We start from the raw sequence: 141,013 nt of genomic DNA on the forward strand, positions 1-141,013 counted from the left end.
TATTGCTATGTTTTTGTTTTTCATGGAAGGGGCTCAAATACTGTGGTGATTGGAGGCAGCGTAGAACCCTACAATAGATCTAAGCAAAGCTTTCCTGACATCAATGAATTACACAGCCCAGCAAATCTCCACAGCCTGTGTATATGTGAATGTACATATTTGGCATCCGCCTCTGTACGAGTTTCAGCATTGATCTGTACATCATGTGGCCACATTACAGATATGGAGGATAACTGTTTCCATATAGGGGGACATGTATTCATAGGCACGGGCCTGAGCTGATCGGAGAAATTCCAGTGCAATATGCAGTTCCATTCTGCTCTGTTTTGTGGGGTGAATGTATATTTATGACTTTGCAAGTTTTCCACCTAAGTGCAGATAGTGTGTGTATTGGGGTAGGGGTGGGGGAGATCATGGGCTGGTTGTTTTCTCCAAGTGTTATATGTGCAGGACAAAATCGTGCCGTATCATCAAAGGATGGAACGTAACTGGCCTTCACTGTGTGATGACAATGTAATGATCTGTTTGCTAGTCATTTCCTGGCCAGCTAGGGCCAAATTCAGCAGTGATGTAAATCCTCTTGTAAGTACCACGTTGGGGGTGAGTTGGTCAAAAAACAGGTATACGTGGGTATAAGTGGCCCAGCTGAGTAGGTTGTACCAGTTTAGACTATTGAAGGGAACAAATTCAGCCCCGTAAATGACTGCCTCCTCCATTGACATTCATTGTGTCCCGCAATTTAGATCCCAGTTTCCAGTAGACCCAGCAGTGATGTCCACCAAGCAGTTTTCCTTGTACAATCTCTCAGCTCTTAGTCACACATTTGCTGACACGGGTCTTCAGCACTTGGGAAGATAACTCCACAGATGATACATATGAGCAAGTGACCAGACTATGTAGGAGAAACCCCAGATAGTTGGGTATTTTTAAACACTTCCACCTCGTTTGCCTTCAAGTATATTCCATAAGATCACAGCAGTATCTATAATTACATAGTTTATTGTAGATTTTTTTCACACACCATTTGAATTTGCACCATATTGTCACTCTTAAGGAAATGCACGTACCTCGACACAGATAGTATTGTGATGCTGTGACAGTTTATCTGGGGGTTTGCTCCATAATTCCCAGGTCTGGTAGAATATACCTGACCCGATTTTGAGAAGTTTGTCCTGTGTCCCGACCAGAGTGCGGTCGGGATGCCATTTGTTCTGATATTTTGTTTCCTGGTCTTTGGCGGCAATTCAGCGGAGAGTCCTTCAGTCGCGGACGGTCTTTGGCAGTATTTTGGGGGCTGGTGCTTCTGGCTTTGGCGGCAAGGTTTATTACCCCCTGCCAAAATACCGCTGAAGGCCGTCCGCAACTGAAGGGTTCTCTGCTGAATTGCTGCCGAACTCCGGGACCGGTGAGTGTAAAAAAAACCAAAATGCGCCCCCGCGGGGTCCCGATATTTTCCCCTTAACATCTGGTCTTACTCTTGTCTGTTTGTGAGGTAACTTCTTTCCCAGTGTAAATGCAGTAGATGACTACTGTGTGTTTGATGCTTTTGAGCCACTTGCTGGGATCATAAATGGCTTGTGTCTTACCTGTCTGTCTGAGCCTTCAAGTTGTTTCTTGGCAAGATCCAAAGAAGGGGTTAGTGTCTATATCCCTGTGCACCTCGATCTCTCCTGTTATGTGCCTGTTACACACAACAATTTAGTTTTCTGAGAACTGAAATGCTTTAGTTCAGAGGTTCGCAAATAGGGGTCAGGCCCCCTGCGGGGGTGGAGGTGGTGTGTGAAATGTATTTGGGGGGAGGAGGTGGCAGGGCATGAGAAACTTTAAGAAAAAACAATGTACTGTGCACATTTTACACAGCAGTGTAAGAACTAGCCAAGCTGATTCCTCCAGACGTATGAGCCCCTCAGATGGCGCTGTGCATTTCACTCTACAAGGTGCTTCACATTTGATGGATTTTCTGGCATAGCATTATACAGAGCCGTTGCCCTCCGTACGTTAATCCATTTGCTATGCCGTGGTGTGCACATTTCATTGTAAGCATTGAACACAATCACGGTTTTCTGCTTTTCCTCTGATCACAAAGGTTCGTTGAATCGATGCCCTGCTGGTTTTAATATTTAGTGAGAGTTGCATGTTGGCTTTTTAAAAAATTGGTATATGCACTTGTGTGGCTGGGGGTGGATGGGACATGAACTACTGCCGATAATATAATGGGGGGGAATGCAATCAAATACCTTTGAAAACCACTGCTTTTGCCTAACCCAAGTTATTGGTTCAGTGTAGGAGTTACTGGGAAAATTTAATGGCTTGTGCTATACAGGAGGTCAGAATGGATGATCTAGTGGTTCCTTTTGGCCGTAAACTCTATGGAACATTGGCTAATGCACCCCATGGCATCTTGCTATGATTTTCCTATTCACTTGGACCCCTTAAAGGCATTTTAAGCACTGATGTAGGTGAATCAGGTCATTCCAATTGCATGGCATTATGGTCAGACAGTTTGGTCCTATTTCTGCTCTCTGTTTCACCTTTGCAGCTCAACACCATTGAAGTAAATTGCTGGGTCTGACTAAACCCAGAACAGAGCCCTTTACATTTTCTCAGACTTCCTAAGGCCTGTGGGTCTTATGTAGCCCCTTTCATTCTTCTCTTGCCAGCAGGTGCCTTTTTCTCAGGCTCACTCATTTTGGCCTACTGCCTGTGAGGCTCAAAGCACTGGTCGCGTTCATTGTCTATGAACTCCCGTAGATTGGAAGGAAGGGATGGTGGTATCAACCTTGGGCCAGTCTAGAAAGTGGGTTCTTGACCTGTGGTCCTGCCCACACTCCCTTTCTTTATGGCTAGATAGAAGAGGGGGGGGGGTTCCAGAAACACTGGTGTTGTTGTAAGATGAGGTCATGGTATGGAAAAGGCTGAGGGCCACAGGGCTTGACTATTGAAAGACAGAAAGGGAGACAGAACTGAGCCTCCGAGTTTGGATCTGATGATTTTGGTTCAAAGACATCTCGGTTCATAAGCCTGCAGTCGCGTTGTTTTCTTTGCAGATTAGGCACCATCAACTTGAAGATTGCCAGGGCCTGGGTAAATATACTCTGAAGTCATTAATTCCTCCCCCTGGGAGGAGAGGGAGGAAAGAGAGAGGCCTCCCTCCATCTCAAGTCAGACCCGTCTGGGCAGCACACTCCCAGCATAAGAAGCTGCTACATTTCTACGTCCGCCAGGAGTGGCTCCCCCCCGAACTATGCAAGCCCCAGTGTGCTGAAGAGACCCAGCCAATTAGAGCTGTGTAACATTCTTTACAATGCCAAAGGGATATTATATCAAGATTCTTTTTTTTCCCTGCAGACTGTTTTCTTTTCATGGAAACATCAAATGGTCTGGGAGATAAGGAGTAAATTTATACAAGTTCACACCGAAGCAGCCAAAACACTGGCAAGGAAAAATTCCTTCCCCTTTGCACCCGCTCCCTCATCAAACTTCCCCCCCACCCTACCTATTTCCTCTCATTCTCTCCAAATTCTCATGACTCCCACAACAAACTTGGCTGTCCAGACTCTTCCTGCCATGAATCAAGACTTCCAGTAAAGACGCCAATGGATCTGTGAGGTGTGGTGGAGGGAAGGTTAAGAAAGTTCACCAGCTAAGATACCCACCCAGATACACACCCTCCTTACAGCAACTGGGCCCTGGAGTTCTGTAGCCCTGAGAGTCAAAGTCCATGCATGGTGTTATTAAGATTCATAAATCTGTGTGCAACAGAGATTAAGGAAAGTGACAGCATCACACCATTACTTACTAGTGGGATGGATCTGTACAGTATATGCTAATGAAGTCCAGTGAACTGGACAATGTGACAATTCTGGATTGTAAGAGTATCCAGATCCTGGAGGTGAGATGGATTTAGACATTTTTGAGAAGGTCTTCCTCCCTCTTGGGCTTCAGAATTGATGTTATTAAAGAAGCTGTGAGTGATTAAAAATAACAGAGATGGTGGTAGTGGCGGCAGGGGGGAATTTCCATTTAAAATTTTCAATCTTTTGTTAAAAAAAAATCAAAGACTGATATTTGTACAGATATTCAAGGAAAACAGACATTTTCTGTACAAATTTCTACTTTGTCTAAAACCTGATTTGCCTCTGGGGAAAAAACCGGAATGGCCAATTTTTGACCAGCTTTAAAAATGAACCCTCTTTTTTCGTACATTGCAGCCTGCAATTCTTCGTATAATATTGCATAAATACCTTATGAGGAGGGAGACACACCCCTTTGAGAACCCAGAGAATTTCTGACATTCAGTTCCAGCTGTAGAAGGTTCTAACATGCTGGTGTACAGGAACTGGGATATAGCTCTTTAAATAGTTTGAGAACCCTGTTGTGGCACTCACCATCTTCTGTTTCAGAAGCCACCAGAACCCTGCCCGGGTGGCAGCTTATATATGTAGCTAAGCCTTGCATAGAGTTTGTAAACACAGTTATTTGGGCCCCATTGGGCCATGAGATTCTTCATATTACATTTGTTGTGTAACGAGCTAATGCCACACTATATGCGTACATGCATCTGACATGTAAACGGTGCGAAGCAGCCTCAGAGCTCTATCTGAGCCTTGGCATCCCTGCATGGTGCTCCTCATGACTTCATACAAAAATTTCATCCAACCGCTGTCTTCAGGGACACCCTCTCGAAACTCCCCACTGTCTTCTTACGAGGCTTGCTCCAAAAGGCATGCTTCCTGGGCTGCTGCTCTGATGAGCCATAAAGCCCTTCAAAGTCCACAGACTCCCAAAGCAGATGGTTGGACCCTGTTGACATGACAAGCTGTATCTATGGCAGCGGGAAGTGCTGTTACTCTCGACTGGATAAATACTATGTGATTAGAACATCTGTAAAATATATATTTACATAATCCATCCACAACAGCTCCCAGTGCGATAAACAAAGCTGCACATTTGATATAGCTGTCTACATACTCCCGGTTCTGCCTGGTACTCAGCAGCGAAGGTCTTCGCTCATGTTCCTGCTCAGGCCTGGCCGTGTTATTTTCCCTTTTCTGCCTTTCAAAAAGTATAGTGTAAGAGACAAAGGAAAGGAATTAAATCACTAGAAACTGAACAATGGTCAGGATTTAGGGACCAAGCCTGCACCCATTGAATAGTAATAAACCAACCATTTTCAACAAGAGCAGGATCAGGCACTTGAAGGGGAAGTCAGCTGTAAAGATGACATCTCAGTGCACCATGGTTATATAGTTGCTCTGATGCGCAATTCTGTCAGTGCTCCTCACTCCTAGCTTGCAGTATCCCCCTGCTGCTCCAGTCCTGGGACCCTACCATCCCGCTCTGCTCATGTACCTTAACCCTGACCTGCAGCAACCCATCCTGTTTAAATCCCGGACCTCTCCCTCTTAATCAGAAACTGCCAGTCAAACCCAATGATGGGGTAGTTCTGCAGTACACATGGATAGAGACCATCCAGCTCCTTTTCACTTGTGAGCCACCTTGAGTTTGAGCCCAGGTCTCTAAAGCAGCTCAGTGCCCTCGAACTCGAGCAATGTTTGTTTCTGACACACCTTCAGCTGGGAATAATTAAATGTCCTTTGTCCAGCAGCTAGAATGCCATTCCAGTGGGAAGAGGGGGAAAGAGCTTTGGCAGGGGTCTCAGAAGGAGGGGGTGAGGAAGAGGAACACAAGAGGAAGAGATCAAGTCTATAGCTTGTGATGCTCTCTTGCCATCAATAAATGCATCCAAAGAGCGACCCGGAACAGGCCAAACAAAGAGACTGAGATCTGTACATTCAGCAAAGAACAAGAGCAGCACATTAATGGTGCAATAGGTCACAACTGCCTACAAGGAGGTAAGATGGAGTCATAGTGCTCCAGCATGGTTAGGTTGTGGACTACTCAGTGAAGAGATACTCTTGTGGATACGTCTCCTCTGAACCCCACACCTTCCAGCGCTTAGACAGTGACACTAGGAAACTGGGGGGTGATTAATGCAACAGGTGTGGCTCCTGGAATCCATGCTGCTGATTTCCTCTCGTTAGGTGTAGGACATGACATTTACTTATACTGAGGATCTCTGTTCTGTTAAGACCTCACTGCTCTCATCTCTCCAGGTTGCTTTACAGTTTAGCTCTCTTCTCCTGGGTTTTGTTCCCCTCCACCTTTGTACTCTCAGCAAATCTGATCGCTAGTGAATAGAGTGGTTTGGAAAATTGTTTTTTTTTTTTCCCTTTGGAAAATTCTGCCTTTTCATCAAAAAACCAAGCACTCCAAACCCAAAAGTTTTTGCCTGAAAACTGCCGAAGCCTAGAAAATGTTCAGCTGAGAACTGCTGAAAAGCAAAAAAATATTTGCCTGAAAACAGGAAAACGTTGATCTGAATACAGCCCAAACCCCAAATGTTCGGTTTTGCGGTTTATGGTTTTCTGACGGAAAATCAAACATTTTCTAGGAAAGCAGATGCTTCCCATGGCAATATTTGTTTTGACAAAAACTCAACTTTCCATTTAAAAAAAAAAGTTTAGATGGAAAATTTGTGACCAGGCCTACTCATTGGTTAATTTCACACCAAAAAAACACTTGGCAAAGAAAGGCATGAAGTAGCCATGTAGGGTACAGGGAGGGGGCTGGGACATTAGTCCAGCTCCATTGTGGGCTAGGATACCAGTGGCAGGAAGCTGCTTGAAGACTGACAGATGTCTACCCATTGTGGCAGACACATGCAGCACCACCTGGAATTGCTCTATGGACCACTGTTTGAGAACCACTGGGATTGGGGGTTATAGGAGGAGATTGCAGAGGAAAGAGACCTGCTGGATGAGAATGAAGATCTGGGGAGCTCAGGTGACCCAAAACCCGAGCATTTTTGTGGCAATGTTTCTTAGGGTCACAGAATACCAGAATGCTCTGTAGTCTGGCTGCCCCACCTGGGTCAGGAAAGTGCCACTTGGAACAGCAAAGCGGTGCCTGAGCTCAGATTCTTCCCCCTGCACTCCGGTGTCCTCAATTCCCTCTTCTGTATGGCTCTGGTAGCAGCTAGGTGCCCGCCTCCTTTCAGCCCTGATTCTTGACCCCTGCAGGGGTTTTACACTGAGGAGGCTGGGCCATTGCCCCCTTGGGCTTGGATTGCAACGTTGTTGCCCGGCCAAACTTTAGCCTTGAACAATGGGTGTTGCGACACATGCTTCGGAAACGCTTTGTGCACTCATTGCACACCAGGGTGGCTGCATGGCTGGAACAAACATTCGGTAGCTATTCAAAAACAAACACCCAAGCGCTTTAACTGATGAAATGAAATGGTCCTTAGGCCACTAAGCTATCAGATGGAAGTACCAGGATGGTCCCAATTAAATCAGAGCATCTGGTCTCTTTAAGGGATACAACCCAATGAAAAAAGTTATAGGCTGCTGAGGAAATCACAGAAGACAAAGGCGACTCTGGCAGCTTCCAAAACCAAGATCTGTGCGTGTGATTTTGTGTATGTCCTGTTGTGTGGGGGAGTGTCCCTTCAGGGCACAACAGCTGAGGAGTTATAATAGGGTTAGATGGCAAACAGCGGGATTGTCCTCCTATAGGATCTGCTTTGCCAGAGATGTTCTGCACACTGCATATATTCTCTAAGCCCCCCTCCCAAGTCTGCTGTAGCTTAACCAAGGGAGCAAATGAGAATGGGGTGTGGGAGGAGGGAAAACAAGTGAGTCCCTTCCCCCCCATCCCCCGTACCCATAAAGCTTCCCTTGTTTAATTTCTGCCACTGGGGGTCTGCTCAGCAAACCAGGCCTTGGGGCTCGCAATGCTGTAATGTTTAACTTACCAAAATCTGCAATCAGTTTTCCTGGCTGCCCCCAATCAAGTGGCCCCTTGCTAGAGCCCTGCAGGTTTATGAGCTCTGAAGAGCTATAAAAGCTTTTTACTGGCTGCTTTTTTTTATTTCAAATTGGAGTGTGACAGGCTCACCGCTGGACAAAGTACCAATTAACCATGCAGCCTGCCCAGCACACGCGGCTTGTGGCCGTTGCTTGTCTGCTGTATTGGAGTTTGAAAGTTTGCTGCAGTCCTGGAGCAGGGAAGACCTGCTCTTTCACCTGAGTCGAGTCGCGGAGCTCACCTGGATGTTCTCATATCAACGCCTTTCCCCCGGCCCTGGCCACAGGTACGAATGCTGGGGGAGAGACGCTCTGTTTTGGACTCTGGTGCAGAGGGGAGCCCTGCTGCGCTGCCCGTGGAAACTGGATCGATTTCGTGCCCCTTTAGCTAGGTGTTGGTTTGGCAGCCAGGGGATTAGAGGTGGAAGCCTTGAGCTGATACTCGCATGCTCATATCCAGGTTTGGCTATCCAAGGGCCACGCTGGCATTTGCCAGAAGCCCCGGGGGTGCACCTCGTTTGTATGAACTGGGGCAAATTGCAGCCATCCGTGTTTTCTTGCCAGATCCCAGCATGCACTGGTTCATGGAGCATGGCATTCCGGCACCAGCAGTCTGCACTGCCTGCACCTGCTGCTTGAAGTGAGATGGGACGTTTCCTATTAGAACCTCTGGCCTCTGCCTTGGGCACACCTCTGGGCTGAAGGGGAAGGTTCCTGGGCGTTGCCTTGCATGATTCTATGGGTCACATTTGAACCCTAAGTTGCACATTAGCCCCCACTGTGTTAGCGCACCACACAGAGGTAAACAACCAAATCAGGCAATGTGTGTCCCCCATTGCCCTGGGCTGTGCTATCTCTCTGCTCCCTGCCTGCTGATTAGCAAGCTATTTGTGTGCAAACAGCCTATTCCTTCCAACTGCTCACTCTTCCCCTCCACTGACTGGGCCGGAATGATTCAGCACCAGAGAAGCGCTTTGACACGGGAACTCTTCGGAGGGCATGTCTACACTGCACGCTAAGCTCAAGTCTGGGGGACCTGAGCTTGTGTTTCCAAGCCCACGCTTGAGTGTCCACACTGCATTCTAAACCTGGGCTCTCAATGGCAGGACCTAGGTCTCTCATCCATGTTGCACTATCATAGAATCATAGACTTTAAGGTCAGAAGGGACCATTAGGATCATCTAGTTTGACCTCTTGCACAACGCAGGCTACAGAATCTCACCCACCCACTCCTGAATCAAACCTGTGTCTGAGCCATTGAAGTTCTCAAATCATGGTTTAAAGACTTCAAGGTGTGCAGACTTTCTGAGTCAGGTCTGCGGCTTGACCTGAAGTCACACTGCAAAATGCCAGGGCTTGGACCAAAGTCTCAGTGGGACTTGGGCTCTGATCTACCCTCTACCAGGGCCCTAAGTCCCATGTCCTGAGCGCTTGCTGACTTAAGTCAGCCTGATTTGTGTGTGGACAGAAGAGGGGTCAGGGCTCAAACCTGAGCCCGAGCCTGGGTTTCGGGTGTAGTGTAGACATACCCTGACACAGCAGAATGAATGAACTCCTCCCATCCCCCTTTGCCATCTCCAGGAGTTATTGTAGAAAGAGATTATTATTGTTATTTATTTTATTTATTATTGGTTGTATCATGGTAGCACACAGAGGCTCCAGATGAGGCCACTGAATGAATACATAGCAAGAAATGACCCCTGCCCCAAATAGCTCACAGCTGCAATTGATCACAGACATAGAGAGAGAGAAAGTATTATCCCATTGTACCAATGGGGATTGAGGTGCAAAGAGATGAAGTGACTTGCCCAAGGTCACACTTGAGCTCTGTGGCAGAGCAAGGACTTGAAGTTGGGTCTCCTGAATCCCAGCTGCCTGTCTCAGCCACAAAACCAGCCTTCTCTGTGCTGAGCTCATAAAGGCCAGCCCTAGTGAAGAAGAGGCAGGTGCAGACAAATCCCCCTACAGCCTGTTGAGCAAGAGAGGGTAGTTTGGAAGGTTTTGCCACCTGATCCATGACTCCAGACTGGTCAATATAGTGCTTTAGGCCAGCGGCGAATATGTCATCCACCCTTCTGCCTCCTCCCCTCCCTATTGGACCAGTTGAATGACTAGACCTGCTGAGAGCTGCCAGTCATTTGATACAGCCTCTGGAGAGCCCAACAGGGCTTTTGAGACACAATGGATGTAACAGGGACACTTCCTTTCCTTTGGCACCAACACTGCATAGTCCCCCTGGCCCCACCACAGCTCCACTACCACCACCTGTCATGCTTTGCCTGCAGTCTTTGGAGTTGGCTCACTCCACAAGTGCCACAATGGGACAACCAAATTCCGACCTTTCCCTGTAACTCAGCGGTCACTGTCTGTGACAGGGGCCCTTTGCTTTGGGATTCCCCAGATCTCTTACTCTTCAGGGGCAATGTCTCTGCTAAAAGTAATCAGTCATTTGGCTCAGCGGGGAACAGCCCTAGAGAGCTCGGAAGAACTGTGTGCAGCGCTGTCCAGGTGAAAGAGAAACCTTGAGGTCTTTGGAAGTTGCCCATTTTTCCTTTTCTGTTTAGATTTTGCCAGGCTCCAGATCCCTGATGGAATGCTTTCCCGGAGAGCTGGATACAGCTGCATTTATATTCCAGAGTAAGCACGTTCATATAGGTGGCTAATGCCTTCAGTATGTCCGAAATATACCACATGCTGGAAACAAAAGGGGCTCTGTGCTATTAAAGTTTCCTTTTCCCCCCTCCCTTCCTCCCTCCCCTCCTTCCCTCTCCCCCCTTTTCACCCTGCCCTCCTCCATTCCTGCTCAGGCTGCTGAGGGAGACAGAGGAGACCCAGTTGCTCTGTGAGATGCAGGCTGAAGTGACCAGGGAAAGAAGATTCTCAGCCTGGCAGTGCCCACCCTGCCTTGGGGCCCTCGCTCTCCAGAAGCAGGTAAGTGAGTAGGGTAGGGGCCGGGGAGATGGTGAATACATGAGGCAGGAGGTTGGGGCTTGGCTCTGGATGAGCAGACAGAGGATGAGGAAAGCACATGGTGATCAGATGTTTGGTGTTTTCCTGCTGAAGAAGGAAAGTAGGACAGGGAGAAAGAGTGGAAGAAAGAAGGGCAGTGGGAAAGGGAAAGAGAAAGCACAATGGATATCAGAGTAAAAATGATACTGCGGGATCTTCTTCTTCCATCTATAGAATAGCTCCCAGCTGCTGCTCCTCCATGGAGTTCAGGTTGCAGGCTGAGGCAGGGCATTCCCTCCTGCCTCTCAAAATGCAACTGCCCGTTGCTCCCTGGCACAGCAGCTGGCTGTGAGTTGTAAACGCTGTCCGTGGCGCAGGACTGTCTTAGCTGGGCTGAGGGATGCTGGCCAGGTCTAGCTTTTGGTATCCATTCATATGCTCAAGGGCTTAGCTCTAAGGGTGTGTAACTGAAATGAGTTTCTTCCTACCTATTGCAGGGAAGCATGTGTGAGCCCCCTCCTGCCCCAAACAATATCCCTTTCATTACCCAGGGGCTGGGCAATAAGGTAGAGCAACATCAGATGGTCCATTAGGAGCCAATCAATGTAGCCCTGAGCAGAAGGACTCTGGATTCCGCTGTCTGAGGCCACCAGAGAAATAAAACTGACTCTGTGCGCAGGTTGGAGAGGGTGAGCTGATCCCCTTCTCCCTACCAGCTCCCCTTTCTTTTTCCTATGGGGAACACGGCCAGTTCTGCCACTAGACAGAAGAGGAGCTGGTAGAGAGGCCAAGCTGTCCTGTTGGGCACACTTGTTTGTCTTTGTCACTGTAAAACAAGCTCCCAGCTGCCAGTCTCTCCAGATACGGACGCCCTCCAACCCAAGGAGGGAAGGGGTGAAGTAAATGCGGCCAGTGGATTATCTGTGGCTCCTCTCCCCCTCCGCCAGATCCTGGATGTGTGAAGGTGTCAGTATCTATCCCAACCACGAAAGGCCCTTGCTCCCACTTCAGAATCCAGTAGAATATGTGAGCTGTCCCTGTGTGCATTCAGGCTGCCAGGAGGCGTCATGTCTCTCTGGAGTGGTGTGGAGACAACGGCAGAAGGCGAGGGAAGGAGGAATAGGAATGAGATGAAACGAGAGGATGAGAAATATCATGTGGTAGAATTGCTACTGCAACACAATGGGAGAGTCTTGTGAGACTCCTGCCACATCACTGGCCCATCACAGGCTTCCTTCAAGGGGAGATGTCTCTGCTCCTTGCTGATGCCATAGGAGAGATAGGCAAAGACCACTGGGCTACCCAGTCCCCCCCGTTGCCAGTGCAGGGCTCTTCCCCGCACAATGTTCACCAGTGCTTGGTCCTGTCTCGGTTTAAACTGCTGAAGCCATGGGGCTCCCATCACTTCCCGGGGAGTAGAAATCCTGCTTTCTTCCTTCTCCAAATCCTGAGCTGCTTCCGCAGACACAGCACCCTTTGGCATCAGTGGGATTGGCAGGTGCTCAGCACACTTTCAGAGTCTGGTCCAATGGGAGATTTGCCTGAGTAAGAGCTTCAGGGCTTGGCCTTATAAAAATAACTAGCTGGTTCTGTATTGTAGGGATGGAGCATATGATACAGAGGCAGGGCTGCCCCCCTCCTCCTCCAAAAACACTTCCAAATGAAAGCGATGGAAGTGAACAGGTGAAGGATTGAATCTGCAGGTGTCACCCACATGCCCCCCACCCCTGGCATTCAGCTCAGGATACTGCTTCCTTGCCACTTCCATCCAGTGCACTTTCGGTGAGAAGCTGTGGAGTGGGAAATCTCAGATGGCCAGCAGAGGGCGCTGTATTGGGGTCCTACAGAGGAGCTGGTAGAGGTAGGGTGACCAAATGTCCCGATTTTATAGGGCCAGTCTCGATTTTTGGGTCTTTTTCTTATATATTTCCCCCCGCTGCCTGTCCCAATTTGTCACACTTGCCTAGAGAATGTCCTGCATGGAAAGGGTTAAAGAGAGCAGGAAAGGAGGATGATGAAGAAAACAGAAAATCCAGGAGTGAACCGACAGGCCAGGGGCTGTTTAGACTGGCTTGAATATGCCCTCAGTGTGTTTCTTTCTATTGCACAGGCATTTTGTGAGAACTGGATCCAGCCTGACACACACACACAAACATTCACACACCCCTTGCTACCAAGCTCTCAGATTCCAGACCCGACTGGACAGACAGTGAAGCTGCCTTCTGCAGAATTCTTCCCCTTTTACAAACATGTCCAGGCGTTTCTGAAACGTTCCTTTGAAGGTGAAAGTATTTCCTACCAGTCATTACCACCACAGCCCCCGTATCTGTCACCGAACACAGCGTATTTACTTGAAATCCCTCGCATTGGCTTTGAAATGCAACAGTATTAGACTAGATCTTGCTTTCAAAGCAGAATCTCTCTCACGGGAAGACTGTGCTCCCGTTAGCTGCATAGTCCTGCTACCACGATGGGCGCGCTCGGGTTATCATGCTACCATTCTGGCAGTGGAAATGTCTCACGGCCGCTCAGGATATGACTGTCCTGGGGAGAGCAGTGGAAAACCACCAGAGTCACTTATTACAATGATCAGGCCAGATCGCAGCATTGCGTCTGTGTTGCTCACAAAATGGGATGTGTTCAAACTAGCTTCCCCGTTTCAAGGCTAGCGGAATGAAGCTGCCCAGAACAGTTGGTGCCTGAGATGGAACTGGGATGAAATGAAGCTTGACTGATTTCCCATACTGGAAAAAATGTCATTTCAATTTCTTGAGATATGGTGGGACCATCCTGTAGCATCGTCAGAGGGTTCACAGAGCAACCTTGCTAGGGGTCAGATTTGGAGCTCAGGGATATGCTACAAATTCAGAGTGACTCCTGTCTTATCTCTGAGGAACCAAGCCTGTCTGTGCATCTATCTAATCTCACCTCTGTAGTATCCCTTAGGTCCCAGGGACGTCAATGGGCCAAATGCTGAGGTTTTTACTTACTCGTTGTTTCTCAGCCAAACTCCCAGCAATTTCAAGAGGGGCTGCCAGAGCTCTGCTCCTGCCCCTTTGGGTTTGGGTCATTGACTTCAAAGGAAGTTTGACTGAGTAAGGACTGAGTAAGTGACATCTATGAGAGACGAAGAGACTCAGCACCTCACCTGAGGTCTCAGAATCTTGCAGCAGGAGCAGGCCCTGGTTGATGGGTGACCTCTTGCTGGCCTCAAGGACCAAGATACCCATGAAGCATCTCTCAGTTGTCTTGCTAGAGCTTTACTGGGCCCCAATCTTGTCACAGGATAGAGGTCCAGGATAGGGAGAGGGCAAAGTGATGCCGCAGCGAGGCGGTAAGGAGCCAGTGTGATGCAGGCTGCTCTCTAAGGAGGCTCAGGGTAGGAAGGGAAGGGAAGGCCAGGAGGTCCCTAACAAAGACAGCAACCTGTACCAGCTTCCATTGGAAGGCCAGGTTCTAGTTACACATTTAAAGTGGGGCATAATGTTGTCCTCATGCAATTTTTTTCTTGGTAAGCTTCTAGGGCAATAGGCTAAACAGAGGCATTGGGCCTCTGAAGATCTAGATTCAACTCCTGTCTCTGCTGTTAAAGGATAGGAATCCTTTCTCCCTCCTTGTCTATTTAGAGTGTAAGTTTTTCCAGGAAGGGACTGTCCTTTACCATGTGTCTGTACCGTGCCTAGCACGATGGGGCTCTGATCTCAGTTGGGGTCACTCGGAGCTGCTATAGTACAAATAATACTGATAAAATAGAAAAAACTCCAGCTGTTTTTGAAGCTCATACCCTTTGATTCCAAGAGAGACAAGGTGGGGGAGGTAATATTGAGACAGTTTTCAACGGTGACTGGGTGGCGGGATTGTGACCTCACAAGGAACTGTCAATTACAGTGGGGTGAACAGTGGATTTTTCGGTTTGTTGGCCATTTCAAAAAGTTTTTTTGGGGGGGGAGAGCGGGGGGAGAACTATTTCAGGTTGGATCAGAAGTGACAATTTTGGACAAATTGAAAAGTCGGAAAAAAACTGTTTCTGGTCAAACAAAATGGTTTGTTGAACTCAAAATGCAATGTTTCATTTTGCAATTTTTAATGGTTTTGAATATTGAAATAAAATTAATGGAAATTTCAACATGAAAAGTTGTTTTGAACCAAAAAGAATCAAAATGTTTCATTTCCAAAATATCAGCAAAACATTTTGATTTTTTTCAGAAGTTTTTTCCCCCTAAAAATGAACAATTCGACAAAATCAACATGAATTCGTGTAACATTTCAGTGTCTGCATTTTGTGCCAAAAAATGTTTCAGGAGAAAAATTTTGCTCAGCTCTGTTGCCAATCATCACTTACTTACTTTGCATACTGCAGACTTGTGTAAGTCGGCTTTTCAAGTTATCTTGGTGTTTTGCATCGTTTACAGGTCATATTTCGTATCTACCATGTTGCAGCTGTGAAATAGAGCACAGTGGTTATAATATGGCCAAAAGAGGGACTGATTTCCAGCTGCAGTGAGGATTTTAACGACAGAGCAGAACCTTGCTAATTCGCACTGCTGATTGGGAAACCCGTTGCAAGTTGCTGAATAGTGCCAGTTTTATTGGGAACGTACGTTAAAAAACAAAATGGATACTGCCTCACAAAACGTACTTTGCTCCTTCATTTGACATGTGGTTTGGCTTTCATTATTTATGATTCTTCCTCAGATGCTAGCATACGTTCACCCGCATATTTTATAAATGTCCTGAAGTATTAATAATGTCAGACCTCTGTACAGCATCTGCTAAATCTTTGCCGAGAAGGTTGAGTGTGTGGGTGAGCAAAGGAAGGGAGGAGGATCGGCTGTATATGGCATTTGCAAATATCTGTACATACACAGCCTTGCAGAATCCTCCTCACTCAGGCTGAGTAATTTTTTTTGGACAGGTGAGTAAAATACGAGGTTTTCTGTCTCGTAAATCATCTGGCTAAGGGCAGGTGCCTGGGCTGATAAATTTTGCAAGGCTGCATGTTGCAAAACTCCCATTTCTCCCTCTGTATCCGATATATGTTGAGTCACAAAGTTCAGATCCTGAGCAAAGTCCAAACTTCCGCATATTTCACTGGTGCCCAGATCCAGCCTCCTGCTTTGGCTCAAAATAGAGTTTTGCTCCAGGCACAGGATTTGGCTCCAGAGCTGAACTTCCTCAGCGTTTGTGAGTGGGGAGCAAACCAGTCCCTTGATTTGCGCCCATCTCAGTCATAAACACACACAATGTACCTATCATTGTTTTTATAACAGTAGGACGTGAGTTCTAGTCCCAGCTCTGCCTCTGACCTGCTGCAGGACCCAGGGCAAGTCACTTAGTTTCTTCGTGCCTTTGTTTCCACTCTATCCCTTTGTCTGTCTTACTTCCTTAGACTGGGAGCTCTCCAGGGCAGGGACTCTCTCGCTATGTGTCTGTACAGCGCCTAGCACAATCTGGGTTGGGCTTTAGGAGTGAAATCTCCCCCTGGGCAGAAGACCAGCACAAGGGCGATGCATGATTTAAACTCCACTTTTGCTCTGAGAGGCTAAGCGAGGGCACTCAGGGTGCATCTCCACAAAAATAAAAGCCCCGTGGCTGGCCTGGGTCAGCTGACTGAGGCTCCGGGGCTGAAAAATCGTTGTGTAGATGTTCGGGCTTGGGCTGGAGCTGGGATCTGGGACCCTGCGAGGGTGGTGGGTTTGGGATGCTATTGTGAGGTCATTTAGTCAGAGTGGCCCATACACGTGAGGGCCCTCTGGGGCTCATGGGAGGAAGGATCCTTTTGTCACAAAATACAAACTAGCCGCCCTCTTCCTACTGCAGGGCAGAGCTGCACAAAGTGCCCTGGGAGAACACGAGGGGAGCTCTCGCACCAGGAGGGGAACCTGGGCATGGGGCATCCCCCACCCTCCCACTGTCACTCCTACCCTCCTGCCCCCATCAGCCTTTTCTTAATCACCTCTAGGCCAAGTGCTCGGTTCAGCAGAGGGAGTTAACAGGGGTCAGCCAGCGCCAGGAAGCCACTGGCTACGTGCCCCCAGCTGAGTGCTCAGGAGACCATGACCCCACAACCATCAGGGGCCAGCAGTGGGAATAGCCACTGGGCTACGGGGAGTCGCTGCAGTCAGGCTCCAAGAGGCCTTGGTGATTTATTGAGGACCCTCTTTCTCCTTTCACTCAACTAACTGCAACCCACAGAGTCCTGAGGTGGGGGAGGATCACGGCAAGGTGGGGCTGGGGTGGAGCCCACAGGCCTCGAAGCTCCTGCAGTGAAGCAGTGGGCAAAGGAGTTTAAATGAATAACCCTCTGCCCCAATTTTTGCAGCGTCTCCTCAGCTCCATTCCAGCGCAAAGATAATCCAAAAGAAGGCAGTGTGGTGCTAACGAGACACCTGCCAAACAGCCCCGCTCCAGCCAATTGCTGTTCTCCTGATCTCCACCCCCAGCCCCCATCCTACCACGTCTCTCAGCTGGTGCAAGGCAGGGATGGGAGATTTCCTAGGTGTTGGTGGTTTGCCCAGCGAACACCGGCACCCCCGCACCCTCAGGAAGGGGGAGGTCGCGGTGTCCCTGGCTGCAAGGAGCGCACTGAGGACAGGAGCTCTGCAATATTTTATTTTCCATCCTGGTTTCCTCCAACATAGTAAATCAGCCACAGGAGACTCTTGTTTTTCATATTGCATCAAACACTGCAGAGGGCAGAGCGCTGACATCAGGGTCTCGGGCAGGCTTCCGGGGCCAGCGTGGCCCTGCTCCTTCACTGGGGCTACAGCAAGCCAGGGAGAAAGAATAAAATCGCCACAGGCCAGGCAGGTCCCGCAGCCTCTGCCTGAGGGCAGGTAAGAATCCCTGTGTCCCACGCTGGAACGGGGTATCCTAGAGACACCCTTTCCCCATCCCACACTGCCAGGGACTTTCCTAGAGATGCCCCCGGGCCTGTCCCATGCTGGCATAGACTGTCCCAGACACCATCCCCTTGTCCCATGCCGGCAGGGACTTTCCTAGAGACACCCCCATCCCCTGCTGGGAGAGGGCTGTCCCAGAGATGATGTACTATAGGGAGGGAACTGGCCAGTCCCCCACTAGGGAGGGAGCTGTCTCAGTATTCCCTGCTGAGAAACTTGGGCTAGTCCCCTCTGCCCCACGCTCTCAGTGGAACACAGCCGGCCCATTCTCATTGTGGGCTAGGAGGCATTAGGGGGACAAGGAGAATACCAAGGAAAGGGAAGGTTTATCCCGAGGAGGAAAGTTTGGCCGGCTGTCCAGCACACTGTATTTGTAATGCCCCACCTCAGCAGGCAGCATGTCAACCCGTTTTGGCCAGGTCCCTGGGAACACAGGGGGAGGTGGGCATCTGATCTGAGGTCACAACAGATGGAGGGCGCCTGGGCACAGGGCTGCACTGTCAGCGCTGGCTCCACCCCAAGCTGCACTCAGTTACAGCTATACCTGGAATGGCATCTGGGGAGATCAGCTGGTCCCCTTAAAGGAACACTGTCCCCATTTCTGGGCCAGCATTGCCCCCTTCTAGCTCCTAGTGGGGTAACGCACTTTCCTTTTGCCTAGCCAGCTGTTCAGCTCCGGGGCTGCCTTTGCCTTCCCAGGAGGTTCTTGGTCATTTTCTAGCTGGCCTGTGAGGACTGTGGCCAGAGGAAATCAACGACTTGGCCAAAGGCACAGAATACACCAGGGACCCAGCTGGAATTAGAATCCAAGACCCTCTGGTTGCCAGGATCTTCTGCTTGAGCCATTGCCTCACCCATGCTTAGTTGGTGTGTCAGACCTGGACTTGCCCAGGGAGGTCGGGGGAGAAGAGAAAGCAACCTGGCCACTTTGCCCTTCCCTCGTTTTGCTGACAGCCCTTCGTGGAACCCAGTAACAAAGTCTCCTGTTTGCATCAAATAGGCCTGCAGCCCTTGCGCCTCGAGTCCTACGGAGATGCCTCCTCTCATTGATGGTTCCCCCTTGGCATGTCGGTTCCATTTTGGAGCGGTCGCTTTTCAGCCCAATGTAAGTGGGGTGTGGGAGGGAGCAATTCCCTCACCCTGAGCTCCAGCGTGGGCTGGCCTCCGAGATTGCCACAGTTTGGGATTTCTGAGAAAGAGAGGTGCTCCGACCGGACTATTCGAGTTCCACAGCACTGGGCGAGCTGCTGCTGGCGCAGACGGAAGGGTGAGGATTCCTGGGTTGATAGCTGCTGGGCTATTTTAGAAAGGGAGGGTCTGACCTTGTGATATGAGCTGGGGACTTGGAGCCTGGGCTCCTGGGTCCCTTCCACTGGCTTGCAGCATGACCTTGGGCGAGTAACTTAACACCGCTTTGTTCTTGTACAGCACCTTCCCTGTGAGAAGCTCAGCGTGGTATCCCGGCGGGCCTGACTCAGGTTGCACAAGGCCCTGCTGAGGATGACAGCACGATATCATTCTCCTTGTTTTACAGATGCAGAAAATGAGGCACGGAAGGATGACTTAACAGGAAGGCAGAGTGGGGCCTCAGATGCCAGTCTCCTGGCTCCAGTGTCTAGGCCTTACCCTTCTGTTCTCTCACTGCACTTCATCTGGCACATTTGCAATACAAAGGTCATTAGTCCCAACCTCCCTGCAACCTAGTAACGCTTGGCTTCTCATTTGTAAGGAGGTTGGAGAGCCTTGGATGAAAGGTGCTAAATCCAATAGGCTCCAGTAGATGGACAGTGCATCCCTGTAGCTGGTTTATGGGACCCAGCCTGTGGAGGGCCACAAGGGGGGAAGATGCGCCCCTAAGTAGCTGGACATAATGGCAGGCTCTTTTAGGAGCAATATAGGCACTGGACCTGGATAATCTCACCCCCAGTGTGAGAGCCAGGCCCCTCAAGGCCTTGTTCATCACCTGCCAACCATTCCAGTCTCCCCAAAATCAACCTTTCCTGGCCCCTGGCGCAGCTGCTGTTTGGAACTTGGGGATAATCTTCCTGAAGCCCTGCTGTCTGTGCTGGGCTACCTGGAGCTGAGTGGCAAAGGAAGTCAAGGCAGCATGGCTCCATCAGGCCTTTGCATCCAGGAGAGGGAGGAGGGACACAGGAGGTATTATGGAGGCACATAGTTAATGCAGAGGTGGGTGCCTTGAGATCTGAGGGCTCTTGGGGGATCTGCCAGCCCTACAAGCTGGCACCCAAACTCAGCTGCTCCTTAAGGAGCAAGGGGTAGGCAATTCTGGCAGTGCCAACATACACCCACCGATTCCTGTGCCCTCTGCTCTACTGGCCATCCCAGGGGTGTCAGAAGGGTGAGACTGATGACACTCGCCAAGCGCTTTGCAGATGTGCCCCTTAGCTCCTGGGCACATCATGGCCACCTTTAGGAGCAATATATGGACCCCTCGAAGCCTTTTCATCACCAGTCAACCACTCCAGCCTCCCCCAAAACATCCTGAGTCATGAACGCAGCCCACACCAGCCTCCCTTCTGGGAGGTTGGAGGGCCCTGTGAGGCTGGGGGTGGCTTGGGCACGTGAAGCGGTGCTGGCAACAGATGGGGCTGTCATACAGGAGGCTCTCGTCAGGTCCCTCATCAGGGATTGGCAGCACGAATGCCGCCAGCCCCTGCCAAAAATGTTTGTGTAGGAGGAGGAACGTTCGCTTGAGTTTTCCCTTTTGCAGGGGTGGCCAGAGAGGGGGTGGGTGGAGGGCGGAGTTTGCTTGGGGTCAGATGCAGCGGAGTTGGAAGAGAAATAGACCACGGAGAGGAAGATTGTTTCTCCATCAGTTTGTATCAGTAAATAGCTCCCTGCCTCCTTGCACACATTTAAAACTTGAACTTTTCTTACCGAAGTCAAAGCCTGTTCTCCTAGGGCCCCACTCCGGCCAAGTGCTGGCTAGATGTGGAGGGTGGTCAGTGCCTCTTCGTCCCAGCTCCAGAAGGGCGAGAACAGGAAGACAGAAGAAATGAACCCCAGAGAGGGAGCCTGTCCATGACCTTGGGAAGTCAGGCCATTTATTTAGCTGCCTAGAATAGTGTGAGGGGCCTAACTTTCACCCACCCTCCCTCCGCCTACCTGATTCCCAATCCAGCGCCTTCACAAAAAACCAGCCTTGTTCCTGGCCTGTTCCTGCAGGCAATGAGAGAGCTGTGGGACCACAATCCTATTCTGGCAGAAACAGTACTGTGGGAACAGATCATACCAGTACTTCATGCTTCTTTAACCCTTAGCTGCGATGGCTGCTGGCAGGGCAGCTGCAGTGTGGATTGCCAGGGCGTGGTGGGGCAATCAGTGTAATTCCCTGCTCGGGGAGATGTACACACACTAACCCTGCTTGAGCACGCCTGCTAAAAGTAACAATGGGGCCGGGGTGCAGCTCATACTAGCCTCTTGAGTGCCCCTCCATCCGCGACCCTCGGTCCGAGTACGGGCAGCAGCCATGGCAGCTCTGCTGCTTTAGTCACTAGCGCAGGCAGAGCTAGCCTGGTGGGCATGTCTGCCCAAGCTGGGAGTTACACCTGCCGTGTAGACCTACCCTCAGCCAGTAAATATCAGCCTCTGAAGTTGGCAAGTCACAAGGTCACCTGTTAATTACTCTGCCCGTGCAGGGAGTATTATTATTGTTGTTTATCTGATTGTTTCTGAGCGTGGGAGTGGAGATGTGGGCCTAGCCAGAAGCCCCTTAGTTGGCACAAGTCCTGCTCCTTGTGGGGCAAAGGGCCTGATCAGTGTTCCTAGGGACTGAACAGGGGGCCTGGCTTAGAAGCCCCTGTGGGTGGAGCCCCTGGGGTGCGGAGGATGGCTGGACCAGGAGTCCCTAAGGTGGCACTGAGAGCCCGGGGGTGAGTGTGGAGACCTGGCCAATTTGGAAAGAGAGGTCCCTGCCTTGATCTATTGGCCGAGTCCCGCTTGCCTTACTCACCCAAGCAGCCTGTACAAACCTGAACAGTCCATAAGGATTGTAGGATCAGGCACTCATTAGATGGAGGAGGACCAGCAAAAGGGGATTCTCAAGGGGTTAGTTCTCTCAAGACTGGGCAACAAAATGGCAGATGAAATTCAATGTTGATACATGCAAAGTAATGTACATTGGAAAACATAATCCCAACTATATATATAAAATGATGGGGTCTAAATTAGCTGTTACCACTCAAGAAAGATCTGAGAGTCATTATGGATAGTTCTCTGAAGACATCCACTCAATATGCAACGGCAGTGAAAAAAGCAAACAGAATGTTGGGAATCATTAGGAAAGGGATGGATAATAAGACAGAAAATATATTGCCTCTATATAAATCCATGGCATGCCCACACCTTGAATACTGCGTGCAGATGTGGTCACCCCATCTCAAAAGAGATATATTGGAATTGGAAAAGGTTCAGAGAAGGGCAACAAGAAGGATTAGGGGTATAGAACAACTGCCCTATGAGGAGAGATTAACGAAACTGGGACTTTTCAGCTTGGAAAAGTAACGACTAAGGGGGGATATGATAGAGGACTATACATTAGTGACTGGTGTGGAAAAAGTAAATAAGAAAGTGTAATATACTCCTCATAACACAAGAACTAGGGCTCACCAAATGAAATTAATAGGCGGCAGGTATAAAACAAATGAAAGGAAGTTCTTCTTCACACAGCGCACACTCAGCCTATGGAACTCCTTGCCAGAGGATGTTGTGAAGGCCAAGACTATAACAGGGTTCAAAAAAGAACTAAGTAAGTTCACGGAGGTTAAGTCCATCAATGTCCATTAACCAGGATGGACAGGGACGGTGCCCCTAGCCTCTGTTTGCCAGGAGCTGGGAATGGGCGACAAGGGATGGATCACTTGATGATTCCCTGTTCCGTTCATTCCCTCTGGGGTACCTGGCACTGGCCACTGTTGGTAGACTGGATACTGGGCTAGATGGACCTTTGGTCTGACCCAGTAGGGCCATTCTTATCTTATGATGTAGAAGGAATTCCCAGCCTGCGGTGAAGGGAACTTTGCTATGTAAACCTATAGTTACAATCCAGGTACAAAAACCCCTAATCTCTGGCAGCTCAGCCAAGCCTCAAATTGGATCTGGACCGTTAAAGTTTAATTAGTTGTGTTCCTTGAATAAGTCACTGACCCGCACTTAAATATCTGAGAGGGCCATTGACTGACACAGAAGCTGAAAATGAGCACTAGCCCCTTGTCTCAGGTAGGGTGACCAAATATCCCAATTTTATAGGGACAGTTCTGATATTTGGGGCTTTTTCTTATATAGGCTCCTATTAACCACCCCTCCCAGCTGTCCCGATTTTTCACACTTGCTATCTGGTCATCCCTAGTCTCATGTTCCTTGTAAATGCCCCTGAATGGCAAATGAAATGGAGGATTTGCCCTCCTGGCTCAATGCTTTGCTCAGTTCCTCCTCCTGCTCTGCCCAACAGGTTCTGCCCCATACTGGGCTTCGGGCAGCAAGGGCCCAGCTAACTCTATGTACACTCTCCCTGCTGTGCAGCATGGGCAGCAGCAGCCATTCTCAAGGGAGGTTGTGGCCCATTTGTATTCACATGCTCCACGCAGATGTGCCAGTCAGTCGATGCGGATCAGCACAGTCTGTTTCTAACGATCGATTAGATCGGAGCAGCGGCTCGTCCTTGAAGGAGTGAAATGATACTGGAGCCTCCCTTGGTTTTGAGCAGTGAGAGGAGTTTTTGGAGAGTAAGAGGAGCAGCAAGAGCCTCCTCTGCTCATGGACAAGTCAAGTTAAATATTCTTTTCCGATTCAGGTTTGCCCATTCAGGTTACCAATTCAGGCTAGATTCTGCTGGCATTGCCTCTCCAAATGGGTTGCTGCCTGCATGAGTAGCCCGGCTGAAATCAGCGGAGCAACTCGCTGTAAGATACTACTCATAATCAGTAATGACACCGCAACCTGCCCCTACATGAAGAGTATTTGCTGGGGAACATGCATAACTGGCACAATTTTGTTGTGAATGTTTGCATGTGAAAAATCATCACAATTTCACTTCAGGCCATTGTGCACCCACCAGAGTTTTTGTTCCTTATGAAACACCTCTGGTGAAACCAGAGGTTTTGTTTTGAAATGTCGCGGAAATTTACATTTCCGTGTGCAAATTGGGCTCAGCCCAAAGGGAAATTCAAAATCTGAAGGCATGAAGAATGCTGAAGTCTCTGCTCAGAAATGGGACGCACCTTTGAATGAAGGTGTTCAGACTGATATGGGTTCTCATGGAAGCTTGGGCGGGGGGTGGAGGGAAGGATTGAATGAGAGGGCATAGATTATTCATGTGTTGCATGCTGGCATGTTGCCATGATGACTAATCCATTAATGAAACCTTCTAGTGATGGGAGGGAAGGAGAGAGAGAGGAAAGAGATTCTGAAAGGGAACCCTCTGTGGATAGTTGTCATACAACCAACTGAGCAGTTGAGCCTAGGATGGTTTGGTTAGCTTAGGTAACCTTCTCTTTGCCCACATTTCAGATAAACCAGAGGCACAGAACCTTCTTCAGATGACAAGAGGCAGGTCCAGGTGGCTCAAGAGCCATCAGGTGGCTTGCAGCATGTCCCAGTTAGGGTATAAATGACCTCCAGCATATAATGGACATAGGGATAGATACTTAGATTGTAAGGTCTTTGGGGCAGGGGCCGTCTTTTGGTTCTGTGTGTGTACAGTACGGGTCTGAGGACCTACTATAATCACAATTAGGCAGAGGTCTCTGAATGGCAGTTCATTAGGAATGACACTTAAGTACCACGGGGCTGTGATATAAGCACGGGGCTTTCAGATTTTACATAATTAAATAGATTAAAAGGGATTCCCTTCAGGGGCATTTCCCGACTTGGACTCTGCTGTTGCGCACACGATAGCCCATACGCTGCTTGCCCCACACGTGCTGTTACCCTTCTCCTTTAACAGACACACTGTGCTATTGTGCACCCGTGTTCTCCACCCAAGCTAATTCTCAGTACAAGGAGAGGGAAGCAACTATGACCCTGTCCATGCTTGCCCTGAAACCATGTTAGTCAATCCATATTGCAACACAGCCTGGCTTGGCTGGGTGCTACCAAAGGAGTCAATGGGAGTTTTGTCATTAGCTAGTCGGAGTGGGCTTGAGTGCACTGTTGCTGGTCCTTGTCTGGCGTGATCAGACATCAGCCAAGTTAGACACTATTTCATCAAACCATGCAAACAGCCTGAAGGGCCTCTTCAAAGGAGCCTTCTCACCACAGCGAGACTGACCCTCACATCACGGCCACCCCCTTCCACACCACACACAGTTGGACCAAACTGTAACCCAGACAGACTGGAACCCTGAACAAGGAGCAATGCCACAGACTCTATGAAGCCCACCAAGGTCTTTGCCATTGCTATGGGCACCCAGACATGACACTGAGAGGTGGCAGGAAAAGCCCCTTAGACAGATAACATGGCTCATCTCTCTCTGCTCTAGCCAGGGATCCCGGGTTAACATGGGGTTAGAAAGAACTCCCCCAACTCTTGCTAGTATGAATTCAGTAACATGGCCAGAGAACCTAGACCAGTTTGAAATATTAACATGTCCTAGCTGGTGCCCTCACTGGATGGATTTTATATGGTACAGACAGAAATCTCCTCTCCCCTGTCCCATGCTGGGTGGCCCCCATATAGTATGGGCAGGAATAGAGGTTCTTCCCCTGGCTTCCAGCCAGGCCCAATGCAGAGCCCAGGTCAGTCTTCTCTCTTTGTCCAGTGAATTCCTTTCTGTCCTATTCTCAGCCTGGGGATGTAACTGGACAGGGAGTAGCAGTAATGCTGTCATCACGGAATGTGTGGAATTTATCACGGGTCTTGAGTCATCAACAGAACCCCATTCAGGGCTTTGTCATCTCATCCTCAAAAAACCCACAAGGGATGAATGTGATGAATAAGAGAACTAGTACAGGCCCTGGCAGGGGAGTGGAATTAACCCTTTCCTTGATTGGCAGTGGGGAATCCAGGCACCCAGCAGCCCTGCAGTTAAGTACCAATAAGTTAATCAGGTCTTTCTCTTCTCTTCTCTCCACTACAGAATGCAACTTTCTTGTCTCCTTGTTCCCACAGGGCACTTTGAGTTGCAGCACATCACCACAGCCCTTCTCCTTTTCTCACATTGCATGGCCCCGGTCACTCCTCAAAGATCTGATCATGGAGGTTTCCTGATGGGCCACGTGGCCTTTGCTGCCTGAGAGGTGGGAGGGTGATGTGGGGGAATTCCGGGAGGGGATCCTGGCAGAGACTGCCTCTCCCAGGCCCCCCTCTTATGTTATTTCAATAGAAGGGGATCATCTGGATCATTATTATTTTCTTTTCTACGCAATTCTCCCTAGATGAAGTGTGCAGTGTTAGGAGCACAGGAATCGCCGCACTGGTTCAGACCAGAGCAGGCCCGTATGTGCCAATATGCTCACATCTGTCATGCTTTCCATTTTGTTCACTCAGGTACCTGCTCTTTGAAGCTGCCTCATCTGCCTGATGCACCTTTGGAAAAGGAAAATCCCCAGAAAAGGCTCCTCCCTGATGTTTCCTCAGTCCAGTCTTCCACTCTTCCCCGCTAGGAGATCTGGGGACTACAGCGAAAAACAAAGAAGATTCAAATGGTCTTCAGGGACTCTGACTTCACAGCTAAAAACATGTGGTTCCTCTTTGAAAAGAGAAACCACACCTGCTCTCAGTAACACCCATATCCCAATGTATGGGAAAGCTCTCAGGTTAGGGTGAAGATCTGCTCCCACAAGTAACCCAGACATTCTCCCCTGCAGCAGTGGATTATTCTGTGGGATTATCCCATACAGGAGAGAGTCCCCAGAGTAAGAACAGTAGGCTGATCCTTAAGACTCTTGAAAGTCCATAAAGCATTGAACCCCGCCCAAAGAGACTGCAGAAAGCAAGTACAATGCTTAAGGCAACGTTACTGCAGCCTTGTCTCCAATCTCAGCCTCGCTGTGCTGGGCCCAGTGAAAGGACTCAGCATTCTTATGGCTTTGAGACTCTAAAGGTGGACCCGGCAGTGGGCTATGGCTGTTTGATTTTGCAGCAGGAGAAAGAGATGGAAGGCAGCCAGAGGTGCCAGCCAGCTGGAGCCATTTGCCCTTTTAACCCGAAGGAGCAGGAGGAAAAGAATGAATTGCCAGGAGGAAAATTGAGAGAGCATCTCCAGCGGGAGAGCAAGAATACCAATGGAGACATGCTGGGGCCCAAATTCCACAGCTCTGGCTTGTCATCCGCTGGTGGGTACCCAGCTACAAGAGACTCCCCACAGTCTGCACCAGCTAGCACAGGAGCTGACCCCAGCGAAGAATGGAAAGTGGTGAAGGTTAAACGAGTCCTCATTTACCCTGCTGGCCAGCCGCGGAAAGCAAGTAAGCAAAGCGCCTTCTTCCCCCTTTCTCACACGGCTTTATCATACTCTCTGCAAGACTGTGTCACTCAGGCTAAGCGTAATAATTGGGAGCCTAACATGTTATCCACCATAAGTACATAAGAACTGCCCTACTGGGTCAGACCAAAAGTCCATCTAGCCTGGTATCCTGTCTTCCGACAGTGGCCAGTGCCAGGTGCCCCAGAGGGAATAAACAGAACAGGTAATCACCAAGTGATCCATTCCTGTTGCTCATTCCCAGCTTCTGGCAAACAGAGACTAGGGACACCATCCTTGCCCATCCTGGCTAATATCCATTGATGGACCTATTCTCTATGAACTTATCTAGCTCTTTTTTAAACTCTGTTATGGTCTTGACCTTCACATTATCCTCTGGCAAGGAGTTCCACAGATTGACTGTGTGTTGTGTGAAGAAATACTTCCTTTTATTTGTTTTAAACCTGCTGCCTACTAATTTCATTTGGTGACCCCTAGTTCTTGTGTTATGAGAAGGAGTAAACAACACTTCCTTATCTACTTTCTCTACACCAGTCATGATTTTATAGACCTCAATCATATCTCCCCTTAGCCAAGTAGAGTGATTTCCACAGCTCCTCCTAGGACAATCCCCTAGCCGGACTGCCCAGTCAGACACAGGAAAATACCCAACTGCCCTAATTGTCTCCCCAGGGGAAAGCCCAGTGACATCCCAAGAGGCGTGGATGCCTGGAGCTTGGCCATTACCACACAGTTTCAACAGATGGAAATCTCGAATCTTTCCAAGTGTAGTAAGTGTGTGTGTTGTGGGGGAGAGATGTGATTTACAGGAAGCAGCCATCTCATGTTCCCTGATTAAAGGCCCAGTTGATTGATAGAGCTGCTGGAGCTTCTCGGTTCCTTTTCTGTCCAAGTGTGTGTGAATTCAGTGCCAGGTGCTGGGTTACCCTCACCGGACACTGCAACCCTCCCCTTAGCCACAGAACAGACATGCCCCCCCCAACCTCTCAGTCCTTTGTGGAAGGAAGGATGACTCATTCTCCAGGCCCTAGTGAGTCTGTGGGTCCTTCGCCAAGGCCGCCAGGAAAGATGCTGGCTCTGGCCTACTCCAGTGGCTTTTTCTGGGATGTAGACACCTGTCTGCTTGTAGCGGTATGTCCAGTTCATTTCATCCCAGCTCCTGATCAGCCATCAGAGGATAACTTGTGCTCACTACCCATCCTGGGCTCTGTTAGAACTGATGACCTACAAGCAAATGGCTTGGTCCCTCATTGCTTGCCCTTTGCCAGCCACTCCCGTATATTTCTAGCTTTCGTTTAAAAATTAGGTGCTTTATTTTAATCTCCTCAATTCCTTCCCTTCCATCTACACCAGTTCAATTAGGATCACCTTTGCGGGGCTGTAACTGTCTCACTTTTTGGCGCTAACCACCCTTTGAACCATCCTTTCAAAATGCAGCCGCTTGCAAAGCCACCCTCTGTCAGTAACACCCCGACCCTTGCATTCTAGCTGTAACCAGGGCTGGTGCTTCCATTAGGTGACCCTAGGTGCCAGGATTTGGGGGGCGGCATTTTGTGCGCTCCCCACGGGCCGGTTCTGCTCCCGTCGCGCCGCCAAAGAAGGACCTTCTGCTGACGTGCCGCAGAAAACACCAGCAGGCAATTGAGCAGCTCAATGACTGCCGTTGTCACCTGTGGCATTTCGATGGAGGGTCCTTCTTCGGCGGCGCGAACGGAGCGGAACCGGAAGCTCTCGTGCGCCCCGTGGGGAGCACACAAAATGCCACCACTCGGATTCTGCGTAGGGCACCAGAAACCATGGCCCCACTCCTGGCTGTAACCTCACTTAGAAGCCTATAGTAACCCCTTCTACAGTATTAGCACCAGCTTTCTGGGATTACAGACCCGGAAACCATTATTTTAACACATTTCCCATCATTCTTGATATTTTGTTCCTGATCGGTTATTATCTCATTGCAGAAGCAGATGTGTCAATTGCACCCTGATTTGCAAGTACCCCTCGCCCCCCGCTTATTTTATCTATCCATATAGGCTAGGATTTTCAAGGACTCATGATTAGGGGGAGCTCTGGGTTTGGGTGTCTGACTTAGGATGCCTGATCTTCAGAAAGTGCAGAGCACCTGCCTTCTTAAAATCAAGCCCCTTTGAGGGATCTCAAGATGAGCAGCCTCAAAAATTGAGGCATCTCAAATCACTAGCTGCTTCTGGAAACCTTGGCCATGCTATTTGTATGCACGCGCCATTAGCTAATCTTTTGGCAGCAGAGAGGGTAGCACAGGACAGATCCAAATCATCTCCCGGTCTGCGTTGTTCCCTATTCAGGACGGAAGCTCTGCTTTGAGAAAGGTCAGGGTTCGCTGTATCCAACCTCGGCACTTTCATAACTCACGCCACAATTTCAAAACCACAGCTGGAATTTTAAAGCAACTCAACAGGGTTTTTTTTTTGGAAACACTTTATCCATCCTGGCTCCTTCTCCTCCAAGTGAGACCATGGTAAGTCACTGCCTTTGAGCCATCAGAATTGCTACAGCAACTCATTGGGAGGTCAGGTCTCATATCCATGTCTGGATGCAGGATCAGGCCCTTTTGTTTCAGGTGGGGAATAAACACCTGGAGAAACTGAAGCCTTGTAAAGCAAAGGCCTGGTGTGAGCCAGGTGCCTCCAGCAATGGGAAAAAAAAAAAAAAAAAAGTAAAAAGAGAGAAAATATAGATGATGGCAGGACAGGCAACATGGTCTTGAGGGTAGGCAGTGTGGTCTAGTGGGCAGTATACTGGACTATGACTTAGCACACCTGGGTTCTGTTCCCTGCTCTGCTACTTACCAGCCATGTGACCTTGGGTATGTCACTTTCCTTGTTTTGGGGGAAGGGATAGCTCAGTGGTTTGAGCATTGGCCTGCTAAGCTCAGATTTGTAAATTCAATCCTGGAGGGGGCCATTTAGGGCTCTGGGGCAAAAATCTGTCTGGGGATTGGTCCTGCTTTGAGCAGGGGCTGGACTAGATGACCTCCTGAGGTCCCTGACAGTCTATAATTGTCTCGACATAAGGGCAGCTTTCAAGGTTTCCCAGTGGGCATTTTTCCTTTTCCTGTTCCTGGTCCATGTCACTGCTCCCAGTAATATCAGTGGAATGAAAACCCAACCACAGTGCTCAACAGACAGATGCACCAGAGATTGGAACAGCCCAGCTGCCACGTGTTGGCTCTTTGGAGGCCTGTGTGAGTGCCATCCCCTGCAGAGAGATGTTCATGACTGGTGCTGCCCTGTGGTGGCAGTGCTGGGACTGCTTGAGCATAGTCTGAGCCAGTGACGACGAACCTGCCCTTCCTATTGGATCTGGCTAGAAGCAGATTGGTGGAGCAGCGTGTGGGGAAAGGATTGTAGCTCTCCTGCCACATGCTGTGCCCATTGGGTGGGTTTCACTCGCCGGGACTGTGGCAGTGGCACTTTCCAGCCGCCCCAGCTTCCCTTTATTAAAAATGGAAATACACAAAACCAAACCCTTAGTTACCGAGAACAGAAAACTTCAAATGGAATAAAGCAGATAAGCCATCCCCTCCCATCCCCCAGCTCAGATGGACATAGGCAGGAATGCCGGCGTGGGGATTCTAGCCCTCAGCCTTGGATATATAGTGAAAGAATGCCTTTAAAAAACAGATGAAAGAGGCAAGATGCTATTTAGCCAGCAGGCTGACTTTCCTGCGACGAGTGCAGCAAGATACTACGCTGTGCCCTGCCATTCCACTGTGCTCAGTGTCGGTGGCAGGGGACCGGGTGGCTATACACCTGGTAGAAATGGCAGTAGAGGCACGGCCAGACTGGTTGATACAGTCTCCATACTGTAGTCCTTAACGGTACCTGTCTGGTCACAAGTGCGGGAACATCCTCTTTGCTATCTATTTTATGTAGCTGACCTTCCATCACCATCGGATTGGAGCCCCTCACAATTTGTAATCGATTTAGCCCCACTACATCCCTGGGATTATCCCCATTGTACAGTTGGGGAACTGAGGCACAGAGAGGCAAAGGCCCAGATCCCCAAAATAATTAAGTTTCCAACGCCCATTGACTTTAGGCATCTAAATCCTTATGAGGCTCTGGGCCTAAGTGACTGGCAGAGCAGTGAATCAAACCCAGATCTCCAGCTCCCTCACCAGTGGAGAGGAAGGATGCTCCAGTGGTTAGAGCCCTACTAGCCTAGGGCATGGGAGGCCTGGGTTCAAGTTCCTGCTCCTCCATGGGTGCCATTGGGTAAGTCACAGAGTCTCTGTGCCTGAGTTCCCCATCTGTGAAAGGAAGGTAACAGCCATGCTGCGAGGCAAAATCCCCTAAGGATTGTGGTACTTTGGTGACAGAGGCCTTATGCCTAACTGAACTCAATAGACCATCTGGCCTCCCTTAGGATGTACCAAGAATGGGAGCTCCTCGTGCCTTTTCTGACAGGACGGAGAATTTGTGGGATACTCCCCCCCTTGCTGCACTCTACTTTGGTAAACAAAAGTGTAGCTGATAGTATAAGGAAGGGCCCAGTGAGCCTCACGGATCATGGTGGAGAGGTGCAGTGCTGCACATTATGGTCCCCTGTGGTCAGTTCTGAGATATCATTTCCCACTCCCCACTCCTGGGTGAATTTCCAAGAGCGTCTCACTAGCCCCTGCGCTACATTCCCATTCTCAAGGCCCCAGTCCTGGCCCCAGCCCTCCTCGCTGAGGAGATGTGATGAGACTGAGGAGTAACTTCTTCTCCCTTCTCCTTAGTTAGGGCCTGTGCCTGAACCGTGGAACTCAGCGGCTGTTCTGGCACTGATGTCATTGGGAGCAGAATTGGACCCTTAAAGAGGGATTTTGCTGCTCTTTCCAATAGGTTCCCAAACTTTCCAGTGGGTCAGACTAGGGCTGGGCTTTTCCAAGGAGCCTAAAGGAAGTGGGTGTGCCAATCCTGGTGAAATGCAAAGTGCCTAACTCCCTTAGGGATCTGGGAAAATATGAAGACCTGTTTACTTGTATCTGTGTTTGAAGCCAGGGTCGCTTCTTCCCATCCCATCCAGTGGACATCATAATGCTAAATTTGTGACATCACTATCATTTCCATGGCAACCGCCTGCGATGTCATGGGGACAGGATTATGATGTCACAGAAGGATCTTGCTGAAGGCAAAGCTGGGCAGGGAGGGGAGGAACAGAGGCTGGTCTCCCCTCAGCCCAGCAAGCCTGGCCTTGCAGGGAGGATCCTTCCGGGGGGTTAGAGGGGCATGTAATTAGTCCCCAGCTTGGAGACATGGGGTGGGAGACCCACACAGCTTGGGGTGCAGACTGCTCCAGGCCAGGGATTACCAAGAGCAGCTGCACTGGGCTTCAGGCAAGTGGATCGCTATAGTCCTCCCCCCACATCTGCCCCAGCTCCCCCCCAGAGGGACAGCAGAGAGCAGCTGCAGAGTGCAGGAGTGGCAGCGTGGCCTGGTCACCCCACTCGCCCAGTGGAAGCTCCAGGGGGACGTCCGGAGACAGGATTCAGCCCCCTCTCTAGTGGGGGAGTTCCCCTTTCTGGAGCTTGCCAATAGTGCACTGCCAGCCGCAGGAGAGTGCCCAGCTAAAGCCCTGGAGGGTGACCAAACAGCAAGTGTGAAAGATCAGGCTGGGGGGGCTGCATGGGCTGGGCTCCATATAGGACAAAGCCCCGACTATCGGGACTGTCCCTATAAAATTAGGTCACCTGGTCACCCCATGTTGAGCCAGGGAGGACTTGGCTCTTGTGGCCTGAGCCAATGATGAGCCGCCGAGGCCAGGGAGAAAGTGAAAGACACCCGGCGCCTGGGCGGGCCGGGCAGCGCTAGGACCTGGCGGCTTCTGCCTGCACAACGTGCTTTGCTGGCTGAGCGGCTCCCAGCCCGGCAGAGCCAGGGGGAGCGGGTGTGAGCAGAGCCCCCGGCTCCTGCTCGCCGCGGGAGGGGGAAGCGGAGTCGAGCCGCTTTGACAGACGCGGCCAGTTGCTGACACCCGATCCGCCGGGCCAGGGAGCGCAGCCCAGCCCGGCTGCTTAAAGCGCAGCGGCTGCGGGAAGCGGCTCAGAGCAAGGCGCGCCCCGCGGGAGCCAGCCCAGACCCGAAGGTAACCGGGGAGGGGGCGAAGGTGTCCCGGGGCAGAGGCGGCTGGCGGGGGGGGGGAGTCCTGCTCAGGGGGCGGCCAGGGACCCCCGCAATCATACCGCACCCGCGGGAGCAGCCAGGCGCCTGGGGGGAGCCCGCGACTCAGCTTCTGCCTGGCTCCCCCTGCGCAAGAGCGCCCCAGTCTCCCCACGCTCGCCGGCCGGGTCTGCGCGGACACCCCGCTGCCCTCCGGGCGCGCTGGGCATCTCCGCGCTGATGTCGCGTCTCTGGCTGCGGAGCCCTTTTGGGTGGGCTGGGGGGTCCCAACTTGCAACGCAAAGGGCAGGTTTCTCGGCTGCCTGCTCCAGCGGGAACTTTCCGGGGGTTCCCCTCGCTGCTGGGGACCAGCTCGCTTCGCCTCTCGCTGAGACGTAAACAAGCCCCGGGGGTTGTTTTGTGTGTGTGTGTGTGTGTGTGTGTCTGAGAGAGAGAGATGATGTGTAGCCTGGATATTAATGGGTAACGCAAAACTGCTGCTTGTCCCACGAGCAGAGCTGGCAAGCCGGGTCCTGTAACCTCAGCTAGGCACAGAAGCACAGATTTGGGCCCCCTCTGTCTCCTGGCCCCCTCTGTCTCTCAGCTGCACAGCTTCGAGCTGCGAGAAGTGCAGAGAGGGTCAGTTCGGTTGCTTGCGGGACCCCTTGCCTGCTCCAGCCATCTGCTGCAAACGTGCTTGGGTTGCCTTTCTCAAAACCTGGACATTGATGTGTGTAGACTTGGTTATTGCAGAGCCTCCATGCTGGAGCTGCTAAGCGGTGCAATATGTAATTTGGAGGCATAGACCTTGTCCTGTGTTAAAGCCAAGTGGTAGGATGTGTGAATGGACCTGACTGATTTGATGGGGTTTTGCACCCTGCAGCTTCACAGGGCACCCTCCGTTACTGCCATCCCACCCCACTTCATCTGCCCTCCCTGTTCCTCTGGCTGCACCTGGGGGGATTCCAGCCGCAGCCACACCACCTTGCATTGGAGACAGTTTGCCTATTTGCACCCTGTCTGCAGCCAAGGAGATCGCTTATGTGTTGTCCGAAGGATGTTAAAAAATACCCACCTAAAGTCCCCTTGAGTGCCTGACCCCCGTCAGTCAGCAGGGACCAATCCAGCAGGTCCCTGGTTCCTGCAGCGGAAGGACTAGCCAGAATCCAGAGGTGGCTCCAATGGCTTTGTTGCCTAGAGCAGTGATAGTCAGACCTAGTGGTTCAGGAGCCAAATTTGAATCAACGTTCCCCAAAAGAGCCTTGGTCGTGTGTATATATTCTTGGTTATTCTGACCAAGTATTATTAATGTATCATAACACAGTAAAAGCATCCTGATTGGCTAATAACGGAGACTGGTTATTAATTAAATCACACAGTATTTTAATATCATGTGCTGCAAACTAGAGCTGCAGGAGACATTAAAGACCCACTTGCAGCTGTTGAGCCTAGATCCTGGCGATACCCAGACAACCCAGATTTTCCCTGGGATATGTGGCACCCCAGTGCAGGGGTGGAAGCACTGGCAGGCTGGATCGAGGGGAGAAGTTCTCCTTGAGACACCTGTTGGTCTTGCGGGATTCCAACTGTCCCCGTTGCTCATCATTTCGGATCATCCTCCAGGTCTGCCCGTCGTTCAGAGCTGCTCCATTGCCTGATGTGTTAAGCAGAAACCTGACTCCAGGCCCTTCTGATATTGAGGCAGGAGCGCCCAGGCTGCGGCATTGGAACAGTTTGTGTTGTGGGGGTGCTGAGAACCATTGAACCAAACTGTAAACCCTGCATCTGATGGAAACCACTTCAAGCCAGGGGCTGTGGCAGCAGCCCCGCATCCCTAGTTCCAGCCCCCGTACCCCTGGGTGGAGGTTGTTTATTCAAACTTCCTGTTGTTTGCTTTTCTAAGAGGTAGTTCTGGAAGTGAATGAGGTGCTGGATTGAGTAGCCCAGAGCCAGATGCCCTCTGTTCTGACGTGGAGTTGCAGCATAGGCAGGGGTGATGGGATTGCGCTGCAGTGTGCCTCACCCTCCCTTCAGGAGGCCTCCTCTAGGGAGGTGACAGCTTAGTCTCCCTGACTTGTTCAGCGTTGGCTTCTTTGCTGAATGGCAGTGGTGGTGGCTTTTGGATACAGACACTGCTGTGCCCTGGACTACAGACAATCAACTGTGACGCTGCAGGGATTTCCATCTGTTACTTTTTCCTCTCCCTCCACCTCTGCCACAGCTGCCTTTTTGCCCCTTTATCTTTGCGGAAGTTTAATTTTCCTTGTTTAAAGTACGGCATCTGACCTCAGCAGGTGAGAGCCAATCAGGCTACCCCTTCTTCCAGGGACTTTGGCTGGGACTCGCAGGGCTGCTCCCTGGCCGCACAGCCTCTTTGCGAGTGGTTGCCCGTTTACATATGTATACAGATGAGATCGCCTGCTCTCTGGCCACACTCAGGGCTGAGAAGGACGTGCTGGTGATCCGCACCTGGAGGCGCACGGCTGCCACCCATTGAAATACAGATGCTCTATCTGCTGCACTGACCAACCCACCAGAGCCTCAAAGTTTGCTGCTTCCAAAGCTGTTGTGTCCTGTGCGGCAGTTTCCTGCAGGTTTAGATGGAGTGTGTGCAGCCCATCTTGGCATTGGGAAGGCCTCCTGGAATGCTTGTGGGTCAGGACAGCGGCAATAGGCACTGAGTTGCAGGGAAGGCACTGTTGGCCAGTGGAGTTCAATGGAATTACTGTGGGGTATGTTGTGATAGCTGTCGATTTATTGGGTTAATCGGAAGTTTTAACTCACGTCTGCAGCAGGATGCAATCCCCAGCTTTCACCCACTTATTTGTTTTCCACCGACCCCTCCATATTTTGCAAAGGCAGCAACATTTTCCTCCTGCTTCCCATCTCCTGTTGCCCGCGTGCAAAAGGAAGCTAGACGCTCCCCCAAGTATTCCAGTTGAGTTTGCTGACAACCCCAGAGAGATGTTGCCAGACCACTATATTCCACTGCTTTTCCAAACAGAGCACCAGAGAGACCTGTGGCATGTCCCACCAGAAAGCTGGGAACCTACCCAAAGCAGGGAAGTGGGGGGGGTGAAGCTCCCCCAGACTAAGTTAGGGTTGGCATTTCCTTTGGGTCTGTAGTGCCCTAGGTCACATGGAGTTTTGACATCTGGAGGGGAGGAGGATTTGAGGCCAGAAAAGAGGCCGAAATTTCATACCGAAGCAGAACTGGAAAATACAGATATTGATTTGGTTTGTGGGCAGAAAGTTTCACATAGCTGTAGTTAAGGCAAAAGGTCAGTTGTTTCCTGCCAGAAAATCTCCTTTCATTTCCTCCTTGTCAAACACCCAAAACATTGGAGCGAAAGTTTCCACCCGTGGTTTTAGATGTGGCGTTGATTAACATGGTTTCTTTCCCTGAGTTTGGTGCCCAGGGGGAAGGTTTTCCACTCAGTTCTCTGATACTTGTGTCACCACTGAACTGCCCAGCCTGCTGGCTTGGGGGAAGCAAAGTGGTCCCACTTGCAAATCTGTTGGAGACCTGAGCCTATCCACCACCAGATCGTCTTCCCCGCCGCAGTGGGTTACAAGCTGTGTCATAAGATCACTCAGCCACATTAGGTAACATTCCTGGCATAATAAAGCCAGGCTGCACAAAGGGCAACTCACACCTGTACAGTCATGTTGTTTCCGGAATGGAATCCAGGTGCTCTGCTTGCTTGGCATTGTCTGGGAAGTACCTTTACCACAGAGTTGGTATAAGCGTTGTCAGAACCTCAGGCAAATAATCCAGCCAGTCTCTGCTCTTCCTCCACCTCTCAGCACCCAAGATAATCCGCTGGGAGGAAAACAAGAGCAACTCTTCTCTGAGAGTGTGAGCATCTGGGTACGTTTGGATGGGACTACATTTCCTTTCATGAGTCTGTCAGGAGGGTCTCTGGTCTCCTGCAGATGCTGGTCTCAGTAAGCAGCTTGCAGATGTAAAGCCAAGTTTCAGAAATAGCTTTTGGTGCCATTACCGAGAGACTGAATTTATCTCATTTCATTCTGGTGTCACGTGGAAGAACTCTGCCCTGATTTGTTGTGTTGGTCAGAGATGGAGCTTCCTACTTGTCTCCGTATTCCCCACGCTGCAGTGGCTGGTAGAGGCATCTCCATTTGTGCGTGGATTGCCTGTGACACTGTGCTGTGAGGTGATGGGGTTCTTGGGTGTGGAAAAAACCTTTTCATTGGCAAGGGCAGGCTGCTGCTACGTAGTAGTCTGTGTTTCCTTTACTGTCCCATATTAACAGTGCTGTATCTGGAGTTGGATTCATTCCCTCTCTCCTTGGTTGTTTGGAATCTGATAGTTTTGTCATTTCCTGAGCCCTCTTCCGTACCACAGGACCTTTAGATGTCTTGGAGCAGGAACTGTGGAGCTTTGGGACGTCAAAGGCACCCGATGGGGAGCAGGATATTGGTGGAAAACCGAAATCGAACCTTTTTGAAAATCATCTGCCAAATCTTGAGTCTGGGAGTTGATGTTTCCTCTTCCAGCCCATTAACACCATTAGCCTCATCTATTAAACTATTGGCATAGGTCGTCTCAGTGCAGGGGCTTTCCCTTGTGGAGGTAGAGTGCATCCAGCCAAGTTGCTTCCTCTCTTCCCCAAATGTGCTCCATGCTGTTCTGGCTTAGGGGCTCTCCCATGAGCACAGCTGAGCTCAGCATATGATACTTTGTGTCTGGGTTTGTTGTGGGACCTTAAAAAATGGGGTCTTGAGACTTTCCCTTGCAATTTCCAAGGTACCCTTTGGCATGGCAACCATAGCAGTGATAAGCAGCAAAGCAGCAGAAATGGCTTGGCGTTGAATCCTGGCCCACCCACATCAGTGACCCACGAAACTCCCACTGACGTGAGTGGGGCCGGGGTCTCCCCGTTGTTTGACACTGATATCTGCGTCACCGGGCAGTATGTCAGGGTTTGATGCAGGGGTGAGATCACAGTCTCAGGACCAGCTAGGTTCTTGTGTCGTCAGTCACCTGAGGGTTTGCAAGTTCCACTTCCCTGTGCAAAATAGCCCTTTGCAACCGGACCCAGCTACTGCTAGGTAAGCTGAGCAGGGAGGAATTCTGTTTTCTCTTTGGCTAGGAAGGGGAGGGTGACCAAAAAAGCCCTTCCTCAGCCTCGTAGGAACAGCCCATGTCCTTGCTGCAAAAAGGTCGACTCTGACGGGTCAGTAAAAAGCTGTTAAGCCCTGAGCTTTGGGGGCATTGCGGGAAGTCATGCCTGTGACATTTGGAAACCTAAGCAACTGGTTAAGTGACAAGTGCCTATATAACCCAGCAGCCCCCAGCAACTCTGCTGTATTTCACGATCTGTCAGCATTCCCATCACAAACTCCCCTTTCTTGTGATTTCCAGTCCAGCAGCCAGCTACAAAGCAACAGACAGACCCTCTGGTGCCAGGCGGGGATTGCTGCTCGCAGCTGTGAGGAGACGAGAAGTCCTAACCCATCCCCAGAAACCCTATTCCTGGGCCAGAAATGAATGTGGCCCTTTTGTCCCGCAGGTTAAATAACCACAGTCCACGGCTGGGTCGGAGCTATGGAGGGGGGAGGAGAGGCAGGTAAGCGGAAGGCCCCTGCTGGAGCTACACTGGTGATGCTGGCGAGTGCCAGAATGAACACATCCTGGAGTGCAGCCTTGGGCGTGGAGGGAAGGGTGTATGCCAAAGGGCTGAGTCCTGCAGTGCCACTTGCGATGCCAGGGGGGAGTGCGGCTGCAGCACGTGGGAGCTGGCGGTGGGGGTGTGGCTTTGCTTTTGCAGAGGAGTAATTGTGACAGTTAATAATAATTGTATTTGCTCTAATTCCCCTGTGTTGCCGGAGGGATCACAGTGCTGCTCAGCCCTGCAATAAAAGCCACACAACAGCAGTGATTATTAGTTTTAATAATTGAAGAAGAACATTTCAAATGAACTTTTGATGTAAAAGATCTAGAATAGCTGATAGAAAACCCAGCTGGCATCACTGGCAACGTGGAGTGATAAATATAAGGACCAGAATGGCCATTTAGGAAAATATGCCCAGTTGGAGGAAAAAAACGTAAAGTAGCTTTGAAAAGTTGGGAAAGGACAAAGTGAGACTGAGCTGGTTGTGGGGAGGGGAGTTCCACAGAGCAGGGTCACCTGCCAACTTCCCCTGTCCTGTGGCACCCTTCCTTAATGGAGGATGTGTGAGCACAGATGCTCACCAGTCCCGAGCTTCAGGAAAAGTGCTTGGATGCAGCCAGACGCAGTGCCGTCATTAGCAGTAATACGTAGGGCTTAAACAGGGCTTTTCTTCTTCAGATCACATGACATGCACCAACCTGTTTGTCCTCCTACACCTGGGAGGCAGGGAATTGCTGCTATTCTCCGTGTTTCACAGGGAGGGAAACTGAGATAGAGAAGATAGATCAACGTTCTCAAGTGTGGGTGTGGATTCTGGGCGTGCCCATTTGCAGATGCCTTGGGCCTGCCTTTCATAAGAGCTGAACCCTCCTATCTCCAGTGGGAGTCGATGGGAGATGCAGGTGCTCTGCACCTTTAAAAACCAGGCCCTTGGGGGTCTACAGTCGGATGCTCCAAACTCAAGCCACCCAGAATCAGTGGCCGGTTTTCAAAATTCCTCTGTAAGTGACTTGTTCAAGGCCTCAGCTCTGATGTAAATCAGTGTAGTTGGCTTTGAGGGTCAGAGTTAGACCTCAGGAATTCCTGGCTCCCAGGCCTGTGCTGAGGCCATTAGAAAACATCTGTCTCTGCGTGTATGTACACTTGTTGTGCCCACACATCTTGGTGATGCTGTGTGTCAGCATGTGAGTGAGACTGGCCTTTGCAGTGCAGCTGATCCGAGTGGGAACTCACTGGCCAAGAGCATATTCATCCTCAGAGCTAGAGAGCAAGCCCGAAAGGCCCCCCTGGTTGCTATTAAATGACAGTAGCAAGATCGAGAGACTCCGAAATGGCTCCGTTGAGAACTGTGCTTCTCAGGCAGCCTTGGACAGAAAAGAACTTGGACGGGTTTGGAGTGGTTCAGCATGAAATTCACAAACATCTGGAGCCTGTGGCTTCTTTCTCAGCAGCTCCAGCATTCCACAGCCATATTCCTCCTTTCTCCCTCAGAAATAAACACTGAGAGGGTGACCCTGCTGAAAATGGAGCCCTGGCCCCTCTCCAGCCAGTGTCAGCCTCGCTGGCTGGCTGAGGAAACGCTGCTTTCCTCCTCTGTGCTGTTGCCAAAGCCAAGCCAAGCCAAATGTTTGTTGCATTTTTTTTAAAAAAGAGAAGATTTTGACCTCCAATGTCCCTGCTTTAGACAGACTCATCACTTCCAGGAGAAGAGAACCATATGCTCTTTCTTTCTTTCTCCAGTCCCTCTCTCTGACATCCCACGAGAGCTTCTCTCCCTCTTCCTGAGCCCGCTGTACACAAGCACATTTAAGAAGCCAGCCCCAGGCAGGAGATACCATGGCTGAATCAATTCCACCTGACTTACACCCCACTGCAGCTTCCCCCTCCCCGCCAGCCCCGTAGGAACAAACAGGCCGATCCTAGTCTGGTGCTGTCCATTTGAGTCAGGGATGCGTCCCTGATCCCAGCGCTGATGGATAGGAGCGCCGTGTTGGGGCAGTGGAGCTACCAAAAAAAGAGCTGGCTAAATCCTTTGTGGGACTGGGGGAAGGAATTTGCATCCTATCAAACAGAAGTAGTTAAGCTGGAGAGATGGGTGGGGGGCAGTCGTGGCACAGCTGCAAAATGCATGATGGAGCTTGTCAGCATGGAAGTTTTGCTAAAGCCCCACAAAGCTCCCTACCTTTGGAGTTCACAGCTCCCCATAAATCTGCCTCCCGCTGTGAGAGGGAGAGAGAGAGGCCGTGCTTTCATGTGCTAAAATAACACGGCAAGGGCTTGTGTTCCTCCTCCTTTGTAGCTGCCAGAGAGGGGCCAAATGATTCAACCCTTCCCTTGGCAGGGAGAGCGTTTCCGAAGGAACAGAATCAGACGCATCCACTAATTAATAGCGGAAGGTGGGTGGTTGTGAGTTGTCTGGCAGCCAGCTTGCTTTGGGTTTTGCCCAGTGCAGATTCTGAAAAACCACAAAGGTTTAAAGAAAAATCCAGAATAAAGAGGATGTGAGGAAAGTTGCCTGGGTGCTTTAGGAGACAGGGACCCTGCTTAGGAGATGTACAATGCTTATATATGCAGTCCGCAGAGGGATGCCTTGCCAAAGGCCTGGAAAACCTTGGTTGTACTCTTTGTGGAGAAGAGTGTTGTAAAAAGTGGACATTCCCCCTGGATTTGTAGTGTAGGGAATCGGAGAGGTCTGATATGACAGGGAAAGCGGGAGTGCATTTCTCCCCCGTCCATATAGTAAGATGTGTACTGAAAAGGAGTGCTGCGTGGGGTGTGTGTGCGCGCTTTGGACACAGGTTTGTGTGGTGTGGGGTGGGAGTGCAGGAGGATGTGCATTGCGGGTGTTTGCAGGACGTGGGTATGTGTGGCGTGGGGAGGATGCACGTTGGAGAGGGGTGTCTGTAGGAGGTGTGAGTTTGTGTGCACGTGTTTATTCTGAGTTTCCATTAGCCACTGGAAGCAGATTGTCATCTCTGTATAATAGAGTCTAAAGCAGTGGTTCTCGAACTGTTGTACTGGCGACGCTTTTCACATAGCAAGTCTCTGAGTATGACCCCCCGCCACCTTATCAATTAAAAACACTTTTTTATATATTTAACACTATTATAAATGCTGGATCAAAGTGGGGTTTAGGGGGGAGGCTGACAGCTCACAACCCACCATGTAAAAACTTCACAACCCTCTGAGGGGTCTCGACCCTCAGTTTGAGAGCCCTTGGTCTAAAGGGAGGAGAGGCTGTGCGTCCTCGCTTGTATCGGACCTAGTTGGAAAATTTCAACTGAAGCAAAATTTTACCGTCAACCCCAATTTTCCAAAAATGTTCCTCAATTTCTTCCTGCTTTTCGGCTGGCTCTGGTGTGCACAGACAGGCGTGCCCTGAGCCTGGTTTTCAGCCAGGGACTTTATGCTGTAGCATCTGGATCCCTCACTCGGAGGCCGTACTTGCACAAAGGCAGACAAGTGTCATTCCAGGGGCCCAAGTGCTGATCTGAAGGTCCACGTGCAGGATGTGAACCTATGTCCTCCACTTAGAAAGCCGGCCTACGGGGCATCCACTGTACCGTATGTAGATGTGGATTGAGATTGGGTCTCCTTGCATGCTTTGTGAAGTGCTGAGCATGTTCACGGCCATGCTGAGGGTGGATGCTGTTCATCCCAGGTGTAACTCCACTGGAATCAGTGGAATTGCACCAGGGATGAAGTTAGTCCATTGTGGCCAGGCTAAGGAGAAGATGACCTCACCTCTGTGGAAGAAGTGAGAGGGTCATGGTAGCCCTCATGCAGGGGCAGCGTTAGCTAGCGGAGGTAATGAATTCTGGCTCATGTCTGCCAACATCAGGCCATATTCTGTTTACTCAGAGGCAAGGCCAGAGGAGAGCAGCCACTCAGCGATGAGTGTGGGATGGACAGAGGGAGATTTTGGATTTCTCTGACACTTCCCCTCTCTCTCCCATTGCTGAAGACTGAAAGGGTTTCTGCTGTGTGCGCTGGGCCCTGCATTGCCCTGGGCAGCCTATTCCTGCCTAGAGGGCAGACGCAGCTCCCTGAGTTTCCCCATCATTGTTCTGTTGAGAGAAAGAGAAGAGGCCAGGATTTCATCCCCCCATGCGTATAGATCTCAGGGCATCCACCAGAGCTGAGGCCACCCGCATGGAGAGAGCCTTGCTGGCCGCTTGTTGCTGGCTCTGTGCAGCTCCGTGACTGCATGGCTCTTGCAGTCAAAGAGCGTCGTGGTGGGGGAACCCTGCCCAACTCCCCGCAGACTCCATCCACAGCAACTGGCACCGCTTTGCAGGTGCGACCAGGGAGATTGGCTGGGGCCCCTCACCCTGAATTGCCTCCCATTTTGAGGCACAGGATCCCTTTGATAGCATACTGCAGGGAGGACATGTCCCATTCATCGCTGTCCCTGGCCCTGCGCAGCTTCCCCTGGCATGGGTTCCTGCTAGGAAGAATAATCGGGAAGGAATAGCAGAGGGACTGTGGCAGAGTTGGTGGGACAGGAGGGAGAGAGAGAGTGTGTGTGCGTGCGTGCGCTTGCGCGCAGTGGGTGCATCCCCAACAAATGTGCACTATATTCTAGAGCATTGGATCATTCAGATAGATGCTGTACACATAAAAGCCCATGTGTGCAGACACACACATGAGAGTGCACACACGTGTACCCCTGATTGCTTTTAGATGCCTGCTGTCTGTTGGCAGCTATAGAGAGTCCCCTATGTCTCAATGCCCATGCAGTGAATCTTCCCCTAGTGATTTCCTGTTTGCCATGACATGGCGAGGGCTCTGGGAACGATCCTCCTGCCAGAGCCAGACAGTTTTTGCTAAGGTGTGACTGACACCAGAGATGAACACGCAGAAGTGCAAACAGACACATACACACTCCAGCCTTGGGGGTGTCACCTCTTCCTTTGGTTTGGTTTGCGTTGCTATGGGGGCGGATGGGTGAGAGTCCACCCTTCCTCCTGCTGCATTATACTTCCCCATCTGTGGAGGACCCACATCACTGCTGGGCCAAAGTCACTGCTGGAGTAAACCTGAGGCACCCCTATGGTGGGTGCTGAATAAATACTCCCAGCAGCAATACTAAGGACTGGGTGGAGCCTGTCAACCTCGCAGGAGCTGAGCGGGTCTGGGTGGATGGGACTGCCCCAGCCCCAGTCTCTCTACAGTGCGAGCGTGCATTGCTGAGGCTGGGTCTCTGCGGCCGTAGGCATCTGCCAGCATAGCCCTCATGCTTGTCTGGCCTTCTCTGCTGGGTCCGGCCTTGGGTCGACTGCTCAGCTGCAGATTCAGGCGGTCCTGCTCCCTGCTGTCTGCATGCCAATGGCAGCAACATATGGTTTCATGCTGCCCGCCCACACGGGACATGAAGACTATTGTGTTGTGCCCCACACCATCTGCTCAGTCACCAATCAGGGGTCTTCTTCCCTTGGGCTCTGACTGATTCTCAGGTACCATGTGGTGCAGGGTCCCTGGGGCCATACTCCGGCTGCTCCCTGGATCTGTTCCCCTGCCCAGAGCTCTCAGCCCACTGTGTCCCTTCGGCTTCCCAGGCGACCTTGCTGCAGGATTCCCTTCCAGCTCTCTGCCCAGCTCCTGTTGCTCATCCTGCTCCTGTTCGAGGCTCTGGGGCAGGGCTGGCTTTCACAGCACTGCAGTTGGTTTGTGGAGTGGGAATTCACACGTCTCCCATGGGGCTTCACTCCTCCCTGGGTTTAATGCTTCCTCCTGGCCAGAGGCTGTGCGTGCTTGGGCATGGGAGACCCAGGCTTGGGCTCATGTCCAATGACCACCTTGGAGGGCCCCATGGTGTTTTGCAAAGAGAAGCACACTCGTCCCAGCAACGGACTGCCACCTCCGGCCCCACCCAGCTGACACACTGCGAGATGAGAACTGGGAGAATTCTACGCTCATGGAATCGCTGACCTCACAGGAACTGTCTACAATGGCTTTGGATAGCAGCCATGCAGGGAGTCAGACAGACATCCTGAGGCAGGGAGTTCCCCAGACAGCGCCCTGCCCTGTCCTGAATGTGGTGGTGGAGAACAAGGAGAAGTTGGCAGAACTAATTTGCCGTAATAGGATATAAGCCAAAGGTAGATGACTAAAGGCTTTATACTGTGTTTTGGTGATAAGGCCTAGAAGTGTGTTCTCCAGCAGGCTGGTAAGCAGTAACAGATCCTGGGATCAGGACCCCACAGCACCGGGTGCAGGACATGCAGAGAGGAGGCGTATCTGATTCCTTACTCATGGAATAGTACCTTATACCTCTTGGAGTCCCACTGATTTCAGTCTCCTGGGCTGCTCATGGAGCCCTGAATTAAGATAAGATGCAGCAGGGGTTATAACAGAAAATAGGATGGACCAAGGCAGGAGGGCTGAGCACTAGGAGTGTGTGTTAACCGAGGCAGAGCCCAGCGCAATGCCATCGTTTCGAGGCTTTGTTTATTTCAGAGAGTCGGTATATAAATAATACAGGAATAGCTCAATCTCTCTCGCGTGCCGCTCCCAGCGGGAGGTGTCAGCCATTCCCGTGCCCCTTGCTTGGCTTCGCTGTGCCGGGACTGCTGAGCTCAGCAGGGGGTTGAACAACTCCTGCTAGGAAACGAGCCCTCAGCCGGCCTGTCTGAGTCAGGGGAGTCTCCAGAAGCCAGTTCACGCTGCATCGAGGGGCAGGTTTGTGTAGGGTGAAAAGGAAATTCTCAGCTCAGAGCAGAATTCCCCGCTGGAGCTCTCTGGCTTCTTACCTTGAGCTCTCTGAAAGGGTTGGATTAGTAATGCAGCCCTTCCTTTGCTGGTAGGCTTACTGCTTAAAATAGCCTGGAAGGGTCCCAACCAGCACTGACAGCAAGAAAATGAAAAACACGTTAAACGACTGGGAGTTAACTTCAGACATGATCAGAGAAGCTGGACTCAGTGTCAGCAACAGCCCAGAGCATCCCTGCTGGCGCCATGCATGGAGTTCCCTTTTACACACACACACACACCCTCCCTCCCTTATACTTCTCCTGCATGCACACACATGCACACAGAACTCTCTCACGCTCCTACACACTCACACACATACAGGTATGGAACTCCTTTACACGCCTACACCTACACTTTCTCTGTCTTTCCCTTCCTTACACTCCTACGTGCACACACAGAACTCCCTTACACTCTTGCACACACACACATTCTCTATAGGTCAAAATCTGCTCATCTATGATAGTAAGTTGCTGCTGATTTGTGGCTAAATTGTCCCCAGGCCCGATCAAGGGTGCCGTGAATTAAAGGGGAGTGAGGGTTCCCCTTATTCCCTGCTGGCCCAAGGAACAGCTGCTTCCCCTGTAGCTCTGGCTGCAGAGAGGAGAGCAGGGCTGCTCACCTAACACTCTCCAATTTGGGCACATGGGCGGAGAGAGGGCAGGGGGTGGGAGGAGCCTTGACTCTCCCCCACCCGTCATTTGCTGGTCTCCATAGCTAGCTGGGTGCCCAGTGCAGGGGTAGGGTGTCGCTGAAAGGGGTGAAGTAACACAGGGGAGGGTTGTGTCTCTCCTGGGGTCCCTCCTGGGGGGCACAGCCACACACCACCCCTTCCTCAGGACTGAGCCAGAAGGGTCAGTCTAGCCCCTATGACACAGGCTCTCACTTATCCAGGGGGCACAGATTGGAAGGGGAGAGCCAATGGAAATCCCCTCATTTCCGCCCCCCCCCATGCAGAGCCCCCTGCATCACCAGCTTTTACACTCATTTTCAGACCCCTCCCTTTAGTTATAATGGGGCAACATGGCCACCTGCCTGGGGGCTATGGCGTGCTGGGAGCACGATTTAGGGCTGATAACCAAGCACGGGCACTAGGCTACCAAGCACATGCCTGGAGTAGCCCAGCTGAGTGGCTTAAGTAGCAGAGCACGGGCTTTGGCACTGACAGTTGCCCGTTATGTGCACCCCCTAAAGCATGGCCAGACACCTGTCCCTTGGGGCTGCTGGTCTCTTGCAAAGGATGAGAGAGGGGGAGATTTTTAGCCCTTTGCATGTGAGGTTTCTGAGCTGCCCCAAAGTACCAGCCCTGCTCTCTCTGAGCCTGAAGCACTCAAGTGTGCCCTGAGCTTTAAATATGTAGCATCGACTTAAGCACATGCACAAGTGCTTTCCTGAACTGGAGGTGCTGGGTTGGTAGCAGCATGCGATGCATGCGCCCACTCCCTCCTTTAGCCAGCACTGCTGGGCGGTTACCATGGATTCCTCAGAATAACCTCTGAGGAGAGATCAGAGCTCGTCCTGCGGCTTTTGGGAGTTGTGGAGCTTTGGTTCAAGGCTGCATTTGTCAACTTTCATCTGTCTCCAGATCAAACAGAGATGCCATGGGGCTCCTGGCAGGGACTGGCTTGTGGCTCTGTCCTGACATGCTTATGGGGAACCCCTCTGCTTCGTGTGACACACTGTGTCGCTCCTGAAATCACTCCAGTGTGATCGGAAACGCTCCTTTCCCTGCTGGAGGCAGACACTGAGGGCTGGGAATAAACCACCAGTGCATGGGCAGAGTGGTAGTTGGATGCCTCCCTAAACAGGGATCTTGCAACGCTGAGTGAGTGCTGGCTGCTCTTATAATATCTAGGAAGACGGGAGACTGGGGAGCCGGTGGGTGGGGATACACCTGCCTTTCACCTTTGGAGATCTCAGCTGCAATCCTGAGCTAGGCCACAAATCAGAATTGCCTAGTCCCTCATTCACGGCGCTCCAGGCACAGCATAGAATCCCAGTCCAGCCCTGCTGTTATTATTGTTGAACGTTTGTATTGCGGTAGCTTGAGACCCCACTGTGCCAGGTACTGTACAAACATATAGGAGAGAATGGCCCTAGCCCCGAAGAGCTTGCTGCCCATTCGGCATGGTGGCCCAGGACTGGAACTGCAGGTGCTGATGTACTGTTGGCAGAGCTTGGAGGCAGGGCAGGGCTAGCAGGAGAGGCAGGTGATCAGGACTGAGGTGCACTGGCAGAGGGACAGACCAAGGAGAGGTGAACAGGTGCAAACAGCACTGACAGAGCCAACAGCCATTGAACGTGCAATGTCACTCCAGCCCCTCTTGTCCTTTGTGCTGCCCCAGCTCTGCCATTTGCTCCCTGGGTGCATCCGGAAGATCCATGAGGTCAAGGGAGCTGCCAGGCTGCGAGGGGAGAGAGAGAGAGAGTCTCCTTGTGTTCTCAGTAGTGCTGCCCCATGCCAGGTCCCACAGCCTGTAGGGAATTCCCTTCCCATCCCCTCAGCTGGAGCTTGGTGGCCACCCGTGGTTGCAAGCGGGCTAATATAAGGGTGACACATTGGTGGGGACCCAGCCTCGGTCTGCAGGACTTACTTCCCTCTGGATGTTACAGCAATGATCGGTAATTTCCCGAGAATACAGGAATGGTCAGGCTGGGGCAGACCCATGGTACGATGCCCTGCAGCAGTGGGCAGTGATGGGAGGAAGGCAGTTGTTAGGGTTGGGAAGATTCCTGCACCCTGCAGGCGATCAGCTTCTTACCCATGGAAACAGGAGAGGTGCTTGCCCTGCTCAGCCTGGCGGGCAGTCTGATCGATTCTCCTCTGCTCCAGCCTGCCCCACCCAAATAGACCCATTCCTGCCACTCCTCCTTTAGCATCCCTCGCTGGGCGACGAGGGAGTGGTGTCTTTTCTGAGACCAGCACCCCTCTGCTGCTGAATTTCTCACATTGATGTGGGTAGGGAGGCAGGGTGGAACCTGTGACCGTTCCCTGTGCTGGAAGCCTCGGATACCAAGCAAAAAAAACCCCAGCTGTTGGGATGGCCCATCCCTTAGTCATCTGGATTGGACTTTGTGGTCGCTGGTGTCTCTCCAGCTGGCTACCCTGTCTAATGGGGAGAGGGAGCGGGAGCAGAACCAGCACAGGGGAGTGAAGCCCAGCTGTCAGCTGGCATTAGCACTGCCTCTCAGACACCCATAGACCCTGGTTTCCAGGCCGGGGGTGGTTACCAGGCAAGCTGATATCAGAGACAGGTTCTCAGCCCCTCCTGCTGCTGTCTGGGAGTTGCCTCCTGCAGGGAGATAGGAGGGTTCCAGGTTCACTGGGCCAGGCCCACATGGGTGCCATGCATGCCCTAGCAAGGCAGGAACTTGTGCCCACATGCATGTAAGCGCTGGTCACATTGGGGGCAGGCACTATTCCCTCACATGGCTGAGATGGGCCCAAAGCAGCTCCGAGATCAAACACCGTCAAGCTTCAGAGAAGGGCAGCTCCCGCTCTGAGCTTCATGGGCTGGGCCCGTCTGTCTTTTTCAACCCCCAGGGTGGTGGTAGGTGCCTTTGGAAGCAGCCACATCCCTTCCTGGCCCTCCTTCCCATTCCTCCTTCTACCCCCTTCCCTCCATTAGCCTCTTTTCCTCCCTCTGTTTCCATTCTGCTGTCTCTCCTGTTGCCATCCACCTGGCCCATTCTGGGATCTCTGCGCTAGACGCCCCTGAGACTGGTGCCCCATCCCCTCGGATTCCCCCCTGTAAGGAGGGAGGAGGCAGGAGCTCCACGCCTGCGATGAGAAGCCAGTGGCTACACAGAGGTTGACTCAGCTTCTTTTCTGAGCCTTTGAGCTCTGTGCTGGGATTGGAACAGTATGAGCTGCTGCCATGGTCATGTGATTGTGTACAGTTGCAGCAGTTCCTCGCATGGTTTCCCTGACAAGGATGGTAGTCGGTAGCATATTTTGGCTGAAGAAATTCCCTCTCCATGGGAACTGTGCTAGGATCTTGCTAGCAATAGCTGGGTATAGCCCTAATTGTGGCCAGCATGATTTTGATCCCAGTGTGGGATGGGACTCCGAGTTGGGAACAGTCTTTGGCCAGCCAGATGCTCTGTGGCGTCCAGCCCGCTATCCAGATTAGGAATGTCATCCATTCTGCTGTAAACTTTTTATGACTGGGCTTTGTATCTGATGTTTCCTCTAATCAGCCTGGTTAAATCGTGGGAGATTCAGAACACTCCTTCCTAGGAAATTTCTCACCCAGAGAAAATGCATTCCATGTCATTCCACATCCTTTTGGACTTCGCTAACTGCTTTTGTTCTGACCCATATCCAGCCTTTTGTCCAACATTTGAAGAGCCCAGAGGCCCATGAATGGATTTTCATTGGGTTAAGAGTCATGCAGTTGGCATGTCTTCAGCACTTTCATGGAATGCTAAGTGGGTGCTATTCTAGAAGCCGATGGGTTAATTAGATTGAACCACTGCTTGAGGCTGCATCTGACGGGCCAAAACATACACAGCTTTTCTGTCGGATGCTGCCATCTTGTGTTGCCTTGAAACCAAACCAAATGTTGCATTGACAGGGTTCGTCAGCGGCCCTAGGGGTTACCCGCAGGTGATGCTGTGACATTTCCAGCTAAAGTAGGTTTTCTTTTCCTGAGTTTATACCTGCTGCATGCATTGTGGTTAGCCGCTGCTTGGACAGTAAAAGAGCGAGGGTAGTCTGAGGAAGGTCAGAGCCAGCCAACTTCCTGCTCTGAGCATGTTTGTTCAGGGTGGTTGAAACCAAATGAACTGCAACCTGAAACCTTTTGAAGTCTTTCAATAAATTCCTTTCCAATACAGTCACTGCAACCATAAAGAAAAGCTCAACACACACACTAGAAGGAAGACTGGGACCCAACTGCCTGGTGGTTGTCTTTGTAGCTTTTCAAAATTGCTGTTCTGTTGCAAAGAGTGAAGGAATTGGGACTTTTCTGTTGTCTCAAAGGCAATGCATGGCCTTAGAAGGCAGCGAGGTGTGCGCAGGGCGCTGTCCTGAGCAGGTTCATGTGAACAAGAACTCGCTTCTTTCTACATACAGGCGTGGAAAGTCGTGGGAGCTGCCAGACTGCTGCAGTCAGGGGTAGACTTACCATGACACAATCAGATGGCTTCCGTTCTAATTCCTGTCTGCTTGTTTTGATTACATTAAACCCACCCACTGTGGACGTCTGGTGGCCAGCTCCACTGCAATGTATAACCAATGCAGTTACCCCCCTTCCCCCATCACTTGGATGCTAGCCCCGGCACAGGGTCGAGAGCAGGGATGGGTGAAAAGGTGCCTGGTGCCTGAACTGAAGTTTTCCAGGGTTGGCAAAACTTTGGAGAATCTTTTATAAACTGATTCCCCACCCAACTCAGGCGTTTCCTGCTTTTAGCTGGGGCCAGAAGTGGAATTGTGGTAACAGCACGAGAGCGGCTGTTCTTGCAGGATCCAGTGGAGCCAGGGAGTGCTGGAAAGCATCCAAGAAATCCAGCCGGGTTAAACTGCCAGTCTCATCTCTAAGCCAGTGGGGTGCTGAGAAGCATCCAGGCTTCTTGCGCTGTCCTGAACCAAACCTCTAGAGCTTCTCCTGCATGTTAATCTCTGGGGACGGAGGCTCGCGTTGATTTCTCATCTCTAGCGTCTGGGTAGCGCCTGTCACCCGGCACAGGCTGCCTCCTGTTGCAGTGTTGAGGCAAAGCCCTAGTTTAAGCGAGCGGAGGCTGTGATGCTGGGTAACAAGTTCACGCACAGCAAGAAATGACCCCAAGTTTGAAAGGGCTGCACAGCCATGGAGTCTGGCTGTTGCTGGGTGAACCTCTCAGGGCTGCAGACAGCAGGGTGCCATCTTGGGATCTCTCAGCTCAATGGGACTTGAGGGTATTCAGCACCTCCGGCTGTTGCCAGACAAGGCCCTTAGGGTGTGTCTATACTGCAATAGAACCCCCATGGCTGGCCTGTGCCAGCTGACTTGAGCTTGCAGGGCTCAGGCTAAGAGGCTGTTTAATTGTGGTGCAGAGGGTTCGTGGTTGGGCTGCGAGACTTCCCACCTCACAGGGTCCTCGAACCTGAACCCCAGGGAATGAGTCTGTCACTGAATTGGACTGGACTTGATGACCCAGGAGCTCCTTCCAGGCCTGTGCTCCTAAGACATTCCAGGGCCTGTTCCTCTCTGTGTGAAAGGAATGGCCCTACAGACCCTCCTGAAGCAGCCACCTGCCCCTTGGTTCAGTCCCAGAAGTTGGTGCGTAGTTCAGACCAGTGGTGAAGTACAGCCATATGGAAATCTCCTGTCCCCGCCACTTCCCATGCAGTGGAGAAGACAAGCCATACCAGCTCCGGCCCCATGCTCCATCTCCCAGCAGAGCCTGCTGCACTGGAGAGTTGAATCTCAGTATAATCTCTATCCCTGAACCTTACTGCAAATCAGAGTAATTTCACAGCACAACCTTTCCTTGCAAGGATGGCTCCAACCTGCATTCTGTACAAAATCCCGTTTCACATCATGTTCTGAAACCTTGTCTTTGAGGGGGTTGCAGGGCAGGGGATGGGAGGCATCACGCCAGTAGGTTCCATTATACTAGGTAGATCACAGGCTGGCAGGGGCTGGATGCACCTCACCCCATTGGGTGCACCCCCTGCTCTGCAGCTACCCTGCTTGCAAATGTAGGAGCGTCATGGACAGGATCTAGACAGATCTATCCCATGCTCCCCAGCTGGAAATACAGTCATCGCAGCATAGGGCTAGTAAGACAGGGATAGAAGGCGGATCTCTGATGCTCTGGAGTGGTCTCTCAATATCCCCCCACCCCAAGAGATACTTTTTGAGTTACAGTGCAAGGGATTTAACTTTCCGTGCTATAATGGAAAGTCTTGCAACACCCCCCTTTCAGTCCCCTATCCCACGGCTATCCAAGGATGCAGTCTGCAGCTGTCAGTCACCTGAGGGTCACCTAGATCTCCCTTTTTTGGAAGACTAATTCTCCACAATTCCACCATCTTCCAGCATCTGCACCACAAACCTTTGTTTATTGTCCCTGCAGCATCATCCCCGTTATACTCCACACGTACCTACAGAGGAGCATGTTTGGTCAACTTCCCCCTGCCACCCTCTTGTTCCTAAACTACAAGGCAGGGGGGATTTTTGTCACTGATTTGCTCAGAGTCTCTTGCTTTGATGTGTGTTGAGTTCTTGCTGGCTGCACTGCTGCTTTATTGTTTTGTTGGCATCTGCACTGGGCTTTAGCGCATTCATTTTTAGAGACTCATAGCAGTAGGGAAAGTGATTGGAATGCAGGATTCGTCCTGTCCATGAGCAGAGAGGAGGGGTGTGTGTGTGTGTGTGTGTGTGTGTGTGTGAAGTATAAGTAATAAGCAGAGATAAATGGAGTTTTGCATTCTTCAGGCTCCTTGGTCCCTCCTTGTTCTTACTCTCCTCTCTTTGTTTTCTCCTTCCAGATCTTTCCAGGAGTGCCAGTCTCTCCGAGAAGGAGCTGAAAGAGGCCAAAGCCAGGAGCCAGAAAATCGCAGCCCAGCTAACGAACCCGCCCAGCTCAAACTCCAAAGGTGTGCTGCTCTTCAACAGGCGCAAGCAGAGGGTGAATGAGTTCACTTTGGCAAGCACTAGAAAAAGTGGCGAGGAAGCAGCCACAAGAGGCAGCCCGAAAGCTCTTCAGCAGAGCTTCCCAGACCATGGGAAATTGCTGCATTTGAGACGGACTTTAGAAGGCAGCAAAGAACTGAAAGAATTACTCTGCGCAGAAGACCCTGGACTGCAGATCCTTAAAGGCAACATGGAAGAATATGAGGAAAACACCTGCCTAGAGAAAACACAGTCCCCACCAAAGAGTGAAGTCAAAAGTGAGGAGATCGTTCTCCAGACAATCCCAGTGCCATCCCTCAAGGAGTCTCCTAGCGGAAACATAGAGCAGGTCCCTCTAACTATCTACTTAAAGGAGAACATAAAGGTAGCATCAACCAATGGAGTGCACGAACCTAGCGTCAATGAGCATGAACATGCACCAGTGATTGACAGCGAGAACAACGCGCCAGCTCTCATCAAGGAGCAGACGGCCCCAGTTATCGACAAGGAGCAGAATGGAGAAGTTATCAACAAAGAGCAGAATGTGCACGTGACTGACAAAGAGGCGGCTGCTTCGGTTACCGACAAAGAGGCGGCTGCTCTGGTTACCAGCAAAGAGTGCAATGGCGGACCCAATACACAATATTACGAAGTTCACCTCACTTTGACTAAACCCATGCCGGTGAAGAACAGAACAGCAAGACCATTTGGGACTCAATCATCAGCTACAACAAGCCAACCAACAGAGAAAAGTCCAGGGGTAGAACTTCCTCCACCCCCTACCTATGCAGAGACCTTGTTCAGCCCCCCTCCAGTAACTAGGGTCAGGTCGCCTCCTGCATATTCAGCCTTGTATCCTAGTGCAGAACAGAAGCCTCTCATTCTGCAAGGGCCTCACCATGGAGAAAGCAGATCAACGCCCTTGCATAAAACAGGAATACTAGAGGAGTCCATGGCCCGGAGAACAACTAAAAAATCCATGTTCACCTTTGTTGAAAAGCCAAAGGTGGCTCCAAACCCAGATCTTTTGAACTTAGTGCAGAATGCAGATGTAAGGAAGAAGCAGAAGGAGCAAGGAGAACCAGTCCAAGAGGAAGAACCATTTGCCCTTGGGGCAGAAGCTTCCAACTTCCTGCATCAGAATGCACTGAAAGGTGGGCTTCACCTGGATTCTGCAGACAATGCCCCAGAATGGTCTTCATGCCTGAAGTCCCCAAGCATACAACCTAAGCCTCAAATGAAACCCAATCAAAACCTAATCGAAGCAAAAGGAAAAGGAGCTGAACTGTTTGCCAGAAGGCAGTCAAGGATGGAGAAGTATGTTACTGAGTCCCCAGCGCACCCTGGCTTGGCCAGGTCACCTTCTCCCACCATGTCTCTGCCTCCATCCTGGAAGTATGCTTCCAATATTCATGTAACACCCGTGGTCTTCAAACACCCCCCCAAGAGTCCAGCCAGGTCATCAAAAACTCCTCCAGCATCTTTGTACAACAGCAACATCACGGAGAGTGAGATTTCCCAACAGGAGCTGGAAATCTCAAAGCAGCAGCCGTACCAGCTCCAATCATCTTTGTTCATCCTGTCCCCAGCTAAAGAACCGGTGAGGTCTTTGCCAAGAGGGGCACCACCCCCACAACCTGCTTTTTCTGACTCTCATTCTTACACGAGACATACCTCGTGCCCAACGTCTCCCTTGACACCTTCCCCTGTTTTTCATTCTCCTGCTCTGTCAAGTTCAAGCAGGCCAACATATGTTCCTCTTTCTCCATCCTCTGGGACTATGCTTATTGCTCAAGACATCAGAACAAGTGCCCCACCAGAAGCTCCCTTTGCATCCCCTTCCAGAGTTTTGTCACCAAGAGCCAAAGGAGTCTTCCAAGCTCCGAGACCGTCTTATTCCACCAGGAATGCAGGGATTGAACCCCAGGTGTGGAAACCTTCTTTTTACTTCAAGTAATGGGATTAAAATGGGTGTTTTAGGGGTTCCTCAACTGGCCACAATCATATCTAACTGGTGATTGCTGTGCAAAAAGCCAAACAAATCCAAACTAACCAGCCAATAGCTTGGAGGTTTTGAATGCAAAGAACGTGCCCATCTGTAGCCAGCCCTCCTCTGCCAGCTGTTGGCTCATTATGGTCCGGAGGATGCTGAACTGAGCAAGAAGAGCAGAATCTGGGCTCTTTCTGATGCAGGGCCTGGCCAGGGGAGGAGGAGTGTGGTGTAGCCTAAAGCCTACAGAGAGAGCCAGCCAAGCTGAGTATGTGTAACAAGTGCTGGAGAGTTTTGCAGACTGGGTTCTGGAGGGAGAGAGAAGCAGCGAATGCATGTCGTGCAACCTCTGAGTTTAATAAGAGCCCAAGTGTGCAGACCTTAGAAGATCATTACTAGAACCTTCACTGAAACAGCAGGAACTCTGGTGCCTTTTCTTTTCCTTGTCTGGCAACACTATGGAGCATCAACCCTCCAGCTCAGCCTTCTTCTCACCTTCTGAATTTCCACCTCCGCTTTGCAAAGCCTTTTGTGTGTCCTCTCTGCAACTTCACAGGCCATTCAGCTGCAGCCTCTCCTCTCCACTGACTCTGTCATGCGCACCTTACCAAAGGGCTTCCCAGTGGGGGGCGGTGGCATTTCCATCCAGCATCCGTTTCTGTCTCTTTTCTTCTATTCCTTATGTTTCTCCTGTTTTCTTCTGTTCTTTGCCTTAGTTTAACAGCATCACTCGAGCCCCTCCTTCCCCTCCCCAGAGCATAGGGAGAGCTGCTGCAGCACTGGGATGACAGGAGAACCTTGCTAGTCTCTGCCTGGCCTTTAGTTCCCTTCCCAGCAAAGAAGTAGCATCAGATCTTTTGGGTGTACGAGAAAGGGGGCTTTACCCACTTCATACTCCCTTGGGACTGTGCAGGGTCAATGGTATTAGCCTCTGCAATAGGGGCAGAGGAGGGGGGGCATTGGTCCTGGAGGCCCTCTGCACTAGCCAGCTGGGGTGTGTAGGGGAGGGCGCAGTGCTTTCTTAATAAAGATGGCACAGCAGCTGTGAGGGCGTGCTGCAGGGATAGCTTAGTGCCACATAGCACATCACAGCTGATGCTGCAGGGTGGGTTTTTCCATGCTATTAAAGCTTTGGGCCAGATGGTCATCTCGGGTGTCAGGGGAAGGCAGCGGAGTTGGGAGCAGAACCTAACCCCTGCAGGACAGACACTTGTGCACTAGCAAGTATTATCACACTGACTCACACTCCTCAGATCAGCAAACCAAGTTCACTTTGGGCTGCATTATCCCTCTGTTCTGGAGTAGCCTGTGCGTTCACACACCGGGTCTCGTATTCATCCTCAGCGAGTCTCCCAGGCATCAGTGCAGCCTAACGAGACTCCAGGAACAGGGTTCAAATGGGTGTCACTGGCTTTCCTCAGCTGGCTAGGAGCATGGTTAACTAGGGATCGAAACCTGACATTGCAGTGTATTTGCTTAAGCCAAAATGTTCCAACCATAGTGGATTTAGGTGCTGACAGGTAGGCAACTAAATCCATATTGAGGCACCCAAATCGAGGTGGTCTGATTTGCAGAGGTGCTGAGCCCGCCCCATCCCCCCAGGTCCCAGTGCAGTAAATGGGAGATGGTGAGGCTGAGTAGAAGTGGTTAGAAAATGGAAGGGGGATTTGGGGAAATTTTCAGGGAAAGTTGAAAAAAACAGTTTTTCTCTGTTTTCTGCTGAAAGAAGACACTGATGGGGAAGAATTTCATTGACTCGAAACCCCAATTTTCCACTGAAAACCAGTTTGGCCAGCTAATTTCTGACCAGCCCGTTCTGAAAATGAGGTCTCTTTTATTCCTTAGATTCAGTTGCCTAAATATCAGGTTTAATGTAGGGATTCAGGTTTGCAAATGTCCAAAGCACTCTCCACTCACATTGGAATGTAACAGGGAATGAACATCAGGAGCAGACAGGGTATTGAAATGTTACCATACAGGGCAAAAAGGATGATGTGTTACTTACAGTCCCTGGGAATTGCCAGTATTGCTTACTGTGCCTTCTACCTGCCATTTCAATGGTGAGGGCCATGGCGAGGCAGAGCCAGAAGTGACAAGGAGAATGCTATACAATGGAAACAGATTTACATATAAGGCCAGTGCCCGTGGAGTAGCAGGGTGTTGGTAGGTCAGGTACTTATGGGATGGAACAATAGAATGGTTACCATATGGTAGCAAGGCATTTCCAGGGTGAATCTCGATCTGATAGCTGGTGGTGTGGAATAGCGGGACAATTACATGGTTAATTTCATGGGATAGCTGGGTGTTTACTGGCTGTCATGGAAGAGCTGGGCATTTCCAGGGGAAGAGGCTCATCCTGCAGTCTTTACTCAGGTCAGACCCCCATTGGCTGCACAGGGCATTTGAACCACGTAGAAATGGTCAAACGATAACTGGTCAAATAATTTATTCAATGAGTTTCATGAAATCTTTGACTGTGGGGTGGAGAATGTGATTCACTCTCCTCCCCGCTATAGGTCTGAGCAATGACTGCAGGGCCTGGCCCCTTGGCCCAGCCTTTGGGGAGGGGTTTACTGCTATGCAGTGACAGGATAGCTACAGTACAGTGCATGGCAACTCCCTGGCTAGATTGTGCCAGGGAGACACAAGCTGGGGGAGACACAGGGGGCCTATTCTGCCACGGGATGCGGGTAACCCTCACTGTCATCACTGGAGCTGCTCTGCGCCTGCAGGAGAGGTTGCTCCCAGGCTGGTTTCCAGGCTCACGAGCGAGAACAGTGACCCGAGAAAGCCCAGACACGCTTGCCAGCTAGACTAGGCTTTTAGCTGCTGCAGCACCTGGACAAACCTCATTTCCTAGTTAGATCATGGGTTTGGCAGTGTCAGGTTGGACAGGTTTGTGGGCTTTTCCTGGGGAAGGGATGGACCAGTGACTCACAGCACATCCTGGAACAAATGCAGCTGAAGGAGCATTCCAGAGCAAGGAACCGGGCAGAGAGGAAGCGCTCACCAGTTCGGTGCCTTCCCTGCACTTGGAAACGTAGCCTACGATCCCGGTTGCTGAATTAACCCAGGGCAGGAAGCTAGTAAAGGTTTTGTAGCTCACTTGGACTCTACACTTTTTCCATGTTAACAAGGTTACTTTCGACTGTGCTTTTAATTCCTCTGCGTCCGTTTCCTTTACTGGCTCTGAGTACGTGCACAGATCTCTAATCCGTTTTTGCTCTTTCCTCTTGGATCTCAACACAATTTCATAGCAAAACTAACAGGCCCGTCTTGTACCTTCAGGGTTATTATTTGTCATTTGTATGGTGGGAATGTCTAGAACCTCCAGCCCTGGGCCAGGATCCCATGGTGGTAGGTGCTGTAGAGATAATGAATCAAAAGATTGTCCCTGCCCCAAGGAGCTTCTCTGTTCCTACTCCCTCCTCCTCTTCCATCACCACCCTCCTGGCGGCAGCATGCGTGGTGGGGAGGGGCCTCTTGTGCTCCGCCATGCTTGGGTACTGGCTGTGCTGGTGCTCCATTAGGTCGTTTAAGGGAAAGTCATTTAGAGCGACACTGATGTCACAGGCCCAGAGAGATGTGACAGGTAATCAACCATCCTGTCGTGCATTTTGGGCAAAAGTGGGCCTGGTGAAGCCATTGCCTGGCTGCATTCGGCTTCCCCCCGTTGTTTCGCTCTACACATACAGCTGGTGTCAATCAGCAAAGCTCCCCTGAAGTCGACTGACTTGTGTCAAATTACTCCAGCTGCAGAGTTGTCCCGTTCGGTGTAAAACCCTGGGAGAGCCTTTGGAATCAGAGGTGCTATGTAAACCCAGGTTAGGATGTGAAGTCAGTGGGGTGCCAGGGAGCAGTGTCTCTGTCTCCGAAAAACCACCCCAGCACACCCATGCAATGCCCCACTCCAATGCTTGGTTGATTTGCTGTTGTGATGTTTCCTAGACTTACTTTGAAATTTGATCTTCCTGACCATTAAGTTCTCCTCAAGAGGAAAGCGAAGTGACAGAACGCTGACCCTAGCAATCGCTCTGAGGTGAATCTGTGCCACCCTGCTTCTGGCTGGAACGCTACGTAAAAGTCGCCAGTTCCTGCCATGATTCTGTAGGCATACATGAGTAGCTTAGAGGAAGCCAGCTTGTTCACAATAGCTGTGAAGCCACAGCAGCGTTGGCTAGCTGTCTGAGTGCCATCCTACCTGGGATCCTGAGTATGTACTTGGGTGGCCAGCCTGTGCTGCCGCCTATGCTGCTGCTGCAGGTTTTCCTGCTATTTTAGCAAGTGAGCTTGACGAAAGCTGGCTTGGCTCTGTCAACATTTGCTGAAATCTCAGCGCCTTATGCCCACACACAGACAGGCCCATGTGGGCACACACAGGGGCATGCACAGACGCACATACATGCACACAGCTATATCTACATTAATCACTGGTAGGGCTCCCCTAGAGTTGCCACTTGGAGTGGCCCAAGGACACTGCTCACCGTCAGCTGCAGGGGAGATTGCTCAGCACAATTCCATATCTTGACTGAACACGTCCACTGCAAATCCAGGTCTGAGTGCCCCTGCGGAGGCAGGGCATGCCCCAGCACGCTCCTCTGGAGTTCCCCTTGGCTGGCAAGGCCAGACTTGGGGGTGGGTGGAGGGGTGTTGGGTTTTGGAGGAGGGAGGATTTTTATTGTGTGTCTCAATGAAACTTTTCAGTCTGCCCTCCTCAGTCTCTTTCACACCGGCCCAGCGTGGCAGCCCGGGCTGCACCTGCAGGGGGCGTCCATGTGCCATGAGCAGCTTCTCCGTGCTAGATAGCTGGATAGTCTAGTCCAGGGGCGCGCAAACTTTTTGGCCTGAGGGCCACATTGGGTTTCGTAAATTATAGGGAGGGCCGGTTAGGGGAGGGGGTCGTGGCCCAGCCCCCACCTCCTATCCCACCCCCCTGGACTCCTGCCCTTTCCAACCCCCCATTCCCTGACAGCCCCTCTGGGATCACACACACCCGGACCCTGTCCCCTGACCGCCCCCAGAGCTCTGCCACCCCATCCAACCCCTCCTCTCATTCCTGGTGCCCCTCCTGGGACTTCTGCCCCATCCAACCCCTCATTCCCTGACAGCCCCTCTGGGATCCCTGCCCCATCCACACACACACAGACCCTGTCCCCTGACTGCCCCCGGAGCTCTGCCACCCCATCCAGCCCCTCCTCTCATTCCTGGGACTCCTGCCCCATCCAACCTCCCATTCCCGGACAGCACCTCCGGGATCTCTGCCCCATCCACACACACCTGGTCCCTGTCCCCTGACCGCCCCTGGAGCTCTGCCACCCCATCCAACCCCTCCTCTCATTCCTGGTGCCCCTCCTGGGACTCCAGCCCCATCCAACCCCTCATTCCCTGACAGCCCCTCTGGGATCCCTGCCCCATCCACACACACACGGACCCTGTCCCCTGACCGCCCCTGGAGCTCTGCCACCCCATCCAACCCCTCCTCTCATTCCTGGTGCCCCTCCTGGGACTCCAGCCCCATCCAACCCCTGTTCCCGGTGATAGCCTCTGGGATCTCTGCCCATCCACACACTGGTCCCTGTCCCCTGACCACCCTGACCACCCCAGGTCCCCCTGCCCCATCCAACCTCTCCTCTATTCCTGGTGCCCCTCCCGAGACCCTGCCCATCCAACCCACTTCTCCCTGTCCCTGACTGCCCCCTGCTGCCCCACCAACGCCCCCTTCTCCCTGTCCCCTGACTGCCTCCTGCTGCCCATCCACCCCCCCCTTCCTGACCGCCCCCTGGGATCCCTGCCCCATTCAACCCCCTGTTCCCCCCTGACCTCCCCGACTCCTATCCACGGCCCTGCCCCCTGATCACCACCCCAGACTCCCCTGCCTTCTATCCAACCCCTCCACTCCCTGCCCCCTTACTGTGCTGCCTGGAGCACCAGTGGCTGGCGGCGCTAGAGCTGCGCTGCCTGGCTGGAGCCTGGCCACGATGCCGACGACGCCACCGCGCAGCACAGAGACTGGGTCAGGCCGGGCGCTGCAGCTGCGCTGCCCCAGGAGCTCGCAGCCCTGCTGCCCTGAGCACTGCGCCGACGGTGGAGCGAGCTGAGGCTGTGGGGGAGGGGGGCAGTGGGGGAAGGGCCGGGGGGGCGAGTCTCTGCTGTGAGGATGCAGCATGCCTGCGGATGGTGTGCTGCTAGGGCGGGGGGTGCGGGACCTGCCGTGTGCAGCGCGCGGGCTAGGAACAGAATCGGGGCATGTCCCGTGCCAAGGGCACAAGGATTAGGAGGCATGAGCATGAGCTGGGCTGAGAGCAAGCCGAGCCAGCGCTGCAGAAAGACCGGGAAGTGAGGCTCAGAGGGGACCTAACCCAAGGACCATTGATGTCAATGGATGGACTCTCCTGGGCTTTGGATGAGGCCAAGGTCACCAGAGCTGAGTTCAGTCCTGGTGTCCAAGAGCTCACTGGGAGTAGGAGCAGGGTCAACCCATGGGAAAGCCTTTGCCTGCCTTCTTGTCTCCTCCTGCTTCACTGGACCAAGGCAGCGTTATCCCAGCCGCACCCTGTGCTCCAGGCCCCAGCCCTGCCTCACTGTCAGGGCCGGCTCCAGCTTTTCTGCCACCCCAAGCAGGGGGGGAAAAAAAGACAAAGAGGGGACACCTCGGCGGCAATTCGGCAGCGGGTCCTTCACTCCCTCTGTGGGTGAGGCTGGTATTTTAGGCACACCGCCTGCCTCGCTGGGAGGCGCTGATTGGCCAGGTTTGTGGCCTCACTCTGGGAAATCCCGCCTTCTGAAGGCGGGGCTTCCTGGCATGCCATTACATTTAGCAGCCTGCCCCTGCCATTGATTGAGAGGGATGGGAGTGGGGCAGGGTTAAGGGAGAGGGAGACAGAGGAAGGGTTTGCCCTTCCGTGCTATCTGAGGATCTCAAAGCCCTGGCCAGCTATTAAGCAGCTCGCTCCCAGAGCTGCCAGTGCGGTGGGTGTTATTATCCACTCTACCAGCAGCGAAGCAGAGGCCCCAGCGGGTCACAAGCCTTGGCTGCGGTCACGCAGCGAGTCAGTGGCAGCTCCAGGAGACCCGACTCCCAGTCCCATGCTCCAGTCTCCTGGTCCCTCACTGGCTCTTTGTCCTGGCCTCCCTTGTCAGCCTGACACTCAGCCATGCTCTGTGTTCCCCTTGCAGGAAAGAAGAGTGTCCCTGCCTGCCTCCGTGACCTGGACCCCACAACTAGTGCCCCACTCGAGCCCCTTCGAGGGATGGGCGAGGCCGATGCAGGAGCCTGAGGAAAGGCCTGTGGAGGCCCTGCGAGCAGCCAGTGTGAGGAGTCCCCCTCCTCCCATGTCGCCGTCGTGGAGCGAGAGGTCCCTCTCCCCACTGCGGCAGGAGGCAGAGCCCAAGGCGAGCCGGCAGATGCAAGCCCGGCTTGCCAGGAACATCATCAATGCTGCCAGGAGGAAGAGTTCCTCCCCCAAAGCTCTGGGGCCAGACAGCGTCAGGCCATTCACACCGCCCGCCGGGGCTGGTGCACCACCTGCCTACACATCCCCATGCAGCAGCCCGAGAGCCCTCGACAACCCCTCCCCAAGTCCACAGTCACCGAGAGCCACGAGGGTGGATGGGGGCAGACACACCAGCACCGGAACCCCACAGTTCAGCACCTCATCCTGCATCAGCCCAAGGACCCTGGGCAGCCACTCCCCAATCTACATTAGCCCACTGCAGTCGCCGCGAGCAGCCAGGATGGATGGGCACGGGTCCTTCACATTACCCACAAACACTGGGTCACCAGCGCTCAACGCAACAGCTGGCAGCAGTTCTGGCACCACAGCCAGCCACTCTCCAACCTACAGGAACCCAGTGCCATCTCCAAAAGCTACCTGGATGGATGGTCACAAGATTCTCATGCCACCCACCAGTGCTGGGGTGCTACCGGCCAACACATCTTCTTGTACCAGTCCCAGGAGCCTGGGTTCCTACTCGCCGACCTTCATTCGCCCAGTGCAGTCGCCCCATGCGGGAGCGAGGTCTCCTGTGAAGCATTACCCCTCCAGGTCTCCCACGGACTCAGATGTGTCCATCGACTCAGAAGACTCTGAAGTCAAGTCTCTTGGGATCCGCAGCTTTAACATCTGCCCCCGGGGCTGGAACGGGAGCGTGCGGCTGAAACAGGGTCGCCTGCCCTCGGAAGCGCCCTGCACCTCCTAGGCCAGGAAGAGACAAGTGAAGTGACCAAGGATGCGACTGGAGCCCTTTGAATTGATGCATAGACTCGCCAGCACCCAGTCCTGCTGACCAAGCCACGCGGCAGTGGGGGGAGGATGCTGGGGGCTGTAGGGACAGATGACAGAGATGATCTCTCTCCCCACCTCCGCAGCACCTCTCCCCAAACCTGCTGTGGGTTTAGACAGCAGGGACCTTGCAGATGCCAGTCTGGCCTGCCACAGCCAGCTGCAGAATGGTGCCTGATAACTTTGCCGAATCCAGACCCCCCCCTCCACCCCCAAGCCAATACGGCTGCTGAGCCCATCACTCCATCCCTGCATGTGTTCTGCTTCCCCAGACTTCGCTCTCCTGGCTGGACTGGAGCCAGCAATGACATCGCAGCCCAGTGGGACGAGGGAGCCGGGCGCTGCTTTTGTTCTGCCCGGGACGAGGGGGACACAGACGGCGGGCGGGCAGCCCCGAGACCGTCCTTCTGTCTGCGTAATCCCCAGCAGAGACAGCGAGTGGCCAGAGGGGGCTTGGGTGGCTGCCAGCCATGGGCTTTCCAGCTTGCTGCCTCTGAATCCCATTGTTTCCTTTGTGGGCTCTGCGGATGCCATGGGTCAGGCCTGCTTCCAGCTGCCTGAGGGCCTGGGGAAAGACAGAGGGAAGAGCCCGCGCAGCGGCTGCTCCTGCAAACCCTGCTGCAAGGCCTGGCCTGAGTCCCAGCAGCCTGAGGACCGGAGCTCTATGGAAGCTGGGGGCTTGTCCCACTCTCAGAGCACAGGGCAGGGCTGCCAGAGCTGAGGCAGCGAGGATGGGAGAGACTGGAGCTGCCTTGGAGGAGTGAATAGCAAAATCCTAGCTCCCACCCCAAGGCCAACGGGCCCCGGTGGCAGGGCAGCGTGGCGAGTCTAGGAGCTCATGGCCCAGAGGGGAGCAGAGTTGCCCCGGCAGGGGGGCAGATGGTGCCTTAGGCTAACCCACGGTGCGCGGCAGAGTGTGACTGAGTCAGTGTGCCTGTGACCAAAGCCTGCTCCCCACGTCAACGTCCCGCTATCGTGCGCCACGCGCCCCTGCCAAGCTGGCTGCAGCTAAAGCCTGTTTCTGGAGAATGGACGCCGAGGAGGCCTGTCCTAGGGGCCTGGGTGGAGCCACCAGTGATTTAGAGCCACGCCGCGTGTGCAGCCACCCTCTCCAACTCTTGTGGCCTTCTGGACCCTGCCTGGGGGCCTGAGCTAGGAATGACCCTGAGACCCAAGCAGCAGGGGTGGGGGTGAGGTTGGAGGTGGGCCCGAGAGACAAGCTCCCTCTTAGCAAGTGGCCTGCTGGATAAAATGGATGGAGCTGATGGGTCCCAGGCACTGCCCTGGAAGGACGTCCCCTGCCCTGCAGCGCTCCGGCTGGCTGCGACGAGGAGCTGAAAGGAGCCCACTGGAGCCATGCTGAAGGGACTCTGGGGAGGAAGCCCCTGGGACGGAACAAGGCCTTGTCCGGGCTGGCTCTAGGTGAATGCACAGACAGGCGTGCGTGCAGCCACGTCACTGGGCCAGGCCTGGCACTGCCACCCACCTGGCCATGAGGTTCTGGAGTCATCGGCAGCACTTCTGGCCTGGGGGCTGTTTGTGGGGAGTCACCGGGTGAATCATCAGCCTCGTTAGCCGATAGACACTCTCTGAGAGAGGCCACCTCAAACTAGAGGGGAGGTTGGGAGTATCTGAATGTGCCCACTGGCCTAGGCTATAGACTGCTCTGCAGACCCTGCTGTATTTCACTGCTGCAGGTTCCCAGAGCAGCCAGAGCTTCTCCACGAAGCCCCCGCTGTGGCCTGGGTCCCCGGCCATGCACAGTGTCTTAGGGGAAAGAAAACCAACCCCCTCACCCCTTTGCTTTTTCCTTGGCCAGCCCAGCCCCTCCCGCCCGCCCCGGGCTGGTCCCCTCACTGTTCCTCTCCTGGCAGCATGGCACGCAGCCATGGGCTGGCAGAGCGGTGTCCAGTGTTATCCCACCTGCCCCCGATAAGCTGGCCAGCCTCTGGTTTTACTGTCATGGCCTTTCAAGGCAGGAGTGTGCCCGGCTTTAATGCTGTGTGAGCCCAGGGAGGGCGGCCCATCCCCGCCTGCTCTCGGCACTCTCTCCCCATTCCCAGCCCCCTGCACTGTTCACAGGCCCTGCGGGGTGGGGTTGCAGGGAGCCGCCGGGGCAGCACAGTCGCCTGGCTCCTGCTCCCAGGGCCAACTCCAGGGCTGTTGGGGCACCCGCAGATCGGTGCAGTCAGGAGAGCACCAGCTCAGGCATGTCCCAGGTGGGTGGATTTGCCTCCTTTCACCCCTTCCCAGCCAGAACAAAAACTCACTCTGGGCGGGCGGGGAACTCTGTTCTGCAGGGAGCAAGCAGAGGAAAGGTTTGGCTCTGCGAACTCAAGCGTCTGAGCTGGGTCCAGCTCTGCCAGGGAGTTAACCATATCCGTGCACAGGCACATGAATGTCTAGATCTCTGCTTCCCCTCCCCCTGCAGCCCCCTGGCCTCCCAGAGCCCCCCGGGTGCATTTCTGCCGCTCTGGTTTCACTAAAGGGATGGCGTGGGCAGGGGGCGAAATCACATGCTAAGAGCCAGCTTCTGCTGTGAGCGTGGAAACAAATGAACCCAACGGCCAGCGACAGCCAGGGAGCACATGGCAACCACCCCCAGGGAACAGCCCCGGCCTCCGCACATGTTTTCCCAGGAGGCGACAGGCCACAAAGTGGAGCCCTCTAGGGGTTAGTTGGGGCAACTGCACAAGCCTTTGAACCAGTTGGAATTTTTCATGTGAAAGTTTGTTCAAGGAAAAATGTCTCCTCCTCCGGTCCCCAGGGCAATGGTTTGTTTCTTTGGAAAGGTCCCATTTCATCTTTCAGCAGACATCCTGAGAAAAAGGCTTTTTTTTTTTTACTTTTTCATCCCTAAACAAGCCAAAAAAACGTTTCATAAAAGTTTGTTTCATGGCAACTCCTTCCCATTTTGCCCTCAGTTCCCCTCCGCCCTCTAACGCTCCCACTGGTCTATAGAGATGTGGGCGCACACGTCACCAGGGCTGCTCGCAGGAAGCGGGACGAGGGGGCAGCCAGAGCTTTGCTCTAGTTCAGAAGCCCTGCTTCGAGGCGTGTGTTGCTGAGGGCGGCCAGTGGGCTGAGAGGGAGAGAGCACCGTCTCAGATGCATACAGCTTTGGTCATTAGCTAAAGTGCCCAGGACATTATCAGCCAGCTCATCGCTGTGAGGCTGGGTGTCTCCATGGGACTAACATGAAGAGCTCTTTGCTTCCAGGTATCTACTGTGAGGGGAGACCTAGGCCAGGAGAGACCAAAAGTCTTCCCCGCTGGAGTGAACTGTTTACTGGCTCATATAAAAAGAATTCTGGGTCCAAGTATGTTGTCTCATGGACAGCAGTTCCGCCCACAGGGTTGCTACTGATGCCATTTGGTGGCCTTCCCCTGAAGGTCCTGGGAACCATCTCATTCCTAGCGGTGGCCCCATGCAGGAGAGGTTAGAGACACAACGTGTGGATAGGGTGACCAGATGTCCTGATTTTATAGGGACAGTTCCGATTTTGGGGTCTTTTTCTTATATAGGCTTCTATTACACACCCCCCCCCCTCCGCCCCACTCCTGTCCTGATTTTTCACATTTGCTGTCTGGTCACCCTACTTGTGGAAGAAGCTCATGTTGCCGCTGACCCATGCTGAAACCTGGGGCTACAGAGAGCATTTCAGTCTGCAGAGCTGAGAGGCAAGAATCTGACCCTAGCAACAAAGCCAGGAGCACAAAAACAACCCCCCAACCTGGCTATAAATCATATGCACTATTACCAGGTTTGCTAGGCCTGGTTAGAAAGAGCCTCTGGGTGGGTCCTTGTGACATCTGCACACCCTGTGGCTGATGGATTCTTAGTGCCAATGAAGTGGACGGGCCTCACTCAATCACACAGAGACAATCACACGGCCAAGGCAAGCACAGCTCACCGCTGCTGGGGATGAGGGGGCCTGGGCCGGGTTGTTGTGGCAGGGAGGCTGTGTGTGGCAAGCAGGAGGACAGATAGGTGTTCAAAGAGGGTGTGAGCAAGTGCTGAGAAGGGGTGATGGGTGTGTAGGGCTGAGTGGCGCACTGGGGCATGGAGCAGTTCAGAAGCTGTTCAGCAAGAGCCCCAGGACAATGAGGAGAGGGCTAGTGAGAGACGTGGCACAGCAGAGGTTATTGAAAGTGAAGGGAGGTGTCAAATGGGGGATGGTTTAGCCGGTCTGCTAGGGGCAGCACAAGCCTGATGGGCCATGGGGTGTGTCATGGCAAGGGCTGGTTAAATGCTAGTTGCAGTAGGTCAGATAAATACTGATCACTGATGAGCGCTGGGCAGTGTGGACCGACATTGCTGGGCACCCCCCTAACTGACACGGCAGGCCCCCCAGTACACGTGCAGCCAGGCAGTCATGGAGGGACACAACTAGCTCACTAACCAGAGATGAAATGTCCTCTCAGGAGGCAGAGCACTGTAGGCTCTTTCATGCTCTCTGCTGGGGAGCAGCTCCCAGCCTGGCAGTTAAGGGCTTAGCCAAAGACATCCAGTGACTTCAATGGGCTTTAGCTTGGGCCCCCTAGTAATTAGCTTTTCCCATGTCTAACTGCCGTGCTGCTCCCTGGGATGCTCATCCAGACCCACTCCGCACGATGGGCTCCCCTTTCACACTCGCCAGCCCCAGTGCCCCGTTGGTGCAAGCCCTTTAAGCTGGGTTATTCAGAGGGGGCTGGGCAGGAAGCTGTCCCACCGGGGGTGGGGGTGGGGAGGGGGGGGCTGGAATGGCTCCATTCAGAGTGTGCCACTTCTCCAGCAGGGGAAGGGGCCCATGGATTGAGGATCCCTTGGGAGGAACCAGTGGACTATCCCAAACCCTCATCACTGCGCTGCTGTGTGACCCCACTGTGCAGGCATCCGAGTGCAGCTGAGGCTGGCCTGCCTGTGTCCATCACTCACCACTGAGCGAAGAGAACCTGCTCAAGCAGAGCACACCAGCGCTGGTGGCTCTGGCCTGCTGGGACGCCTTTGTTCCACACAGAGAACGTGTCAGGTGCTCCTGGCCATTGCTTCACCAGCTGCTCTTTGACACGCATTTTTCTGCATTACTGTATACCATGCTCAGAAATAAAACTGACATTATCCCACCCAGTCTGGCCTGCCTGTGTCCTTTCAAACCCAAGCCACCAAGCCAGGAGTGCCCTCCCTCAGTGCCCTAGACATGCTGGGCATCCTGGCCATTAGGTGGGCTCGCTACCTACTTGAGATAAAATTAAAGGACAGCTAAGAACTGCCTTGGATTTCATGCATTTTGCTGATGGCAGGGGCAGTTTGGGGATATTTAGTGCTCCCAAGGGGCTCAAACCGGGGTGGTGGTGGGGGGAAGGGTTTGTAGGATTCTGGATGGTCTGGGGTAGCAAAGACCGTGCTGCATGAAGAGGATGGAACCTGCCCCAGGCTCGTTCCTGTCCCCGTTGCAGGAGCAGGGTGAAAAGTTGGTGCGCCAGCTCCCGCTCGTGCACTGCTGGCATGTGGTGTGACGTACGCGGGAGCTCTGTGGTCTGATACCCGGCCCTGCCTAGGGATGGAGGCTGCCCCTCCTTACATCTCAGCCCTAGCTGGGGCACATCTCAGTATCGCCTGCTTGTCTAACAGCAAACCTAATCTGTGAGCCCGTCCCTGGACACACATCACTCAACCTCACTAGAACCGGAGTCCCCCAATAGTGCTCGCAGGAGGCATTTGAGGGAGGGAGAAGTGGCACGTTGAACCATGGTGCTGGCATAATCCAATGGTGTCACAGAGGAGCTAGAAGGAAGGTGCAGGGGCAGAGTTGCCTGCAGATGCAATTGTCGTTGGAATGGCAGCGTGTCCGTTGGATTGGGTGAGTCTCACCCTGCCTAGCCCTGCTCCCTGGGCCACTACGCTGCCTCCGTGATCTTGCCCATGGCAAGAGGCCTGCCAGGGGAAAGCATGGCATCACTGTTGCTGGAGGTACCCAGAGACAGGATGGGCAGTGAATAAGGATGCTAGGGTACTGCCAAGCACACTTGACTATTGCTAGTTAGCTACAATGGATGGGTCGCAGCAGGTCTTTCCAACACTAAACCTGCAGCGATAAGGAGAGGCCACCAGGTGGCAGCAAAGCTGAATGAGCATCTCCCATTGTTTCCCCCCAGGAGTCCCCCTTCCCCCCCCCCCAATTCCTTTGGGTTAAGTCTGCTGCTCCCTGTGTGAATGGTCAGTGTCAGAGCCCCACACAGGGGGGATGGGCAGATACAGGAATCTCATCTACACTAGGGAAATAATCCCCCACTGTCGCTGGCTGCTGGAGTGAGTTCCACCGGGAGCCCCAGAGTGCACAGGCCACCAGGTCAATTGAGCCAGGGGTGGATATGAACCCGCATCAGTAGCTAGGGAAAAGCTTTGCCCAATGTCCCTAGCGGTGGAAGGCTGGAGGTGAGCTGGCTGAAATGCACAGATCTTCTGGGTAGGGGCCAGGGACCATCAGGCGGCTCGGAGCTGGCAGGCATGAGACTCTCAACCAGTGATGGCAGCATGTATGTTTCCAATATGGTGGGGGGGGGAGGTCTTTCCTGCTCTCGCTCCTCCTACAAACTGGCCTGAGAAGGCTCCTCAAGAGGGGCTTGTGAACTGGAGAAACAACCCCCCCACCACCACCTTGGTATTATTATACAGATGTGAGTCTAAATAAGAGCCCATCTTTATAAGAGCAGTGGGATGCTTCGGGAAGCTCCAGGCCTGCACCTTGCTGTGCAGTGCTATCCCACAGCCCGGACATGCGTGGGAGCCACTCTTCCTGACCCCAGCTGGTGAGCAGCTTAGGCCTAAACTGTGAAATTTGTGTCCTCTTGTAATTTGATTCTCATTGCTGGCCCTGCAAATACTATTCTTACCCCTCTAACTTGCTTGTGAACTGTACCACCATGATATCCTGTAGCAACGAGTTCTGCAGATTTTATTTTGCCCTTCATTTGAATTCTAGAGTAAACTCCTTGGGGCAGGGGACCTTTTCTGGCTCTGTGTTTTGCGAAGTACTCTGTGCTCCAAAAATAATGATAATAAATAAGAAGCACATAACAGAGTATTTCCCTGTATTTATCATAAATGGGTTGCTTTTTTATTTTAATCAAATACCCCTTTGCCCTGGCATTATTGGAGAAAGTCTCTAGCTTCCCTCCTCTAGTGCCTGCATTCGTTTGTATCCCCCGCTAGGGCATTTAGCACTTCCCTGATACTGTTGGGCTTTGAATTGCTGTACAATTGCTAATGCCTCCTTATATACTAGCATGTTTCTGCATTTGTGTGTAAACGCCTTACCTGGGTGCACACATATGGCTTTGTATGCGTGAACATGAGTGAGTGTATGTGTGTGTGTGTGCTCTTAACGATCTGGAGTTTGCCTCACCAGGGTCTGTGCTGCTCCGCCCCCTTTCTCAGCCAGAAATAAATGTCTGATGTAACATGGATTAGGACCGAGGAATCTCAGCGATGGTCCAGGCTGAGTGCGAGCAGGGCACAGAGGGGGTAAGAAAGACACAGGGGCTACTGGCAAACACTGGGCCCTGGGGTAGGTTTGTGAAAGCTGTTAAGGAATCCCAGGGTCAGGCCTAATCCCTGGGCGGAGCAGGTGCAGCAGGAAAGCGCCTTTCATCTAACAACATCGCAGCAAGACAGAGTCCGAGGAGTCACACAGGTAGGAAGAGCTTGGCTCTGAACTCAGGAGGTGGAGGGGAATAGCACGGGACGGGGAGAATTGCTACATTCAGAAGCAGCAGGAGGGAACTCAGCACCAGCACACTGGCATTTGACCCCCACTGAGGAGCAGGCTAGCTCCCCCCACCGCTTGTTAGCTCAGACTCACTGAGGGGCTGGAACCTGGAGAGTTAATAGTTAGGGCACTACCAATGTCAGGGTCCATTTTGGTCAATTTCACTGTTATAGGATTTTTAAAATTGTAAATTTCATGATTTTTGCCTATTTAAATCTGAAATTTCACACTGTAATTCTAGGGGTCCTGACCCAAAAAAGAGTTGTGGGGATGGCCACAAAGTTATTGTGTGTGGGAGGGGGGGAGTTGCGGTACTGCTACCCTTGCTGCAGCTGCTGGCAGCAACCCTGCCTTCAGAGCTGGGTGGCCAGAGAGTGGCAGCTGCTGGCCGGGAACCCAGCTCTGAAGGCAGAGCCACCACCAGCAGCAGTAAGGGTGGCCTGGTGTGGTATTGGCGGGGCGCTGCCTTCAGAGGTGGTTGCCCGGCCAACAGCCACTGCTCTTCGGATGCTCAGCTCTGAAGGCAGCACAGAAGTAAGAGTGGCAATACCTCAACCCCCACCCCTAAAATAACCTTGCGACCCCTCCCCCCCCGCGCAACTCCCTTTTGGGTCAAGACCCCCAGTTTGAGAAACGCTGGTCTCCCCCGTGAAAGCTGTATAGCATAGGGGGAGGTGGTTAGGTGCATTCAGCTTGGCTCTGAGGACCCCCCTTATGGGGGCTAGCAAAGCAGGCATTGCAGCTCTCAGGGAGCCGCTGCTGTGGGCAAGACGGGCAGCAACCCAGGACATGGGAGCTGGGGGGGCAGTGCAGTGCTGTGGAGTTGTTGGCTACATTACAGAGAAATGACTACTCACATGGGACTCCCCATGCACGACTGGGCCAATGGGCCATCTCGCCCCATACCCTGCCTCCCACAGTGGCTCATACTGGATGCTGCAGAGACTAACACCCCCAGAATGGCCCCAGTTGCATTGGAGGGGAAGTTTGTTCCTGCACCCAGCTGGTGATCAGCTTATACCCTGGAGCATGAGGTTTGTAATGTTTCCTTACTAGTGCTGCTGCAGGGGCTAATCTTATCCGTGGCTGTGCGTTTGGCCTGGTGGAAATGGGATATTTACCTCCATAATACCCTGAAGCAGTGAGTTCCACAGGCTGTGGCGAGCAAAGCATTTCCTGTCAGTTGCTTGACATTTGCTGCCGTTTAATTCCTTGGAGTTCTTGGATAATGGGGCGGGGTGAATAGGAGCTCTCTCAGGTCTGTCGGCTGGGCTCTGGAAGGGCAATGGCAAACCCACACACCAGTGCTTGGCGACACTAGAAATGGGGAGTGGAACGCGAACCCACTCTGAGTCCAGAGATCTTGCCAGGCAAGGACCCTGCATGACTGCGGGTGGGGAGGCCAGTTCACCCCTTCAAGCTGTGCTAGGAGTGGGGAAGCTGTGTGTCCTCTGATCGCTGGGGGTTGGGGATCCAGGCTGCATTGAAAGCAAGGACAAAACTCCCATTGACTTCAATGGGGTGAAGATTTCGCCCTGGGTCATCGAATCCTAGAGGAGCTGCCATGTATCTGGAGTATCAACTCCCCCCTTCCCTGTACAAGCAGCCCCTGTTATGGCTGTAGCAGAGTCACTTGCTAGGAATGCTGCTGCACCTGCAGGGTCTTAAAGTCCCATCAGACTCTCCTAAGGGGAGCCCAGCATCTCCCGACCTAGCCCTCCAGCTTCCCCAGCTTGCTGAGACCATCCTCCCAAGAACCACCAGGCGCCGTCCTCTTTTCCCAAAGGATCAGAGTTACAACTCCCTGCTCTACCGAGGGCAGGAGCTTAAAATAGACCGTGGCTAAACGGGAGCTCAGGGAGCTGCGAGGAGCAGACATGATCTCTACAATGAAACCCACAAAGCAGAGCAAGGTGCTACTAACTTAGCCTGCTGCCCCGTTCAGGCAGGGGGACCCCATCCGTTCGTGCACCACACAGGGGGATATATATACTTAATCCTGCCTCAGTGCAGCAGGGTGGACTAGAGAACCTCTTGAGATCCCTTCTAACCCGACACTTTGATGAGTCTGTGATTCTATGGCGGTGGTGTGGGGGGAGGAACGAGATGGGGACTATTTTTTCCTCTTTAAAGAAATGCCCAGGGAGGCAAACAGAGCAAAAGTGACTGATTTGAGCTTCTTCTTGGCTTCAGGAGGGTACAAGTTAAAAGGCTTAGATGGCACAGGCAACCTTAGAAATCTGATTGATCGATCAAATCATAGATCCCTGTTCCACCCATGTTCCAAGCATTGGTTTTGTTCCATGACTTAGGGCAGAATATGGCCCTAAAATACATATAAGGAAACATGTAACATTTTCATTAGCTTGTGAAACTCACCACTGCAAGGCATGAAGTCACACACTTCAGGAAAATTAAACATAAAGGAGCAGACGTTTATGAATAAACGTGGCACCAGCCAGCTAATCTAGCAGTCACAAGGGCTCTTGCTTCAGGCCCGAAGCAGAGGGGTAGCTGAACTCAGAAAGCTCAGTATCCAACGCAGTGCAGCTTTAATTTGTATATTTTGAATAGCGTCTTTCATACAAGACAGCCCCCCTATCATAGCTTTCCCTACTCAGATTTGAACCTTAGCATTCATAAACTGAGAAGCTAGCATGAACCCTCTAAGCTTTTACCAGCTTAGATCTGATCTTGCTGCCACCAGCCAAAAATTCCAGGGTTTTGGCTCCCTCTGGTCTCCCCAAAACCTTCCCTGGGGGACCCCAAGACTCAGAAGCTCTGAAACTTACCACAGAGGGAAATAAACCATTCCCCCCACCTCTCTCCCACCCAGAATTTCCTCTCTGGGCTAACCTGAGAGTTACTGATGCAACCTCTTTACATCACAATACCAAGAAGCATGTCTCCTCTCTTCCACAAAGAGACAAACCCAAAGACAAGGAAACAGAAAAGATCTATCTCTCTTCCCCCTTAGCTTCTTCCCGCCCTGGGACACTAGGAGAGTTAAACACAGAGAGCAGCTTTTCCCCTCCCCCGTCTTCCTTTCTCCCACCAATTTCCTTGGTGCTGCAGAATTCACCCTCCGTAGATCTAACACAAAGAGAATTTCCCTCCCCTTCGTTCCTTAGCCTACCAGAGAGAAAACTTCAAACAAGTCTTAAAAGCAAAACTTTTAATAAAAAAAAGAAAGAAATAGAATAACATTCTCTGTAATCTAGATGTTAAGATAAGGGCTTTCAACTTATAGAAATGAATAAACATAGAAAAGGGATAAACAGCCTTACCCCAAAACAATACAATTGAAAGTACTTATAGCCAAATACACATAAAGACTCCACCAGCCAGATACACAGATGCAAATACTTTTGCTACCTTTGTACTTACAACTGGGAAACAGAAGATTGGAAGGACTGGAAATAGATCCTCTCATAGCTAAGAGAGCACAGAACAAACAAAGACCCAAGACCAAGAAACCCCCACAAATTCCCTCCCTTAAGCTTTGAAAAATCCGGTTTCCTGATTGGTCCTCTTGTCAGGTGTTTGGTTCCCTTTGTTAACCCTTTACAGGTAAAAGAAACATTAACCCTTAGTTATCTGTTTATGACACCCCCACAGTGCTTGGCAGAGTTTAATGCAGGCCAGTGCATTGTATTAGGGACAGAGAGCCTTGGTGCAAAATATTGGCCTAGGGAATACATTAAGTGGCTCAATCATCAAGCCAGCAATGGAGGGCAGAATTAAGAGGCGTGAGCAGAGAGCAAATAGATTTCAGATGGCGAGTTGCTGCAGGAGACGGCACCCGATGGCAGGAGCTGCGGAGGAGAAGGCTCTCGGACCAGCAATGGCAAAGAGTGTGAAGGGTTGGCGAGAAGCTAGTCCAAGAACAGTGGGGAGAACGGGGAGGAGAGCACAGAGGGCCAGGATGTGGTCACTTGGAACAGCTCTATAGTGCTAGAGATATGGAGGGCTGGTCCTGAAATGAATGGGAGATGTTTGCAGTGAAGTTGGGGTGATGTGGGGGCATGATATAGTTCCTATGACCATAAAGGGGAAGAGAAACCCCATTTTTCCAGCTGCAATCTCTCTGGTTTTGTGCTTATTTTCCAAAAGGGAGCAAAGCTGGGCCCCAGGGTAACCGTTTGCAAAAAGCAATCACACAAACCTCAGAACTCCACCTGGGATCAGTTCTTCCCAGGGAGGGGGCAGTTGGCACATTGGGGGTAACGTGTGAGCAGGAGCGGCGCCAGGGTTTCTGGCGCCCTAGGCAGAATTCGGGGGGCGGCATTTTGTGTGCTCCCCACAGTGTGCGCGGGAGCTTCTGGTTCCACTCCCATCGTGCCACCGAAGAAGGACCCTCGGCCGAAATGCCGCAGGCGACAGCGGCAGTCATTGAGCTGCTCAATTGCCTGCCACTGTTTTCTGCAGCACGTTGGCAGAAGGTCCTTCTTCGGCGGCACGATGGGAGTGGAACTGGAAGCTCCTGCTCACCCCGTGCGGAGCGCACAAAATGCCACCCCCCCCAAATCCTGGCACCTTAGGTGACCACCTAGGGTCGCCTAATGGAAGTGCCAGACCTGCATGTGAGTAGCAGCCAGGGTCTGCCCTGACGTGTGAGCCTTGCTGGGCTTCTGCTTCTTTTCCAGGTGAGAAGATGTTCCCAATTATGCAATCGGACCACACCCGAGAGAGAAAAAGGCAGGCGATGGCCATCGTGAGGGAGATGGCGGGAGATGGTAAGAGATGCCTTGTGCTAACCTGACTTACAGAGTAGCCCCAGGTTGCCACATGCAATCCATGGGGGCTGAGCCAGTTCCCACTGAAGACACTGGCAAAAATCCCCTGGAGTTCAGGGGTATTAATGTTACTGGTCTCCTCCTTGGACTTTCCAAATGAATGGTACATTGTCAATTAACACTAATGGGGCCCATACCCCAGATTGCTAGAGGTTATTCCGAGCCCTTCCTGGCACCAGGATCCCCTTACTAACCTCCCTTTTCATTCCCCCCACAAGGCCCCCTGGTCCCCACCTCTTTGCCTGGATGTGGCTCCCATGAGTTCAGTTTCTGACCCAGCTTGATGGGCACTGCAGAGTTATGCCAGATGTTTGTCACTCCTAGGGGCTGAGTCAACCAAACCCTCTCCTCACCTCTCCCCAGAGTGAGGTTCTGCTGGCTCCCCATGCACAGCCACTGCCCCCTCGCTGAGCCTAACCCCCTATTGCAACACCTGTGCTTTCACTGCCCTGCTGTGTGTGTGTCCTCAGTCCCCCAGCTGGACCTGGGGAAGAAGGTCAGTGTTCCCCAGGATCTGATGGTGGAAGAGCTGTCTCTGCAGACAAACAGGGGCTCCAAGCTGTTCCAACAGAGGCAGAAGCGGGTGCAGAAGTTCATCTTGGAGCATCCTACTGGCTACAGAGCCGTGAGTCGCCTCATCGTAAAGAGAACCCAAATCAGAGCTGACCCTGTTGCATCAGCATGATGGTCACGCTCTTGGCTGACAGTCTGGGGACTGAACCAGGGACCTCCAGACTTATAATAAAGCCGGTCCTCTAGATCGGCATGGAAGGGGAGCTGTAACACTCATGCGTTACGCCAGCACCCTGGCCTACCTCCCTCGCCCTTTGCCGGGGTAGGTGGGAGAGCATCACTTGAGCAGGCCCCTGAAAGGCAGGGCACTTCTTAGCCCAGGATATGGGGATCCCTGAGTTAGCAGGAAGCCCTGCGCAGTTATTGTAACTGCATGTTTTAATGGGAAGGAGTGTGAGGGGGAGGGAGCCATCTTTGTTGTGGGCTCTTGCGCCATGATCTGTGAGGAGAGCCGGGCTGTCACCACCGGGCACTGCCAGCTGTCATGGCCAGTTTCTGTGGAAACAATCCCCTTGGCAGAGCCAGGAAACTGGGCTCTGAAACCATGTGCGTCGCCAGCCCCTAAGCTGACGGCACGCTCCCGGCACTGGGGCTGCGTGTGGGGCCTGCTCCCCTCAGAGAGTGACGTCACTCCCCCTGCCCTCCACAGAGCTCAACCAGGATGGCAGCAGGCGGCTCACCTGGCGCGGCTGAGGGGGACCTGGCGGGAAGACCGGACGCGTGGCTGGTGAGTGTCCCTGGGCTGGCCAGTTGGGCTGGAGCTGTTACTGAAGTAGCCTCATTGGCAGTTCTAGGTCAGTGCTTTGCCTGCATTCACTGAGCAGGGACATGCTGGAAAGGGCCGCGAGGGGGCTGGCAGGCTGCTGTTACCCCCGCAGCAGGATGCTTGTATGCTCTTTGCATCAAGGCACTTTGGAAAGTGGCCCTCTGGGGCCTGCTCTGCATGCTGACCTATTCAGTGGGGATGAAGGTAAGCGTATTTTCCCTGATTTCATTTTCTCCTTCTTTCTGAGTGAGGGAGGAGCTCTGTGGGCTCAACCTCCATAAGTATCCTTCCATGGCCGGAGGCCTGGGTTGACAATCTCACGGGGGCAGGCAAAAGTGAAGCAAGGTGATAGTTTTCCTCCAAGACGCTAGCGGTTCATCACAAATTCACTATGCAAGTGTCTTTGAAAGGACCAAAGATTAGAAAACAAGGGGCTGGTAGGTCGTCCCTGAGGGCCACTGGTGGAATTGTATGAGGTTCTGGGGCTAGCAGAGCAGAGGATGCTGCAGCAATGCATTAAGGCACACTAGCAGAAGTGCATGTGGGGAGTTCCTGCACCGCACCTGGCCATGCCCTGCCTGGCTCTAGCTAGTGCAATATACTCTTCTCATCCCTGAGAAAAAAAGTGATCACCCTTCAGGAGACGTGACTAAGTCTCCTTCCCTGCCCTTTGCTACTCCATCTTCTCCACAAGACCTTCCCTCGGTTGTCGGGGCAAAGCGGAGCAGACCTCGCCTGGTGCCCTGTCCAAAGCCTTCTCCTATTGCTCTTTCCTCTCTAGTCTGCCCAGGGCCAGGAGAACTATCACACTGAGCTTCACGTGGCAGCAGCAGGCCAGGGGACCCCTCCCAAAGTGCCCAAGAAGACAAACAAAGTCATACAAATGAGTAAAGCCCTCAGTCCCGAGGCCCTGGCCCCAGGTAAGGAGTTGCCCACAGAAAAACACCACCATGACCAAGCTACAGCAGTGAAGTAATGAGGAGCCAGACCTGCAGAACTTGTTATTGATAGAAGACGTGTGGCCCCCATGATTCCCACTGGCAGAACATGAGGACCCCACCCATAGCCAATCAGGGAACAGCCATCCCATGTGGCAAGGAAAGCCTCCTTTCCCCTCCCCTTACTCCCACAGATGTCACTTGCAGAGAGGTAGCCTAGTCACTACAGCTGGCTGGGCATCGTCTGCCAAAGTGTTTTTTCAATGGAAAAAGAGTTGGGGTTTTGGATAAAAAAAAGATTTTTTTTTAAATTAATACATTTTTGCCAATTTTTTTCAGGTATTTGTCAAAAAAAACCCCAAAAAACACCCAACAATCTGAAATGTCGGTGATAGGACAAAAGAAACATTTTGATAAAAAGAAAAAAATTAGTTTTTCTCTACATTTTTCATGGGGATAAAACATGTCCTGGCCAGCTCCACTGCTCTCCCAGCCCTTCCCAGGGGATGGAAAAGGTCCTGTCCACACGAGGACGGGCAGGCCTGACAATCCAGTGCAGCTGGCTGGCTGCTGCCTTGCAGATCTGCTGTAGTAACAAAAGCCTTGTCTCCCAAACGCAGGCTACTCCGGACCTCTGAAGGAAGTCCCACCAGAGAAGTTCAACTTCACTGCCATCCCCAAGGGCTACTGTTCCCCTTGGCAGGAATTCCTCTTCAGTGAGGACCACCGGATGGAGAGCAAGAGCCAGCTGCCTGAACTGCCCAGGAAACCCAGCCACTTCGAGTTGAGGAGCTTCAACAGGTAATGGTCACCTGACACATCCACCATGTTTGCTGTGATATGCTGGGGATTCTGAGCTGATGGAGGACTCGGCCTGGGGCACGAGTCAGGCTTGGGGATGAAAAGGTGGCTGGAGACCTTGCTAAGAGCTGCTATTTGCAATTTTTCTTGCAACCCCATTTTAGCTGCTTGTTGTAGCAACCGCCCCGGGAAAGGCTGGGCAGGACAGGGGTCTTGTGCAGCACAAAACCGAGATGGGGCACCCTGGACTTCTCTGCAACAGGACACAAACAACTGATCAGTGGCCAGCCCCGAATGGAACCAGTGAGGCTGGTGGGTGCTGAGCACCCTGTTTTTTTCCATGGGTGCTTGAGTCATGGAGCAACCACAGAGTTGGCGCCTGTGCTCAGAGCAGTCTCCGTTCCACAGCTGTTAGGCCATGGCCACGCTAAGTGACAGCTCATGCACTGTGCTAGTTTTCACAAGGTGACAGATAGCTGCAGAAGCAGCTAGGACACTAGGTTAATCCTTATGCAAGGTGCTAAAAAGTCACCTGATTCCTTCCAGCCATACACTGGAGACTGAACTCTCACACTTCTTCCACCAGTTGCTGCAGCAAAGGGTGCAGCTCCAGGCACTCTGTGCAAGAGTTAACCTTCCTCTTTGTTATGCTTCCTCAGATCTGAGAAGTTAAAGTAGGGCTGGGTTTGTAAAGTACTCAGATGGGAGACTGCCAAGGGAATCCTATGTTCTGCAGAGTGGAGTTCCAGTAGAGGCACTCTCACTTCTCAGTCAGTAGAGAACAAGGTACCTAGCATGGAGTTGAGGACACTGAACTTACATAGCAACATCTTTCAGCTGCATCATAAAACCGAGGCCCTGATCCCTTCTGGTCATTGAGGATCCAAAAATCCCTTTTCATGAGCGTTGTGTCTCAGGTTCACCCTGGTCCCCTGGCCAACTGCTGTTTGGATAATTACAACCTGCCTAGCTGAATTCTTGCTACGGTTTCAGATGGATGCGGACTTCCTCCTCACTTCTTGCCCTAGGCTGCTGTGCAATGTCAGTGGGCCATTAACAAGATGCCTTATTCGAACCCTGAGGTGGCCACATTTGAGTGATGCAGGAAGTGATGGAGATGAAAGGTGTTGTATAAATGTAAGATATTAGCGAGGGACTCGCCAACCTTTTCCCACACTAGACCCAGGGCAACTAGCAGGGAGTACAGGAGCCAGCTAGCAGAAAGTAAGGCCATGGTGGAAGTGATGCTGCCGGCCGGAAGCAAAGGGTGGAAAAGCCAAGGGGTTTCTATTGTCATTTCCTTACCACCCAACATATTCAAATATTTAGAATGCTTCCTGTCCCCAGCTCCATCAGGCATAAGCTATAGAGGGAGGGGGGAGGTGCTGAAGTCATTTGTTCTTTAGTTTCTCGGGCTGGCTGTGTTTCTCAGCCGGGTCATGTTTCTCAGCCCTTGGCTCAGTATTTATTTCTGGACAGAAACTCAAATGGGCATGTTTCTATATGATGTGTAAGGCTGCCTAGCTTCACCCTGTGTTATTTCCCCTCTGAACTGCTGCTCTTCTATTTAAAGCCCTAAACTGATATTTAATACAGCTAGATGCTACTTTAATGCCAAGTCTCTCACTTCCATTTTAACTCCACCTTTAACAAAGTGCCGGCAAGCTGAATTTACAGATGTCAGATTTAAACTGAGTTGAAAAAACACATGATCCTTATGGATCTAATGTCCTGATTTTGAAAATCACCTTTTAATTTGATCATCCTCCCCACCTCAAACAAATCCAACCCAAAGCTGTTAGGAAAACAGGTGCTGCCTTTTGTATTAAGTGAGAAGCCAGAAATCCTGCCTATGAAGCAAGATGAACCCTGGAGTATTTCACATTTGTAATAGACCAGTGAAAAGTTCATGACCTCTCCAATGACTGAATTCAAGCAGGCTGGTTTATTTAAAAAATGCAGAGGGGTGATGAAAGACCTTGAAGAGGCTGGCAGAGATGGTACCTGCCCTACATGAGCTGTAACACAAGGCTCTACCTGCCCTACGTGAGCTGTAACACAAGGCTCTGAGAACGACCTTGCCACATACTCCTTGGGGGAACTGAGCATTTCTGGAACAAGCCTTCATCATCCACACTTCCCCAGAAGTGGGGCTCAGACGTGTAATCCCTGGGGCGCTGCTGAGAGACATGATGCCATGTTACCTGAGTAACGGATTAGACAATGTAACAGAGCACGCTTTCCAAAGCAGATATTTGCAGATACACCCCACAGTCAGCCTTTACTGCTGCCCCCAAAACAGTGCTCTGCCTTGAACGAAGGCCTAATATTCAGCACAACCCTAGCTGCTCCACGGGAATACACCTCTGCCCTTCTATCATTTCTCCAGGAACAAATGACAGCTCAAGCCACTGCACGAAAGCTCCCTTTCGTCACGTTCCAAGAGAAGCTACCCTGGTGCCGAAAGCAGGTTGATTATTAAGAGATATATGACAGCATTGATCATGAAGTGGTGGTAACACAGCTGCAGTCCCTTCCAGAAGGCTTTGGCTGCACACAAGAGGCTTCACTCTCCTTTACAAAGAGAGCAGAGGATAAGACTTGCTGCCTCAAGACCTCTCATGTGTGGGGTCTCTCTCATGCCTCTTCTTGTTCAATACGCACGTGAAGGCTGGCAGGGTTGCTAAGGGGAAGTGGGGTGGAGTAGCTGTGGGGGCTGAAACCCAGCTCTACCTTACCATTTCAACCAAGGCTGCTGAGGTAGTGGGACAAGCAACCCTGTCTCTCTGCAGGCGTTCGGATGAGGGCCAGCTGACTGAGGCTCATTCTAGAGATGCATCTTTTGAGAGTCTGAGGGAAACAGACAGAGTAGGTGGGGATTATGGTGGCTGGAAGGAGTAGAGCTGCCATTCATGACACAGGGTGGCAACTAATGGCTCTTCCTAGATGACTAGGCTGCTATTGGATGCTCAAGGAGCAATTAGTCCCGAGTGCTTTTTCCATCCATGACTACCAAGAGAAGTATGCCCCTACCCCCCCTGAAAATGCTAAATCTTCTTCCTTTGTGCATGCAGGACTCCTACCCCGTTTGGTGGAGTGCTGCTCAATGACATGTTCACTGTGCCTGGGTTGGAGATGGAGGCTCAGACAGACACACCAAACAGCTTGGAGCTCGTCTGGAACAGACCCAGCTTTAACAGAGCACCCCAGGGCTGGGTACGGATTTTACCAGAGACAGAAGAGCTGTAATGTAATCTTACTCCCTTCTCTTACCCCCAGATGCTTTAATCTGCTAGGCTCAAACATGCTTTGTTTTAAATCGCTGGTAGAGGTATTCCTCAGCACAGCAGAAAAGGGGAGTAGAATTTTTACCCATGCACCCCGTGAAGGCTCAGTGGCACAGTATGTCATTCACTTCCACACACAGCTGCCAGCAAGCTCACATCTACAGCCATTCCTGGACTATGCTGTTACAAGGTTTTCCTAGGTGTCCATTATTGTGGCTCTAGGACAAGTTGACCAGCTAAGTTCTCATTGATAACACAGTGGGATTCCAGTAAACTTCCACATCCATCATTATACTATGGAACAAACCGACTAGAGCAGACACATTGTCCTTGCTCTAGTGTTGTGGCAAATGGCAGAAGAGCCAGCTGTTGTCACATCAAGTCACCTTGCAACAGTTCTGCTGAAACATTTAACACCAGCATTGACAGGTGGTGGCTGCTCAGAGAAATCCCAGCTGAAGGGCAGTGCTGTAGAAATGTCATGTTGGTTGAGATGACGAGGGGGAGTAATAAGGCAGTGGTAATTAGGGAACGTGGGTGAAATAAATTGCTAATGGCTTTCTGACATGTAAAGAGATAGATGTAATTTAACATGCTAACTCCACTAAGAAACAAAACACTGGGCTGGCTGTCAGGCAGAAACATGTACTGCATATAAGGGAGGGGAGTGCTTGAGATCACCAGTACCCCAACTGGGAGAATCAGGAACCTATGCCATCTTCCCTGCTAGTTACTGGTTGGTGTGTTACACTTCCTTTCCTACCCGTAACAACTTGCTGTATGAGGTTACACACCACAGTTTTAGTATTTACACCACTTGATTATAATTATCCATAGAGTGCCTGATGCTGCTCAGATTTTCTTTTTTAACTGCAATAATAGTCAGGACCGGATCCTACTGGTTTAAGATGGAGCCCCAAAATACAATGATTCTGTAAGTACTTGTCAATCTGATCATACAAATCAATGCTTGATAAAAACATTAATGTGGTACCACTAGGAAAGAGAGGACATCCTACATAACAAACACCTATGGCAAGCAAGACCTTCATGCAGCACATGCAGAAAATAGTCAACAATGGTGTTTTGACCACAGCCTTTTGGATGTACACAAACACAGTATATAGAACAGAGCTATCCATCAAAGGAAGAATGGTACCAAAAAATAAATGGCAGAGCAGAACCCATGTCTGTTCCGAACACTCCCACTCACCCTGGCTAATAGGAAAGCTCCAGCTCAACTATGCACTTTCTACATTTGTTTAGTTGTTTTTGTCAGATTCTGATGATAACCCTACTGTAACTTAACCATGCAAGAATGGTCTTGTTTTCTTTTTTAGTGGGTGAGTAATATATATTTTTTGCATCGTGGTTAGGCTAGGTAAGTAATTTTGCATCCAGGCTGGTAAATGTGCAATTTTAAAAGGCTGCCTTATTTGTCAATAACAGAACGTACAACCACTGTGTTTCTAATGCCAATGAGGCCATCCAGAGGGAAAGCATGCACCTCAGTTAATTACAACCTGGGGCACTCCCCACTGCAACGCAACACTCACATGGGGAACATTCATTCCTCTGCCTGCCCCCAGAAGCGCACCTGGGCAAACTGAACAAGTAAAAGAGCCAGTCTAAGTGTTTAAAGGTTTGTGCCTGTGAAGTACTGTCCAGCTCTGAGCCCATCTCCCTCCCCTTTGCCTGTGAAGCCATGCGGGAGGCCATGTTTACATTCAGAAATCTGGTTGGAGAAAATAAATCAGCTGTATTTTAAAACTTGTCTCAGTTCAGTACTTGTCAAATTAGTGCTTGCAGAATAAGGCACTGACTGGCTTGAGTCAAGCCCAGTACAAGCAGGTGCTGTGCCAGCGTCCCCCCCACAGATCTGTACATGGCTCGTCAAAAGCCTGTCCTGTAACACTCTATTCTGGGAGCTGCTGAACAGCACCAAGCTGTGCTGTATTTTGATATTTTTACTGACTGAGGGGTAAACCTGAGACCAGCAACACTCATTTCCCTCTAACTTATGCCAGGTTTAAACCCAAGTCTCCAGAGAGGAAAGGCCAGTGCACTAGCCAAGGGCACCCCCTAGAGTACTGTACTTGCCCATGCAAGATCCTATATGGTGCCTGCAAGGTCAGAACTTCACAGTGCACCTCAGCAGTCCAAAGAGCAGCGTGGTGAAGCAGAACCGGGGCTGTACTCTCGCTGTCTCACGCCACGCTTCAGCTTTACGAGGACAGAGGGCTCAGCCAAACAAGGTCAGACAATACTCAGACCAGTTCTGCCTCTGGAAGCAGGGTCCAAACATTTGGAAAATCTGCCCATTTTAATTAAAAAACCAAAACCAAGTAAATAAGGCTTTATCTCATCACACGCATCTGTTTACCAAAACATATCTACAGATCAGTTACATCAAAGCAACAGACTTTGGTACTTTAAAATTCCCCACCCGGACTCCTATGCACTGTATTAAATTACAGACTTTACACAGAGAACAGATGCTCCAGGGTGAATGCTGAACACAGAGCTCTTAAAATCACACAACCTATCAAATGAAAAATGGTTTGGTCCATTTCACAGCTTGAGAGCCATTTTACGCGAGGGCCACAAAAGCCATAGTTCAGACTGGATGAGCTTGCAGTACTACTGCTGCCTCATTCCTGGCAGTTTCAGTAACCATGTTCATTCCCCAAGGTGAGGAGCAGGAAGATCCCAGCTGGCCTATCTGAGATAGATGCTCAAGCAGTCATCTGTCTGGTTCATGCTGGAACTGGCAGTAGGGGAACTGTTTGCATTACCTAGCACTTAACTGACCAACTATAGGGGCTCAGAATTCTCCAGTTTCTCATGATCAGAAGAAAAGCAACCCAAAAAAAGTCACAGTAAGTAGAAGGAGATATCCCTGGAAGTTGTGCACCGGATGCTAGTTTCCTTTCCCCTCAGTGTTATCTTGGAGTGTTCTGGCTTAGTGCTAGAGGACCTGGTATCTTTTTTCAATGATGAATCACTAGTTATTTGACTCCAGAATGAATATTACTAGCAAAATCTCCAGGTAAGTCTGTACAAGAGACCCCAATCCATTCCAGGTGTAACCTGCTGAGACTATCAAACCGGCTGAAGGTGTTTTTTTTTCCCAGGAGACAAATTTATTTCAAAAGGTGCAAAACTGAGTACACTGATGGGATTGTAATTCTAGTACAATTCATTCATGAACCTTCTAGATCACGTCTCTCCACATTCCTCCCTCCCACACCCCCTACCCATGATAGTAAGTGAATGATTCAGGTTATATGAATGACCAGATTAACTAGTGGCAACACAGAGCTCAGCTTGCCCTGTGTGTGCAAGCAGGAAGCAAGGCTTAGTCTCCAGCTTGCCCACAGCTGAACATATTATGCTACCATGGTAACCAAAAAATGACATCTACTCAAACGGTGAACAGGTCAATGGGGTGCTAGGGAGTGTTGTGTTTCCCAGCGTGGGCACCCATCCTCTGTGGATCTTGAGAAGGGTAGTGGATGGGGCCTGGGGCTCTCATGAAGGGAGGTGGAGGCCCCATGGTGTGGAACATGTGTGGTCCAAAACCTGCAGACACAGAACACAAAAGTGTCAGATTACCAGGCGTCCTGATGAAGTATTTTACTAATGCCTGTTTGTCATTCAAGCCAGATAAGCAAAACATACTTGAGCCCACGGAAAGGTTGCCCCCTCTCTTCCTTCACTAATTCCTGAGGAATCCCAATTTACTCCCTTTTAACCTTTCAGCCAGCATAATGAACAGCTGAGGACATGTTGCTATTCAAAGACACAGTACAGATTCTGATTCTGCGAGTGCCTGTTCCGCTGCTCCCTATTATATTATGAACTTCTAAATGTTTTGTTTTCACTACTGAGCATACCAGAAGTGTTTGGGTAACAAGACCATCCAGGGTAGCTGGACAAACCCAAAATGTCCTGAAGTTCCACAGGGAAAAGGTTTCATGTTTTGAATATACAAACAGTTAAATATTGACACTAATGTTCTATCTGTTTAGAGTCACTCCTAAAAGCGAGGGACAACATGGGCTTTACACGGCTATCAGCTAAGCAGAGTGGGCCTCAGCACAGTTTATGGGATTCTCCTGGGTACTACAGAATTTTGCAGAGAACATATCACAGCACAGGCAGTTCTGTCTAACTGAGCCAGTTCTACAGCACAAGCTGTTTCAGAAACCCAGATCGCACTTAGTAGGTACAACACAAAACTACAATAGAGGGCACTGGCTAGGGTGACCAGACAGCAAGTGTGAAAAATCAGGACAGGGGTGGGGGGTAATAGGAGCCTATGTAAGAAAAAGCACCAAAAATCAGGACTGTCCCTATAAAATCGGGACATCTGGTCACCCTAGCACTGGCTAGTAGGTAATCTGGCAAGTAGGGATTGATTCCAGGCCTCTCTGGTAAAGGACATAGTTCTACCTCTCCCCACTGAAGGGGGAAGGGGGAGGGAATTACCTGGAGGTGGGGGCGGAGCAATGCCGGGAGGTGGTGGCAGGGCAATGTTAACCACAGCTGGAGGGCCACTGGGAGGTAGGTTGAAGTAATTTGCAGATGCCTCTTCTTCTGCAGCTGGAGGAGGGGGAAGAGCTTCAAGACACAAACATCCCTTGGTTACTGGTGAAAGCAAGCAGGCAAAATATAAGCAAGTACCCACCCTTGGCCCTAAGGGGAGTGGCTGCAACCAGCTCTCCTGACAGGAACTTTGTTAGCAGTGTGTATCTAACAGATGCAGGATGCCAGTGAACCTCTAGAATAATAGTCGTGATCCCTTCCACAGGCTCTGGCCCTTCCACAACAAACCACCACCTGAATCCAATCCTAAGCAACTGGGATTGCCTGCCCCAACAGATGACACTGAATGGCTCAAGAACACACAACCAGATCTTATGCCACAGAAGGTCTCAGTGATTTAAGTGCCTTTATTCTAACCATTGTAACTTTTCAATCACCCTTTAAAAAAGGCTTTGAGTCACCTTGAATTTCTTTCTAGCCAAAGAACCCTTCATTGCCCATAAATACAAGACTCTCCAGCCAGCTCTTATTCGAACACAGGTTCACTAACTGCTCTGAGTGTGGAATGTGGTGCTGCCCGACTGGCCCCAGCTCCCAATGGTATAGAGAGCAAACTAAGTGTAACTCTTTTCTGCCTCATGGCAGCAAGTGACCTGCTGTTCTGTGTTTGAGAGGGCAGTCACTGGTATGGAACCATTTCCCTTACCTCCAGGTAGCCCTGGGACTGGCTCTAGCTTTATACCAGATTCTGTAGTACCTTCTTTCTCCTTCTCTTTCCCTCTTGCTGCTTGGGACCTGAAATCAAAGCCAAAAACATTAGAACTGAAGAGGGAGATGGCAGAGGGGCAGACCCTCACAAGAGGGATAGTTTTACGTCACCAATCCCAGACCCACTGCTTCAGGCCAAGGATCAAGAATTTACAAAATGCTAGCAGCAGGGACTTGGTAAGCTGGCACAAAAGGAGTTAGTGCTGTTTTTTCAGACAGCAGCGTACCCACCTCAAAATAGAATTTCTCAAAGAGACCCAATGCCAATTACCCTCCAACACCTCATTCCCCTACCAAAAGACGGGCAACCCAGTAAATGTGTGTGTCTTTTACACACTTGGCTTCTGTTCTAAGTCACCAAGACTGCTTTTGAGTTGAATAAGGAACAGTACATGACTCAGACGCGCTCAGTTAAGAGTAGATTCTCCAAAAACAATATCCAGAGGAAAACCTCCAACAAGGAAATAAATGCTTCCCCTCTTCCTCTCCCGCTTCCTCACCTGCCCCATTTGACATTGAGTCTGCGTCCATTGACAATAAGCTTGTTAAAGGATTTCTCAGCAGCCACTTCAGCAGCTTGCCGTGTAGCAAACTGGATGAATGCACACTGCTGCCTCTGTACCACGGTTATCGTCCGGATCTCCCCAAACTGGTAGAAGTGATTTCTGCAAGGAAAGGACAGCAAAATTGGTTTCTGCTCCTCTTCGCCATAAAGACACAATATATTAAAGGTCTCACATGCTCACACCCTTGGAAGACAAGCATCCTTTCCCCTCTATATCACTGATTCAAATCCAGTGTTAGAAAGGAGGGGAAATGCCTGTCACAGAGCTTTAATCCCTACATACAATTATGCAGCAACAGTGCCAGGCTCTAACACAGGTTTCTTCAGAATTCACAGGATGGAGGTTAGCTCAGGGGATTTCAATTGTAAAAGTGCAAAATGGGATCCTCTGGGCACTAACAGCAATGATGCATTTTTGGGGGAGGTGGAAGAAGAATTTAAACACAGCACACAAGATGTTGCTTAGACTTCTCCATATTCCCACCTCCAGAAATTCTGCGCTCCTCTAAATAGACCTATTAGCCAGCTTCTGGTTAGGGAAAGTGAGCAAGAGTGGTCACTCACTCCTGACTGGTAGGGACAAATGAAGGGCTGCATAACCAAGGGATGAACGGCCCCCTTCATTCTCATTCAGGCATAGCAACCTCAACAAAATGCTTGCTAAAGATGAACAATGTGACAAGCATCTTAGGAAAACCTTCGCAAGCTAATTCTCAGTTATCAAGGCATCAAGCTGAAAACCAAATGTGAACTCAGATGTACCAACGTACCTCAGATCAGTCTCGGTGATGGTATCTCCCAGGCCTCCTACATATAATGTGGTAATGGTCTTGTCGTCAGGTGGGTCCAGACGAGGCATGGTTGAAGCCCGTTTCAGAAGCTTATCAGCTACAGGGTCATTAATACCATAGTAACGATCTTTGATGTTCTGATCAGCCAGAGGATCATCTGGGTCTGTAGGTTTCTCGTGTCTAAAGTATAGTAAACAAAACATTTAATAACATTGCACTGTTACAACTGCACCAGACTAACATGACTGCAACAGCCACCTTTCTCCTTAAAAGGCTATCTGAGGACTAACAGCATTCAAATAATCACACCAAAATGAAACCCAATTAAAGAGCCCTAAGAACTCAAATTACTTATTAATTTATTATAGCATTTGCCACATACAGTTTTAACAAATAGCAGCTCGGAGAGCTCAACCAAGGTCCCATGAAATTGCAAGAGCCGGGTTTCAAACAAAGTTACTTGTTGAGATATGTTCAGATCACTGACGGTGGGACAGTATTTTCTGCTGCAAGGACTGATGTTGCAAAGAGAGGCAATGTACAATGTAAGAGAAAAGCTGCACTTGTTATGGTGATTGATGTTTCAGCTCACTGCTGAGTATACACAGTATGATGAAGACAGACCTTGCTGCAAAGGGATTAATTTACTGGGAATATATGTCAAGTTAACATTCAATTTCAGAAAGCTTTTGACAAGGTCCCTTATCAAAGGCTCTTAAGCAAAGTATGCTGTCAAGGGATAAGAGAGAAGGTCCTCTCATGGATTAAAAGACAGGAAACAAAGGGTAGGAATAAATGGTCAGTTTTCAGAATGGAGAGAGGTAAATAGTGGTATCTCCCAGGGATTTATACTGGGACCAGTGCTGTTCGACACATTCATAAATGATCTGGAAAAAGGGGTCAACAGTGAGGTGGCAAAATTTGAAGATACAAAATTATTCAAGAGAGTTTAGCCCAAAGTAGACTGCGAAGAGTTACAAAAGAATTTCACAAAACTGGGCAACAAAACAGCAGATGAAATTCAGTGTTGATAAATGCAAAGTAATGCATCTTGGAAAACAATCCCAACTACGTGTACAAAATGATGGGGTCTATATTAGCTGTTACCACTCAGGAAAGATCTTGGAGTCGTGAATAGTTCTCTGGAAACATCTGCTCAATGTGCAGCAGCTGTCAAAAAAGCTAACAGAATGTTGGGAATCATTAGGAAAGAGATATATAATAAGACAGAAAATATCATACTGCTACTATATAAATCACTGGTTTGCCCACACCTTGAATCCTGTGTGTTGTTTTGGCTGCCCCATCTCGAAAAACATACATTAAAATTGGAAAAGGTCCAGAGTAGGGCAACAAAAATGATTAAGGGTATGGGACAGCGTCCATACGAGAAGAGATTAGAAAGAGAGGGGACTTTTCAGCATGGAAAAGAGATGACCAAAGGGGGATATGACAGAGGTCTACAACATCATAAATGGACTGGAGAGCGTGAATAAGGAAGTGTTATTTACCCCTTCACATAACACTAGAACCCAAGGTCACTCAATGACATCAACAGGCAGCAGATTTAAAACGAACAGAAGGAAGGAAGTACTACTTCACACAGTGCACAGGCAACCTGTGAAACTCCTTGCCAGGGGATGTTGTGAAGTCCAAAGTATAACTGCGTCCAAACGAGAATTAGATTAGTTCATGGAGGACAGGTTCATCAATGGCTATTAGTTAAGATGGTCAGGGATGCAACCCCCCCACTCTGCATGTCCTGAGTCTCTAACTGCCAGAAGCTGGGGGTGGACGACAAGGGATGGATCACTCGATGATTGCCCTATTCTGTTCGTTCCCTGTGAAGCATCTGGCATTGGCCACTATCAGAAGACAGACTACTGAGCAACATGGACCATTGGTCTGATCCAGCATGGCTGTTCTTATGTAATTTTTCCTCCAACATCTGCAAAAATGCTTATGAAGACACTGCATTACTTCCATTTTCTGAGAACTGCATACCATTGTGAACACGTTAGCTTTTCAAACAAAACTGTACCTGTAGGGACACTCTTCCCCTCTCTTGCATTCTCCTTTCACCCAAAAGGAACAAATGTGGGGTCGGTTGCGTTTATAGTAAGGGGTGGTCCGAGCCAGTTTAAGCAACATGTCACTGGTAGAAGTAGCTTTTCCTAGAGCACCAACTGGTCTTGTGCCATCAGAGTTCGAAATCTAAGCAGTAGGTAAAGAATGCATATTTCATTGCTTGGGACAGGAAATTTATGCACATAATCAGACAAATCAGGACGTTTTCAAGATTATCTAGTTCATTTAATCTACAGCACAAGTGAAATAAGCCACCAATAGATTCCATTATAAATGCATTCCTTACTTCTCTCTCCATGTTCTGGGTGTAATACTCTTTATTGACATCAGATTTAGGCATGTCATCTTTAAAAGAGAGTCCTGCATCTCGAACCTGAATAGGTAGACCTAAAATTAAATGGAAAAACAAAATTAATATTAACCGAAAGCAGAAAGACCAAAAATGGTTATTATAACATACTAAGGTAGCTGCATTCGGAGATAGGAGTCCTGAAGAGCAGTCAAATATGTACTGATTCATTGTTTTACACTGCATTAATATCCTCTGGATACTATTACTTCACCTGCCGTGTAAGGTGAACTGAATGAGACTGAAAGTTTGTCTAGTTTCATGGTAGTTTTTTAAAAGCCTCTGCATAGTCTACTGCAACATATTTGAATAGTGAGATTCAGTCACAAATATAATTCATCCTACATCTAGCATAACTAAGGGAACTATTTTTAAGCTTGCCAGCAACAAAAGCATGCAATGTCAAGATTCTAATCCTTTCTACAGTTAGAGTAAGATCCATTTGGTATCAAACTCCAAACACACTTGGAAATTCATAGCAACTCAGTAGTATGAACACAGACAATCACATTACAACTCTAGTGTGTATAGGAAGATCTTATTTTAGAATGGATACAATTATTAGACAAAATTTAGTCTTTAATGAGCTGGAAAGTTTATGCACGGACAGGAGCACCATATGGCATATAGATGTGCCTTGTGGTATATCCTAAAAGAGGTCGTAGTCAGATTTGTTCAACTTCTCTCTCATACAAACATCTCCATGCCCTAGGCGCACAGTCATGGAGATACACATTTATTTAGAGATGTATTAAAACTATGCAGAGACAGGAGACAAGCAAAGTCAAGTCTCAGTCTGTACTTCCAGTTTTTGGTAAATTGACCCCAGCTACACACCATATTCCAGGTCAAGCAGGCAGGTCTGACACACATTCTTCAGCTTGCTACATGTTTGGCACACTTCTGTCTTCTTAAAGCGCATTCGAACACCTGGGCACCAGCGAAACACTGTGAAGGGCCTTGCACAAATCTGAGACAAAGAGAGCAGTGACTTGTACCACTCTAACTGCAGCCAGCAACGACACTAGCATGCAAATTCTTATTGAAATTCAACTACTACTAGAGGCTTATCACCTGCCTAATGTTACTACCTTAATATGTAAAAATTCAAGCAAACAACAGTAAAAAAACAATCTTTTCTTGGTTGCCCCATTTTGACAGGAGAATAAAGTTTTGGCTGGACTTTCCTGCAATGATTTGAATACTCATGCAACTTTGTCTAGAGCACAAGGCAAAGAGAACTTCTACTTAGTTCAAAGAGCTGTACCTAAAGGATCATTACAGCTAATTTGTAGGATATGTTTGCAAATTATATACTTGCTGGGATAGCAAGAGACCCAGTCCATCTGGCCACAGGTATTTAGGCCCAGAAAAGGATGGCCTTACTCTGAAGTAATGCATAGAGTCTCTGTAGGGAGGACGTTTCTACTTCCATTGTATACTGGACTCGGGGAAGGGGAGCTGGCCCTCAGTACATCACTCTGGTTTCCTAACAACAAGGAGATGATGGTAGGAAGAAGGAAAAGAGGGAAACAATACATTTTAACTCCTCCACTGGAGTCAATACAAGGCATTCTGCTTTATATTTCCAAGAGATATCACTAAAGATTCCTTCATTCTCCTTTTTGAAACACAAAGGCTGGCTTGTTTCAGAGATAACAAGCATGAACCACTTGCTGGCAGGGGAGTTACTGAGATCCAGAGGAAAGCCAAGTTCCATCTACCACCCGTTTGCCTAGGCAAAAGTGAAGAGGAAAGGAATTTTTAACAGGAAAATGCTAGATTGATTAAATAAATTCAATAGTAATCCAGTCCAGCATTAACCACCGCTATGTTATGAGGGTTTTTTGTTGTTTTTTTTTGGAGTAACAGCAACTGATAAATCTGATTCTCTTCTTAGTTTGGATTCAAGTTCAAACCTTTTTGAGATGACTTTTTCATTTTTCCCCCCCTTCTACTCTTTCTGAAAAAGTTGTGTTAGTAACCTTCCCACCAGGAGAGCTGAACACTGCATCTTTTGGTGCCAACCTATGGATACAGTGAATCCACTAGGAGGATGGGGTTAAAGATCAACACCACACACTCCTGGAGCGAGAGGGAAGGAATTTGTATAACTAAGTGATTTGGTTATTTTTGTTGGAGTGTAATTATTCTCTTACAGGGTTTGAAGCCTAAACCTTACAGCACTGTGCTCTTGCAAGAGACTCTGAGTGAAAATGACTAGAGGCAGAAGTGAATCTGAACAATTCCAAACTTTTTTTTTTAAAAGTGAATAACCAGACTAAATAGTGAAATAAGGGCAATAAACCTAAACATTTTTCAGTTTTAATAATTAAGGGTCCAAATCCTGAAAAGATGTATAATCATCAGTAACTTCACTCACATGAGAAGCCCCACTGCCGTTCATGGATAAATCACATGACTAGAGTTATTAATTATTTGTCTTACTGTAGCACCTATGATCCCTAGTCACAGACCAGGACCCGATTGTGCTTGGTGCTGCAGAGAAAAAATAAGATAGTCCCTGCCCCAAAGAGCTTGCAATCTAAGTGTAAGACAAGAGACTACAGATGGATACAGAGAGATGGGAGAGTATACAAGGAAACAATGCAACAACATTGGTCAGCATGATAGGCAGTGAGCACACCAGTAGTTTAACTGTTGTCAAGTATTTGTAGGCATCAGGGCATTCACATGGTCAAGAGCTTGCAAAACCCAATCCTTAAAATGTTAACAAGAATAAGCAATTGTTTGAAGCTAACTATTGGACTGCTATCTGATATTTTCAACATTATATTTTAATCCTAAATGGAAACTAATGAGCTAGTCCAGAAGTCAACGCTTACAATGAAGAGAAACATACCTTGCATTCTTTTCCATATTTCTCTTTGGTCTGGAATAAAATCAAATGAAAATTACTAAAAAAAAACACACAAGATACTAGTCAATGCTATGATCATACATTACATGCCTTAGAAAATACTTTAGGGCTTTCCACCTCTTCCACCCAACCATCCACACGTGGTACCACCACAGCTTCTGCATGTTTTTTCTCTGTGCTGGTTGCATTTGGAGATGTCTGACCCTATGGCCTTCACGTAATCCGGAGAGCCTTTGAAAGGTAAGTGGGAGGATATCACTTCCAAACCCTTCTATTTTTTTCTGATGGCAGAATATTCAATAGAATATTTTTAAATCTTTCAAAGAAACCCCTCAGTTTTGGCTTTTAATATATCTGTTTTCTAAACAATGACAAAACATCCAGAGATCCATAACACATAAAAATGAATCCTCTATCAATCTCTGAAACACAGACCACATTTGCATTAAAAATTATAGCTCATTAGAATTTCATACAGACTAAAGTGTGCTTAGGGAGAGGAGTGTGGAGAAAGGTGGATGTTTAAAATGAGACTACACTACATGATTGTACTTGGTGTTGGGAAAGGTAAAACAAAATGGAATGATGACAGGTACACAGCCTTCCACTGAAGATGTTAATGCACTGGGTATAAGAACAAGGATTTAAAGGACATTCAAGCAACGTCCATCAGATATCAAAGCACATTTTAAAGATTTAACCTTTCAGTACATCACATTTCTCTAAGTCAAGAAGACAGTCATCAAAGTTGTGAGAGAACCCATGTTTACCCTATCTCTTATGATTTAACCATTAGACAAGCGGTCTTGACTTCACCTCAAGTTTTTGATTGTTTGATTTGTTTTATTGTGTTCCCCATGCCCTCGGTCAATCCTGAAATCTAGCCCTTTTCCACTATGCACGCATGTTCTGCTGCCAAAAAGCAGCACGTAGAAGCCTGTACGCATTCTGGCATCTCCTATTTGTCTCATTTGACTGAGCTCGTTTTTAGTCCTCTAAACCCGAGGTTCAGGGCCTAATCTCACCATACAGCTTAAAAGGACAATGACTCGAAACAGTCACATACCATTCTGATATAAGGGTTTTCTCCAAGGCACGTCTGACACAGAATGGGGAAGTCCTGCATCAAGGAGGAGAAAAAAATAGTCAGGAGGGCTAAACCTCAGAGCTCACTTCAGATTACATCTCTATTCAACAGCAACATCTCTGCAGGCTGCGTCTCTCAGATCAAAGATGCTGGACTGGCCAGTACTAATTTAAAGCTCTGACTACCCGAAGTGGGGGGACAAAGGCCCCCAATATGCCCCACCCAGCTACTAGCTGAAGACTTGTGAAGAGCCACACACCCGCTGCCAGTTATTATTTTTGTTCTCAAAGCAGGTCACTCCCCCAAATACACAGTCAGATCCCACCGTGTCAGGAGTCCAGAGCAGACACCAGCAATCCCGGGGGACCCGTGGACTCTGCCAGCCCGGCGGCCCCGAACAGGACACAAGGCCCTACACCCCCTGGGGTGAGAGCCCGGCCGAGAGCCTCCCACACGAGCTTCAACACGCGCCCCAGCCCCCGCCGCCTCAAGGCTCCCTGGGCCGTGCCGCAGAGGGAGGCTAAAACCAGCCCGGGAGGATGGAGGCCCCTCACCCCACCGGGGAGCCGCGCGCCGCAGCCACAGGCCCCGAGGCCCCCACCGGGGCCAGTTCCGGACCTTACCGCGTCCTCCCAGTTCTGCCGGTTGTAGGTGTTGGAGCCCAGAGACGTCGCCATCTTGGAACCAGCCCCGGTACCCGCAGCCGCAAGGCCCGGGCGGAAGCGCACGCGCCGCTCCGCCAACAGCCCGGCATGCACCGGGAAAGGAAGAAAGGCCGTGACCCCGGCATGACCCTCGGAGAGCTGGCGCGCTGCCGCCTACCTGCATCCCCTCTAGCCACCAGTAACCATAGAGATGGGGGGGGCCCTTTAATTCACCTCGCGGGAGGGGACCAGTGCTCCCAGTGGCTCCTGCCCCAGCAATCCCAGAGAGGCTGCTCCCCTGGCCGGGGGAGGGGCAATCCCGGGAGGGGGGGGAAGAGACTCCCCCACTGGCGCTGGGGGGGGGGGGGGAAATGCCCCCCTTAGGGAGGGAGGCGGGAGACTCCCCCCTTCATTATGGAAAAAGACTCCTGGCGAAGTCAAACCACAGACAAACGTGTCGAAACCTTTTGCAGAAGCAGACGAGTTAAAGGACTTTAAAGGAGTCAGGAGGCGTTGTGCTACCCCATTCTTACTGAAGGCTGTGATCAAGGTGGGATTGTAAATGGGCTGTTTAGGCACATTAAGAAATCTGAACACGTAAGTCTGAAGAAGGTTTAGCAGAGATGTACTGCTATCTATTAAGGTGTAATATATGTTTATAAGGGAAACAAGAAAAGTCTTTCACAAGGTACCTCATCAAAGGTTCTTAAGCATAGTAAGCAGGCAGAGGATAAGAGGGAAGATTCTCTCATGGATCTGTTACTGGTTAAAAGACAGGAAACAAAGGGTAGGAATAAATGGTCAGTTTTCAGAATGGAGAGAGGTAAATATCAAAGGCCCCCCCGCCCCAGGGATCTGTACAGGGACCAGTGCTGTTCAATATATTCATACATGATCTGGAAAATAGGGTAAACAGTGAGGTGGCAAAGGTTACAGAAGATACAAAATTTCTCAAAAGAGTTAAGCCTAAGGCAGACGGCAAAGAGTTACAAAAAGGATCTCTCAAAACTGAGCAACTGTACGGCAAAATGGCAAATGACATTCAGTGTTGATAAATGCAAAACAATGCCAGCTACACATACAAAATGATGGGGTCTAGATTCATTCAAGAAAGATCCTGGGAGTATAGTTCTTTGAAACCACTTGCAGAGACTATTCAGCTTGGAAGAGAGGAGTGTGCGTGTGGAATATGATACAGGTCTACAAAACCATGAATGATGTAGAGAAAGAGAGTAAGGAAGTTTTATTTACCCCTTCAGGTAAAACAAGAGCCAGGGGCAACCCAATGAAATTAATAGGCAGTAAGTTTAAAACAAACATAAGTACTTATTCAAACAGCATACAAGCATCCATCCTTTAGAACTCTTTGCCAGGTGATGTTGTAAAGGCCAAAAGTATAACTGGGCTCAAAAAAGAATTAGATAAGTTCATGGAAGATAGCTAACAGCCATTGATTGACTTAAGAAGGTCAGGCATCCAACCATATACTAAGCTTCAGATGACCAGATACTGGGACTGGATGACAGGGGATGGATCACTTGATAATTGTCCTGTCCTGTCAATTCCTTCTGAAGCATCTGGCACCAGCCACTGTCAGAAGAAAGACTACTGAGCTAGGTGGACCAGTGGTCTGACGCAGTATGGACTTTCTTATGTTTAAGAATGACGTGGAACAACCTCAATTTTTCCCTCATAATTAAGACCAAAATCAAAAAGTATTTCCAGCCAAAATCTTCAGTAAACTGGAGCTAAAGTAGAAGCTGTGTATCAGTTTAAATAACATGCCTTGGTATTGTTAGTTTTAGTAAAATTTTATTGAGAGCCAGGAAATTTTAAATAAAGGCAAAACTTTGAAAGACAAACATTTGAAATTATGGAAATGGAGAGTTAAGGAACCCTAAACTATCTTAGGTCTGTGGTCCTATCCGTCACAAACTTGTTTCTAAATTATCTTTTTCATTCTATCAAAACAAGAGTGTAAGAACTATGTACCTTGTGCTGGTGTCCTCCTGCAGTTAATTATACAGAGTGTACACCAGCCAGCTCACTCTTAAAGCTGAGAACATTTTAAACCCCATACAGCTGGTCATCTGTAAAGTCCTATTTTGAGTCCACAGCTAAACTTAAGGGCTAAATTGCTAAAATACAGGATTTCAGATGTTACCTACCTGTGTGAGAGATTTATACTTCTTGGATAGTGTAGAGATGAAGACAGAGAGTGGCAGAAGTGCAATACATGTTTACAATTTCACTATTTTAAACTGGTTTGGGAATAGTTCATGTGAATAAACTACTGAAGTCCATTAGAAACAGCTGAGTGACAGTATAATCCAGTAGCAAGCATGGGATTTGCAGTCAGGAGCTCTTGATTCCAGCTCTTCTGTTGATACTTTTGCAATCTTAGAGAAGTCACTCACCTCTGGTTGAAATTTAGCCCTCATGTAACTGACGAATGGAATGATCCCTACCTCATATACACATTGAGTATTAACATGTTACTGCACTTTAATGCTATTATTGCACAAGATAAAAAAAGCCAACGTTGTCTGCTTTATTTATTTTAAGTTCACCACATAAGGCAACACAATCTGTCATTAATGGATTAACATTGATAAAGCCAGAGTGCTTCGCTGTTCTCCGTTGGAATAAGTGAGATGTTTTGCACAAATATACATGAAAAACAGCTAAAGTTACTCCTATCTCCTATAAGCTTTTAAGGGAAAAGAAATTCACTGGACTAGTTAAGCCATTCAAAGCTAATGTGCCCTTTACTTTTCAAGATAGCAATTCAGAGCACCAGAGTACATCTGATTTTCTTAAAACAGTAGCTAGGTGCTAAAGAACCTCTCTTGTGTAGTTCAGTAGAGCAACATCCCAGCTCTAAACTCAGCTACGAGTGGTGAACTATCCAGTTTGAAAATATCAGCCAGCCAAAAACTAGTTTGGAAAAGATAGTTTTTGACAGATAGTGTTGGTAGTTTGCCAGTTACTTTGGCTACTGAAGAAAACTCAAAGTTTAAGTGTTGTTATTTGGTTACATAAGACAGTAGCAGACACTTATTAACACTATATATTTATGAATAAATACTGGCTACACTTTAACTCATGCTGTACATCTGTGTATCATCTACGGAAATTTGTAAACATTAAGCCCTCTCTGCTGTGATATCCGTTGCACAAACTAGCAGATAAGGTGCAGCTCCTTCCCAAAGGCTGTCAGACAGGATGCAGATCAGTATGACTACCTCAGGACACAAACAGGGTAGCAGTTTCTGCATGCCACGATGCTCCAGTCTATTCATTGCATTAATATTTGACTAAGATAAAACTATGCATTTTTCTCCTTTCCCAGATACCACACATCTTACACTACAGAACAACAGAGTCATATACAGTACACATGTTCCTTATTTAACTAAGCAGAGCACATCTGGAAGGGCTTGAAGGCCACTTGGTTATCTTCAGGTTGCATGTCAAAGCCCCAAGATAAAGATTTTTATAGTCTGCATTTGCTGCTCATTCAGGGAGATGTTTCACAAAAGTCACCGCTTTTAACTAAGAGCAACTGAAAAATCTTTGTAGGAAGAAAAATCCTGCACTGGTTGCACTATAATACTGTAGTTAATGGTAATGGTGGCATGTTACAATAAGAGCCATGGACATGCTGTTTGTAATTGGTTTAGATCTGATTTGCGGCCAAAATAAGCTTTATGGTAGCACATAAGTTACCATGCCATAACATAAGTGTATATACTTCTGAAGTGCGTAGGGTTAGGAAAAGCCTTTCTTCCTTTTAATTTTTTTCTGCTCAAGGAGCCCACAACTCCCCAAACCCGTCACTAGTAAACACACAGAGCACACTCCTGAACTCTTAAAGGTTTTGTGTGTATTGAAATGATCTGCGTTATCATATTCTTTGGTTGATTTCACCATTCATTAAAAATAATTTATTGAATGCAAAAATTGCACTCAGTAGTGTCCAAGCCTCAATAAAAACTGAAGCAGCAGCATTTTCGCTTCAGTGACCTATTGGTCCTCCCAAATCCTAGAAAACCATGCATAATAACCTATATTTTCCAACAAAAAAAAGGCTTAAAATGATATAAATTATAAGCCAAGCCCACAAGAGCTACAGTAGACTATTTCAACACAAGAAGCAATTAAATTGTTAAGATCCATTGCCTCCCAAACAAGCTGTAGAGCACGAAGCATTCTTTTTCATAAAGGGGTGGGGGGAAGTTACACCTTTGAGTGCCTGGGCTAAAGAAAATTTTAAACTAATGAGATTCTAATAGGGGATGGGAAGCAAGTAGGAGTGTATCATGCTGCTGCAACAGATAGCTATTGTAACCGAAGAGACAGGGCCACAGCCCTGGAGTGTTTGCTCATGAATAGCAGGCTCTATCAGAGAAAGGATTTATTTTGTTGAGTATTTAAATATTGGCATCATGGGACTGATATGGAGAAAAGGAAAACCAGCGTAAGGGTTTGGGTTTTTTTTTTTGTTGGTAATGCTAATGTGACTTCAGCAAGGGATAACACAAGTCTAGAGATTGCCTTCTTTGAGCTGAACTTTGTGCTGTAACTTAAACAAGCATGTAGTGTTGTGAGAAAGCCACAGATTCATACAGTAGGCATTACAGAGAGCAGAACAAATCATCCGACAACAGAGTTACCTTCCCCCCTCCGACTCGTGCAACCTCCTCCTCATTTCTTGGCAGGAATTTGTGGTGCGTGTACACATCACAAAGGAGGTTTCACAAACCATTTCAACAGGATGCATTCTGTCATGGCAAAAGAGTCTATCCTGTGGCCATCTTGAGGGATACAGCTGTTGGAAGCCATTATGGGAGCAGTGGGCCAAGGCTGAGCTCCACATGATGGGTGAGCCAGATGACCTCAGAACTCTGATCACCTTCCTCACTGGGGCGGATTGGAGCAGCCAGATTTTTAAACTCATGCTTCATTTTAAAGCTCACGGTCACTTCGCCCTCTTCTTTCTGTGGAGTAACTTTGATGAAAACTCCCACTTTGTTGGCCTTTCTGAAGGCTACAATGCTGCAAGATAACAAGCAGCATATTAGATCAGCAAGTCTCAAGCAGCTTCTCTCTTTATGGGACTGATGCAACATCTCTGGACAGATCTTTAAGTTATTCTAATACCAACTAGTAACTATACAATTTTTCAAGTATTACTAGTGGTTGTAAACTCTGCTTGAAAAAAGTTAGCATGATTCTCCAGAGAACAGACTGCCGGAACAGCTGTTTTCTATCTGCAAGCTGACATTGCAGTGCACAACCTATATAGAAGTGAATGTTTTTTGAACAATCCATACCACAGACTGAAAAAACAGAACTCCTACATTGCTCAAGCTTGACAAAAGCCTATGTGCTGAGGAAGAGTAAAAGAAGAGGAGGCTGCTGAATATAAGCAAGTACTGCATGCCAAGTTATCCCCCAGACATGAAAGATGGAAAACTCACTCAGGGTCATCTTGAAAATCTTGAGGTTCTGCCAACTCGTCATATTCTGCTGCTGCATCTTTGCCAGCTAGGATTAGCTCCTTGGGAGGAACCACCACCTGCAAAAAAGAGTATGGAGAAGAACAGTGCTGAACCACCATCTGCATATCTAGCATCAGAGTAGGCGCTCCCTTCTGAAGGCTAGTCAAGCAAGGGGGCACCACAGCGGGAAAGAAGAGTCCTCTGGTTTTCCTCCTTATCCAGTGGTCACTATCACACTTTTCCCTTGGATTAGAAAGTTACATCTTCTGAGTTATGGATGCTGATAATAAACTTGTTGAAGGTGATTCACAACTGTTCTCAAATTGTACAATGGTGATATTAATGCACTAGGTTTAAGGTTTAAACCACCCACATAAGGAGCATGACACATGGCTGAGACTGATGTACATGAATCCTCCTGTAGCTTATGAGAAGTTGGGTGCTGCTCAACCCAGCCCAGCCCATATGAAAGCACAGTGCACTGGAATAGGTCTCTGCATTATCAGATTGTACAGCAAGAAGGTGCAATACCTTAGCAGTACTGTTGATGTCATCACTGTCTCCCTCCTCACACTCCATCAGTGTGACATGGGTGAGGTTTTCCACTGGATTGGTCAGAGTCAGAAGAACTTGGCTCTCCTAGTGAGATACATAGGCAGGATGCACAGTTTAGGAACCAATTATACCGAAAAAGCAGCTTTCATTTTTAGAGTTCTGCTTTCTAGAACTGACCTCCAGCTGGCTAATGTTGCATTCAAAACGATGTCACATTAATTCCCTGAAGATCTACAGAATACTTTGCTGCTGTATACCATCCATCCTCCTCATGGGACGTACGTATTCAAAAAAAGGATGCTATGCCATGTTACACTTATGAAGGGCACTTCCACCTCACTATTACAATTTTAGAGTGTGAAAAAGTATGTTAGGAATTTACTCTGACTCGCAACTCAATTAGCTCTCATTTCTGGTACATCTGTGACATTCACCAGTATCATACTGTACTGTAGTCAACTCATTCAAAGTGAAAAGATCTCTTACCCACCTCATCCCAGACCAAGATAAGGACAGCACCGGTAGATCTTGCCATCCCTTAGTTATGGTACCTTCTCTGAACTGCAGTAGTTGCTGTTTAACTCCATTCCATTTAGCTATGATATATGAAGCTAATGCCACCACAAACTTAGTCCTTAATCATGTCAGAGGACCTTTTTAAAATACTGTGGATCCACCATTCACACTCTACTTTTTACCCTAAGGGGACATGAAAAGAGAAGCACTGACCTTCATGTAGCGCAGGTTGGGAATGGACATGATCCTCACCTCAGGGATGTAGTTGCTACAAATGAAAGACATAACGTGAGTCTGCTCTTACCAAGTGCTCTTTCTGTCAGGAGTCCACCTACACAGTCAAAGATATTCATCTGACTTGTTTAGACTGTATGCTTTGGTTTGTTTAAAAAGATACATTTCAATCAAAAGGATTATACAGAACAGACAAATCCAGTGCTCTGTAAATATCTCCCATCAACTACAACCTTATTTTGTAAACAAGAGATAGTGCCTTTTTCAGATTGTTCAACTCTTAGTGAATTTCCTTTTGCTTTTTGATTAAAGTAGAATTTCAAAAAACAAATGTAACATTGTTCTAGAAAGTTTTAAAGGGAATTATTAACTGACATTAAGATCACTTGCTTTAAAGAGATGCTGTACAGCGAAGTGCCAAAGGAGCTCCTAGTAATACTGCACTGAGGATAACCTCACAGTACGTACCCTCCAGGTAATTTTAAAACACATACCTACGCTGTAATTGTCCCCAAAAGCAATGGATTCTACCTGAAACCTGTTTATGCTAGGATAGCTTTTGTGCTCATTTGCATGATGCCACCTAGAACGACATCTCAATGCTGAAGCATCAAAGATCATGTTTTTGCTTAAGTTTTAAATGAAAAAGTCACAATTTTTCAAGGCTGATGCTTGTAGATCTACTTAATCTTTGGTAACACTCTCTCTACTGCTGCCTACAACATTCTGCTAGATATATTAAAAAAAATTCTTGGGTTACTTAAGGAAACAGTGCATGAGCATGTGTTTCCACAACTAGTTTCAGTTACCATGTTATTTTTTACATCCCCCGTTATTCCTGAATTTTTAACATCAAGACCACTGCTAGGCCTAAAAGAAGGTAGGTTTTTAACTAGATATTAATATACAGCAAGATACTGCTCCCCCCATCCATTCCCAGCATACTCACACAGCAACCAGTTGGATTTTGAATTTGATGGATGTTGGATTGAATTCTGGTTTACTCAGATTATGTTCACATTTCTAAAAGAGATTAAAAGATATTATAAACATCACCAAAGCGCACACTGTGTACAGCCAGACAATAAAGAATAGGAACTGCAAGTATCACAGTTTGGATGTTCTATTTACTAATTCAGTTGGCCTAAGGGTCTAGTACACACAAATCGTCCTGAATTTGGTCTAGGCATTTGGTCAAAATTCTGATAAATTGAAAATGTCCAGTTCCAGTGCTATCTTGAAAACTTAAGAATTTGGATTCTCTCCCCATTTTCAAAAAACAAATAGACAAGCAACTACATAATGCAAGACTACAACCTCATCACAAATCTGCACTAAACTGGAGTTACTACAACCCTTTCTTTCAGATGAAATTAAACTGTATTCTTATTTGTTGTTAATATGTAGCACCTAGATATCATTTTACATCTTCAAAATATGAACTAATTAATCCTCAGCAATTCTGAAAGCTAAATAAAGATTATTCCCATTTGCTAGATGGAAAACAGATGTGTTGCCCAAGGTCATATAGTGAATCATCGGCAGAACCAGGATATGAATTCAAGATTTCCTGGTTTCTAAGCTTGTTCTCAGTCCTCTGCTCTTCTGTTGGGACACTGGTTGAAATGTCAAAGGGAATCAGTATTCTGCACTGGGGCATATCAATGGTAACCGACTTTCCATGTTTACTGACTAGGTTTGCTGTTTGTTTTTTTTTTAAACAAAAGGCCATTTTATAATACCAACTACATAAGCTACTCCCAATCGAACAGCTAGTTAAGGCATTTAAATCCAGATTTTTGAAGGTATTTAAATCCATAAAGATGCAAACGGGGGATTTTCAGACATGCCTAAGCAAGTCGTCCCTGGGAGTTAGGTGCCTATCGGCTTCTTTCGGCACCTTTCAAAAATCCACCCTTAATCTCCAGCCACAGGCCTCACCCTGCCCTACAGCTTTAGTGGGCTTATTCTGCTTCACCAGGCCCTGATCTAGTTGGTTGTTAGACCTTTTCTTATTTCATGATCCTTTAGCACTACTGTGGGCTGGAACTTTCAGAGACAAAATGCAGTTGCAAGTTAGTTTTCCAGTTGGGTCCCCACATTTAGGATTCCAAAGCCTAGGAAAAAGCTACTCTCTGTATCCGGTTACCTACCCGACAGCGCAGTGAGCGTTTGATCAGAAGGTGCTTATGGCGTGGGTAGAGCTGGGAAGCACAGATTGGCTGGAAGTCAGGCTGCAGAAGACGTTGGTGCAGGGTAGTCACTGGGCACATATTTGAAAACAAAAATCCAGGTTTACTTCTCAACTAGAATCACATTAAATCATGCAGTGTGTTTGAGACTAGGTATACTTTTGCTACATTTAAGGAACTTTACATCACTGCTCCAGTAATTCAGTAATTGTCCTGATCAAAAAAAATTAAGATTTCCAGTAGAGTATGGACACAAAGATAGGACAGCTGTACAAAGAAAGAGCAAGGCCCAGGCGCTGTAGACATAGGTATGATAACGATGACAGCGAGCCATAGAACTGGGGAGCAGACTTCTAAAGCCACTGCATGACTATTCAAAATGTTTTAGGCATAAATAGGAAATAGCACTTGATCACAGCCTTGAAAAATATTACTCCACCAGGGAAAATACCATTTTCTTTGCTTTTTTCATTATCAAATCAGTTGGGCAGTGCACTGTACAAGGAACAGTCTCTGATCCAAGGATTTTGCCCAGGTCAGATTCATGCACCAGATTACTTAAAAGGTGTATTCCTAAAATAGTGCAGATTTCTTAAACATTTGCTTTTGTGGATTTGAAAGGAGAGGATGGACATTTGGCACAGTGCGTAAGTAGCATAACTCAAAATAGAAAATCTAGATTATTGTTTGAACTTCATATTTTACACTATTCGCTCCCAAACTTCCTCAGCCAATTTACAATGACTTGCCAATGGAGGAAAACTCCAGCTAAATAATCCAAGAGAGCGTAGATAAACTATTTAAAACTTATGCCAAAGTAATGCACAATTGTTATTATAAAGCTCGGTGTACAAGTCTACTCCCTATCAGCACAGCTATTTCCCTCATTTCCTGTTATTACTAACAAGGACATCTGCTCTTTTCCTCCTCCAAGTGCTGCCAGTTTTCCAAAGCAAACAAAGTCATTAACAAACTGCAATCACAAGGATACAAGAAGACAGGTCTGACTTTTCAGACGCTCACTTCAACTTTTCTTATTAGACAATGAAGTCTGACCTTAAGCAATTAATGCTGTAATTTAAAAAGCCAGAGATTTCATCATTCTTTACTAAGTTGCATCACTGCACCACCTGCAGCAATACAATTAATAAAACCATGCAAACATTAAAAACCCAGAAGGATCATTTAATGTGCACAAAGTCTAGGCTGTTCTCAACAGTTAGCTGGTAAGCACCAGCACAAGAAACAAAATGGAATATTAAGCCATTACCCTCTGTTAGATTTATTGGTCTTGTGTAATAATCCTCAGGCAGAGGTTCCACTTCTTCTACAGCATCAGCGGGCTCAATCTTTATCTCCTTCAGGTCCTCTCCTTCTTTCAGACTAAAGCAAAAAAAGTAAAGACAAATTAGGGAGTCATTAAACATGGTACACCTTTAATGACTGAAAACATTATACCATAATAAAGTGTCGGATTACACTCAAAACAAAAAAAAACAAACAGCGTTAAGGCTGAGATTCCCTCTTAACTCATATCCCTGTCTGAACTGACTTTCATTAACTTCTATTCAGAAATCTATGCAATATCTAGGAACAACAGGGTAAATTACAGGATGAGCGACCGCATGGAGATGGAGTAGTGATCTCACTCCCTCTGCCCTGGCATTTTACATGATCCCATCTCTCCATCTACTCTAGAGATGAAGCCCTTTTCCAACAATATCAGATAACTCATCCATCTCTCTCAATTTACACCTTTATTTTCCTGTTTATCCCTTTCATCCCTCCCACTGACAATGTGCCAAACTCTGAAAACTCACGATAGTCCAGAAAGAGCACTGATGGACATCCCAGGCCTCTGACGCTGGAGTCTGGTTCCAAGGCCGTATTTGTCCTACAAGGAGGAAAACAGTACCACCAAATCCAGATCCGCTGTCTGTCGGGACACAAGCCTACAGCAAGCTTGAGCCTGCGACAGCATGACAAGTATAGGGTGCCAAGCAAATGAAAGCAAACTGAAACTTTCTTAATTTGCAGATTTTCTCTGCAAATCTTGTTGGTAAAACACTTGTGGGCCAGGAGGGGCCGAAGAATACTGCCAAAGTTTTGTCAAACTTTAATTCTTTAACCACTAGGCTGAACAACTACAATGTGCTGAACTCAGTTGTACTCTTGAAGGCAACTCAGTTATAGTTAGCGCAGAAGTGGGTAAGTGTGAGCACATTACAGACTAAAACACTTTGCACTGCCACCAGAAATAGATGGAGAAAGTGGCATACAGATTAAAGTTCTAGCTGGCATGCGAACTGGCTACCTAAGTCTACCCACTTCTAGGAATGACCATAATGGGCAAGGACAGCTGAGGTGCTCACTGACTTACTAGATCTCAGCTGGAGACAGGATGCTAAAGGTGGAGGACCTGCTGCTGTGAGGCCTAAAGAACCTGACTTCTCAGACCTTCAAGGGACTGCTGCAAGGCTCATCCAATAGGCAAGAATTTGCTTCACCTGGAGCTAAATGAGAGGTTTTCATCTGATGGGTTGGGCTGATTGGTAGGAAGATTATTACTGACACCCATACTGGGCAGCCATGTTAGTCTATGCAGGGACTGCCTCTTAGCCAATGTGATGGAAAGTGCTATTTTTCAAACATGTTATGTGTCTGAGGGCCAAAGAAAGAAACCCTATGCTATTAAATTACAAGCTTTATAATGAAGCTCAGAATGATGTTAAAAATCAAACTGGGCTGGACTTCAGACACACTATTGGTATGTGAGTGGTTTCAATTTGCACTACAAGAGCTTTAACACTAACAGAAACTGAAGAGACTTACCACTACGTGTATTGTGTGTTGCTGTGAAGAGCCCCCAAAAAAGCAGCAGGTAGCAACGGAGACAAAAAATGCAGCCATAAGACGAGAGCAAATGAACAGAGCAGGCTGGTTATATAGTTAACCGACAGGTTGCAAGCATACAGAGCCTTGTTCTGCTAAATGAAGTAAGCATCTCTCTAGCAGTTACAAGAAATGTACTATTCAGGTCTGATAAGACTGTTAAGCCCAACTTCAGTTAAGACTTCTAGCAGATAATCAATGTGTGTCAATCCTGCATTAGGAGGCCAGGTGGCAAGTATGAGATGAATGGGCGTACAGAATTGTATGGAGAAGTATTAACCCTGGTATCCTGGCTAAATTCCAACTCTGGCATTTGCGTTCTCTCTAACCTTCCCCTATATAGTTTCAAAATATAAAGATTCTTCCTATCCTTTAAAAAACACCGGCGTGTTACACAGGAGCAGAACTGCTGCAATGTCCTCACACAAAAAGCAGCTGCATTTCACTGCTAGCTGAGCTGATCCCTTCACACACCGTCTGTGCAGTAGATTATGAGATCCTTCAGGGATTATTAGCTGCAGGGCCTGGGAACTAGTGAAATTCTTGGATGGAAGATTACTGATCCCCTCCCCCCGAATAGGCCTGAGTGACTAAGTATAGGTTCTTTACTTCAAATCCTTCTTGACAGATTTCCTTCCTTTTTTCTGGCAGGCACTATTATCCATCTAATTTTCAAAACTGAGGCAGTAAAGAAGCCCTGCCCCTGTGCTCCACTGTTTCTACTCTAGGAGCATCACCGTCCCAGCTCACCGAAAAGGCCAATGGCATGTAGTTTCGGCGTCGCACCAACTTCTTACGGTCCCGCTCAATCTTCTCCTTCTGAGCCAGCTGCTGGTAATACTCAACCAGTTTGTTAATCTGAAGGGAAAAAAGGACCAATTACGTGCTGTGTGAAACACTGTGCCAGACAGGCCAATGGCATTCATCCATCTGTTGGGTTCCCCTTCCCATAAAGTATTTCCTACCATTGCCAATACTGGTTTTATTTGGAAGGAAATACATTGAGGAAGCGTAGATGTCTCTCAGTCTTACCACACAATGGCCAACAGGAGCAGAAGTTTCATTGCTCCTCAACACCCTCTACCATGGCTCATCTTAAGATCAATTCTATCATAAAAATAACACATTATCCCACTTTCACTTCCCAGCTACCACAGTAATGGAGACGTTTTTCAGGCTATTGGGTGGAACACACAACACTCTCCAAAGTCATGGAAAATACAGCATGGCCAGTTGAGAACAATTTGGTGTTGAAGTACAACTGGCAATCTCCTTCTCAGAGCCCAACGTGTTTAATAGAGGATGAGGATAGTAACATATATTATGTTGGGGACCAGGAGAGCTCCAGGCCTAGAAGAGGGGATGACCAGGAAACAATGTCTGTTCACATAGCCAACAAGCATTTTTTCAAAACAATTTGCATGTTAATTAAAATAAAAGTGTTCCTGCCAAGTTAAGATCCCTCCTTTCAATGTAGTTTCAATTCTTGGAACTTAGTTTCTGTGTGTGGAACTTTCAGACGAAGTCCAAGAAAGCAAAGTCATGTCTGATCTATGCCATTAAATATTCATGTTTGCAGCGTCGTTGTAGCTGTTGGTCCCAGAACATTAGAGAAATGAGGTGGGTGAGGTAAAATCTTTTATTGGGCCAACTTCTCTTGGTAAAAGAGACAAGCGTTTGAGCTTACACAAAGCACTTCTTCAGGTCTGGGAAAGGTACAGCTAATACAAGGTGGAACAGATTGTTACTATAAGTAATTAACACACATTGTAATAGACCCTTCAAAGTGAAGTGGCCCCTTAACATCTCTGCAGTTGTAGGACTGAAAAGGGGGGTTAAAGGGTTACAGATTGTTGTAATAAGCCAAACATCCAGTGTCTTTATTAAGACCAGAATATTTAGTGTCTAGCCACGTTATGAATTTAAGTTCCCAGGCTCATCTTCTGAAGGTGGTGTGCAGGTTTCCTTTGCAGATGAGGACTAAGAAGCCAGCTACGGAGCGATCTCTTTGTGAAAAGTGTTCACTCACAGGTGATATGGTGTTTTTGTCTTATTTTTCTGTGAGAGTTCATTCATGAGCATAGTGATTGTCTCATTTCACCCACATAGTTGTTGCTGGGGCATTTAGTGCATTAGAGGACAGACACCATGTGTTGTGACAGGTATGTGTAGGACCCATGGATCTTGAAAGGTGTGTTGTGGGGATGTATTGCTCATCAGAGCAATGGAAATGTGTCTACAGGTTTTTCATCTATGTTATGTTAAACATTCATGGCACTTTTCATAAGGGTATTGGTTTGGCCCTAACATTTCCCTGACCACACATGCTTTGTGCCAGTTGGTGGCATTTCAGCAGCGTTCATCTGAATGTAGTTTGCACAGAACTTTGGGATCTTTCAGGACAAAAGGCACTATATAAAATATTACACTGCGGTAGGATTTGGCAGTCTCCAAGGGGGTCTCCTTCTGCTGAACTCAGCTAACACGCTGATGTCATGACTACATGTAACCACAGTTGCTTTCTCAGGAATAACTGAGATGCAAAAATTCACTGATCCAAAAGTAAGACCAGAGCCTCTCTGTCCTATGCCACCCTCCTAAGGTTTAAGCTTTACCTCTCCCCTTCACTTACCCTCTCTGTATGTGGATTCTCCGGCTCCTGCCAACCACCACTGGCTAAAACAAAACAAAAATACAACAGTCCTCAGAACTAGAAGAGTCTCATGCTTAATACTCTGGGCAGCTAGAACAACTGTTCCTAAGACTCAACATCCATGTTTTCCATGACAAGGCTGTAGATGAGAAGTTGTAGGCAAAGTTTCCAATTTTTTCATGATAAATCTTGCCTGTTTGTTGTAATAAGATGCTTGTTTAACACTAAAATCCCACACTAGCAGCTGCCACCAACAGCAGCACAGATCATGTGAAACGCTATGCTGAAATCTTGGAAAGATCCAGGAGGTTCCTCTATTTGGAAGGCTATTCACATGAAGCTTCATGGAGAAGTAGCTTACTTGATAAGTTTTTATATAGCATTTTAAACCCAATAATATGCTTGTAAAGAATCACATTATCTACAGCAAAGGGCCCACCTGGTGCTATTTATGTAGTTGACAGGAGATGTAATTATTTCACAAGTCATATTCTTTGGCAATCACAGTGTCCTTCCAGATGAATTAATATAGACTAGTTTCCACCTCTACCCAAAGTATCCCCGAAGATGTCTCAGTGTGAATAAGAACTGTTGATTAAGTTTTAAAAACCGTTCCATAAATGAGTCCCAGATTTGGATGCCACCTGCCAGTTTACATAAGGTCACTGATGAATCATAAGCTGATCTTACTCCCTTCATAGCATGATTAAAATTTCTATTAGTCTAATCATACAGTATTAAAACAATTATTTACAGTACTTTAATCGTGAAATGAAACACAAGAAAATTAAATGATACAAACGTAAATAAAACCCATGCACTAGGAAGAGTGTGGTAATGATTTAGTTACATGTCAGCCAAACCCTAAGGACTATAATATAAAATAGAGAGCTTAAATTCGTATTAGATGGCAAGACTAAGAGATCCAAAAATAAGTTTCCGTTGCAGGACAAACTCCACATAGCCTATCCACCACTTTGACATCCAATATTTTTAAATGCAACACGCAAGTGTGTTAGGCAAGTAACAAATAAACCACAGTGTCCCTGTCCTTCAGAGTTTGCAACTGAAGGTCCCAATCCTGCACTCACTCTGAACTATAGTCAGTGGTTCTGGGCAGGCACAGGGATCTGCCTGTGTCAAGTCAGCTCCAGGATTGTGGCTTAACAGTCTAATCTAACCAGTAAAACTGTGCAGATTCTATAATTACTATATTCCCTGCTAGGCAAGGGATTTAATATATAAAATTGAAAAATGCCTTGAAAGGAAAACCTAAATTCAAATACTGACTCTAAAAAGGCTTCAAAATATTCATATTTTGACATCTTAATAGAAGTGCAAGTTTACAGAAGTGATGGAGTTATAACGTACATCACACATCTGTGCTATCAAGCTGATCTACTTAAGAATCTGAAATAACGGTAGTTTGTTATACAGAGAACAGTTGTGATTAAGGGGGAAAAAAGAGTTCCTAGTTCAATTGGATCTTTTACACTATTGTAGAACAGGGCAAGAAGTACCATTAACTAATTAATCTTAACACTTCTCAATCTGGAGAGTTCCTAAGTGGCAAGATCACTTTTTATCAAGAGGATGGGGTATCCAGCTTAGACTCTGTGGGTAAGATTTATTAGGGTAACACGCACAACAGATCTGGGAGCAATTTTTGTTATTTAATATAGCCAAACAAATGTTCTCTTCCAGCATTACTCACTGTCCTGTCTAATACTGAGTTACTTACCAACAGACTTATCTGCCATGCCCACATCTCTGGAAGTCCAGCGGCAAAATCCACAGGCCAGGTAATATGCTTTCTTCATTGTAGTCTTGGCTGGGTCATCAGGAAGTGGAGCAGGAATGCTTGTCGCCCTGGTGGAAAGTGTGTGCATGCAGCATGGGCAATCAAAACAGTTGGCACACCTGTCAAAGACAAGGGACAGTCACGAGACTGAAAGATCCTTGACAGAACCCTAGTGTTACATAAGAGTCTTAGAGAAATGTTCTCAAAGAACAGCAACTCAGAACTAAAATGTGCCTTTTTGGTCTCACACAGCAGCTTAAGAAAACATTATGCTCACATAGATTCAATAAAGGAAGGAACAGGATTTCATAAAGTCAGCCAAAGGGTGGACAGAATGAGCTGGTAATACTGAAAAACAGTACTGGGGATCAAGTATCAGAGGGGTAGCCGTGTTAGTCTGGATCTGTGAAAGCAGCAGAGAATCCTGTGGCACCTTATAGACTAACAGAGGTTTTGGAGCGTGGGTATTCACCCACGAAAGCTCACGCTCCAAAACCTCTGTTAGTCTATAAGGTGCCACAGGATTCTCTGCTGCTTAGTACTGGGGATGTAAGTTCATTCCAAAGCTCATCTACAACATATAAACGTGATGGCAGATGAACAAAACATTATTATATTGCCAAAAATTATACATAGCACTTCACAGTAAGACACATTCACTGTCCACAGGGGGTCACAATGTAAGTAAGACAAAATTTAGGATAACAGTTCAGGAGAGGAAGACTGAGAAACTCAGGCATTATGGTGATGGGGCCGAACTGTACATAGATGAGTCAGGGGATTATTAATGTTGGAGAAAAGATTGCTCAAAGTAAGGAGCTTTAAAAAGGAGAGATTTAAAGGAGGAGACATTGCAGTACAGAAGCAGCCAACCTTACCTATTCTTCTTCAACTTAGCTTCAGCTGATGGCATATTTTCTAGGCAACTGGGACAATAGTGAGAGTCCACCTGGTGAACAACAGACAAAGAAGTCACTTCATCTCTCATGATGCATGAATTTCTGGACAGGACAGCAGCAGCTGAAACCCTTTGCTGCATGATTTCAAAATGTTTTATGGAACATAACAGCAATGTGAAGTCAGTGAAGATATAAGACAGATGTCTGATGTTTGAAATTTTTCAGCCTGGCTAGGCAAGGAGTTTCTCCTTAGTACCTTCCCACAGAAGAGGGTCTTGTCAAGAACGATTAAAAGCTACTACCTAGGAAACAGGCTAAGTTTAACTGGGCCCTGATATGTTAAAGATTACAAAAGCCTCAAGATGACAGCCATCAGTTTCTGAACTTGAAAAATTAAGTCAGTCAATCATGTACTCTTGCCTTTCATCATTTTCCAACTATATGACTACTCTATTTCCATATATAATCACCATGTGTCTAACTTTATTTTGTCATAATAACTGCATGGGTCAGCAATTAATAACCTGGAAAGTGTTTTATAGCTGTCTTGTATCTTAGAGAACAAATCAATGGGAATATTGTATCTCCTTATACATCTTTTTATTGACAAAGCTGAAATTAACAACTGGTAAGTTATCTGTGAAACTGCTTCAGGTTTTGGACCTTCCAATACAGATTTTTCCTGTCTTAATATGTGATGACTAGCCCAGTCACTGCAATGAAACAGTATGAGATGCAGCCAACTTACTAACCCTTTTACATCGTTAAGAAATGCTGACACATTTGAACAAACAGATGTTTTACTTACATTAGATTATTTCATCTCCACTTTTAAGTGCTTTACAAGTCTTCAGCTACTTCAGAACACAACCAAACCAGTAGCCTGACTCCAGGAATTTTGGCAGAATATCATTTTAAGATTATTTTCCCAACTTTTGGTTAGGATGTGTCAACATATAGCAATTTTTCAAAAAAAAAAACAAAAAAACCAAAAAAACCAGCTGTAATCTGCATATAGAAAACAGTATTTTCCTCACATCTTAAGCCTTTAGTATTTTAGGTTTCATAAAACACAATCAGAGCAGTTTCCTTATGACGTTGTTGCTAAATCCACCTCAGAATATAATTGTCAAGAAGTTGCAGCACTCAAATCAGCAACCTTGGGATTGATACCTCACTAATTAAAATAACTTGTGCAGGATTTTAAACACTTCTCGTGTTTTGTTTGATATAAACATGGTGATCAGGATAGATTTTCAAGTGTCAGCAGTCTCTGGACAAAGGATAACCCATTTATCCATAACCTCAGTTGATCACTGTCTAGATTTTAAGTGTGAAAAGGCCTTCATCTTGAATGACCCTTTTCATTGCTGAAAAAACAAATTCCTGCCTGCAAAAATCTTTGATTTCAAATACAAGGGAAAATGGCTAGTCCAGATGAAAGCAATTTTTTTTTAAAATCCGCAAAACACTAGCTCTGAACCCGGGCTCAGAGCAAGTCCCAGAGGCCAATGCAAGCTTATTTGTGACAGACAATAAACACCATTGTCTCCTGAGAAAGGACACTACTCTATCGTGCTTTGCACTCAGTGCTTTGTCTGGGGAGAGGTTTATACCAGACAACCCCCCACCCCCACCCCCACTGCTCTGAGAGCTTGGGGAGCATCACACCTCCTCCCAGCTTTACAGCGAGGGAAAGCAACCAGGGCAGGCCTCGCCCATGGCCATGCAGCGAGTCCGTGGCATTCAGGAGCTCCCGACCCCCAGGCCAGTGCTCCTCTGTCTACACCCCAGTGGGACCGTGTGCTGTGCCTGCAATGGCAGCAGCCATCCCGGGTTATCCCTGGGCTGCAGGGGGGGAGCAGGAGACCCTCTGGGGCTCAGGCCGTGGGTACCCTGGCCAAGGACGGGAGGTGGGGGAGACTCTGCCCAGGCCACTGGAGTGGGGGGCTTGTTTGGGGCAGATCCCCTCAAAGGTGGAGACGGGGGAGGGGACCCAGCCCACATGAGGCCCGGTGGGTGTCCCCCCCCCGCCATGTAGCTCCCGTCTAGGACATGGGGGAGCCCCCGCCAAGCTAGGCCACATCCCTATAGTCCAGACGGGCCTAAGTAGCTCCCACCCCCATGAATGCACTAGCCAATCAGAAGAAGACGCTGGAAGACAGATAGCGATATAAACCAATCAAGAAGCCAGCCACGCAGCAACCACCCGCCCCCTTGTAGTTGAACCAATCGCAGAGGGCTCCAAAGCTACCTCAACCCGCCCGCTCGTAGACTATTAGCCAATGGGAAGAACCAGAAGGCTTGAAGGGCAGGCGATGTGACCAATAGGCGCCGGGGGACCACCCTCCGGTTCGGCTTGCGGCGGCCCGGCCGCCGGGGTTACCTCGTGGGAGACGCACTCCAGGGAGCGGAGTTCGCTGCAATAGCGGCAGAAGTAGAGCTGGGAGAGCGGCGCGCGGATCTCCTTTTCGCCGCGCACCAAGTACGAGACCCGCTCCGACTGCAGCAGCGACGCCATCTTGGGAGCCGGGGCCCAGCAGCCGCCGCCTCGCCCCCTCACGTGATCCGGGCGCGCGGCACCCACGTGATCACCGAGCCACTTCCGGGCCGGGGAGAGGCACGTGGTGGGCGTTCAAAGCGGGAAGTTCCCAGGCGGGCCGGTAGGGGGAGCTGTGTGCCTTCTCCATGTGGTTCTGGGGGGGGCTCTCTGCAGCGCCTCACCAGGCGATGAGTCTATAGGGGCTGTGGGGGGTTGGCCCCTAGCACCCCCCAGCCAAGCCACACTCCCCCCCACTCCGAGCAGGGGCAGGGCCCGCCCTGTGCCACGCGCCAGGAGGGAGTGTGGCCAGGCTGGGGGGTGCACAGTCCCCCAGCAGCTGCTGTGCCCGTCCTGGGGCGGCTCCCTTGGGTTTCAGGTGAGCTGCCTGCTCTTCGGCTCCGCCGGCTTCTGTTCCTCACCTGGACTCTCACATTTGTGTTATCGTAGCACCCAGCAGAGTGCAGGACTCCATTGTGCTGGGTGCTGTACAAATGCAGAACAGAAAGATGGTCCTGCCCTTAAAGACCATAGGTTCTTACGGGTAAGTTGGTGGCCATGACAGACAGACTGGAAACGCAAGGAGACAATAAGACAAAAGTGTCTAACCATGGAGCACAATGATGCATAGGTGCCGACTTCCCTGCTTTCCCCTGGGTGCTTGACCCCTCCCCTGTCCCCAGCCCCACCTCCACTCCACCCCTTCCATGTGGCCTAGCCCCTGCCCCGCCTCTTCCCACCCCTGTCCCCATTCCAACCCCTTCCCCAAAGTCCCGGCTACAACTTCGCCCCCTCCCTGCCCCTATTCTAACCCAGGGATCAGAATTCACTTGCAGTATTGCCAGCATCAGTCATTCAAAAATCCTGAGTCAGGCCTAAAAAATTGTGAGATTGGCTTTAAAAATAATGAGATTTTTAAAAACTGAGTTCTTTTTATTTGCCTTTTACTTTCTGAGCCTGACTACACATTTTCAAGTTTTTCTGTGCAACCATAATTGCTAGAAACTTTTTTATTTTTTTTAATGAAAACTAAGATCCTCGTGCAGGTGTCATTCCAGGAACTGGGGCTTTAAGAAATACAGCAAAATGCAAGACTTGCAGTAAAATTGTGACAGTTGGCAACTCTGCACTCGATTCTCAGGGTCCAAAGAATAGAGTTTTTGGTTACATGTGCTGCTCTTCATGTCCAAGGTGCCACATATTATATTGCCAGACAATATGTCCTTCAACTCCCAAGAGTGTTGGCTTTGGCTCAGAGTATCTGAAATTACTTTATGAAGTTAGATATTGATTGCAGAGTGACGTACATCAATGATCAGCTCTTAAGCTCTGTGTAATGACGCTGACATGCACAATCGGGAAGGAGAGGTAGGCTGGGATGCTGGGTTCCCCCATTACATTTTATAAAAAGCCTGCTGCCCGGGTACAACAGAAATCAATAACTAAAGTTTATGTGGAACCTAAGCAAGGACAATAAGACACATGGGTACCCATCTCCTAGGCAGCAGCCATCTATCAAATGCTGTTCTTTGGGCTATGTTAACAGAGTTAATGGTGGTGGTGCACCACTGAGGAAATAAACTACACTGAGGAAATAAACAACAAGAAATAAATTACAGTAAATGACAAAATCATCTGAGGAAATAAACTACGAGAAATAAACTACAGTAACTGACAAAATCATTGCCAATCTGCTGAGCCATCTAGTCAGAGATCCTCTTTCATAAATAAGTGATCAAACAAACTTGGTGCCATCATCCGCTCAATGCTAACCAGGCAGAACTGTGCCAGGCTGGGATCTTTTTAATTACAGAGAGCCATCATGTCTGGTGAGTTTCCCTGCCTTTTACAGGAAGTGCCTTAAAAACCCCCAAACTTTCACCATTGCTCAAAACCATGATGAGTATAAACTGGACCGTGAAGTGCCAGAGCTGTTATGGCCAAGCGACTGGCAGTAGCTCCCTGCTGTAACAATGTCGAGAAGCAGAGCAGCTCTGCGCTACAGAAGTGCCTGCGGGGTGGGAGTTTTCTGTTAACGTGTTGTGATGTCCACTGCCAGGAAATTCAGACTGTCTGACTCAGCAGAGCAGGAACATCTTATTTGTAAAACACTTTACTGTTATAAGTGATTTTGGATGAAAAGAACATATGCTCTGGATTTTGTGATGAACTCTGTCATTCAAACAGATTGGCTCTGAAGCTGGAACTCATGTCATTAAAGTGATGTGGTGGCAGTGAACAGTTAATAAACCAGACTTATTTGGTACAACAGGCCTTGGTTTTCACTGCTTTTCTACCTCTAAAATGCAAAGTAACCACACAATGGGTTATCTGTGAGAGTCCCTTGCATCTGTAACTTAATCCGTCATGAATATGTTCCAGGTGGATGCTAAGAGCAGTCCTCGCTAGTGATTGAAGTACGGGATTGGGAGTCAGGATATTTGGGTTCTAGTCTCAGCACTTGCCTTTGACTTGGTGATTCTCTTAACCGCTCCAAGGATCAGTTTCCCCGTCTGTAAAATTAGGAAAATAAGTTACCTCCCCGGGGCATTTTAACTTGTTAATCTTTGCTAAGCGCTTAGAGAGCCTCAAATGGAAGGTTCTGCAGAAGCACAGTGTGTTAGTAAAACAACAAGGAGTCCAGTGGCACCTTAAGGCTTATGCCCAAATAAATCTGTTAGTCTTTAAGGTGCCACTGAACTCCTTGTTGTTTTTGTGGATACAGACGAACACAGCTACCTCCTGACGAGTGTATTATTAAAGTCGCTGATGTGTGCTGGGATTTCCCTGCCACCAGGCTGTTTTTCACGTGTGCTGTTTTGTAATTCTCCACTGGGAAGAGTTGCAGGACAGCGAGAGGCCCAGAAGCACTGTTAGTGGGAAGGTTTCCCACTAGAATCTCCTGGGCTTAAGCCAGCTTCACTAAAGGCAGAAAGTCTCCTGGTCTCCCGACATTCTCATCAAGATGCTTCTCTAGGCATTCCGGCAGGTGGGTGTAGTGATTTCAGGTGGCTTCCTGTTACTCAGACACATTCTGAGGTTACAGTCCCTACCCCCCCTGTATTCTTGTCTACTGTGTTCTCAGTATTTCCCTCCCCAAATTCTTTCCTGGTTTGGTATGAGAGGCTGTTTTCCATCCCAGTCCCTTTGAACTGACCCACTCGGTATTCTTCCTACACCCCCTGGTAGCAATGAAATTCTCCAACTCCATTAACTCTTGATTTGCTTCATGCTGGTGATATGAGACCTAATTGATGCCTTGGTGTAAGCAGGAGCAAATGACTTAAGTGGAGCTGCACCCACTTCTATTTGAGCTGGATGTGGTCCTCAGCGTTTCACTGACAAGCCAAGACCGAACGGGACTTTCTTATGAAAAAGCGGCTTCAGTTTGCCCCTGCCCTCCAACTGTTTGTGAGTCATTTTAAGAACCGATGGAACATTAGGGTTGGCAGCATGATCACCAAATCATGCTCTGTGTACAGCATAGTTTTACACCATCTAAAAGGGAATGGTAGCAAAATGTCCCGAGACAGTGTGATCCAGTGGTTAGAGCACCAGCCTAGCACTTAGGAGACCTGGCGTCATCTCCCTGCGCCTTCTCCGACTTCCTGTTTTACCTTGGACAAGTCATTTGATTTCCGTGGAGGTTAGGAGCTTAAATAGCCTCTCTGTGCTTCAATTTCCCTATAAAACAGGGATACTAGCACTGCCCTGCTTCACAGGGGTGTTGTGAGGATACAGACTGTGAATTGCTCAGATACTAAGGTAATGGGCATCTAAGTACCCCACATAGATAGTCCCTTTTAGGTGTACCTCTTCCATGCTGCGGCATTCTCCTAGAAACATTAGAGCAGGAAAAGCCCTACTAACTGATTCAGTCCCGTCCCACTGCAGGCTTGTTCCCTGCAGTGCATTATCCAGCATCCTTATTGCCAATGTTTCAAGGAGTGAAGCTTCCAGCCTTTCCCTCTGGGGACTAGCTCACAATATCTCACTGCAGGATGCTTATCAGGCTCACTTTTTCCTTTCACCCTATTAGCTCCTAGTTATTCTCGCAGGCACCGCCCCATACAACCCATCTCACTCCACGGAGTTTACACCTTCCCCATGTTTGTAGGCTGCTCTCAAGTCCTGCTTCACTGAGCTATACACAAGAGTGGCTGCAAAAAGTGGAGGTGCTCTTCTGGTTTGTTTTTGACTCACTCTCTCTGAGTGATTGGAGGCAGTCAGGAATGGATGGATTTTTTTCCTCCGCCCCTTGTCCTTTCGTATCACCCAGGGTAGTGGAAAATTCCATCAGGATTCAAGAACAAAGCTGGCCTTCTTGTCACAATCAGTCAGGATCTTGAGCTGCATGCCAAATCTTAACAAAATAAACGTGTCCCAGAACACTGGGGAATCCTGCGTGCTGACTCAGAACTGCCCCTTCCCGGGACTTGAGGGTCAGACTTGCTTTTCATATTGCCCCAGCTCCCGAAGACAAGTGATTCCGTGCAGGCATCAGCTCTTGCGTAAAAAAAAGGGACGTTTCTAATCCTTTTGGCTGTGGAGGAAGGCCTGGAAATAGGATTCCTGGGCACCAGAGAAGAAGAACCCAGCTTTATTACACGTTTTTTAAAATTTTGGTTTTGGGAGACGGTGTCACGGAGTCACTGGGCGATGCTCTGGAACTGCTCCCCACTAAGCCAGTCAGGACTTTGGGGAACCTCCTCTCCCTTGGAGCAGACTTGTTCAGGGCAAGAAGCTCACATGTCTGCACCTCCTGGGTCTCTCCTTGGAGCATTCAGCATCCTCTGCCCCTCCGTGGGCTTCCCACAGCGAGCCCACCCAGGCGGGGTCCTGGGGAAGGCCACAGGGTTCTGCACCTCACTTGCAGTCAGACGTGACTCTTAGCCAGCAACAGAAGGTTTATTCGATGAAGGAACAGGGGTCTAAAAACAGAGCTTGTAGATACAGCAAAACCAGACCCCTCGGCCGGGTCCATTCTGGGGGGCAGTGAGCCAAGACCCCTAGGTCGCAATCACTCTTGTCCCCAGGCAGCTCCAACTAACCCCCTCCAGCCCCTCCTCTTCTGCTCAGCTCCTTTTTCCCGGGGGCCGTCGGCAGGAGGTCACCTGATCCCTTTGGTCTCCAACACTTTCAGTGGCCCTTGCAGAGGAGGCCCAGGCCATCAGTTGCTAGGCAGACCCAGAGTGCCCGGCATTTAGGTGCACTGGCCCCTTCCTCTGTAGCAATCACACCCCTATCTCAGCCACCTAGATACTTAAGAACTGCCTCGGGGACACTGAAGGCACCAACCACAGTGTTCAGACAAACCATTAGAAAAGTCCCAGTTCGTCACATCTCTCCCCCCTTCGAGACAAACTGAGCCACGTCACTCAGCAGTTGACCTGAATCGAACCCACCACGTTATGGATGCCCCAGCATCTTCATTACCTTGGTGTGAGTTACACCAGGCCCTCCCCAGTTTGTGCCCTCTCTTGGCCTTGAGTGTGCTTGATGGCACTTGAGGCGCATGTGGGAAGGTTTATCGGCCTGTAACCCTTTTGGCCACCCCAATATCCTGGGGTTTTAAACTGGGACAGGGTCTTCTCCCAGCCTCTGGGCTGCAATTCGGGCTCTTTGTTAAGAGCCCCATCTTGGCCTGCCAGCTCTGGGCTTGGGCAGCCCGCTCCCCACCTTGTGCCCAGACACAACACCTACTGCCATCCCCATCTTATACTTTCAGCTTTTACCATCAGTCCAACATCCTGAGGCAGCCCAGCCCCCTCTTACCCACATGGACACTGTTCCTACCCAGGTCTGGCTAAGATGCACATGTTATCAGTGTCATGCCAGGGCCAAGTTTCTCCATCCCCCTCTGCTTGTCTAGATCTCCCAGAGCCTAGCCGTATGGGGTCAGCATCGGACACTGTGATGGTTTAAGCTTCTGATATCCAGCCCCCATAAAACCAAGACCATACCTGCCTCCCTTGGGACAGCCCACGAGAGGGGGCCCAGGGGCGTAAAACGGCTGGAATCCCATCTAGCCAGCCATGTCCTTGACCCCTCTCTCAGGGTCTGGTTATTTCCCAGTGACTCTGAATGGGGAACTACCTGGTTGGGGAGGATGCTGCCACCATCAGGGAAGAGATCCACCAAGGGTGTCTTTCCCCTTCTCCTCCATCTCCCCTTTCAGGTCCAGGGGTCCCCTCACTCTCCTCCATCCAGCAAGCTCGAGAGGGAAGAACCTCTGTGGATTCCTGGGGCACCACAGCTGCCTCCTGATTCCCTAAGTTCTAACTTCCTCTGGGGAGCCCATTCCCGGGTACAGGAAATCCCTCTCCCACAGGACTCTGTCCCTGCAGCCTTCCCCAAGGGGGTTTGCAGCGCTGTGAACCCAGCAAGTCCCTCAGCTTCTCCAAAGGAGGGATCTCTCTGCAGCTTTGGTCTGGGATTCAGCTGCTTGGTGCAGGGAGTGGACCCTGCTCCTCTCACTGGCCTGGGCTGGGGCACAGCCCCCTGAGCCTTGTCCCTTGTAGTCCCTCCTGCTGTATATCATTTTCCAGCAGCACAGTCTGGACCAGGCAAACCTGGTTGGCAGCGGACCTGCCTTGCCTGGGTGTCCCCGCACTCAAGACTGGGGTCTCGCTCCCCGTGCTCAAGCGCTGCCACTGGCTGTCCAGTGGGAGGCAGGCCAGCGAGCTCTCTGCTCTGGTATCAGCATACAGAGCCAGCGTGAGCCCTTTCTGGTGTGCAGGGGGGCGGGGAGCATCTTCTCCCTCCCCCTCAGTCCCAGGGGGCTGGTTACGGTAGACAGGTATTCCTGAGTCCAGCACCCCTCCCATGCCAGCAAGGTCATTTGCCCATTTTCAACTGACCAGGCAATTTCCATCCGCAGCCAATGGTTCCCTGGATTTAAATTCAAACCACTCCGGCAGTTACAGGAGCAGGGGCCTGGATACGTCCAAGGGGAGACAGCCACCCCCAAAGGGCCTCCCAGCCCGATATCCTGGAGAACCCCAATGACCAGCCAGTCCGACCCCTCCTGCGTCTGCACAGGACATCCGGCCAGTAGGCAGGGCGAGGGGCTTCACCCCAGGGACCTTCACCAGGTCCACAGTCCCTCAGCATCTGCGGCTGCACCAAACCACAGTTCCCTCGTCCCAGGGCCTCTCCCCTGCCAGGCGTGTTTCCCCCACTGACCCCTGGGAGCCCCTATGTCCTCCACTCCACCATCAACCAGTCCGGCTGCTGCTGCTGTCTCCTGGCACTTTCCACAGCCTCTCTCTCTCTCATGGTCCTGACGCTCTCTCAGGCTCTGCTCCATATCCATCCGTCTCCGATCCCACTGATGGGAATCCCAATGTGACATCCTTGTCTGTTGGGGACCAGACTCTCAGGAGTGGCCTGGCTGCTGCTTCAGCGCTCCCAAGATCCTCTTGTAGCCCATGCTGGTCAGGAATCTGCTCCTCAGATGCAGCGGTCCTGCCTGCCTCCAGACTGCATATTAACTGTGCCCTTGGTGACTCCCCATGCGCGAACTCTCTCTTTGTGCACAGGACACAATGTCCTTCTTAAAGGAATGACGATAGGCATCACTGTCACCGTTCCCAAGTGGCATGGACTCACAAGGCCTGTGTGTCTTGGCTCCCCCATGGTTCCAGGAAGAACCCCTGTGTGCCAGCCTTCTCGTGATCACCACCTCTTTGCCAGGGTCGAGCTGCAGACTCCTCTGCCCCTGGGACTAGCTCCTGCAATCCCCAGGGGAACCCTGCTACTGCCAAAATCCTTTCTCTCCCAGGTCGAGCGGCAAGCTCCTCCCCCTGAGACTGCTCACTGGCCAGTCCTCAGGGGGACCCCGTTACTCCAAACAGTCCTTCTCCGCTGGTCCCGAGATGATACACCATCCAGGTTAACCTGCCCCCTGAACACCGTTCCTCTCTTCAGCTCAGCACGCCTGGTCCTCATTATCTCCTTTGTTCTACTGCTCTCCCCAGTCAATTACTGCAGGAAGCGCCATCACACGGGGTGCAGTATCTCCTCTCGCCTGCCACCAGTTGTCAACGGAAGTCAACCGGGCGGATGCTCTGGAATGCTCCCACTAAGCAGTCAGGACTTTGGGGAACCTCCTCTCCCCTGTGGAGCAGACTTGTTCAGGCGGAAGCTCAACATGTCTTCACCTCCTGGTCTCTCCTTGGAGCATTCAGCATCCTCTGCCCCCCGTAGGGCTTCCCCGAAACAGCTGAGCCACCCCAGGCGGGGTCTCGGGAAAGCCACAGGGTTCTGGCACCCACTTTAGCGTACGATGACTCTTGCCCGCAACAGGAGTTAAATATTGATAACAGGACGGGCTAAAAGAGTTGTAGATACAGCGAACGACCTCGGCCGGGTCCAATTCTGGGAGGCTGAGCCAGACCCCTAAGTCGCACTTCACTCTCTTGTCCCCAGGCACTCCGACTAACCCCCCTCCAGCCCCTCCTCTCATGCTTAGCTCCTTTCCCGGACGCAGGAGGTCAACCTGATCCTTTGTCTCCACACTTTCAGTTGGCACCTTTGCAGAGGAGGGGCCAGGCCATCAGTTGCTAAGAGACAAGTGCCCGCATTAGGTGCACTGGCCCCATTCCCTGTACGCAATCACACAACTCTGTTTATCCCATTCCACCACCTAAGATACTTAAGAAACTGCCTCGGACACTGAGGCACCAACACAGTGTTCAGAGCAAACATTAAGAACAGTCCCAGTTCGTCACAGACGGGGCATGCTTGGGGTTGGCAGAACAGTGGGCTGTAGAAAGCCACGAGGATGAATGAATCCTTGACCCAAGAACATGTCTGTTTTCTCAGGGAACTCAGTGTGGTGTCACCCCCTTCGTCTCCTGCAGAATTTCAGTCTGTTTTCCCTCCCCAGGACTTCCCAGCCCCCCCAGGAACTCCTGCTTAGCCACAGCCCTCTCCACCAGGGACTTGGCGTGATGCTGCCGCAGGTCCTAGCAGTTCAGTCAGGGTCCCCACATTTCCAGCAGCACCTGAGAATGAGCACAGAAGGGACCAGCTCTGGTGGTGCTCAGTGTGGATGCAATAGCTGGTTCCTCCTAGCGCCACTAGACTCCCCGCGTCTGGCGTTGGAGAAGCAGTGCAGGGAAGATGAGCAGACAGCGCTTGGCCTTCTCTGCTTCGGTCTCGGGCCTGACAGCAAGCTCCCTGGTACACTTTCTTTCATTTTAAATGTCCAAAGCAAAAGGCAAGGAAATGGTTTGGAGAACACAGGGATCCTGCAGGTGCAAGTGGCTGGGAAATATAGTCCCCTGGTTAGTGCAGGATGTCTGGGACGGGAGCACAGGGTGGAAGGGGAGCAGCAGGATTTGCAGGGATGGGGTAGGAATAATGGAAGAGGTGCTGGGATTCGCAGGAAGGACTTGGGGCCAGCAGGATCCATGACTTCTAAACCTTTGGTTGGTTGCTCCTCCTGCCCTAGTGCCTGACAATCATTGCCTTCACGCTGACGCTGAGCACAGCAGCCGGAACCCTTAAACCGCTGACTCTCAGCCTTTCCAGACGACTGTCCCCCTTTCACGAGTTTGCTTTGTCTTGCGTACCCCCAAGTTCCTTGCTTACAAATGCAGACATAAAAATACAAAAGTGTCACAGCACATTGTTACTGAAAAATGGCTGCTTTTCTCATTGTTACTATATCATTACCAAATAAATCAACTGGAATATAAATACTGTACTGACATTCAGGGTCTAGAGTGGTGTAAACAAGTCATTGTCTATATGAAATTTGAGCTTGTTCTGACGTCGCTAATGCATTTTCTGTAGCCTGCTGTAAAACCAGGCAAATATCTAGATGAGTTGATGTACCCCCTGGAAGACCTCTGTGTACCCCCAGGAGTACATGCATGGGAACCACTGCCTTAAACCGTGTGCGCGCGTTCCTGGCGTGTACGTGGGCAGTGGGCAGCACCGAGCCAGAGGGAGGCAAACAAAGTCTCCCTTATTAGTGAGTGAGGCAAAGGCTGTTCAACCAGACTGTACGTTCCCTCTTCCTGGAGAGGGTGTGGGCAGAGAGCTGCACATAACTGCACACAGCAGCTTTCTAAGCAGAGAGGGATTCATACACGCACTGTGTGCTCCCCCCGCCCACACACACACACAGACACACACACTCTGGGCTTCCAGGCAGACGGGCGGAGTCAAGACTCAGAAGGGCTGGACCGATCTTCCCCTCTTACACAGAATTACGAGCCAGCGTATTGGTTTAGTGTGGTGGCTGGAAAAGTTGTCTGCTAGCTACTTTGGAAGATGGTCTGAGTCTCTCTCTTCTTTTTCCCAAGGAGTCCCCTAGTCACCGAGCTCCCAGGACTCCAGCAGGTAACTATTATCTTTTTCTTTCACTAGCTTTTAAGCACAGCAGCATCTTGTTCTTAGAGATGATCTCCAGGTGCAAAATTTGGATTTGGCCCCTGAATTTCAAACACGCTCAAGCGCAGGAGGGTCTGATTAATCTCCCAAGTAGTGTAGCTTGATAGAGTCTTATTTCCTGGGCTCTTAGTCCAGTCCCACCTTCTGAAAACACAACTCATGCCAGAAGGAGAAAGCACGGGTGCATGTGCTGTTGCTGAGACATTTAGCCACCAAGAGTGAAGGGCCATGTGATTTTTCTCATCTCTTCTGTGTGTCCATGTCTTCCCCGTCTATCGTCACGTTTTGTTTTGCCTCATTCTGCGGTCACTGCATTTCCCCTTTCAGCTATCCCTCCCTCCCTCTCTGAGCTGAGTCACAGAAGAGACAAGAGTTACAGAGTGAACGGGAAGCTTTTGGTCCTTAGTTCCCCCGTGTGCCTCCATGTCAGATAGTTCCCCCCCACGCTTCAGGAAAAGTGACTAATTTATTCCTGAACCATCTTTGAAAGATGATTACAGATGAATGTTCAAAAGTTAAGAAAGTCGCTGCTCCTGTTCCAGCAGTAGCCTTAACCTGCCTGGGCTAGATCCTCATTCACTTTCACATGTCCATGGAGTAAGTGATTGATTGATACCAGCATAAATGAAATCAGAATCTAGTCTATTGCCTTTGCTCTAGGTTTGTTTCCAGGCCAGGGTTGCTGGCCCTCATATGGCATTGGATGATGGCTGCTTTGGCACTGGGATCTCTCAGCCTTCTGCCATGAGAGCAGCTCTCCTCGCTGGCCCTGGCATAAGTGCTTTGTGTTAGTGCTGGAGTGGGGAAGGCACACGACCACTCGGAAATTAGCTCCCTGCAGATAGAATTTTTCTGACATTCGAGCAGCTAGCAGTAAAACTGGTTACGGACCTGTTCCACAAAATGGGCAGCTCAGCAATCACCACCTTATCCTTTGTGGAGTTAGAATAAGCCTAGCCTGCAATGTTCCTCAGATGCTTCTCTAAATTGAAGAGTGAGGGGGGAGGGAGTCATTAACAGAAGTTTAAGGTGAAAGAATTGAAATGAAAAGTCTCTTTGTCGTGTGTGTCGTGAAGGAGCTCAGGGTTCGTTATACAGCCCAGCTGGGATACCAGGCTACCTTTGGGGGAGTGAGAGCAGAATATTGACTAATGATAGGAGAGACGCCCTGGAGGTGGGGAATAGACCCTCTGACATGTGGCTTCCTAGGGCTGAGATCCGGAGTGGGTGAGTGTGATGGTGCAAAACCTCGCTAACTGTGCTCCAGAACCTAGGAAGCTGCCCTGAGCCCTCTCCCATTGGGGCCCTGCCCTCACCCCAGACAAAGGGGAAGGGAGAGTTCCTAAGTGCAGCTTGCTTCCTCCCTGGTGACATTTAATATCTTATAAACTGGGGTGAGATTCTGTGCCCAGGAGAGCGAGGGTCTGGCAGCGCTGGCTGGAATCAGGCATTTTATGCAAGTGCCCCATTCCGGCAATGGATATTTACTCTAACTTGCCCCAGTCTCTATTTATTCCAAACCTTTCACCTCTCTCAGCTCTGCCTATGCATCTCAGTCCTGAGGTGCAACACTCCTTGTCACTCCAGCACAGAGTCCTGAATTAGTTGTGCCACGTGTTGTTTCCAGTGGTGATGTTGATACCCATCCAGTGGGCACTAAACGAAGCCCACCAACCTTCATTACTTTTTTTAACCTACTGCAGGCTAAGATTCAAAGGCAGATCGCCAGAGTTGACAGCACAGGGATTTACCCTGCTCGGTGCCACTTAACCCAACATTTTCAGAATTAAGCCAGGCCAAACTGGAGCCTAATTTGCATGCGCCATCACCACACGTGTGCACAGGATCACAGTAAATGCACCTACAAATGACTATGTAGGTGTGTGTCTGTCTGCTTGCAGGCACATTACCACAGCTGCATGCATGGTTGCAGGAACTGCACACATTAGGTGCTCCACTGAGTATGCATTTTTGCCACAAGCACCGTTTTCAAAAATTGGTGGGTCCTTCTCTCCTATGGGGTGTTTCCTTTGGCAAATCATAATACTGCATTATGGGCAGATAGGTATTAGGACTGTTCGGACACAAATACAGTGCCACTGAATCTTGGTCTTGAGCCCCAAGCAGGGACAGTGGAGAAGGACTGGATGACCTAGCCTCATCCATCTTTAACCTCTGTGCCTCTAAGCCGTGTGCTGGTGGGATCTTCAGAGTCTTCGTAGCTCTAATGAGCACCCATGTCGCAGAGGACGAATGTGCTGTACTGCGGCGATTCCCAGGCACGGTGGTTTCATAAACAGCCCGTGTTTCAAGAAATCCCTTCAAGGCTCTGCTGTGGGTGCAGCCTGTCCTTTGAATCTGCATGAGCCTTGACCTAATGTCCCCAGCATTAGCTGAGATTACAGCTCTTATCTGCAGGGCCCTTAAGGTTTGACATCTTGGTTCCTCCTGCCCTATCTTTGCTGGTATTAGTGTGACGACAAGCGCCTGCAATAGTGGAAGTACTTGCTGAGCAGCACCAGAGATAAATCTCCAGAGTGACGCAGGGCACCAGCCAGGGCTCCATTAGAGGGTTTGTGCCAGCAGGTGCACATGCCATATTTATAGTGCTGGGAATGGAAATAACAGTCAGGATCCATTTAGAGCTTGGGCCAAAATAATTCCATCCTGCTCTCTCCCTGGGATTACCTGAGGTGACCAACATTTACTAGCACATGCACTGGAGAGGGAGATGGGCTTGTGCATTTCATCCACACACCTCAAACAGAACAAGTTTTCAGTACCGAGCCGGGATGGACTCTCCCCTAGGGGGAGAAGAATCAGAGCTGCGTCTCTGGGCCATTTGTAATGGACAAGGCGCATCACTGAGACTGCAAACGAGGACATATATTTTCTCCCAGACTGATACTTACTTAGAATGCCCACCGCTATAGCCTCTAAGCAGCTCTTTGGGACTACGGATTTCCCCGGGACCACTCACATGAGTAAGGATTGCAGGATCAGCCCCTAAGAGTGTGCACCATTTGTTACTAGATCTACACCTTGACCAAGTATCAGAGGGGTAGCCATGTTAGTCTGGATCTGTAAAAGCAGCAGAGAATCCTGTGGCACCTTATAGACTAACAGACGTTTTGGAGCGTGAGCTTTCGTGGGTGAATACCCACTTCGTCAGACGCAGGTAGTGGAAATTTCCAGGGGCAGGTATATATATGCTAGCAAGCAAGCTAGAGATAACGAGGTTAGTTCAGTCAGGGAGGATGAGGCCCTGTTCTAGCAGTAGAGGTGTGAAAACCAAGGGAGGAGAAACTGGTTCTGTAATTGGCAAGCCATTCACAGTCTTTGTTTAGTCCAGAGCTGATGGTGTCAAATTTGCAGATGAACTGAAGCTCAGCAGTTTCTCTTTGAAGTCTGGTCCTGAAGTTTTTTTGCTGCAGGATGGCCACCTTAAGGTCTGCTATAGTGTGGCCAGGGAGGTTGAAGTGCTCTCCTACAGGTTTTTGTATATTGCCATTCCTGATATCTGATTTGTGTCCATTTATCCTTTTCCGTAGTGACTGTCCAGTTTGGCCGATGTACATAGCAGAGGGGCATTGCTGGCATATGATGGCGTATATTACATTGGTGGACGTGCAGGTGAATGAACCAGTGATGGTGTGGCTGATCTGGTTAGGTCCTGTGATGGTGTCGCTGGTGTAGATATGTGGGCAGAGTTGGCATCGAGGTTTGTTGCATGGATTGGTTCCTGAGCTAGAGTTACTATGGTGCGGTGTGCAGTTGCTGGTGAGAATACGTTTCAGGTTGGCAGGTTGTCTGTGGGCAAGGATTGGCCTGCCACCCAAGGCCTGTGAAAGTGTGGGATCATTGTCCAGGATGGGTTGTAGATCCCTGATGATGCGTTGGAGGGGTTTTAGCTGGGGGCTGTATGTGATGGCCAGTGGAGTCCTGTTGGTTTCTTTCTTGGGTTTGTCTTGCAGTAGGAGGCTTCTGGGTACACGTCTGGCTCTGTTGATCTGTTTCCTAATTTCCTCGTGCGGGTATTGTAGTTTTGAGAATGCTTGGTGGAGATTTTGTAGGTGTTGGTCTCTGTCTGAGGGGTTAGAGCAGATGCGGTTGTACCTCAGTGCTTGGCTGTAGACAATGGATCGTGTGATGTGCCCGGGATGGAAGCTGGAGGCATGAAGGTAGGCATAGCGGTCGGTAGGTTTTCGATATAGGGTGGTGTTAATGTGACCATCACTTATTTGCACCGTGGTGTCTAGAAAGTGGACCTCCCGTGTAGATTGGTCCAGGCTGAGGTTGATGGTGGGGTGGAAGTTGTTGAAATCGTGGTGGAATTTTTCTAGAGTCTCCTTCCCATGGGTCCAGATGATGAAGATGTCATCAATGTAGCGTAGGTAGAAAAGGGGCGTGAGTGGACGAGAGCTGAGGAAGCGTTGTTCCAGGTCAGCCATAAAAATATTGGCGTATTGTGGGGCCATGCGGGTGCCCATAGCAGTGCCACTGATCTGGAGATATATATTGTCATCAAACTTGAAATAGTTGTGTGTGAGTATAAAGGCACAGAGCTCAGCAGCCAGTTGTGCTGTGGCATCATCAGGGATACTGTTCCTGACAGCTTGTATTCCATCTGTGTGTGGGATGTTTGTGTAGAGAGCCTCTACATCCATGGTGGCTAGGATGGTGTTTTCTGGGAGGTGACCAATGCATTGTAGTTTCCTCAGGAAATCAGTGGTGTCACGGAGATAGCTGGGAGTGCTGGTGGCATAGGGTCTGAGTAGAGAGTCCACATATCCAGACAGTCCTTCAGTGAGAGTGCCAATGCCCGAGATGATGGGGCGTCCAGGATTTCCGGGTTTGTGGATCTTGGGTAGTAGATAGAATAACCCTGGTCGGGGCTCTAAGGGTATGCTGATTTGTTCTGGTGTTAGTGTAGGGAGTGTCCTGAGTAGATGGTCCAGTTTCTTAGTGTATTCCTCAGTGGGATCTGAGGGAAGTGGCCTGTAGAATTTGGTATTGGAGAGTTGTCTGGCGGCCTCCTTTTGGTAGTCAGACCTGTTCATGATGACAACAGCACCTCCTTTATCAGCCTCTTTGATGATAATGTCAGGGTGGTTTCTGAGGCTGTGGATGGCATTGCGTTCTGCACGACTTAGGTTATGAGGCAAGCGGTGTTGTTTTTCCACGATTTCTGCCTGTGCACGTCGGCGGAAGCATTCAATGTATAGGTCCAGACTGTCATTTCGGCCCTCAGGAGGAGTCCATGTGGAGTTCTTCTTCTTGTGCTGTTGGTGGGTGGGTACCTGTGTATCGGTGCACTGTTCAGTGTTGTCCTGGAAGTATTCTTTGAGTCGCAGACGGCGAAAGTAGGCTTCCAGATCGCCACAGAACTGTATCATGTTGGTGGGGGTGGCAGGGCAGAAAGAGAGTCCCCGAGATAGGACAGACTTTTCTTCTGGGCTGAGTGTGTAGTTGGATAGATTGACAATATTGCTGGGTGGGTTAGGGGTACCACGGTTGTGGCCCCATGTGTCAGGTAGGAGTTTAGACAGCTTACAGTCCTTTTTCCTTTGTAGAGAGGTGAAGTGAGTGCTGTAGATCTCCTGTCTTATTTTAGTGAAGTCCGTTTTTATGGAAGTTTGGTTATTAATGAAGGTCTCCAGGTTGGAGAGCTCTTTTTTGATGTTTTCCTGTTTGCTGTATAGGATGCTGATCAGGTGGTTCCTCAGTTTCTTTGACAGTGTATGGCATAATCTCTCACTGTGGTCTGTGTAGTATGTAGATAGCAGTGGATTTTTTACCTTTAGTCCATTTAGTATGATGTCCATCCGTTTGCATTTGGAAAGGAAGATGATATCTGTTTGTATTTGTGCAAGTTTCTTCATGAGGTTGATGGATTTCCACTCCATACGGCTACCTTGACCAAGGTAACTTTCCACTGCTGCTCCCCTAGAAGCTTGTTCTTCCTGGGTTCTGTTTTTGATTCAGCACCCACTGCATTTCTGGGGGGGCCGGGGCACAGAGCAGGTCGTCTTTGCTGAGCACAGCCCCCACTATGCTGGAAGAGTAGCTTTTAACATCAGATGAAACGTGCCAGCGAATTCTTGCCCTGAAACACGCCTGAACCTGCTGATGGCATAAGGAGGCCTCTCCCCTGCCATATGGAAGCGTGTGGACCCGCATCACTTGCATGCCAATTTCAGCCAGTCCTCCCTTCCAACCACATCCTTCGTTAACAGGTGGGTGGAGCCTGGTCTGGGCCCTGGGCTCACCCAGGAAAATGTGTTTGCTCAGAACTTGGGAAAGACACATCTCTCCTCTTCCTGGTCACTCATTACCTGCAGCTCTATGGGGAAGGATGGGGGTTCCGGGGGGGGAAGGGGGCGGACTGGGAGCAGAGCCAGTGACTCAGTCCCCTCTCAGAAGACCAGTCTAGCTGGCGTAACAGCCCTTACACCAACAAACCTCACCTACATCCCTCAGGATTTAATTACAAACAGCTCTGCTCATTCCATCACACCTTGATTGTTCATAAGCAGATGGCTCAGAGAACCCCAGAGACAGGTCTTAGTCATGGTTGGTTCTGTTTAAACAAAGATTTGCCAGGCCCTACTTTGAATGTCCTTCCTCCTCGACCCTCCCATTTAGAAAGCAAGTGCTGTCCAATGGTTAGGACTTTAACCTAGGAACCGAGAGGCCCATGTTCAATTCCCTTCACCACCACCGATTCTCTGTGTGACCTTGGGTGAGTCATTTAGCTGCTCATTGCCTCAGTTTCCCATCAGTCAAAAGGGGATTGTAGCACACCCCTACCTCACCGGGGTGTGTGAGGATAAATGCATTAAAAGAGTGTGAGGTGCTCACAGGCAGTGATGATGAGGGCCAGATATGGACCTGAGAGAGAGATTGTCCCGCTGCTCCACTAAGCTCTGGGAACAAGATAACATCCCGGCCCTGGGCTCAGCTCTGAGAAAGCTCTGCAGAAGGAAGGAGGAGGCAGAGGGAGATTTGCTCTGCAGACTAGCACACCCTGGAGCTGACTGAAGAGACATGAAAGAGGAGCAGACAGTGCGGGGATGGATAAAAGACCAGAAAGATAAAGCACAGCCCGTCAGTCCTACCTGATGGTGTCATCTGACGATTTTCTGGTAATTAAACTATTAACTCCATGACTCAGAAAGCCACAAGTATAGGAAGAGAGATGCCTCAAGGGCAGCAGAATTCAGTGGAAGATGCCACAGCTTGAATCCTAAAGCCCGGTGTTGTCAGAACCCAGCAGAGAAACTAGAAAAGTAGCTCCAGGATGGAGAGCATTGATTGGACATTCCATCCCTAATCCCCGGGAAATCCCCAGTGCAAACAGACGTGACACTGGCAGCCAGGGCCTTGAGGTTAAATCTGCGATTTTCCAAAGTGCTTAGAGGAATTAGGTACCCAACTTCCATTGACTGTATGGTGGATTTAGGCACCTAACTCTCCTAGTCTCATTTGAAATTCCCAGACTAAAACAATATCTACACTGATATTGTGGTAATCAGATGCTGAATTTCTTCTGTGCAGGGTTGTGGTGGCCATTTTGGTCCCGGGATATTAGAGAGACAAGATAGGTGAGGTAAAATCTTGTACTGGCCCAGCTTCTGTTGATGAAAGAGACACGCTTTCGAGCTACGCAGAGCTCTTCTCACTAATTTCCAAGATTTCCACTCAGCAATGCACACATCACAGTATAACTGGCCAGAATGCCTGGGTCACTGCTTTGTTCTCTCAAGTCATATAGTAATAATAGATAATTAACAATTAGTATTTTTACAGCAGCTTTTATCCAAGCCTTGCATGCGCTAGGCCTCCTGACAGCAGCTTTGCAAGGACCACTTAACAGCGGGTAAATGGAATTACATGCATTTATTATATATGTATATACAGAGTTGGTAAGGTACTTAGTCAGTGCCACACAGCAAGTCAATGGAAGAGATGGAAATAGGGCTCCTGGCATCCAGCCCCCTTCTCTAAGCATCAAACCAAGCTTCTTTGTTTGAAATGTGCGTTCACAAGTTTACATTTCTGCCACGTCTGCCTTGTACAAAGTGCTTCAAAATACAGATGTCTGCAGAAGTAATATGCTATGCCAAGGACGAACCTTGATAAAAGTTTAAAACTTAAGCAGGGTTTCCAAATACATGAGACAGCAGCACCAGACAAGCTCCAGACATGCAGGGTAGGGTTTGAAAATCTCACCCAAAAGGCCATTCCGCCTGCTTGTGGCCCTGCTCTATTGCTGTTGATAGTAAAAAGAGCAAAGTGGGGAGTGGAGGAGGCTGAGGCCTTAATGTGACCTGAGAAACCAGAGGAGGAAAGTTGTATTTTCAGCCTAGGTTGGGAAAGGCCGGGAGTGAGATGGAAAGAGACAGTTGGTGATTCTGTAGTGCCAGGGGTAACTGAGAGGAGAGAGGGGGTTAGAGATGGGATAGGGAAGGTGAGGAGCGGGTAGGATGGGGGGAACCGTGGAAGAGAAGGGAAGGGGAAAATATGGGGTGAGTGGGGAAGAGGGGATGAGGGGGATGGGATATATAATTATAGGGTCTTTTCCGGAGTGTACTGCTCTGTGGCCTGCTTTATCCGTAACTCTTTCTTTTTGTGGCAGAGCGGAGGAGGATGGAAGTCATGGGCAGCCCAAATCCCACCATGTCTGCCATTCCCAAGCACATCCTGGACATCTGGGTCATTGTGTTGATCATCCTGGCCACCATCCTGGTCATGACATCCATGGTGCTGTGCCCAGCCACGGCTGTCATCATCTACAGGGTGCGGACTCACCCCATACGCAACGGGGTCGTGTGAGAAGAGAGCCCGGGGCCGGGTGGCCTCCCTCAGACCATGCTGAGAAAAGACAGTGGGCGAAGCATGCAGCTCCCTGAGCTGACTCCATGTGAGGCAACACTATGGAGGGGTGGGGACCAACGTGTCAGCCAGGACATCGCAGGATGCACAGGCTGATACTCCTGGGAACAAAACTCCCTGTGAGTCACCCAAATGCACCCAAGGGAGCTGGGTTAGTCACCCACTCTGACTGGTGACAAAGCTTTTTCTGGACTCTGGATGGGTGAGTCCCCCGCAGTGGGTGCAGTGGCTCAGAATGCCCCTGTCTGGGCTTCACCTCATGCGCTTCAATCAAAATGGCCCCCTTGTATTTACCCGGCGAGCTACTCAGAAACAACAGGGAAGCAGGCCAGGCGCCGCAGAGGAAATGTTCAACTTCTGAGAGCAAAGCTGTCGAAATGGTTTCCAGATGCAGTCGCTCTGGACGTTGAGCGACTGGCGCCGTGCCGCTCTCCCTCTCTGCAAGGGCAGGGGCTGGTGACCTCTGGCTCCTCACAGCTGGGATCTCCCATCTGCATGTCCCAAGCTCCCCCAGGCACTGGAGAAGAACAAGGAAGGGAAGTGGGGTTCAGTGAAAGTAATTTATTTGGCATGGGGGGGAGGGGATCCATGTAAGGTGGCAAAAACGGGGGATGCATTTGGCTTCTGTGTTTGCAAGGCCTTGGGACCGTATCAGCATCATTAGCACAGTGAAGGGCCCTGTCAGTCTTGCTGTGTTGCAGGCATATGGTACCAGAAATGTACTAGGTGTGGTTTCAGAGGAAGGCCCTTTGGCTGACAGGTCTTGGGAGTGACACAGCATCATCCCCAGGCAGCCAGTCACCCCCTTTCTGGGCTTGTCACCTTGTTTTGGTTTCTTAATATCTTTGTACTGAAAGGGCTAGATTGGCGCCTGCTGAGCGGGTCCAGCCGGGATCAGTCCCAGGTTGCAATGTGCCTCCACCCTGCTCTAGAGAGGCCCCTAGTCCAGGGCTGCGGGGCCTGTCCAGTCTGGGTGGTCCGTTCAGCCCTTGACCTCTCTCCAGAGATTGCCAACAGGGAGGCCGTTACTTTGGTGCTCTGTGTGACAGGGACACCCGGCCACTGGGAGCTGGACTCATGGTACACAGACTCTCCCCAGCCGCCAGAGGGTAAATCTGTGCTGGATGTGAACCAGTGCTGAAGACACTCCCCACCCCACATGTCCTTAACGAGCGCAACCCACGTAGTTCTCCTGCAGCCCCTCTGCTCTTCCTCGCCCCAAGATGGGGAGGAAATGGTTAACAAAACAGGAGAATGCACATTCCAAGTCAGCGCCCAGAGAGGAAGTGCAGTGAGGGGTGAAGAAGTGAGCCCCTCTTAGTACTCAGCAGCCAGTCTGGCTTGGGTGCACCCTCTGGATATAGATTATAGACTCAAAGCTAGAAGGCAGCACAGGGTTATTTTATGCTCACCTGTAATGGGCAGCTGAGACTGCTTGGACAGAACATTTCTAAACGGGGCCTAGGTATGTGAATGCAAAGGGATGCACTAGGGCTAGCAGGGCAATGCACTCCCCAGTCTCACTGGGAGAACCAGCTCACAATCCACTTAAAGCACCACGGCAGTGAGTCTGCAAGCCTTGTTCTTGAGGGGGGTATTTCTGTGCAATGGAAAAGCTCTGTGTAGTATGGTACAGTTGGCAGCCAGTGCCCAGGAGAGGGAGGCCAAGGACTGGGAAAACTCAAGACAGGAGTACTTTGGCCCTACTATGTGTTGGACCCAGGCATGGAACAGCAGGGACACTCCCAGGAGTTCGTGAGCTGCTTCCGAAGACTGGAATAATGGGGGAAGGGGAAGGGACCGTTGTTGCAGCTTGGGACTATGTGTGGAAAGGCTGCCCAGAATCTGGCTGTGCTGTACCTAGCTGCAGCTATTGCTCACCGGCTGTTGCTTTCCCAGACACTAAAACTCAAAACTTAGGCTGCCAAATTTGCACCTTTTGAGGTACAAGAAAAAGTTATGGGGGAAAAAAGGAACGGGAGGGTGAATGCAGTGTACAAAGGAAAAGCGTGACATAAATGTATTTATAGGGTGTGCGTGAGCAAAATCACCATCATGTAAGCTGTGATATTGCACCAACACATGGAATAAATGGACTTTATTCTACATGTGTGGATGTCATGATGTTCCATCCATGCTAAGGACATTATTGGGTCCATAAATCCTTCCTACACTGACCTCACCGGCAGCGTTGCCTGCACTCCCTGCCTGTCCTGAGCCATGGCCCTGGTTTTGTTGATGTGTGAGATGGGGAACTCCTCAAGCCGTGGACCATCTCTTCTTCTGTGCTCTGTAACAGATTGTGTATATCATCAGCGCACCGCATTGCAGAGGTAGGTACAGCTACAAAAAGAGAGATGAATATGCTTAATAAAGTAAATAGCGTCAGATGGAAAACAAACAGGTAAGATAAAATCCCACAGAACCCTTAACAAAAACCAGACCTACCCATGGCACACAAAGTGCTTGCTGTGGTGCTGCAGCATGAGGTTTTATCTTCTCATGTTCAGGCTGATCTGTGTAACTCGCTCCTCTCGCTGGATGTCTTGTGACCACCACAACCTCACCGTGTGAAGCACAGCATGGCTCTTGGTGCAGGGCTTTACGTGAGCAAACACGAGACGGGGCTAAGTCATAAGGCTGTGGCGTGGGAAAGTGGTGGAAGCTTGCAGGTTTCTGAGGCCACAGAGAGGCAGTGGGAAGCTGTTATCTTTACCTACATCCTGTTTCTGCCCTCAGAGGCACTAACGGGAAATAGAAAAATGCTGACGATACAGTGATGCAGCTTGGACAGGGACATTCCACTGCTAATGTTCTTTCAGCAGAATCGTCTCAGGCTGGGTAGCATTTTCCAGTGAAGCTTGATGAGGTGCTGGGCCTGAAGGCACCTATGGACTGTGCGGTAGTACAGGCTGTGCCACGTGCTCAGACCATGGGAATGACAGCATGAGGTACAGGGCGATGGAGAATCGGGTCCTAAGTCAGTGATGGAGGTAGGAACAGAACCCTAGAGTCCTGACCCCTACCCGCTCTGCGCCATACACTGGAATATTCTCCTTTCCTTAGAGTGTTTCAAAGCATTTTAGTTTACAAAGTAATGAGTTAGGCCAGGCTTGCACAGGGAACACACAACTGCCATTGCATGATAAGCAACAGCTCTCACGTTGTTTAGCCAGGAGGCTGGGGTTATCCCTTGGGATCTTTAGCCTCCGCCTGGACAGTGACCAGGAATGAGCAGAGAGGACCTTGGTTTAACATGTGTTTCCCACTGCTACTCAGTCCTGTGGTCCCCTGGGTTCGGAACATCTGAGCTTTCCATTCCTGGACATAACATGTCTGATCTCCATGCAGCTCAGGGTAGTGGGAACTAGATGCGCACCAGACACCACAGTTGTTGGGAAATGCCACCTAGGTTCTAACACGGTCTTGAGGCCATGGTCCCAGTGGATAGTGATCTATGCCACAGGAGCGATGCAGCTGCTTAAATGAGAAGAGATCAGCGTCCTGCTTACCATGAAGGAAACCTCGATACTATGGTAACATGGGGTAGTAACTGAGTTACCATAGCAACAGTATGGCATCTCCACTAGAAACAATGTTAAATCCAAACCAATCCGTGGTCATTCTAGAGGACTTATTTGTGATGACATCATGACTAGTGTGGAGAAAGTAGATAAGGAAGTGTTGTTTACTCCTCATAACACAAGCACTAGGAGTCACCAAATGAAATTAATAGGCAGCAGATTTAAAATAATAAAAGGAAGTATTTGTTCACACAACGCACAGTCAACCTGTAGAACTCCTTGCCAGAGGATGTTGTGAAGGCCAAGACCATAACAGGGTTCAAAATAGAACTAGATAAGTTCATGGAGGATCAGTCCATCAATGGCTGTTAGCCAGGGTGGGCTGGAATGGTGTCCCTAGCCTCTGTTTGCTAGAAGCTGGGAATGGGCGACAGGGGATAAATCATTTGATGATTATCTGTTCTGTTCATTCCCTCTGGGGCGCCTGGCATTAGCCACTGTCGGAAGACAGGCTACTGGACTAGATGGACCTTTGGTCTGACCCAGTAGTGCCATTCTTATGGTGGATAACATGTTAAGCTCCCCAATTATTATGCTTAGCCTGAGTGACAGTCTTGCAGAGAGGGTGTAACAGAGCCATGTGGGGAAGGGGGAAGAAGGCACTTTGCTTACTTGCTTTCCGCGCTGGCCAGCAGGGTAAATGTATATGGCTACAGCGGAGGATGGGCTGGGGCAGAGAGAGCGCGAGAACTGCCCAGGCAAAGATTTAAAAGTAATACAGCTGCAATGAAATTAAATGGAACTGTTCCCCTGATCCCCAGTGTGCTGATCATCAGCACTGCCAGCGGATCCGGCTGTGCTCTCAATTCAGCGAGTCCCTGGCACGGTCACAGGATGCTCACTCACGGCACTGTCAGGCACATCTGGCACCACTCACTGATCCTGCTCTCTTTCATTGCTGAGCACGCCGGGCACTGCCTCCTCTGCTCCTGAGCACTTCTGACATGCCAGCAGGCATCATTTCCTGGGCAGCCTGATGGCCCAACCAGTTCAGCCTAGCTTGTGTTTACATTGGCAAGAGAGTTGTTCACGGGAGGTGGGAAGCTCACCAGTCAAAGGGTTAAAGACATACAATTCTCGAAGTGGTTTTATTCGCCTTCTCCAGGTTACTGGGCGCTGTAAGGCTCTGCACAGAAACTGGCGGGGTCTGATGGCTAACCATGATGAGAACAAAGCTGGATTCACCACCATGCAGGTGCATGTGTGTGCATATGCATGCGGACACGTGTGCCTGCTCATGCAACCCGCCTCTTCTCACTTTCACATTTGACGGCTCCCACAAGAGTTTAAACAAGCACGTGCAGAACGTGCCTCTCTGCCTGGGGGCCTCGGTGCAGGTCGTATTCTGTAACCATCACTTCGTCAGGCCAGGAAAACGGGAACCAAATGTTGTAGCCACTGCAGTTTAATGGCAAGACATTGAGGGTTGGATCTAAAGCCTGCTGATGTTAATGGACATCTTTCCAAAGAAGAGCTGTTGGGTGTGGGATTGGACAAGTACATCTGTGGTAGCTCACCATATTTTATATATTCATATAAATGGGGAAGCCATGCGCTGCTCAGGCTCCAAATTATGAACATGCAAATGGAACAAAGTCAAAACCAAGAGCTTCAGTTCTCGTCAAGGGATTTATTTGGACAACTGGTTATGATTAGTCCTAAATTCATAGGAAACAATTATTCCCAAGAAAACATCAGCAGATTCAATTACTGAAACAGCTAATAGAGTTTCTTTTTGAATGACCAGTTGGTGATGTATCGGGGCGCAGGGGCACAGCTTGTGGAGAAGGAGAGGGATTGGATTAGACCTCCCCAGAGGAACAAGAAAGCGCTGCCCAGGAAACGCGCCTGTCCCTGGAGAGCATGTGCCTCATGTTGCCAGAGTACACAATGCCCAGGAAATACTTGTTTACTCCCAGCAAACACACAGCTCAGGAAATGCTTCCAGTCCCAGACCTCACGCAGCCCAGGTTGTTAGAGGACAGGCTGCCCAAGCGACACCATGCTTCTCTCTAGGGAACAGGATGTCCACGGCCGCAGGGGACACTGTTCAGGAGATACAGGCATGTTCCCAGAGAACACACAGCCCATAGTGCCACCTGGCCTATGATGGGCTTCCAATCCAGCGCTGAAAGAGTGCCATGCTGGGGAAAGGCAGAGGGTGGGG

General features: G+C 49.6%; 5 protein-coding genes across 7 annotated transcripts; 3 read left to right on the forward strand and 2 right to left on the reverse strand.

The window, feature by feature from the left end:
- The first annotated feature begins 26,225 nt into the window (after positions 1-26,225).
- On the forward strand, positions 26,226-65,925 carry SYNPO (synaptopodin). The gene is made up of 3 exons (XM_032771920.2): positions 26,226-27,145; positions 53,151-55,201; positions 62,441-65,925. Exons 1-3 carry the CDS (start codon positions 26,680-26,682, stop codon positions 63,461-63,463), a joined length of 3,540 nt encoding a protein of 1,179 aa, XP_032627811.1. The 5' UTR covers positions 26,226-26,679; the 3' UTR covers positions 63,464-65,925.
- A 5,040-nt stretch (positions 65,926-70,965) lies between these two features.
- On the forward strand, positions 70,966-84,990 carry MYOZ3 (myozenin 3). 2 transcript variants are annotated; one of them, XM_032771977.2, is made up of 7 exons: positions 70,966-71,052; positions 75,943-76,032; positions 76,563-76,717; positions 77,315-77,392; positions 78,213-78,351; positions 78,990-79,170; positions 82,245-84,990. In XM_032771977.2, exons 2-7 carry the CDS (start codon positions 75,951-75,953, stop codon positions 82,417-82,419), a joined length of 810 nt encoding a protein of 269 aa, XP_032627868.1. In that variant the 5' UTR covers positions 70,966-71,052; positions 75,943-75,950; the 3' UTR covers positions 82,420-84,990. The 2 variants fall into 2 exon arrangements, with proteins under 2 accessions (XP_032627868.1, XP_032627858.1); XM_032771967.2 differs by having other exon boundaries at positions 71,000-71,221.
- RBM22 (RNA binding motif protein 22) lies at positions 84,762-96,295 on the reverse strand. The gene is made up of 11 exons (XM_032771955.2): positions 96,158-96,295; positions 95,514-95,567; positions 94,430-94,459; positions 92,404-92,536; positions 91,504-91,604; positions 91,171-91,343; positions 89,109-89,309; positions 88,274-88,438; positions 87,712-87,800; positions 86,949-87,080; positions 84,762-86,039 (listed from the first exon to the last, which is right to left on the reverse strand). Exons 1-11 carry the CDS (start codon positions 96,209-96,211, stop codon positions 85,909-85,911), a joined length of 1,263 nt encoding a protein of 420 aa, XP_032627846.1. The 5' UTR covers positions 96,212-96,295; the 3' UTR covers positions 84,762-85,908.
- Positions 96,296-97,970: 1,675 nt separating this feature from the next.
- DCTN4 (dynactin subunit 4) lies at positions 97,971-116,012 on the reverse strand. 2 transcript variants are annotated; one of them, XM_032771936.2, is made up of 14 exons: positions 115,811-115,996; positions 113,404-113,474; positions 112,466-112,644; positions 110,704-110,747; positions 108,822-108,929; positions 108,012-108,032; positions 107,000-107,073; positions 106,450-106,562; positions 105,141-105,250; positions 103,937-104,010; positions 102,967-103,021; positions 102,214-102,321; positions 101,662-101,759; positions 97,971-101,236 (listed from the first exon to the last, which is right to left on the reverse strand). In XM_032771936.2, exons 1-14 carry the CDS (start codon positions 115,943-115,945, stop codon positions 101,023-101,025), a joined length of 1,404 nt encoding a protein of 467 aa, XP_032627827.1. In that variant the 5' UTR covers positions 115,946-115,996; the 3' UTR covers positions 97,971-101,022. The 2 variants fall into 2 exon arrangements, with proteins under 2 accessions (XP_032627827.1, XP_032627835.1); XM_032771944.2 differs by lacking the exon at positions 108,012-108,032 and having other exon boundaries at positions 115,811-116,012.
- A 9,997-nt stretch (positions 116,013-126,009) lies between these two features.
- On the forward strand, positions 126,010-137,368 carry SMIM3 (small integral membrane protein 3). Its single transcript, XM_032771906.2, has 2 exons — positions 126,010-126,316; positions 135,006-137,368. Exon 2 carries the CDS (start codon positions 135,017-135,019, stop codon positions 135,200-135,202), a length of 186 nt encoding a protein of 61 aa, XP_032627797.1. The 5' UTR covers positions 126,010-126,316; positions 135,006-135,016; the 3' UTR covers positions 135,203-137,368.
- The last annotated feature ends 3,645 nt before the right edge of the window (positions 137,369-141,013 follow it).

This window comes from Chelonoidis abingdonii, chromosome 7 (genome assembly GCF_003597395.2).
Source record: "Chelonoidis abingdonii isolate Lonesome George chromosome 7, CheloAbing_2.0, whole genome shotgun sequence".
Lineage (NCBI taxonomy): Eukaryota > Metazoa > Chordata > Testudines > Testudinidae > Chelonoidis > Chelonoidis abingdonii.

Excerpts from the sequence above, each read along its gene's own strand:
- SYNPO (XM_032771920.2), top strand. The coding sequence starts at position 26,680 with ATGCTTAAGGCAACGTTACTGCAGCCTTGTCTCCAATCTCAGCCTCGC. Across the intron at positions 27,146-53,150 it reads TGGCCAGCCGCGGAAAGCAA|ATCTTTCCAGGAGTGCCAGT; the intron begins GTAAGCAAAGCG and ends TTCTCCTTCCAG. Across the intron at positions 55,202-62,440 it reads ATGCAGGGATTGAACCCCAG|GAAAGAAGAGTGTCCCTGCC; the intron begins GTGTGGAAACCT and ends TTCCCCTTGCAG.
- MYOZ3 (XM_032771977.2), top strand. The coding sequence starts at position 75,951 with ATGTTCCCAATTATGCAATCGGACCACACCCGAGAGAGAAAAAGGCAG. Across the intron at positions 76,033-76,562 it reads GAGGGAGATGGCGGGAGATG|TCCCCCAGCTGGACCTGGGG; the intron begins GTAAGAGATGCC and ends GTGTGTCCTCAG. Across the intron at positions 77,393-78,212 it reads GAAGACCGGACGCGTGGCTG|TCTGCCCAGGGCCAGGAGAA; the intron begins GTGAGTGTCCCT and ends TTTCCTCTCTAG.
- RBM22 (XM_032771955.2), bottom strand. The coding sequence starts at position 96,211 with ATGGCGACGTCTCTGGGCTCCAACACCTACAACCGGCAGAACTGGGAG. Across the intron at positions 94,460-95,513 it reads AAAACCCTTATATCAGAATG|ACCAAAGAGAAATATGGAAA; the intron begins GTATGTGACTGT and ends ATTTTATTCCAG. Across the intron at positions 88,439-89,108 it reads ATCACCGAGACTGATCTGAG|AAATCACTTCTACCAGTTTG; the intron begins GTACGTTGGTAC and ends CTTTCCTTGCAG.
- DCTN4 (XM_032771936.2), bottom strand. The coding sequence starts at position 115,945 with ATGGCGTCGCTGCTGCAGTCGGAGCGGGTCTCGTACTTGGTGCGCGGC. Across the intron at positions 112,645-113,403 it reads GCTAAGTTGAAGAAGAATAG|GTGTGCCAACTGTTTTGATT; the intron begins GTAAGGTTGGCT and ends TGTCTTTGACAG. Across the intron at positions 105,251-106,449 it reads ACCAATAAATCTAACAGAGG|TGACTACCCTGCACCAACGT; the intron begins GTAATGGCTTAA and ends ATATGTGCCCAG.
- SMIM3 (XM_032771906.2), top strand. The coding sequence starts at position 135,017 with ATGGAAGTCATGGGCAGCCCAAATCCCACCATGTCTGCCATTCCCAAG.